The 142,690-nt window shown below is 40.9% G+C and overlaps 7 protein-coding genes across 12 annotated transcripts in view; 4 read left to right on the top strand and 3 right to left on the bottom strand.

Moving 5' to 3' along the window:
- The window catches only part of cpamd8 (C3 and PZP like alpha-2-macroglobulin domain containing 8), a 45,823-nt gene extending 16,345 nt beyond the window's left edge, over positions 1 to 29,478 (top strand). For both annotated transcript variants that reach the window (XM_023277580.3, XM_055018044.1), the window contains 24 exons: positions 1,021 to 1,174; positions 2,676 to 2,809; positions 3,719 to 3,770; positions 3,926 to 4,224; positions 4,935 to 5,003; positions 5,093 to 5,249; positions 5,386 to 5,562; positions 7,727 to 7,808; positions 11,768 to 11,924; positions 12,209 to 12,283; positions 13,569 to 13,734; positions 14,215 to 14,301; positions 14,535 to 14,671; positions 14,805 to 14,960; positions 15,730 to 15,792; positions 18,378 to 18,634; positions 18,716 to 18,803; positions 21,366 to 21,440; positions 21,619 to 21,724; positions 21,960 to 22,070; positions 22,147 to 22,359; positions 24,924 to 24,995; positions 27,144 to 27,345; positions 28,417 to 29,478. In XM_023277580.3, coding sequence (XP_023133348.2) covers positions 1,021 to 1,174; positions 2,676 to 2,809; positions 3,719 to 3,770; positions 3,926 to 4,224; positions 4,935 to 5,003; positions 5,093 to 5,249; positions 5,386 to 5,562; positions 7,727 to 7,808; positions 11,768 to 11,924; positions 12,209 to 12,283; positions 13,569 to 13,734; positions 14,215 to 14,301; positions 14,535 to 14,671; positions 14,805 to 14,960; positions 15,730 to 15,792; positions 18,378 to 18,634; positions 18,716 to 18,803; positions 21,366 to 21,440; positions 21,619 to 21,724; positions 21,960 to 22,070; positions 22,147 to 22,359; positions 24,924 to 24,995; positions 27,144 to 27,345; position 28,417 — 3,090 coding nt within the window. In that variant the 3' untranslated portion in view covers positions 28,418 to 29,478. The remainder of the gene's footprint in view (positions 1 to 1,020; positions 1,175 to 2,675; positions 2,810 to 3,718; positions 3,771 to 3,925; positions 4,225 to 4,934; positions 5,004 to 5,092; positions 5,250 to 5,385; positions 5,563 to 7,726; positions 7,809 to 11,767; positions 11,925 to 12,208; positions 12,284 to 13,568; positions 13,735 to 14,214; positions 14,302 to 14,534; positions 14,672 to 14,804; positions 14,961 to 15,729; positions 15,793 to 18,377; positions 18,635 to 18,715; positions 18,804 to 21,365; positions 21,441 to 21,618; positions 21,725 to 21,959; positions 22,071 to 22,146; positions 22,360 to 24,923; positions 24,996 to 27,143; positions 27,346 to 28,416) is intronic.
- Positions 29,479 to 31,997: 2,519 nt separating this feature from the next.
- On the top strand, positions 31,998 to 35,720 carry odf3l2b (outer dense fiber of sperm tails 3-like 2b). Its single transcript, XM_035951689.2, has 5 exons — positions 31,998 to 32,441; positions 32,545 to 32,638; positions 33,215 to 33,325; positions 34,459 to 34,572; positions 34,826 to 35,720. The coding sequence occupies exons 2-5, from the start codon at positions 32,599 to 32,601 to the stop codon at positions 35,311 to 35,313; spliced, it is 753 nt and encodes a 250-aa protein (XP_035807582.1). The 5' UTR covers positions 31,998 to 32,441; positions 32,545 to 32,598; the 3' UTR covers positions 35,314 to 35,720.
- Positions 35,376 to 38,551, bottom strand: cks2 (CDC28 protein kinase regulatory subunit 2). Its single transcript, XM_023277745.3, has 3 exons — positions 38,366 to 38,551; positions 37,812 to 37,939; positions 35,376 to 35,862 (listed from the first exon to the last, which is right to left on the bottom strand). Exons 1-3 carry the CDS (start codon positions 38,422 to 38,424, stop codon positions 35,819 to 35,821), a joined length of 231 nt encoding a protein of 76 aa, XP_023133513.1. The 5' UTR covers positions 38,425 to 38,551; the 3' UTR covers positions 35,376 to 35,818.
- Positions 38,552 to 40,733: 2,182 nt separating this feature from the next.
- shc2 (SHC (Src homology 2 domain containing) transforming protein 2) lies at positions 40,734 to 67,777 on the top strand. 3 transcript variants are annotated; one of them, XM_023277706.3, is made up of 14 exons: positions 40,734 to 40,844; positions 43,276 to 43,533; positions 49,595 to 49,665; positions 53,556 to 53,616; positions 54,604 to 54,723; positions 55,240 to 55,293; positions 55,474 to 55,525; positions 58,990 to 59,116; positions 59,950 to 60,130; positions 62,055 to 62,151; positions 64,186 to 64,353; positions 64,475 to 64,815; positions 65,724 to 65,875; positions 66,079 to 67,777. In XM_023277706.3, the coding sequence occupies exons 2-13, from the start codon at positions 43,357 to 43,359 to the stop codon at positions 65,850 to 65,852; spliced, it is 1,578 nt and encodes a 525-aa protein (XP_023133474.1). In that variant the 5' UTR covers positions 40,734 to 40,844; positions 43,276 to 43,356; the 3' UTR covers positions 65,853 to 65,875; positions 66,079 to 67,777. The 3 variants fall into 3 exon arrangements, with proteins under 3 accessions (XP_023133474.1, XP_054874302.1, XP_023133465.1); XM_055018327.1 differs by lacking the exon at positions 40,734 to 40,844 and having other exon boundaries at positions 40,886 to 43,533; XM_023277697.3 differs by lacking the exon at positions 40,734 to 40,844 and having other exon boundaries at positions 40,890 to 43,533; positions 62,058 to 62,151.
- A 2,141-nt stretch (positions 67,778 to 69,918) lies between these two features.
- On the bottom strand, positions 69,919 to 88,445 carry ankrd24 (ankyrin repeat domain 24). Its single transcript, XM_023277891.3, has 23 exons — positions 88,377 to 88,445; positions 88,058 to 88,126; positions 86,256 to 86,386; positions 85,899 to 85,987; positions 85,735 to 85,799; positions 85,575 to 85,632; positions 85,267 to 85,337; positions 85,025 to 85,131; positions 82,585 to 82,757; positions 81,949 to 81,971; positions 81,591 to 81,683; positions 81,177 to 81,284; positions 80,958 to 81,077; positions 79,843 to 79,972; positions 79,518 to 79,690; positions 76,588 to 76,751; positions 75,111 to 75,874; positions 74,673 to 74,989; positions 72,921 to 73,154; positions 71,815 to 71,991; positions 71,564 to 71,737; positions 71,371 to 71,436; positions 69,919 to 70,340 (listed from the first exon to the last, which is right to left on the bottom strand). The coding sequence occupies exons 2-23, from the start codon at positions 88,091 to 88,093 to the stop codon at positions 70,272 to 70,274; spliced, it is 3,342 nt and encodes a 1,113-aa protein (XP_023133659.2). The 5' UTR covers positions 88,094 to 88,126; positions 88,377 to 88,445; the 3' UTR covers positions 69,919 to 70,271.
- Positions 88,446 to 90,953: 2,508 nt separating this feature from the next.
- shdb (Src homology 2 domain containing transforming protein D, b) lies at positions 90,954 to 120,323 on the top strand. 2 transcript variants are annotated; one of them, XM_023277718.3, is made up of 8 exons: positions 90,954 to 91,244; positions 91,870 to 92,250; positions 94,500 to 94,650; positions 97,225 to 97,446; positions 109,626 to 109,703; positions 110,437 to 110,611; positions 113,579 to 113,698; positions 117,496 to 120,323. In XM_023277718.3, exons 2-8 carry the CDS (start codon positions 91,921 to 91,923, stop codon positions 117,680 to 117,682), a joined length of 1,263 nt encoding a protein of 420 aa, XP_023133486.1. In that variant the 5' UTR covers positions 90,954 to 91,244; positions 91,870 to 91,920; the 3' UTR covers positions 117,683 to 120,323. The 2 variants fall into 2 exon arrangements, with proteins under 2 accessions (XP_023133486.1, XP_023133492.1); XM_023277724.3 differs by lacking the exon at positions 109,626 to 109,703 and having other exon boundaries at positions 90,962 to 91,244.
- Positions 120,324 to 130,457: 10,134 nt separating this feature from the next.
- On the bottom strand, positions 130,458 to 134,364 carry s1pr3a (sphingosine-1-phosphate receptor 3a). Of its 2 annotated transcripts, XM_023277645.3 has the most exons (3): positions 134,095 to 134,363; positions 133,514 to 133,583; positions 130,458 to 133,373 (listed from the first exon to the last, which is right to left on the bottom strand). In XM_023277645.3, exon 3 carries the CDS (start codon positions 133,253 to 133,255, stop codon positions 132,056 to 132,058), a length of 1,200 nt encoding a protein of 399 aa, XP_023133413.1. In that variant the 5' UTR covers positions 133,256 to 133,373; positions 133,514 to 133,583; positions 134,095 to 134,363; the 3' UTR covers positions 130,458 to 132,055. The 2 variants fall into 2 exon arrangements, with proteins under 2 accessions (XP_023133413.1, XP_023133420.1); XM_023277652.3 differs by lacking the exon at positions 133,514 to 133,583 and having other exon boundaries at positions 134,095 to 134,364.
- Between the last annotated feature and the right edge of the window lie 8,326 nt (positions 134,365 to 142,690).

The following is a 142,690-nucleotide window of genomic DNA, read 5'->3' as shown; positions in this document are numbered from 1 at the left end:
GTTCAAGTTTCATCAGTTTCATAGTGAAGTGATGTGAGTGTAAAAAAATAGGCTCAGCGACTAGATTTAAACAAGTAAAAGGTCTTCAGAAGGTCTCTCACCCTGTGTAGTCATGCAGCAGTGACTGTATTTACAGAGGAAACAGAAGTAGCTCTAGTAGAATTACAATATGGAGAAACAGAATTACATCAGGTAAACAAAACCTATAATCATACTAAACATAACACAGTGTAACGGCTCCAAGTGAAGACTAAACATCATAGAGAAGACAGAGAGCATCTTCCAGTTGCTGTAAACAGACAAAAGTGTATAAAGTAATTTTCATTCTTCCTTGCATTTAGCAGAGCTGGTTTGATGTCAAAACAATGTGATAAACAAATCGGGGGTTCTAACTGTAAGCAGGGAGGCTCAGGGGTACAGAGGTTGGAAATTCCAGAGGAAGGATGGGTTTGTAAAGTGGAGGTATGAGATTAGCCCAGATGTATGTTTCGGCGCTCACTTTGAAGAGCCCTCCAAGCTCCGTCCTGGCCTTAAATGGGTCCATCCTGCACTCCACACAGATGACATCATGATGTTTGCAGATGAGCCTGTTAAATGGCCTGTGCATGTGCTGCCCTGATGTCATGTTAGGTGAATATGCAAACCAGAATAGCCCCTTCTTTGATGTCCACCCCGGGAACATGTGATTCTTATGTTTTCTGCTCCGTTATTTATGACTTGTGGCATGCGGATAAAGAACAGTTAAATGATCCCTCTGCATTACCGAGCCCTGTGAAAATTGGACCATGAGTGGAACTTAATCCTTCGGGGAGCTCGAGGAGCATGAGTCAGTCAGCATGGAAAATTCACAATGTGATTTTAAAAATTCTCCCTCGCTTTTGGAGCTTTGAGGAAACACGCTATGTGAAGGCGGGCGAGCCGAGCAGATCTGATGTCATCGCGGCCTGTCAGAGGAGATCAATGGCCTCCGATTTGTCTCATCCTCCTGCTCCTTTCGTTTCTTCTCTCCTCCTTTCACAGGTCCATGTGAAAGTGTCAGTTCCAAAAGGCATCAAGTTTGTCGGACATCCTGGGAAGCATCACCTGACCAGGAAGAAGTGTGTGGCTCCTGGAGAGGCGACTCCTACGTCCATCGTGTTGTCTTTCACTGAACTGGGATCTGTTAACATCACAGGTACCCACAGATAGATACATAGATAGATAGGGACTTTATTCATCCGCTGGGGGAAATTTAAGTTATCCAGAAACTCATACAAGGAAACCAGTATGCAAAAGAACATGCAATTATCGTGCTGGTTGAAGAAATAATGGATCGAAATTGTTGGTATTTACAGCAAAATTGTTGGTATTCACAATAGCAAAGAGTATTAAAAAGTCTAAATGCAGTGTAAAAATACAATTAATAATCACGATATAGAAGGGGTGCTTGGGTCTTTGTGGACCAAATTAACTATATTTAACTATAACTTTTTCTTTATTTAAAAAACTATACTGACAAGCTGGCAAATTATTACTAAATTAATTTTTTAATTAGGAAGTCATGAATATTTTGTGTGAATTCTGAGACCCTGACATTACAGTGATAGGAAAAAGTCAGTCTGTACCATATGGAACTGTCTATGCAACACAATGAAGCAGATAGTTGTATAAATGCAGGATGAGCTATTTTAAGAAGGAAGCAGGTCAGCGTTTGTTGTGAAAGAATGATTCCGGGTTTTGATGCTTTTGTAAATAACACAGATTAGATTCTGCTCAATCATGGAAATAGTGTTATTTGAATCCTTAAGTGTTGCGGCACTTTAAAAACAATGGCGGCCTTTCAGCAGGACGCCGGTCCCCTCAGTGTGATCCCTCACAAAAAGGCGAGCCTTTGACTCGGCGGAGCCAAGGAGCCGAGCTGTGTGTGATCTGGTCACCCTCCCAGGTTACAAATAGTCCCCTCCAGAGCGCATGTGAAAACAAAGCAGGCCAGCAGTGGGGGAGTAACCAGAGCTGCGCTGTGACACTCAGTGGCATGTTGATGAGTTTGCAGGTCACTGGCGGTCAATGGGCCCCCCATGGCCCCACTCCTCGTCCCCTGGCCCCTTGTGTTTCCTTCTCACTACACACACACAAAGAGTCGCCATTGGCACCGGGCCACATTTCCAGTGTGCTCCCCAGCAAGAGAACTGGGAGTCCTTTTACAGACATGTTTGTCCTGTGTAACGTATGTTGATGTCTGTAAATGACATGAGGAATATGGCCTCCATCGAGCTGTTGGTGGTTTTTGACTTCACACGTGATGTTGACGTGCTCCTCTAATCCCTTGACAGTCAGCCAACATCATGATGATACGTATTTTATGTCAAATCGCCCAATCATAGAGCGACTTAATACTTCAGCAGGATGATCCTTGATGTCTAAATTGGCAAAGGTAAAAAATGTCGCAGCCTCCAAACATGAGCTCGGCAGCCTTGGCCTTCCTCAGGCCAGTGGTGGCAGCTCCACCATTAGCACTTTATCTACTAACACTTACTGCATATAGATCAATTTCCTTTGATTGCTGGAACCTAAAACCTTTCTTGGAGATTCCTTAGCAACATAGCGACATGCTTTGGGTAACACTGACGTTCTAGACGACCAGCAGGGTTGATTTTGTTTTGTGACACTGATTCTGTTCTGTTCTGCTTCCACAGCTCGTGCCATCGCCTACAGTGAACCAAGCTGCTGTTCAGATGGATTCCCGGCAAGCAAAATTACAGGAAACGATGTGGACGATAGAAGGATCCCAACTGGCATGGATTACGTCCGCAGGACCGTCCTGGTGGAGGTAAGAGAGCTAACGTCCGTCACTGTCAATTAAGAACGAAGGCCTTATATGCAGTGCCTAAAGGAAGGAACTCACCCCCATTGAAAGTTTTTAACATTGAATCATAGAATCTAATTAAAACTTTAAAAAATAAGAGAAGTGGGGCGCCCGGATAGCTCAACGGGTTAAACGGGCGACCCATGTACAGGGGCTGGTCCCCGACACAGTGGCCTGGGTTCGATTCCTGCCCACGGCCCTTTGCTGCATGTCTTCCCCCAACTCTTGTCCCTCCTTTCCTGTCTGTCTCCACTATCTCCTATCCAATAAAGGCCAAAAATAAAAATAAGAGAAGTGATTGCATACGTATCCACCCCCTTCAACACAGGTGCAGCCAGTTGGTGCCACAATTAACACATTGGATGAAATGAGATCAGCTGAGTGCAGTGAATGTGTCTCAAGTGACTGTAATATAAAGATATAAACACACCTGTATCTGGAAGGTCCATTCACTGGGGAATCTGTACTCCTGGATATAACTACACCATGAAGACAAAAGAACACTTCAAGCAGCTCTGTAAAAAAAAGTTTATTGAAAATCATAAATCAGGAGATAAATACAAGAACATTTCCAAGTCACTGAATATCCCTTGAAGTACAGTTAAATCCGTTATTTAGAAATGGAAAGAATATGGCATGTGTAAATCTGCCTAAAGCAGGTTGTCATCAAAAACTGAGTGATCATACAATAAAGAGACTAGTGAGAGTGGCCACCAAGACACCTATGACTCTCTCTGAAGGAGCTAAATTAGGATTAATTGAGCACAATTCAATGTTGAAAAGCAGTAAAAGGAGAAGGCATCCAGTTAAACATTACATATGGGTTTTCTTATCCTGTTTTCCTGTGACTTTTTTCTTTGACCCTGCTTGCAGCCAGAAGGCCTGCCCAGAGAATACACCTACAGCGTCTTCTTCTGCCCCAATGGTCAGTACAGATATATTCCTCTAATATCACGTAGCACTATCATTAATCATAGTTTCATGGCTGTATTCTGTCCTTAATTGCATTTTTAGACTGATTTATGTGTGATAACTACAGTAGTGCAATGTTCAAGCATGAAATTTAATTCTCATTCTTAGAGAGGATACACATTTCCACCCCTAACAAGTACGAGTATCAGTACGTGAAGAAGCCGGCCAGGATGAACCAGTTCCAGGTGGCCGTTAAAACCCACAACGATGCCCATTTTGCCCTCTCTGCGAGCCCCCACGACAGTGCAGAGATGCTAGAGATCGTACTGGGGGGTCGGCAGAACACTCGCTCCTGGATTTCCGTGGGCAAGATGGGCGATCCCCTTGTCAGCGCCCCTACACCGGGCATCCTGTCCTGGGATGAGTTCCGCAGCTTCTGGATCAGTTGGAAGGGAGGCGTGGTACAGGTACAAAGAAATATTCTGCATTCTATGTGGACGCTCTGACACAAAGAGAAGCTCTCAGCAGGCCATGAGGTCTGTGTGTTAGGAGAACTGGCGCCTCTTTTACTGGTGTGCCTTCCTCTAAGGTCACGGCTTAACGGGCTGATGTCAGCGAGGACACTCTGTGATCCACGGCCGGGTGCTCGCATGGCAGTCAGTGGCTGGCACGCCGCTCCCCGGCCCCAGCCCCAGCATTAGCCTCGCATCATTCACCAAAGGCAGTAATTAAAAGCCCGCATTTTCCAGCCCCAAGCGATTCATGTATTTTCTTGGGGAACGATGGCGTTCTGGGCTGGATGAGCTGTGGGTGCTCGGCCTTGCACGGTCTTTGGTTTAATGTGATTACGAAATTAAACCCTTGTACCAGAGAGGAAGTGTGCTTTGCATGGGTCTGTTTGAATGTTTGTTTTTGTGATTGTGTGTGGGAGGTGCATGAATCACACTGGCATCACCGACACTTGGCAGAAGCTGTGAGGGAACTCTACCGATTGTTTTCTCAAGCAGAATCACTGGTTAATAATGTTTTCTCCTTCATTATTATCCATTACAGAGCAAAGGAGATGCAGTATGACCAAACAATAAAACAACACAAGCAAAAAACATTGAAATGGAATTACGAAATAGTATTTTTCCAGAAGTGTTTGGCTTTAGCCTGTCTGCGTCATTGTCTCCAGGTGGGCCATGGTTTACATCCATCCAATGAATCGCTGATCCTCCAGTGGACAGGCCAGTTCCCAGGCCAGGTTTGACTCTATATCTCATCTATGTGCAAGTTTCAACAATTTATGTTGACAGATAATTTTTATTAAAGATATATTTTCTGTCCATCCAGGTGCGACACATTGGCTTCTCAACCGGCTGGGGCTCAGTTGGGGAGTTCAAGATCTGGAGGAAGGAAGACTCTGATGACAACCACAATGAGGCCTTCACACTGGGAGTCCCACAAAACATGGTGCCTGGATCAGAAAGGGCCACTGCGTTTATGATTGGTAAACCGTCTTATGGCTGGGTGCACATATGTATTCCACCGTATTCTCTTCTTCATCCACAGAGAATTAGCTCAGATCGAATTGTCAAATCTGTGCTGTGAATAGCTAAATGTTTTTATTTGTGCACCTGCATCAGGGGATGTCATGGGGCCGACTCTAAATAACCTGGACAAGCTGTTGAGGCTTCCCTTTGGATGCGGCGAGCAGAACATGATCCACTTTGCCCCTAACGTCTTTGTTCTAAAGTACCTGCAGAAGACCAGGCAGCTCAGCCCAGAGGTTGAGAATGAAGCAACTGACTACTTGCTTCAAGGTAAGAAGCTGCAAATCAAACTTCTTGTGGTTTAATGGCAAGTTGCATCTTTAGACCAGACATAAAGGTGATCTTCTCACTAAGCTTAAAAAAACTTGTTAATGTCTCTAAATATCTTATTCTGTGCCTTTTGATATGTTTTGCAAGTACTAATGGGTTTGAGTTGCCTGCAAATGCAGTAATTCTTATACAGACTGCTATCTTTGACTACTTACTTTGGATGAACCTGGATAAGCGATGAAGTTTGTGACACTAAGATGAGGATCACCTACATTACCGGGGATTCTACCTGTTCATCTCTAATGACATAATGGATGACATGTTTACCCAGAGATTGTAGCATTCCCAAATACATGCTGATGCTCTTTTAGTTAGTTAGCAACATTTTAAGGAGAGAAAACAAGAAAATCATTGAAGTTTTTTGAAGTGTGTGCCCCGAATCTCAATCTCAGTCTGTATATAAACATGGACACACCCTCCGAACAGCGACCACTGGTGTTTTGGTTTTCTGAAGAGCATTTTTGAAGCTCAGATATCTTGGCAGTGCCTAACTTCCAGCTAATTTAAAAATTGAAAAGATTTGGACTGAGCTGAGATAGGCCACACAACTTCACTAGGCCATGGATTATCCTGTGCCATACCCATCTGTCCCTCAAAGTGGCCCCGACCCTAATACTTTATACCTTAATACAATTTCAACTTGTGTGTCATATAAAAACTCACACACTCTATGGCTGTCACAAACAGGAAAATTTGCTATAGAGACCAAAACCGTTTTTTGTACCAGGCTGTTATCTTGTTTATTTTTGCTGTAAAATTGGACATTTTACCATGAGACTATGGGTATTGTTGGAGCCAGCCTCTAGTGGCCACTAAAGAAACTTCAGCTTTTGCCCTTCGACACTGGCTTTATTTTTCAACTTTGGAGGTTGCTGGTTAATCTCAAAAAGCCAGATCCGTTCTGGCCTGGAGGTGCATAAAGTGGCTTCATCCTGAGAGGAAGTATACTGTTGTGAAGATTTCTGGAAACTATTGCAGTGAAGTTTACCTTGGATGGATGGGCTCTGTTTTTGGACTCATGAATTTCTTGACAGAAAAGTGTTGGCCTTGCCGGCACTAAATGCTCTGGATCATGGACTGGAACATGAGGCTGGATGTTGTTACCAAAACCAGCCTTTTCTCCGCCTCCTCTTTTTTCTCCACTCACCCTTACAAAGATCTCCTGTTATTAAGGAAAACCTCACCTTCAGTGAGTCTCGCAAAACTTTTCTTGTGTGCTATACCACGGAGAGGCCACCCTGGAGAAAAGAGCTGCACAAACCATAAACAGGCAGCAAAGTCCAAGAATTATTCCTGATCTTGAGGTGGATCTTCCCTAGCACAAGTGCAGAGTAGGAATTCAGCTACCAAGCTGACAAACACACAACAAATGTGCTATTTTTTTTCCATATTAACATGCTGTGTTCATTTTTTTTTTTTAAAGAAAATAAGTGGCCTATACTGGATTTGCCATCTTTTATCACAGTGTGGAACGTCTTTGCAGAATTTGCTCTATTATATCTGCATAATCACAATATAAGATGCTTTATTGGATACATAAGAACAACCAAAGCATGTCCAAGCAAATTAGTTTTTTTTTCATATATGTACGCACAGTAAACTATGTACAAAAAAGCTGAGTGAAGAACAACAAATGAATGAACAAAAGAGCATTTCAAGGAGAGTACCACACATTGAAGTGCTGTTTTTACAAAATATAGCCAGAACTTCAGTTTCACCTTATTTCTTCTAGGTTCCCCTGCCTGATCTTCAGAGATCACATCATGAAAAAAACAATTCATTACTACACTGGTGCTTCTCTAGACATTAAGTACAATTTACTTTAAATTCAGCTCATTCTTCTTAATATATCTTCTTCACTGAGTTTCCCTCTTGCAGTTGGTGTGTATTTATCTGGTTGCATAAAAAAATCTTTTTTTATAGTGCAGTGACAATGGTAAGAGTATTTTTTTAAGGTATCTTTATTTATGGATGAAAACATGTCGATCTGGAATTCTTAGAGACAAACCTGAAAACATGTACATATAATTTTGGTAACTGCTTAGGAACTACACTTGCTGAAACTATTCTCCCACCACCTCTTCCACAATTTATTCTGATCCAGGCTACCAGAGACAACTGACCTACAAACGGCAGGATGGATCCTACAGTGCCTTCGGAGAAAGGGATTCCTCTGGCAGCATGTGGTAAGTCGCTGGAGGTGTAGCTGTTGAAGTTTACACAACTCATACCATCCAAGCTATGCTAAATTGTAGCCACAGTCTTCAGCTTTAAATAGGACATATTCAATTCAATTCAATTCAATTTTATTTATATAGCACCAATTACAGTCAAATTGTCTCGAGACGCTTTACAGAACCCACATGCCTGAACCCCCAGAGCATAGACTAGAGGAATGAAGTTTTTATCAAAATCTCAGCACACAGCTCAAATTAGTCCATTCCTATTGGTATGGTTAATTCACTGGTGCATTTTATGTACAGTTTACCCTCCCTGGGGGCAGGTAGGCAGACAGAAAAAACTTAATTTTTACCAAACTAAATCAGTTCTCTCAATGGGGAGCTCCAGTGCTTGTATTTGGAGACCCGTACCTCTGGTTGATTTATGAGCTGAGGTGGGTATTATGATTTTTAATAGAGCTAGCACTGTGAAACAGCAGGTTACATAAATGACAGAGAATCATAAACAAACTGCTTAATTGGATCCCTGAGGTAGGGAAAGTTGTCAAGATTTATTTGCAGTTAATCTGGATTCGTATCCGTGCCACTTAGTGGACCCATGCTGCTTTGGCCCCACCAACAAGCTGTTAATGCCACTATTGGAGACAGTCTTATTAGTTGTCTGGAGCCATTTCACCAAATGGCTTCACCTTTTTATTTATTGACATGGCCTAGAAAATAGAAATGGTGCGTACCTCTTAATGACTCACTACCTGGGTGTAATTGGTAACATTAAACCGCCACGGAAAGCTTGAACTCTTCCCTCAATGATTGCGAGAGGATATGAGGATGTAACAAGCGGCGGTTGGGAGTTTTCCTTGGCGCCCAGGGCAACAAGTGTGGTTTGTGGGCACAACACAGATGGTGAACCTTCAGTAAACCTGCATCAGACACTTTATGAATCCATCAGCAACACGCTCGCATCCAAAACAAGCCCAGCTTTTGTTTTAGTTCCAGAGTTCACGAGTAGAGCAGTGTTTTTACTGCCTCCTTAAAAGCAGCTGTAATGCAGTGTTAATGTGCCTCAGTGTGTAAAAATGTATCTGAGTGGAAATTGAAAGCTTCTAATGAAAAGATTGAACATAATGACAGGAGCTGGCAGGGATGTTTTGGTGTGCAGAGCTAGTCATCCCTGATGCCAAGGCTGTAAACAGCACGCAGAGTGGGCTAAAAGTTCACTGACCTGAAGTGATTCAGAAGCAGCAAGACAATGACAAAGAATTATTTAGTACACTATATAACTGAAGTGTGTACACCTCTGTGCAAAATCACTTAAACGTCAAAATGATCTCAGCTGACAAATAAAGTAAAAAAACAATAACTATATTGAAACTGCAGGCCCCAAAGTAGGAACTAAATTCAACAAAAGCGAAAACAGTTGTGATCACTAACACACAAGTATGAAAATATGTAATAGATGCAACAAAATTGAGTACACCTGTGATTTCCAATTGGCCCAACTGCATGAACATGATCATGAAATCACTTGTATGTCTACATCATGGCTCCACATGGAGAAAGAGGTTGCAGCAGTAATCAAGAGTGAGTCGTAGCACCACTAATCAGAGCTGCAGTGGTCGTCCTTCTGAAAGGATGCCATGCACAGTGCAGTAGTTTTACTGTCTGCCTCTGAAAAAGAGATGGGCAAGTGCTTTATACTTGGCACAGTGGTTATCAGTTTTTGTGACAGCTTAGACAGTGTGAAGGACATTGTGTAATGTGGCATTCAAGAAACAAACCCTTGCTGGCTCTTTGGCACTAAACTGCAAGATGAAACTTTGGTAAAAATGCATGAAAAGAAGCTAAATGAATATTGGGAGCACATTCTTTGGTCAAATGAGACCAAAATAAATTCTTCGTCTCGGATGGGGTGCAGCATGTTGACAAGAATCTGGTCAGGTCTGCTGCAGTACATGCGTAGTCATGACAGTGAAGAGCAGAAGTGGGAGTGGGATGATACGGGGCTACAAGAGTGCATAAGTACTGAAAAAAAATTAAAGATTTGAATATCAGCAATATGTCAAAATAGCTAAACAACATCATTCAGACTTAATTTCTCCACAACACCTGAGTACAACAGAGTGACGACCTCACAGGCATAGTTAAAAACGCAATTTTATAATAGAGGAAGCCCTCAAAATGCCATACCTTTTCCATTCTACCTCAGAAAGAAAAGCAAGGCTGAACTGAAAAATTGCTTTTAACAAACTTGTCAAAAGTGCTCTCCTTCCTTATATAATTATCTCTAAGAACGGGGCAGTTGTTTCTTCATTTTCTCAGACAGTCCTTGGCTCTACATGTTGAGGCTGGCATGGCATTTTGTGTCTGCCCAGAGACTGATCTGACAGCGTTAGCAGGGTTAGAGGGCTGAATACCAGAGATCGAAAGAACTGATATCTGCTGCTGTATTAACCTAATATCTATTTCCACTCCTGTGCCAAACGTGCAAGCTCGTGTTGCTTCTTTTTCTGTTGCTTGGCTGCCACTGTAGAGGTGTTTAGGTTTAAAAATGAAGCCATGTAGGGTCTCCATGTTCATTTAATACTATATGCTGAATCACTCCGATGGGTTTGACCGTAAAAAACAACTCTTTAAAAGGAGTGGGGAACACTTTCCACGTCCAACTCATAACATTCCTAGTAAAGCTTATCAACCACAGCTTTATCAAGGAGCACACCCATGTATTGTCTTTAAGAAAAAAAACCTTCAGATCCACTCTTTGAAGTGTGGAGCTGGATAAGAGGAGCTCAGAGATGGGATTTGGAAGTGGGAAGCTAGAAAACAGCAGAAAGAGCAAGATACGGAAAGAATCATGACCCAAGTCAGGGGCTGAGTAGTGGAAGTGAGCTTGTCTAGTGCTTCCTTCCTTCCCTAAACGAAATCATATTTACGCTTTCCAGTACCTTTCCCAGAGGTCCTACATTTAAAGCCAGTGACACAATATTACTTAACATTATAAAAATTCCAGCAGGCTTGTGGCTTCATCCCTAGTTTTGTCTCCAGGGAGGAATAATCCAGGTTCCAGCCAGGGAAGATTTAATGTTTTGGTTTATGAGAATGTGGTTCTTTATTTTTTTCCTATCCATCCCCCCTCCTGGTGCTCTTTTCCTGGATGGTGACCTCACTTACGAGCTGTGTTGAGAACCAGAGTGTGACCTGTTTGTTTATTCCTTCATTTCCATCTAGTGTTTCTTCCTACTTTACGGTAAACAACTTACCTCATCCTGTAAGTCACTTGTGGCCAGGGGTGCGGTAATGGAACGTCTTGCTGTCGCTGAGCAGTTGTTGGTCCAAACACTGCGGCTTTCGATCACTACCGGGAGGTCTTTTGTTTATGGATGAGTGTATGTTTATTAGCTCAGCCGTGTCCCCCAGGGCTGACCTTGGCCTTGCTCCGTTTGCTTCCCTGGTTCTTCTCCGCTGTGGCCCACTAAAACCACGGCTCATAAACTCTCAGTTGCACTCCCAGGCCTGCCGGATTCACAACCTTCGTCCCCGGGATCCGTGTTTGTATAAGTTGCGGAATTCTTTTGGGGGGAATCTTTGACTCGCAACCAGAAAGACACTTGATTGGCCCATGTGTGCGATTTCACATTCCCAAGAGCACAGCTGCCACATCCTGAAACACTGATCAAACCCTGCCTCACCCATCTGCTGTCCCTCCTTGCTTCCTGGCTTTTTTTCCATTTCATCAGATCCATCTATACATACCAGGGGACAAAAACATCCCACCATCTATGTTCCCCTCTGTGCTGACAGGTTGAAAGAGTGTGACTTGCTGAAAAACTTCTCACTCTACTGAAATCATGATTACAGTCTTGTGAAGTGTGATAAGTATTTTCAGGGATTCGCCAGCACATGTTGTGAAGGATATCTCTATTTTTCTTCCTCCCTCACCCCTCCACCTCCATCTCTCCTTCCTCCAGGTTGACAGCATTTGTGCTCAAGTCTTTCGCTCAGTCTCGGGGTTTCATCTTCATTGACCCTGAGGAGCTTCGCGCAGCCAAGTCTTGGCTAATCAAACATCAGCGAGATGACGGATCCTTCCCCGCTATGGGACGCATCCTCAACAAAGACCTGCAGGTAGGCCTCTGTTTGGATGGATGTGGGGTGAGGTTGAGGTTAAAGTAGTTCAATTATCTGTGCTTTCAAAGCAGGGAAATTTATTTAGTGCCTGGTTATGAAAGAAGCAATTTAGATGGAGATTTCCTGAGATAATTACTTCTTGATATAATGGAGTTTCCAGCGTTCTTGGATAAATCAGTGTCAAGGAGTTTAACAATATGCACAATGGGGAGAAATAAGGGCTAAGGTGTTGAAAAAAATGTGAAATGAAGTGAAACCTATTGTCTTTTTTTTGTTCACAGGGAGGGATCCATGGGAAGATTTCACTTACAGCTTACGTGGTAGCAGCTCTGTTGGAAACAGGGATAACCACAGAGGTAAGCAGTCCAGTCACTGCTGAGAGGTCATTTTTCAGTGGACCAAGTTAAAAAGTGTGTTGTAAAATCAGATTTGTGATTTCACTGGACTCCAAAAAGCATGTTTTTTTAATCAGGACCTAGTACGCTACCTGTCCCACTTAGGCCTCTCAGTCCTGCAGCCCTTCCTGCCAGCTTGGTCGTGTGTGGACGTATCGCTGCATTCCAGATATTTGTGAAGATGGATGTGCTGGCAGTCGGCCTTCTCAAATTTGTTATGCCCCAGTGCTGTTAATGTAATGTCTAATCACGTTTGGACTACTTCAAAAGACTCAGGCTGACGTGCAGAGACAGTTCAGTCCCATGAAAGACACCTCTGTTGCTGTCTTTATCAGCTTTTTCCTCTTGTCACTCTATTCTCCTCTTATTTTTGTCTTTCTTTTTATTTACTCGCTCACTAATAGCCGCGCTTGATAGATAATAAACATTATAAAAGTGTGCAAAAGAGTCCATCTGAAACATAAAAGCCTCTAAACCTCTGATTGTTTTTTCTCTCCGGTCATCCAAATAGTTGATTCTTTATTTAGCATTTCGTCTCTCTGGCTGCTCTCCATCCATCTGTCTCTCCCCCTCCCACTCTTTTCCTCTGCTATCTGTCCCAAAGGGTTTCTTTCTGAGAATCATGTCCTCTTACAACTGATAAAAACTGAAAAGGTATCCTTCACTTCAAAGCGGAACCTCCAACCCCCTTCCAATTTCACTTAATTAAAAGATGACTGTTGCAATTACAGTGAGTGGCTCTGGAGACCTATCATCTCATGGATGAGAGGGAAGGTCACATCTGCATGAGATGAAAGTCAGCTCTCAACTTTTTTAATGGCCAAAATGAATGTTTATTCAATAACTGCATCTGCACAGAGGAGACAGTTTGGACAGAGCAGCCTCTAAACAGCTCGACACTGAAGAAAATGATGGTGGTTGTGATGATTGTGCAAGCGACAAGTAAACCAAAGGTTGGATCATATAAAAGACATACATAATAATCCCAGTGGGGAAATTATGTTGCTGCTGCAGCGAATACACAATATGATAACATCAGTGCATCCAAATACACTTTGTCCTAGTATTGACAGGACATAAAACTTCAAAATTTTAGCTGACCAATTGAGACCCAATTCCTTTGCAAATATCTCCCTGTTACAACAATCCGGAAATGTTGGATTTTACTCAGATAATAGAAATTCCCACTCCTGATCATTCCCACTCCCATATGTTCTTCTGTGTTTGTCTGTCCTGTCTGATCCAGGAAGAGAAGGTGGCGGTGGCCAGAGCCAAGGATTTCCTGGAGAGCAACACATACTCGGCTGATGATCCATACACGACCGCCCTATCAGCGTACGCCTTGGCTCTGCTGCGAAGCCCGTACGCCCCGCTGGCCCTGCGCCGCCTCAACCACATGGCCATCACGCAAGGTATGACCAAACATCGCTGTGAGCAACACAACTCACTGGAGGTTCATTTATTCGAAGCTTAGCAACCTGCACAAAAGATGTACGAACAAGACAGCATTTTTTTTGCAGCAACACAAACTAGATATACTTCTTTCTTTGCATCAAATGTTTGCAGCAACATGAAAGTGTTACGGATTTGCATTTCCAGTTTCCTGATATAAGGCTGGTTTCAAAAGCACAAACTACCAATCCGAGTGATTTTGAAAGCAACAGCTGTGGTACTCAACAGTCCACTCCTCCCTTTCCCCCTCTGGTTCTTATCTCACTGTTGCTTTCCTTCAGCTATTTCCTTCTCTTCCTCTTCACTAAAACTTGCTGCCAGTTGAGAAGAAAACAGAAATGTTCCTACTTGATTAGAATATTTCGAATGAAAGCACAGTATTGGTACGGTGACTCCCCTCCGCTGCCACCTGTCTTCATCTCACCTTGTTTGTCTCAAAGATGGACTCACCCACTGGAGTCTGACTGGCAGCACTATGACCGATGAAGACACTTTCATGGGCTTCAGCGATGGCCTCTCTCAGTCAGGTACACTGCACATCTGCAACATTCAGTCTCTCCTACATATTTAGTAAAATAGTATATAATATAATATTATATAATATAATATAATATATAATATTATAAGGAGGTGACAGTGCAGGGCTGTGCACAAGTTATAACCAAATTCTCTTGAATATTGCTATTTGATACTCATTTTCAATTCTTAAAATAAATAAATCTAAATAAATGATGCATAACGGCTTCCTGTTTGTTCCCAGTGGTGTCGGCAGAGGTGGAGATGACAGCGTACGGTCTTCTGACCTACACCCTGCTGGGAGATGTAGCTTCTGCCCTGCCTGTGGTCAAATGGCTCTCCCAGCAAAGGAATGCCCTGGGCGGCTTCTCCTCCACACAGGTAGCCCAGATTCAGACAAGTCGAGGAGAATTTTCAGATGGCAGTTTGTTGCCAAAATGTTGTTACAGATGACAAACTTCTACTACCAAATATAAAGTGTCTTAAGTTTAAAGTTCTTAAATCCTTGTTCCAGGATACATGTGTGGCCCTGCACGCTCTGTCAGAATACGCCATCCTGTCCTACGTCGGAGGGGTAAATCTCACCATCTCACTGGCCTCCACCAACCTCGACTTCCAGGAAACCTTTGAACTCAACAGGGACAACAAGAAACTCCTCCAGAGCGCCAAGGTAATCTGGAAACAGTGAATAGTAGTATTTTTATGGCGATGCTCCTCGGTCTTTCCGCATGCAGATCAGGAGAGGATAATCAATTTGCCGCGCTGCTGCTTTTAGGTCATTTGTGTAGGCTGACAGCACTTTATCAAAATTAATTGTCAATTCCACTAATCATTACCAGCACTTCAGGAGGGGAAATTTCACTTAAGAGAAACCCTTGCACTTTAACGCAATTTAGAAACTTTTTCCTTCTTGGTTTTTGGTGATTGATGAGCAGCTACTCTTTGCCATTAAACATTAATCTGTGTGTTTCCATGTTGGGCTGCTCGGTAGCCAGAACCTTTAACACTCTGCCAAACCAAACCAGGCTTAGCTGGACTGGATTTCCCAAAAGCACCTTGTGGGTCTGCTGATTTAATAACTGTGTTTTACTGCCCTGTTTGCCCGCACATTACAAACTTGGGCATGAACCGAATGGCCGGGGCGGCGTGGCGTCAGGTCAGCTCGTGTGTTTGAAAAAGGGCCTCGTCAGCCATCCGGAGTGGTTCAGGTGAGAGTGCAGGAGGTTCTCTCTGCCGGGCATGTCCCTCCGCTATGATTAGTGGTGTCAGCTTAATTGGGGGCAATTAAGGCCTGCTGGTTAGTAGCCAGGGAAGCACCAGTGGCATTGCAGCAGCCTACAGCTTTCATTCACTTGATAAATGACTCATTCACCTCTCCCTGCCCCCTCTGACTCTCTTTGTCTCCCTCCTTTCTTCTGTCTCTCCCACTTTTTTTTCAGATCCCCAGTATCCCCACAGGCCTTTTTGTCAGCGCTAAAGGAGAAGGCTGCTGTCTCATGCAGGTATTGCACACCAATACACATTTTCAGTCTTGAAAATTGCCCCGAAATTGAACTGTAATGCTGTGCTTACTTCAGCAAGAATCTGCCAGCAGAGGGAAGCCGGTTCCACTTTGAAATTTTGGAGGAATCTGGTAGAAATTTAGCCAGTTGTGTTGATTCTTGTTGACTCTCTCCCCCCACCTTGTCACACACAAACCTTTTATAAACAGTTATTTCTGTGCTTTGTAGATGAAATTCTGTCCTCTCTTCTTGTCACTCGGGTTTAAATATTTGCCTGCTTTAAAGCTAAACAAAGTATAAATGAAAAAGCAATCAAAGATGTTTACAGTCCCATTTTCAGAAACCTAAATGTGAAATCTTGATTTGAGTGAGGCAGAGCTAGCCAGGATGTTGTGGTTGGTTTTGTGGAGCCTGAAATCTCTTCCAGCTCTCTTTCCTTTTAGGTTTGTCACACACAAACACACATTTTCTTCCTTCACACCTCTCTCCCCTCTCTACTTTCCCTCCATCCACACTTCACCATGCGTCAACACACCTCTCTGACAGCCCCTCGGGCCAGCAGCACCTGGGCTCTAATGAAATACAAGAGCGGAGCAATCAGAGAGGCTTGCCTGTGTATGTGTTTGCAGACGGACTGTATGCAGAGAGTTTATGTCCTCTGCCTCAGGATTATCATTTCACAGTGTTGCAATAGTCTCAAATCACAGTGGATGATTTATCCACAATGTGTACAGGTCTGGGAATAATAATCTTTACTGAATTTAAAAAGAGCGTCAGAACAGAGGGTTGTCCCCAGGCTGAAATAGTAGTCTGCTGGTGTCCAGAGAATTTGATTTGTGGTTTATACTTGAAAGTGCTGCCGAAGTCTTGTTTTCCCCCCGACTTTTTTAATGCCGCAGGTCATAAATATTTTAACTCTTAGTAGTTTGTTGCTCTTCGTTGATGCTCCAACCCGTTTCATTTATATAACTGTCAGAAAGTTTTTTAATTAAGTTTGTTTCTCCATAATTTTTTTCCCCAAACAATAGTTACCTCAAACACAAACCAGATATTTGGGGAAAATAATGATCTGCATTGAAAGCACATTATGACCATTTCCTCATATGAAAAAGTAAAGCTACAAACTAAATAAGATGAATTATTGGGGAGATGTCAAGATTTAATAAAGACCTAATATCCTAATCACAACAGGACATATAAAGTTAATCGTAGTAGCTCTGTGAAGATGTCCTATGCTTGGGCACAGCAGTGTTTTCTGCTAAATGCTATTATCAACATCAACTCAGCTGGAAAATGAAGTCAGTGTGACAAAACAAAAACATTGCAGTTCCTCAAATGGCCACTTGAGGCTGACTCCAAAAGCGAGTCAATCCCTATTGACCAGCATGTTAAAATGCTCAACTTTAAAGCCAAAATAGCTGTGTTTACAGCCTGGTACAAAATACTTGTTGGTTTCTAAAACTAATTTCTGCATTCAGAATGACAATACGGGGATGAATTTTTATGTAACACGCCCATTTGTGTTATATTAAGGCTTAAAGTTATGCACAATTAGGTCCGCGTTTAGTGACTGGTAGAAGCTGTCACAGGAAGTCCATGCCCTGCCTCAGCTCCTTTCACACCCACCTCTTTGCTTATCTTTGGCTTAGCTGAGAGTTAGGAGGAGTCAGACATTTCCAAGTTGCTGTCAGCCGGAGCCACCACACTGAGCTTCGTCCATCTACATCATGTATCATCAGCATGCGGGCATTTGCCAGTTACCGCAAGACACAAGATATAGCTGATGATGTTTAGGAATCTCGCCAGTTTTTCAGGTATTTAGACATAAAACAATGTAATGAAAAGCACCAGCTAAGATGGTACAGGCAGCTGATGAGGATGCCCCTTGTGTGCGTTCCTTTGGTGGTTTTTCTGGGCACTTTCAGCCGTAAAGAGACCTCAGGGTAGATCCAGAACTCGCTGGAGGGATTACATATCTCACCTGGCCTGAGAACGCTTCAGGATCTCCTACAAGGAGCTGGAAAATGTTCCTGAGTAACGGGACGTCTGGAATGACCCAAAACTGCACAAGTGAAAGATAATCGATGAATGGACCAATGTAATGGATAAGGAAAAGAAATAAACAAATGACAGCACTGGATTAAAAATTGAGGATTTACCAGAAATATTAGAATTCATCCTGAGGTGGACTTAAAAGTTAACATCAGATTTTATGACAATCCATTCAATAGTTGTTTTGACATTTAAACCATCACTGTGGACCTCATGCTGGCACTAGAGGAAAAGTCAGGGAATCACCATCATTTTCTGGGGACAAGAAATGTCTGAATTTTCCATGAAATAGTTATTGCAAAATTAGGAAATAGTGCCCCAAAAGAGCAACTGTGCCATCCCTAGAGGCACTTTACAATACAGGGCTTCCAAACCACAAAGCAATCAAGATGACAAATGGAAACATCAGCTCAAATGATGGTTCTGAACAGGATTACAACAACCTAGTCATTTTTTTTTGTTTATTCACATCCTCTGTTAGTCTATTTAAAGTATAATTTTCATGGATATTACTTCTACTTCTCTCTATGCAGATTGATGTGTCCTATAACGTACCGGATCCAGTGGCCAAACCAGCCTTCCAGCTCAAGGTGGATCTGAAAGAGCCTTTCCAGGAGCGACACCTGCAGCCTCCATCCTCTTCTTCCCATCATTCTACCTCACGATCTCGCAGCCGAGTCGACAATCGCTCTGAGCTCAACCGGAAGCGGCGGGCGCCCATCGACGACGACGACCCAGCAGCTCACCAGGACAAGATGGACTTCCACATCTCCTTAGAAGTCTGCGCCAGGTAGAAGTCGACCACTCGCTTAAATGTAGATCTGCTTCGAACAAAACCCCACATTAATCCTGGCTCCAACTCGTTGTGCAGGTGGCTCCATTCAGGCTCATCCAACATGGCCGTCATAGAAGTTCCCATGATTTCCGGTTTCCGAGCAGATGTTGAAGGTCTAGAGAGGGTATGTAAGCACACCAACACACATGCAGACACTTTAAATGTTCAGATAATCATTGGTTGTTGTTGTTGGTCACAGTGACTGATGCATGTATTCAGGTAAGTCACGTAGAAAGAGAAGTAGTTGCATCCATATCTGGAGACCATTTTACGAAAAGCTGTATGTCAAGAAAGTTATCAGATGCCTCCTGTTTCCTTTGCAAACGCCACGCTTACATGCACACACCCACACAGGATGCATCTCTTAACATGCTCGCATAAACACACAACACAGTCTGGATGGATATTATTGTTGTGTTACAGTGGAAAGTGTTTTCACGTAAATATTTGTCAGAGCTGGAAGCAGTCAAGTGTTTTTCTGACGTTCCCTCCATTGTTGGACAGAACAGCTCCTGTAAATGAGGACAGGCCCTTTAAAACCTGCATGTTTTGCACGTGTGCAGTGTGAAAACGTATCATGTTTCTGTAAGGATACGTGTCCCGGTCATGGGAGTAGTCATTAACGACCGTTATGTAGTGTATTCTCAGGTATGATGAGAGAAAAAACAGCCAGCTCAGGTCATGTGGAGTTACAGTGTTTTAGGGTCAGAGGTCATCAGGCCTCTCTGGGCCTGCAAGACCAAACACAACACCTCACTGGGCCTCATGGGAAACTGAGAAAAGTTGTAGAATTTACAAATAACAGAATGAAGAGACAGACATACTTAAACACGTAAAGGATTTGACTGAAGCAGTAGCAGACGCTGGCTGGATGGCTGAATTTAGAAATGTTTATACTGATGGAGAGTGAGAGAAAGTGGAGGTAAATAAGTGCTGGATCCAGGTCAGCTCCCCAGCCACCCATCAGGAGCTTGTCCCTCATTACTAAACAGTTATTGGGCCTCAGTCTGCAGGCTTCCACCTCTAAAAGAGCCACCTCTCTGGCTACCTGGAGAGACGGTAAACACACTCACACACACATCCACATACACTGCTGCGAGTCCATCAGTCGAGGCTGACCTGAGCTGTAGCGGCTAACAAGCTCAGTTTACACCCCTGCTGGCCTCCCTTGGAGTTTTACTGCTGCCAGCCCGACTGCCACTTACATTCCTCAATTTATGGTGGCAAGCTTGGCTTCCACAGTCATGTCTAGTTGCTTTCATGGATGCTGTAGTCATGAATGATTAGTCCAGTGACTGACTGGAAGCTCCCAGCAGCCACGGCCTCTTATCACCCAATATAATGAGCTTTGTTTAACAACCTAGAGCACATTGCGGGTTTAACATTTGAGCTATGGGAGTTCACTGGCAATTTTTAGTTGCTGTATAGACAAACAATGCTTTTGTAAACAGAGACCAATTGTATAGAGTGTGTGTGTGTGTGTGTGTGTGTGTGTGTGTGTGTGTGTGTGTGTGTGTGTGTGTGTGTGTGTGTGTGTGTGTGTGTGTGTGTGTGTGTGTATGTGTGTGTGAGGAGTGTGTGTGTTCGCTCGTGTCTCGGTGGCGCCAGCTCAGGCTGAGCACCTCATAAACCCCTGCTGTCCAAGGGCTGCCACCTTTGACAGAATGAAAAATCTCCCTGTGGGGGGAATTAACTGCACTCAGTCCCAGTAAACAGCGTCCCCATTCCTCATTCATGCTCTCATATTTATGAGACATGGTCGTGATCATTTGGGCGTAAGGGTCACCAAATTCCAGAAACTCACAAAGTATGAAGCGCTGTTCAATTCGACTCTAGACGAAAGCTGCGATCTCTTGTTGATTTCAACGAATAAAAGGCGAGCTGAGCCAATGGTCGGTAATTTGGACATTTTCCACGCTGGCCATCGTTTCACGGTCAAGTGCATATGGTTTGCATTTCAGTTGTTGACCACGGAGCATATTGAAATGCAGACCATGTGGGCTCTGACAGATAGGTGGTGAACAAGATAAATCCTTTAAGTATGTTTCAGTCTTGATCTACACAGGTAGAAAAGTGGAAAACAAGTGAAAGGATTAGTGTGCTGAAGTCCAGGATGTTCAAATTACTTGTAGGAGCTTTATGATGTGAACACAGAGTTTTCTTTACACATTTAACACATAACATGTAATTCTTTCAGAAAAGGGAACCCTGGTTGGCATGAGGTGGAGCTGTCCAGTCCGCTGTGGTGCTGATTACTGTTAACGTCAATGTTAATGACTTTTATGTGTGTTCACTTAGAATTACTGGACTCAGATGTACAGTACAAGTGGCTTGGCTATATACATTTTCATCAGCATTAGCTGTAGTATTTACTTCATCTCGATAAGTTTAATGCATGAGGGAGAGATATCTATAAATTCCTTCTTGATTTTTTTGTAAATAAAATGATTATACATTGTGTAACATTTACCGTTTTAAATGAAGATTTTGGGATGTTACAAACAAGCTTGTTTTCAGCTCCAAGTAGCGCTCAAAATATTGGGATGAATCGTAAAATTATTTCTAAAAAGAGTTTCCATCATACATTTATTTAACCCTTGAAGCCCGATTTGCTTGAGTTCAGTTGTATTTTAGTCTTTTCTACAAAGTGAGCATGAGTTTCTTGTCTTTCTTTCTTTTTGAACAGCTGCTGATGGACAAGAGAGTTGGTCTGAAGAGATACGAGCTGAGCGGAAGAAAAGTGTTGTTCTACTTTGATGAGGTGAGTTTAATCAAAATTCTTCAATTTGACTTTTTGCACATAATGAAACATCCTGTTGTGATGGTAGCTGAGGTGTTTGCACTACCGTTCAGGAGAGTTTTCTGTGTATAAATGTATGTAAGTGTTCATGTTTGCATTTTTGCTTAGTAACTTCTTCTGTTTGTCACCTTTTTCTTAGATTCCCAGCCAGTGCATGACGTGTGTGGCCTTCCAAGCTGTCAGAGAATACATTGTGGGCAAGACAGCGCCTGTTCCGGTTAAGATCTATGACTACTACGAACCAGGTGTGCCTCTGATGAATATTTTAAGTACCATTCTTTAAAGAGTTAAAGACCAGGAAAAAGCACCTAACTTACCACGATTTATGAAGCGCCTTCGTTTTTTTTTTTGTTGTTGTTGTTCTGTGTGTGTGGAAATAGAAATTTTTCAAGTTTATTACCTAAATATGGTGAGTGTCATCATTGTTTTGTGTGTGTGGATGTGTGAATGTGCTGGTGTGGGTCTGTGCTTGTCATGCAGCTTTTGAGGCCACCTGGTTCTACAACGTTAGCGAGAGTAGTCCGCTGGCACGGGAGCTGTGTGATGGACCGACCTGCAACGAGGTGGAGAGTTCAACCAACCAGTGGATCGGTGAGAGACGCACGCTACGCCCTTTTGCAGGCATCTCGCTTTCATCGGCGCACTACAAAGAGCATTTTTTCTGCAGGTTTTGTGCAGGCGAACCAGTGCAACAACGTGTTCGGGTGTCTGGAGGAGGAGCAGTTTGAGCGCTGCACGTGTTACAGGGACTGTGGTTACGACGGGGAGCCGGTTTGTGGGTCAGACGGGCAGCTCTACCAGAACCAGTGTCAGATGGAGGTGTTCGCCTGCAGAAACGGGACTCGCATCAAGCAGGTTCCGCTGTCACAGTGTCCACAGAGTAAGAGTTCAGTCACCTCACATCACTGACATCTCACTTGTTATGAAATTATGAAGATTTTATATAATAGGAACCACAAAAAATTCTTCACAAATCAATAATTTCTCTCACAGATTAATTTTCAATTGTTCATGTTTGTATTGTTGCTCCAGTATTTGATTTTTGAACAAAAAAATCGAAAACGACTCAATAGTCTAATTTTACATTTCTGTATTTTTTTGTATGTGGTTGGACTGTACCATTAGTGCCCAGGGGAGTCCATAGCCAGCCACAGACGCAGTCACACAACCACATCATGTTTTAAAAAACACATCTGACCACACAATCACTTGACAGATTACAAACAATCTATTGTCTACAACGTTGTTATTACTCCGCTAATAGAATGTGGCGGAGTTATGTGACGATCTGCGTTGGTTTGTCTGTCTGTCTGTTTGAAACATTACTCAAAAACAGACTAACGGATTTGGATGAAATTTTCAAGGAAAGTCAGAAATGACACAAGTGATCAGATTTTGGCAGTGATGCAGCTTATAGTCTGGATCCACGGATTAGTTAAGATTTCTGTATCATTGCGAGATAGTGGCACAGCATCACTGTAACCATGACAACAAGTGAACACTGCGTCAGCTGCCTGCTGACGATCACATGATTGTGATCCTACTATCAATCGACCGCAGCGGACCGTGGATTTTTTTAAAGATTTCATCTGTCGGAAATGATGCGACTGAGCAGCCTTGGGAGAGTACTGCGCTCTCTGAGTGCTCTTCTTGTATTACGCTTGTTTTTGCTTTTATTCAGTTTGTTTATAAATTCATTGACCTATAAGTTATATTTGTATCAAAACATACGGTACATACTTCCCACACATGCACACACTTTCTGGGTCAGTTGTGGGTAAGAGGATCCCAACAACAACACTGTCTAGAAATACTGTTCACATACAGCTTCGAATCCTCCCAGATAAAAACTAAATGAATGCATGGTCCAATGCACTAGACTGTATAATACACAACTGTGCCATCAGCTCTGTGGCTGGTTGAAGACTCCCTCCTCCCCCGCAATACTAATGGTACAGTCCACTGACAAGAGCAAAACAGAGAAATGTAAAAACAATCTTTTGTTTTGGTACAAAAATGCTAAGCAACCCCAAACGTGATCAATTAAAGCTAAACTCACATTTGTGAAGTTTAAAATTTGATGGTACAAACTGAGCAAAAAACTACAAGACGTTACACGAACCTTCTTCACAACCATTATTATAATTCTGTCAAACTGCTGCTCACACAGTACGATTGTTATATCACAGACTATCTGAGAATTGTATAGTTATTCAGGTGGATCAGGTGGATCAGGTGCTGCCTGCTGACTTTTATTCCATTCGCTGAAAAAACAGTTGACGAATCAGAGTAAGAGTAGAATGATAGTGTTTATTATTCCGTAATTATTTAACTCTTCAGTGAAGCATCGAAAAGATTGATTTCAAGTTGTTTTAGATCGATGTACAATACAAAAAATATGAAAAGTCGCTAAATAGAAGGTGGATGCAAAACTCACTGCTGTTTAGTTGGGCAAAAAAGAAAGAAAGTTGGCTGATATGAGTCCAGTTATTAGGAGAATAAATTAACTCAGCGATAACACTTCTCGACTTGGATGAAAATTAGTGCTTGGGTATCTGCATTTCTGTCAACTTTGAAATAGATGCAGTTTCAGAAATGTGGAAATTCGACCTAATATCTCGTGTTTAATTTATTAACGAAAGAAATGGCCTCTAAATTGCAGACAGTGCATCCCAGAAAATGTGTATCTATGTGTTTTATTGCATACAATCGGTTGGCTTAGTTGTAACTCCATACGAGTGTGTAACTGGGTGCATCGGTATGTGCGTCTGCGCTGATGTGAGCTTTGGGAAACAGCTGTTCAGGTGTTGAGCTGATTACTGGATGAGTTTTCTGGGGAGAGCGGCCCATCGCACCCCCCCTCCATCCTCTCTCACTCTCTGCTGTATTACAGGGCTCTCTCCAAATGACAGAGTGCTTTTGTCCAGCCTTTGAAATCCTTGTCACATTCCTTTCCGACGCACAGCCCAACAACAAAGGAGCCTTCATGTTGCAGGAGCCGATTGGGGAAAAGGCATAGACAAAACTTTGGTGGGAAAAGACCTCGGTTTGTGCCAAGTGGTTCATGCTGTAGATTATCAAAAGGGTTGTATTTTTGTTTCGAGCCCTCTGACCTTGTTTGTTTGTGTTTGGTTGCGTAGGGGTTGAGATGCGGGCCACCATTTCTCCATTTTGAAAAGGGAAAAGATACGATTTGTTTCCACACATGGCTTCCTGCCCGCGGTTTGGCTGCTGCTATTTTTGGAATTGATAGATTTTGATGCGGGCCTCCGTTGAGACCGAGTGTACATCGTTTTGCCAAGAAGTGTTGCTCAGTGGGCCGGATAATGCTTCTGGGCAGTATTTAGATTATGCAACTCCGAAGTGCTGTTGGATTCATTACTAGCTGCTTTTAAATGCTGAGGCAGCCACATAAATGTGAATAATCTGTGTTTGTATTTGCAGTGGAGACCACGGAGGACAGGCAGCCAATAGTGAGCCAGGAAACTGAGCAGCCCTCAGTGCCTGTACACACAGGTAACCTCACCTACCACACCTTTTCCCACTCATACTGTACATTACTCAACAGATTCCTTGCACATTTCCCTTCATCTACCTGCCAGACAGGACTAACCTATACATTTTGTTCTTTTTACTTCTTCTTTTAACTTTTGTCTTGAATGTGCACATATTATAAACTCTATATTCTCTTATCTTGATACCTTATCTGCTCCTGTATCCATTAAATGTAAATGTAGAGTCAAGATTTAATATACATATTGCTGCCTGATTTTGTGTAAACATATATAAATGGATAGTATGTCATTTTACATATAAAGTGCACTTTTCTTTGTATTTTTGTGGCGGTAAAGAGATGAAAAAGTGGTGATGGGAGGTGTGGAGGGGGTGTACAGAGGAGAAAGAGGGACGAGTGGGAGACAAGATGAAAGAAGAAAGAGAAAATAGAGCCGGGTTGAAAAGGGGAAGGGATGAGAAGAAGAAGAAAGTAGATCCGTAGGTGGGGTGTGTGTGTGCAGAGCGCATTCCCCTGCCACCACATCACGTCTGCAATTGCCGTGATAAATAGGTGGATGGGTTTCACACAACAGGCTTGATTGTCGCTCTGCCGTGCAGCTCAGATCAGCTTCCAGAGAGGCGGCCAGAGAGAATTCCTGATGGGAGGTTTTAGCTGGGTGTGGAGGGAAGATGTAGCCGGGTTACATTTGGCAAAGAAAACATTAAAAAGGCACCGCAAAAGCTGCAAAAGTGTGCAAACTCTGCATGCAATATGTGAGCTGTTGTGTGTGTTACATTACAGTCAGCCTGTGTGAAGGTCTGGGTTGTGTACAGGTGTGTGTGTGTGTGATGTGGCACAGCCTGCACTGACTTGTTTCCTCCCGGTAGCTGCAGCTCACAAAGCTGCTCTCAGTCAAAGGTCTCCTTAGTACAAAAGCTAACGCTTCACACTCACCACAGGAATGCTGTTATGCACTTACACACACACGCACACGCACACACACACACACACACACACACACACACACACACACACACACACACACACACACACACGCACCTATCTATATATGCACGCATACACTTATTGCATGCTCACACAGGCAAATACGTACCCCCCCCCCACACACACACACACACCAACAATGTGATAACCCGAGGTGATTAGATTGATAAGTGCTGTAAAAACACTGTCATTGTAAACCATTAGAATATTGACGACATGCCCGCTAAGTGCACCGAGAGTGTAATAGGTGAAGGTGAGTTGTGCCAAGGAGCTGACAGTTTCCACTGGAGGAAGCTGAAGCTCTGGAATTAGCTTCTCTGTGCAGACTTGCCTGATTAGTGAACTCGTACCAGAGGACAACATACAGTAAAATGCACACACAGACTTGCAGGCTGCATGTGAGATGGATTTTTTATTTTATTTTTCTTTGGAGCTCACCATGCTTTTGCATGCTCTTTCTTACTGCAATTTTTACATTTTTTACAATTTGTGAATCAAACATTTATACATTCTTTGCATGTGTGTGTTTAAATGTCAACATAAAGTCCAGGGTGTGCATAAAAACATATAAAGAAGCAAAATTGGATTCTTGGTGCCTTATAGTCAAGTGAACTTTCAATGAAGATAGACACTAAAAAAAAAAAGAGTGATTTTAAAGTAGCATGATATACGAGTGCAACATGTTAAGCAGGGCGGGACCCCTACTGTCTATGATGTGGTACTGCAGCTCAAAAACCCCAGCAGGATATTAAAGGTGCCCTCTTGAGTTTTCATGTAAACAAACAAAAGTTATGCTGCATTTAATTCATTGTCTGTATCCTAACATACAATACATTTTCTGTCTTGTGAAACATTTGCACAGTGTTTTTTCACATCTGAAACCTGCATTGTTTACATCCATGTTCTGTTTCCTTCCCTTGTTGGTGCATGACTGTTTCTTGGCACATTACCACCACCTGTAGATCGCTAGATGCATATAAATCTAATTGCAGGAATGTGTATCAGGTCTCCCAGATATGTAAAACGTTGCTCTGTGACACTAGCTGTGGTCAAAAACTCAATAGAGCAACTTTTAGTCTCCGGCTCTTTAATCTTCAACTGCTAAATCAAGCATTTCTTCTTCATCTGTTGTTTTATTTGGTTTATTGTGTCTCTTTTTGCAGGTGAAGAAGAGCAGGGCTCCATGGCTGAGGTGTCCTACTACTCCTATGAATACGACCCAGATTCGGACTCTTTCCTCGCCGATGCAGACGGAGGGGACCAGTTTGATCTTCCTCAAGGTGGAGGAGGTGTAGCGCATAAGGTGCTGCTACCAGTAGATACCCAGCTGCCCACACTGGACACAAAAAACACCCCTGAGCGATGGTACGAGCTGCTTCATTCATTCACAAAAACTGATCAAAATGATGCATTTCAATTGAAAATATAGCAAATGCTAAAAAAATAGTGAATTGGTATATGCAGTATTTTCAATCACAGAAGTATGGTAGTCAACAAGTGAGTAAATAAGCACAAAATTAACAAGAAAAGCACTCAGAGAGCACAGTACTCCTTGAAGGCTACTCAGTCTTTTTATCATTTCCAATGGCCGAAACCTTGAAAAACTTTGTGACAGAAATCACAGCAACATAGAATGTGGCCAATTAATATAGATGTTCGCACAAATACAATGACCTTGCGCTGAGCACAGGCGTGTTTTATGCATGTGTACGTTATGCACAGATACCGAATTGCATGACCTAAATATGTAGCGGGCGGCGGGAATTGATGGGACTTGGAAACACCCCCACACAATTCTATCAACTGTTCCTTGTATCATTTCAGATAAGTCCACAACAGTGGATTTGTAGTAGGATGGCAATCATGTTATTGTCAGCAGGCATCTGACGTAGTGCTCACTTGCCATGCGGCCGGCTCGCAATGACACTGAAATCTTTAACAAATCCATGGATCCAGACTATAAGCTGCATCACTGCCAAAATCTAATGAGATGGTCTCTGTGTCATTTTTAGCCCTCCCTGAAAGTTTCATCCAAATCTGTTAATCCGTTTTTGAGTAATGTTGCTAACAGACAGACAGACAGACAGACAGACAGACAGACAGACAGACAGACAGACAGACAAACATATGCCGATCGTCACATAACTCCACTGCGTTCCTTGGCAGAGTAATTAAATAAGCTGAGGTATAAATTGTTATTTTCTTCATGCAGATATCAGCATGAGCCATAGGAAACAAAAAAAATAATAAGGTTTGCAAATAATGACTCAAAGTTAACTCGCAAGCGTTAAATCACATTCAGGTTATGTCCTAAAGCATGAGACATCAACAACGGGTCACGTGATCAAGTCAAACATTGACTTTGAAAACAGTTTTGTAGAATTATAACCCATGATTTTATAACCAAAGCGTTGCTTGTTTTCTTGTCGTCCACAGAAACGCTCCCAGTATGAAGCCATACCCTCCTCCAAATTTGTACATTATTTGTGAATATGCTAGTGAATGGAAAGAGAAAACGAGAGACTTGGGACTTGCTCGGCCTGAACGGAGAAGGTGGTGGGGTCTGGAGAGTGAGTGTGTATGACTCTGTGTGTGCTTGTGTTTTTAGATTAGCTTTGAATGGAGCCGGTGTGGATGCTTTTCTGTATTTGCGTGTGTTTGGATGCGTGTGATTGCTATTAAGCTAGTATCCTCCAGGCTTTTATTTTTTATTCCTCTAGACTCCTAGTCACCAAATAGGCACCATAGCGTCTTTGTTATTCACTGTACTGGCTTTATAATCACTAGAATAAATAATCAAGTATTTATGTTTGTAATTACACTCGACGTTAAGCAGAATATTTTGTTATATTTTCTATCTGTGGTATTTATTTGTAGCTAGAGGTCATATCATGTCCATTTTTTAAGTCATCGCCTGCCCATACAGTTGACTTTTTTGCCCTTGTGGTTCTCTGAGATAGCCAAGGATTATTTTTTTTCTATCATAGCAAGCTTTAACCCAGTTATTGAAATGTTTGATGAAATTCCGTACCGGTATCCTGCTGGAACAAAAGAAGACATATGCAAACCATATGCTTTACAGAAACATAAGCTGAAATGTTTTTCATTTTTAAGAAATTTTTTGGCTTTTTGTCTTTATTAGACAGCACAGTAGAGGTTGACAGGAAACATAAGGAGGCAGAAGGGGACCGACAACTCAAACCATGAACTTTACAGTGACAGAAAATCCTCCATTCGACTCAAACGTTTCTGAAACCATTCCACCGAGACGCCGACGTCGTCTGCTCTCACCGTTACCTACCTTGAGATTTGATTGTACAGTTCATAAGCTATTTTGTTTTTGTTAAATTTTTTTGATTCGTGAAGCAATCAAGCTAAAAATAAAGAATGAAGTTTTGAATTCCTGTAAATGTAACAAATTGGATTAAATGTAACCCCAATTCATATCAAATATTGTGATTTTTAAAACAAATGAGAATAAAATTTATATACAATCCAGGGCTTTGATTTTTAAAAAAATTTTTTGCTTGTAGTTTTGATGCTGTGGCTAATAAGCAGAGAAAAGCACCATCCCCCGTTTGTTGTTGGTGTTGTTACCCTTTGTGTCACTGTAGAGAAGGTATACATGTGTCAGTTCAGACAAAATTAAGGAAATACATTGCTGCACTCGTTTGTGGAGCCAAAAAGTTTTATAAAACATGTTGGCGAATTTTTGAATTTCAATGTTTCAAATTCACTATTTAAATTTTTTTTTAAAAAAACGTCTTAGCTGGGAGGCCATATTTATACTTACAATATCTCAGAAATACAACTCATAGATCCATGCAATTTGGTGACGACAGACAAAACTGTGTTAATTTCCAGTATATGTATGGTAACATCCGGTAAGGCAAAATTTGCATCATATGGTAACATCTTGTAACTTTGCATATACAGCCACTAGACCACCTTTGTTTTCTTCAATTTCTTGTTCATTTTAATGCCTGGTCATCTCATGGGGTAGAAAGATGTTTCCTGCTGTGACTACCTAGCAGTTTGCTAGAATCATGTTGGGCTTGTTTTTTCTTGGTGTAATGAACAGCTGTCTTGGAGATCTTCAGTTTTTTCACTCCCTGTCTCTCACTCATGCCAGTTTCCAGCAGTGCCAAGATGGCTGCCTTTGTGGCTTCACATAATTCTCTAGTTTTAGGCGTTATATGAGAGCTGACAACTTCTGAGTTGTGCTACGGCTTGAATGTAAGCAGGAAACCACTCTAGACCTTTACATGTCCAGTGCTGCTTATGGCATGAAATGTTCTCTTATATACTCTGGGAATACAATGAAGCTGAAGCATGTTAGATAGGACATAAAGTATTATGGAATCAGCTGCATTTTTTGTCGTGATCATTGTATTCTTCAAGTAATACACCTTTAGTGCTACCAGGCATTGAAATGAACAAGAAATCGAAGAAAACAAGGGTGGTCTAATACTTTTTTCCTTGACTGTATAATGACAATATATAGAACCTTTTGTACACCAGGTTTTGCGGTCTACATCACCATATTGTCAAAATACCAAAATGGTGGAGCCTTGTCTTGTCATACTTACCCCACTTCAAATTGTAGTCACATTAGAGGCCCCAAAAGTTGGTGAAATGTCAACCAGACGCTCTATTTTTAGTAGGAAATCTGGATCCATCCATATATGAACGTTTGCAGGAACTTTTTAGGGGATCCAAACCTGCCATTGTTTGACACTTTCGCACTTCTTTCCATTTTCAAAGGTCAATAATTAAAATTTTGGCCTCTGCTGGAGCCATTCAATCATTTCTGCCTGCTAGAAATAATTTCATCCATGTCCTCACTAAATTTCATGGCTTTAATAGTTACATTTCTGGAGATATTGAACCCTTTAACATGGCTTCTCCGCCAAGATGTTTATTACAGGTGAAAATACAAACATTCCTATATCTGAAATTATGTGAAATTCTCAAATGCAGCCAAGATATTTTTACAGAATTTCGTTTTGGGTTCAAAATCACAAATAAGTGAACTCTGAGATGCTGCAGCAACATTAATAATCTGAAACGACAACAGTGCAACCTCTGCAGATGCAGCCCAGAACATTTCTCTTGCTCATGAACGCTGTGTTGCTTCATTTCTTTTGAAAGGCTAGTTAAGTCTGGAGATCATTTCCTGTCAGCAGTGAACTGTATTATAACCTGGCTGTTTCAGAGGCCTTCAGCTTTGATAACTGACCTTCTGAGCCCCGGCAGGTTGCTGTTAGAGACCAAATGCATGTTAGTCTGCATCTATTAGTTTGCATTTAACTGTCAAATCTCTACGTTTGGATGTGTAGTACATGTGTTTGTCTTGCTGCAGACGACAGATTCGTGTTACCACAGCAGCCACCGGGAGAGAGTTGGAGCCTGTTAAAGTTTAATGTTTGTTTACTGCACATGTCCCTTGTCGACCCTCTCGGTTACTGTGGCCTCAGGTTCGACCCTTTAAACGAGTCCTTTAAATGCCACTAACAAATCATCACCGGGATTAGAGGAGATCAAAGAGGGTGAAGCTGTAACTGCATCTATCTAATCTGTCTGACCTCACGTTAAAGATGATAAAGCAGAGGGCTGCAAATTCAATTTCCAGAAGAGTATTTCAGGAGTTTACGAGTCGGTCTGTAACTGCTCCAGGTGTGCTGCACTGCATCTGTCGGAGCTGCATGTGTGAATTTCTATGCAGTGCACATTTTGAAAGAAAATATGATTATCTGCATTCCTGCTTGCATAAATGTACAGAAATACATGGTGGAGAATGGTTACTATCAGCAGTGTGAGGTAAAACTGCAGTTCAGTCGTCCAGTCTGAGTGGAAAAACTTTGCTGCTGTTGTGATGACAAGCCGGCGATGCAGGGGACCTGGCAGCAGTCTCCGTGGCAACTGCATGCATGGCTGAAGAGTGATATTGCGTCTCCACACTGCGATGAGCAGAAAGAGTGAAAAGAGAAGGGAGGCAGAGAGGGGGGGATCTTGGTTTCATGGTTTTTGCAGGGGGGAGCTAACATTACATGGGAGTGAATTAGGAGTGATGACATTGTTTGTAAGCAGCAGCTGAGTGCACCTTTACATCTGCCTCTGAGGCCGGACGGCTATTCACCTGTCCGAGCCGCCGCAGATGGAGCAGCCGGACAAAAGGGGGGCAGACAGATAAAACCCTATCCAGAGCTGAGCCTGCGCTGCTGTTGACACTTTGATATCTATAATAGCTCTCAGGTTTCCTGCTTGTTTCAGAGGAAATTAGGGATTGATTCTGGATCAGACGGGGGGTTCTGGGTTTCCACTGTCAGCCAGGATGTGGATCCAGAGGAAACACTGTGATATCTGAGGAAAGTCCACCAAGATTGACATGGATTAAGGAGCAAATGATTTCCAAGTATGCAGCTTGCATTACTTCTAGCTGGAAAGTGGAATTATCTGTGGTAAGAGGCAGACTAGCTTTTCTTCATGGTTTTGTAATTGCCAATGATTATCTCTTTAACCAGCATCTTGCCATTCTAAATGTATCCCTGAATACGTCTAAAGTGCTGCTAAAACTGTGGGATTTCTGAAATATCCACCACTTCTACCAAGACTCAGATGGAGAAAAAGTACCCAGCAATTGCAGGAAGAGAGAAAGGTAGGTCAATGGTGTAACTGAAACTACAAGTAAAGAATTAAACACAATGAGCTCATAACTTTGCTCCAGTTGGTCACTTTGGGTCAGTTAATATTTCCCAACCCTGACTGGAGCAGAGTGGAGGTTTTCTCTGCCTGCAGACCTGCCAGGACTCGCTCCGCTCTGTGAAAAAATGCTCCCACTTGTGCACATGCCGCTGAACACTTGTATGCTGATGTAATGCTTTTCCCCAGGTTGTGTTTTTGTGTTTGTGTGCCGTTGCCTGTAGTGCTCAGTAGCTGTTTGTCTGACTGAGCTCTGATGCTGTCATTTAGGCAGAACAAGATCTCAGAGGATCTAAAGTAGACTAAATTTAAAGTTTAGCTCAACTAATTTACACTTTAACACTCTAAATTTATTACTGAATGATAACACAATCTACTCACACGAAGCTGCAGTGAAACCCAACCTGCTTTCATAAATAACAAGAGGAATGATTTGAAGAAAAAGTGTTGCCTCATTAAATTTGAATGCATTTGTGCAGTTGTAAATAAACACGTGGGTCCTCCAGCTTTGTGATTTTTCTCCTGTCTTTAGGGCCAGGACCTGGGCGCTATGGGCTTCCTCCCACTATTGGATTTGTTGGCCACGACTTCACAAAGCCAACCAGCCCTGCCTACTCCTTCCACGGCCGGATGAGTGATAATAGTGAGTTTGGCCTTTTCTATTGCTTTTAATTCTGATTAGTATTAGCCACATTTGGGTAGTTTCATTTTTCATTTTCATGTAACCGAAGGACTTTTTGCTTTGTTCAAAATTTGGATTTAAAGACATAAATCTAATCATTGCTAAAGGCATTACCATCAGACACATTACACTTTTTTGTATACTATAATGCTACATCTATCTCTGAGTAAATTTATCTTAAATCTAAAATGCATCACCACAGTCAATTCTGTTGATTACGGTGTGATGTAATGTCATAATAGAACCACTAGGGGGAGACAACACCTCAGAATTCTGTAGTTAGGTCCATATACTGTATATAATTGAGAGACTTTTTTAAATTAAAAAAAAAACGTTTTTTATGTTCATTATAATCAAGTCTTTACAAATTCCATAATTATTTAATATAGAAACAATCACTTATTAATAAAAAATTACTGGATATCACTAAAATGTCAACTAAATAACTGTCCAAATTTAATAACAACCACCTTCTAATTAGCCAAACAATAATAAAATGAGCCGATTCAGAAATTGCTTTGATTGTATTATTTTTATTAGGATGAGATAATCATGACAGATATTTCTTTTTTGGCAAAATATCAAATTTTATATGGAAAATAAACTGTTTCTGTGTCTGAGAGATCACTGTCAAATAAGTTACTCATTACAAAAACACCTCTCAAGGAAGTGTTAATTACATATCACGTGACCTGCTCCACATGATGTCATTTCCTCCTGAAGAAAAGACTGAACGACTCCAAAGCTTTCGGAGTTATTTAATATAGTGTGTGAAGTCGTGTGGATTTATCACGTCAACAGGTTTGCTACAGTATCTTTAGAAATAACTTTCAATTTCAATTTTACTCAATTGTATATATAACATTTAGAAGAATTTTCCTGGAAAAATGCCACATGGTGTTTGGTTATAGGCGGCTATGTTGATTTTAACGATATCTGTCAGCTATGTTACAAAAAGTCCCACAATTATATATTGACCCAGTTAATTCTCACATTTTCTTCATCAAATTGATTTTAGCCAGGCTTTTTCAGGACAATTGTATGATCAAACCAAATTCTCAGAGAAGATATTAATCGTGAATCTTTCCTTTCAGTGTACCGTGTTGATTCCAGTCCCGGGCCTCGATATCACGTCGATGCAAAGATTACTCGCTATGGAAAGGACGGTACGCCTGCATACTCAATGTTGGGCAGAATGAAAGCACAGAGTGAGTATTTTTTCCTTCATCACAAGCAAGCATTTCTTTTAAAGTCATTTTTTTCACATATTAATATATGTTGCTACAATACCTTCTGAATTCCATCCTACTCTGTTAGCTGTGTTAAGAATGAACTACAGTTGGAGAAAAACATTTGCTTTTGGCACGTCTTGAGAGCCAGTGTCAGCTGTTGCAACTGAACTTAGCTACCTACACTAACATATGGTGCTGATATGATGGTTTCCCATTTTGTTTTTTTTAGAAGAGCTGTTCCACACACCTGGACCTGGAGCCTACAGTCCTGAGAAAGCCCCCCCATGCAACCTGCAGCGTAGACCCCCATCCTACACCATGGGAGCTCGAACACACTACCGCAGCACTGATGCAGTTCCTGCTCCCAACAAGTACTCTCTGCCTCCCCTCATGGGCTCTCAAATCCCGAACAAACCAGCCAGCGCAAGCTACACCATGTCAGGTAGTTTCAGCACAGGGGGACCGTCTGTGGATTTAGCCAAGACCCCCGGGCCTTGTGGCTACAACAGTACGGACCCGAGTGTTTATCTGACCAAACAGCCGGCGTTTTCAATGTTGGGGCGTCACAACTTACCCAGAGACAGCACCAAGAAGCCAGGTCCAGGAACTTATAATCCAGAGAAAGTCACAGTTCACAAGGCCCGAGCACCAGCCTACTCCCTGGGAATCAGACACTCTGAGTTTGTCACCCCACTAGTTGTCAGTGTTTCCGACTGAGAAAATGACAAATATTATTCGTAATGTGAAAAAAAAAAAAAAAAATCCAATGGTCAAACGTATATGAATACATATATTTTATTTTGTTCTTTGGGTAACAAAGAACTTGAAGAATCAATCATAACTGAGTGACAAAATTTACAATATCTAGAAATAATATATGCATGTAGTACAAACAAGCTTAAAGAACAGAAAATATACAAATATAGAAAGTTATGGGCTAAATAAATAAAACCCAATACTCGAACGACAGCTCAGTAAATAAATCAGTTTTGACAAAATGACATAAACAGATATTTTTAAGTGTGCTAAAAGTGTACAGTTGACAGGCAGACTTTCCCTTTCATACTGTCAAAAGGTTATCATTCACAGCCGTTTCTCATTACCTCTAAAAAATTTCTACGCAATACATTAGATCACATGTAGAGATGAATGAAGGAGAGAGGGTCAAAAGACAACAGAAAACAGCAAAGAAGATAGCAGGTATTTTACAGCTGGTTCCCATTTAATCCTTTGGGAGAGGCCTTCTGAAAAGCAGTATGTGTGGCTCTGGGGAGTAAAGCAAGAAAGAGGGATCTGTCAGCATCATCTACAGTAAGTGGTTACACCATAAATATATCGACAAGCTAACAGCTGAGGTCCTTCCATGTCCAAGTTTCATCACATATTAATGATGCATTATATACACTTGGAAAGACCATGTATATCCTGGCAGCACTGTTTTATTCAATGACTCCTATAACTCTGAATTTTCTATGAAAGGATCATTTAAACTCTATCTTTGTTGCAAAAATAAATAAATCATTCATTTTGGTTCTTTCATAGATTTAATACAGGTCTTCTAGGAAATATGACAAAATTTAATGTACTGGTTTTTCACTTGAACCACACACTTTTCGTAGCTGTCCACAAATTTCTGGTTGTATATTTAACCTGCCTCTTGACAGAAGTGGTGCAATTAAAATAAATTTGTTGTCTTTCTGACACAAACTTGTTTATTAATCACAGTCTACAGGTTCTCAGAAGAGTTTAAGTCAGGACTTTGGGGAGGTAGGTCAAAAACCTAAATTCTAGACTGATGTAGCCATTTCTTTAGCACTTCTGTGTTTGGGGTCATTGTGTTGTTGGGACACCAAACTGCATGAAAGGCCCAATCTTCTGGCTGATGATTTTAGCGTTTCTTGAAGAACATGGAAGTAGTCCTACATACAAATTTTTCCATTAATGCCACTGAGAATCAAGTTTAATGATTTTTAATGCCATTTAAGGCTTTAATTTTCACAAAATCAATTTAATGACTATTAATGCTTTTTAATGCCCTGCCGAAACCCTGTCACAAGCAGAAGTTAAGAGGCCATGTAACTAAGAAAATTTGATTAACACAACTTTCTATACGACCAAAACTGATTTGCTGTATGTATATATGTGTGTGTGTGTGTGTGTGTGTGTGTGTGTGTGAGTGTGTGTGTGTGTGTGTGTGTATATATATATATATACACACACACACACATTTTTTTTTATGATCTGGCTGCACAGTGACTTGGTGGCTAGCACTGTTGCCTTGCAGCTAGAAGATTCCCGGTTTGCGTCCCGGCCTTCCTGGGATCTTTGGAGTTTGCATGTTCTCCCTGTGCATGCGTGGGTTTTCTCCGGGTTCTCCAGCTTTCTCCCACAGTCCAAAAACATGTTCAGGTTAATTGGTAACTCTAGATTGCCTGTAGGTGTGAATGTGAGTGTGATTGTTTGTCTGTACATGTAGCCCTGTGATAGACTGGTGACCTGTCCAGGGTGTCCCCTGCCTTTGGCCCAAGTCAGCTGGGATAGACTCCAGCCCCCCGTGACCCTAATGAGGATTGAACAGTGTATAGATAATGGATGGATGGATGGATGTTTTTGATCCAGCAGATATTTCCAGAAGACCTGTAATCAATTTATGAAAGAACCAAAACTCATGATTGATTTTTTTTCTAACAAAGCTGCATATATTCAGTGACTCCACCATTCTGGCTTATAGGAGTCACTGAAAACTCAATACTGCCATGATAAACATGGTCTTTAGAAGTGTATGTAAAAATTTGTTTCCGACTGTCGTTTCATGTCTACCTTAATACAAAACTGGCATGATGCTTCTCCATACTGAACATGAAGAGATCCTTTCATTGTAGACTACAGCGTACAAGATGGCCACCAAAATACACAGTTTTTCTTCTGTCTAAAAATGCAACACCAAGCTGGGCTGAAGATAAAGGCTTCAGCAGAGGGTACCTTTCATGGTAAACTCTTTTTAGAACAACATTTCCCTACTGTATTCCTCTAGACACTGTTTCTCTCGTACGTTCCAGTAAAAAGGAAGTGAAAGAATTTTGTTCCCAAAAATACTATATCGGCATTGACAGTATTAATTTAATTTCACTAACTCAGAAGAGTGGAAACATATATTTATATCATATCAGACATGGTGGAGGGTGAATCCTCCCTTCTGCTCCGGTGTTGCTGACCTGGTTTGTGGATCATGTAGTGAATCCAGCCCTGGCTCTGCTGCACCCCGAGTCCTCTCCACTCTTCTTCTGTCATCAGGTGGGAGGTGGGCACCAGTTTAGACAGCTGCTTCGGAAGCACGACATGTCTGCGGGAAGGTAAAACACAAACACGTAAACAATGACCCACTGCTGCTCAGAAAATATACTCTGTCAGGTAGGAGTAGCTAACAATAACACTTAATGTAATGTTAAGTGTGTTTTTACATTGCAACTGAAGAAAATTAGCCGCAAAGTTCAAACACAATCGTTGCTAACAGTAGTGTTAGTACAACAGTTAGCATAGCTAGCTGTTAGCGAGGGGTTGTTCTGTTTGAGCACTGAGCCAACGTAAATATCCAAGTACACACCCACAACTATGCGTTACTAAACATATACATATGCCGTTAATAAAACTAAGTTAGCCATATCAGGAACATGTTAACGCTATGCTAGAAAAGTTAGCACAGTTTGACGTTAGCGAGCAACCGAAAACAAAATAACGGACTTTTGAAAACGTTTACAAACGTCTCTACCTGTACTCGAACTCGTCGTCGTTGTACTTGTCAGAGTAGAAAATCTGTTTCTTCGACATTTTTCGTCAACGATAGCGGTCAAAGTTGAAATCCAGAAAGCTGTTTTCAGATGAGGTGAAGTAAGTCAGTCTGCGATATGTCCCAGCGCAACAGGTTGCTGTCATCTGCCGCTGTTTTCTGCGGAAAATTCAAACCCCAACGGTTACCCGCAGCCTCCTGATTGGTCAACGCAGCGGCACACGGAGCAAACAAGATCGTCTATTTTAATGACAATGAGTCACTAGGCAGTTAAAAACAAGACACTTTAATGAAGGCGCAGAATTTGCAACCATACAGTGGGTGAATATCCTGATACACGTTCTTTAAAAATGATCTTCAGCAGTTATCTTGTAGATTTGGTTATTTGGTTAAATAAATAGTAGGGGTTTGACCTGAGGTTATAAGATGTGTTTGAAACAGTTTTGAGTTTTGTGAAAGTGAAAACAAGGACTGAGTGAGAGCTCTTCATTTCAGCATTGTATCTGTTACGTAACGTCTACGTACTCTTGACTTCTGGGAGCTGGAGTTTGACACAGGAGACTACACTAATATTCAGGAATACGTGCAAAACTAAAACTATGTTGTTGTTTTTTTGTTTAGGGTAAATCCCAGGTAAGATTATATTTTTTGTCTTTAATGTATATTTTTTCCAGTATCAATATAGTATGTACACAAGAAGTATACTTAGGTGAAAAGAAAAAATGTGAGATGTAAAATCCTACAAACTTTCATCTTCTCCTACAAGCCTGGAAAAGAAGCTCCCCTGGAAATCTTAACTCAATGAGTCATTTTGATTAAACAAACATGTTACTTATACATAAAAGCAACTTAATTGTCTTTTTTTTAAATGTTGCTTTAGAAAATATGGACAAAACTTTACTATAACTTTATAATTAGCGATGATTAAATTCCTGTCATAATGATCGAAAATCTCCAGCCACCAAGGATGCTTAGCCTACAGTAACAAGGCTTAGCAAATCTGCTTTATATTTCACATTGTACAAAAAAGTATTTGTAATGTTTTTATAAATCAGTGGATAGACTTATGTGACTCTCAGGTTCACAGTCGAAAAAAGTTTATGTATGTACAAAAAAAAAAACAACACACACAGAGGCTTGTTTTGTTCTGTCATAATATGGCATCAACATACATTAAAACCTTGCTTCGATTTCCTCAGACTAATATAATGATTTCAGTGCTAAGGATAAGTAATGCCAGTATCATCTGAGAAAAGCTCTGAAACGAGATTTGACTGTATAGAGGTCAGGAGTCGACTAATTGGGGAGGAGGCCTCTTATTTCAGGAAGGCATCTTATCCTGGGATATCCATAAGTGCAAAAGTTACCCCAGCTGGGGGATACAGTTGCTAAAAAATATAATCTTTTTCTAATATATACTAGCTGTCCAGACTTATGGTGTCACCACAACATTTTGGGATTAATTATTAAGCTTGACTTTTGGTGGGTACATCCTCATTTTTCCTAATGTTATTTGAAAGAACACTGAGCTTAGAGAGCTAAAACACTGCAGCGAATTTGCAAATTAAGACGTAGTTGGAAATGTTTATGTGGAAACCTAGGCCATATGCATGGTGGAAAACAACTTTTTGATCATATAAATGTAGAGTTCGGTTTGAAAAATATAATAAAGCTTTACATGAATTAATTTATTGCACAAATTTGATTGTATGTTTAGATTCTGATTCATCCCAGGGTCACTATACTCTAAGAAACCATCAGTTGCCTGTTATATCTTCTATAGTTTGCACAAATGTCTTTCTGTTGTCAGTTAATGATTTGTAACCTAAAGCGCTCTTTTTCTTTTTCTTTTTTTTTTTACATTTTAACCAAACAATATAGTTTCCTCTGCTGCAGTATGTTATTGTTCTAAGTTGTAATCACTGTTGTCAGGGTAATAGCTGCTAATGAGTGGTGGTGTATTCACAGCAGGGTTTGTTCCACTTGTATATGCAGTCAGGAAGTGAATCTGTTAACTCTTCACTTAAAGAGTGTAATTTTGTGATTGAAATTGCATTGATGCATCCAGTCTAGTTAAGTAATCTATTGGTGTCAATACAAACTGAACTACAGTTTCACCTTGTTAGGACTGTACTGCATTTATTTGCTTATGGATTTAGTTTACACAAATAAAATCCACATGTCTATTTTAATTCTGTGTGACTAGTGTGCAGTAATTTACCAGAAAAGAAAGGGACAGAACATACAGAGAAAGTCCAGCTTCTGGTGCATCTGTCAACATGCATCGATTACATCTGGTTTATCAGTAACTTTTTATACCCCGCAGCAAACAAACAAGAAGCGATTGGCTGTTTGGAGGAAGGTGGGGTGATGGTGGTGGTGGTGTCACAGCATTTCTGATGGTGGTGGGTTTGTGTATCTGCCTCGTTGTAATCTGGTCTCCCCAAGTGAAGACATAAAGGTAAGATTCCTGCATCTGATGCCTCTCTGATTAGCGGTTAGAGTGCAAGTGGGCCAGTAGCATTCATAGTCGTACACGTTTTTGGTCTATGTTCCAACTGAATTGAGCAATTGCTTATGTACTAAAATGTCACATTTTGTGGGACAGAAAATATGGTGATTCTCTTACAACACTTTCCAAAGTGATTATGGGACTATACAAATCATGCTGACTTGAAAATATGCAGTTTATCTTATTTCACTAGAGCATAATGAGCATTTCCCTGGTGACCGTTGGGTTATTTCACAATCTGTTTTCGTAGATTCTTATTTCTTCTGCCTGTCTTCTTCTTACTTGCATGATTTGACCAAAACAAAAAGAAAAAACAGAAAAGTTGTGCCACTTAAAGCCCTTAATAACCCACTCTGCGTTACACCCTGACTCCTGATGCACACCTGATGTTATCTTATGTGTCGGATGGAACAATACAATTGCAAGAGAAATAAGAAAAGAGAGTGGAAATGGGACGAGGAAGCAGCATGAGGGAGGGTGATGTGAGGAGCTAAAAGGATCATGCTGCGAAGGCTGATTGCTCTCCTGGGAGGTGGCTGGGGAGAGAGTTGAGGCAGATGGGATGGGTGGATGTTTTCAGACATGTGGTGCCTTACCAGTGCGACTGCATTGTTTCCTTTGTTAAGTTTGTATGTATGAGCAGGACAAATGGAATTGACCGCACATGCAGAATTCACTATAAGTAATTGGAAGAGTCTCATTCGGCTATTTACTCACATTCACAATCAATTCTTTAGTTAATATTTCAGTTTTGCATTTTTGCTACAGTATATTGTGCTAGTTTTTGTGTTCATGCAGTGGTTTTGTGTGTAATTTGAGGTTACGATTGATAATACTCCTAATTAAGGACAGTGCTTGTTTAAATATAGCAAAATATAGATGTAGATATATAGATTTAAAAAAGTCACAAAATGCATTGATTCAATTTAAATAAAATTAACTTTACCTATATGGCACATTTATAAACAGCCCAAGTGCATTTTATCAGATAGGCAGCAAAACATATGTGCAAACATGGTGAAAAAACTTGTAAAATCAGTAAGTAAAACCAAATAAAACAGAATAAACAAGCAAGAAATAATAGCAGTTTATAAATTAAGATGAAATATGAAATATTAGGACTGTTAAGAGCACCCAAAAGCCATCGAATGGGATTGATGATTGATGAGAAAAATAGAAAATACATCATCACATGCACTCCTGCTTTATATCAGGTTCACTCTGTTGAAATTGAGGAATGATTACTTGTTCTCCTCTGAACAGCATAAAAAAAGCATAAAGAAATGATCATGCATCATCTTAATAGCAACGCAGCCTTATCTATAATCTCAATATAATTGATTTCTTTCATTGTCGATGTCCAAACAGACACTGACAGCATTCTGAGAGGTTTGAAATACTACTGCTAATTTTCTCCACAGACATTGTGTTCTGACACGGATTATTAATTTGCAGAATGTTCTTTATAGGTGTGTGTGTGTGTGTGTGTGTGTGTCTGGGATCAGGGTGCTTCAGGCAGATGTGTTCTAGCTGATACAGTCTGAGAGCAGCTGGGCAGGGCAGGGCTAATAGACCAATGACATCATCCAGAGAGAGAGAGAGACTCGAGTGTTGGCTGGAGGCAGGAAAAGGAGGCAGGCCAGCTCAGACAGAGCAGAGCGACATGACAGCGGGACACAGTGTGAGCTGGAGAGGACCAGATAGCATCCACACTTCCACTCTGACAAGGATATAGGAAGATTTTCTCTCCAGTTTTCTCCTCCTCTACCGTTACACCTTTCCCCTCCCTTCCCCTTCCCCCTTTCCCCCTTTTCCTCCCCTCCATCCACCAGCGCTTATCCCCCCCTCTCAGCTCCTGCTCCAGGCGGCTCCTCCGGGCATGCTCCTTAAGCCAAAGTATGGCCGCTTTCGCAATGAGTCTGTGACCTCCTCCGACGACCTGATGCAGAGCTTAGCCATGAGCGGCAAAGTTGTGGCCACGCCGGTGGTCCCCTCCTCCACCCCCAGCCTCTGCCTGCCTCCTCTGCCTCCTCTGGACCCCAGTTCCAGGTCCTCCTCCTCTGCTGGGGCTGCAGCCCTGGCTGACTCCCCCTGCCTGGATGGGGAGCAGGATGCTACCACAACCTTCTGCATGCTCATCCCCAAGATGCCCCAGTGGAAGTTCTCCAACTCGCTGCTCAGCCGGAGCCCATCCAACTCCAGCTCCAGCTCCAGCTCCAGCAAGGACTCGGGGAAGGCAGCATCAGCTCCTTCCCAGGCCTCCTCCTCTTCATCCTCACACAGGCCCAGCGGTGTGACCTCAGTTAGCGGCCCTGTGGCCAGCCTGGCAGCAGTGCTTAACTCCTGTGACCCTGTGTGTGTCACCCCCTGTTCCTTGCAGGCCATCCGGGGACAGAGAGCGGTGGCTGCGGCCGCAAGTTCCGCCGGTCCAGGGGGCCACGGATTTGGAGCTCCAGAGGTCATGGTGAGCCCTGGTGGGTCCAGCAGCTCCAGAATGAACCGCAGGACAAGGGGGGAAGGCATGTGGCAGGGGGGAGAGGACTTCAACCAGAAGGGCAGCTTCATCCACAAACCCTCTCAAGGCTGGTTGCACCCTGACAAGAAGATTGCAGGACAAGGAGCCTCTTACATCGTCAGGGTAAGTCAGAGGGCATCTTTGTTATTGCAGACAGTAAATCCATATTAAAGAAATGTAAACACCTACAACACTCCAGATTTCTTTTGTATAAAGGAAATAACTTGTTCAGTTGCTCATTCGTTAACGCCTGCTCAGCATGGAATATTAATGACCCCATTTAAAGGTCTCTCTATCTGGGTGGGAAACAAAAGGACACCTGACTAGCAGGCAGTTTGTTATGCAGCTCATGTGGCGTGGACTGGGGAATACATAATTTAATCCAGATAGATGGCTTGGCGTGGCTGGTCGGGACGGGAGACTGCGTCAGGATAGAACACAAGGGTGGAGGAAGACAAACCCTGACATTATGTGTACAGACTGTAGGAAGGATTTGTTGTTTACCAAAGGTACTATACACCATAGTGCACTTAAATCTGTATTTATAGAACATGGAACCTATGTGTGATTGTAGTTTCCTGCTGGAGGCTCTCAGTGGGAGTGGTGCTCTTTGTGTGGCTTGTTTACTTTCATGACTCCAATGAATTATTATGGTTTTGCCCACAAAATGTGATTTACAGTCTCTCAGATTTATGAATACCAGGGTTTATAACAGTTAGCATTATTATTATGGTTGTTGTTGAAGCTTTCCAATATTCCACAAACTGTAGTAAATCAAATTAGGACACATTAAAAAAATGAACTGATCACAAGTTAAGCAGATAACTGTGTGCTTCAAAGAGACGTCTTTATCAGTGTGCACCAGCGATTTGTGTTAAAAAAGATCCAAAGCAGACTGCTTGACGTCAATGTCAGTGATCTCCTCTTAGCGCTCCCGCATGACTGTTCACCCTTGTCCTTCCTCACTCTCCTCCTTCTCCTCCTCCTCAAACTAATCACATGGCTCTTGATTAGCCCAGTCTGGAGCCTGAGCATGCTTTCTAATGGCATTATAAAGGCACCATTCATTCCTATATTCAATTACATTTAATCACAGTCATTTGCATCATGGGATGTGGAGGAGCAGGACGGGAGGAGTCCAAATGTCGAGCTCTCATCGCCGTGCACGGCTTTCCCAGATTGATAACAAGTGCTCCTCTCACGCCTGATTGATTTCAGCTACGAATCTTTAACAGCTCATTGTTGTCATCTGCAAGCACAATAACTTTTAGATGATTAGAACATTCGAAGTGCACTGAAGCATATGTGCATTTCAGTGGTTAATCTATGCAGGGTGGAGCACCTTCTGCATGTGTTAGTGTCACAGTGACAGTGGATTTCTGCAGCACTATGCTGTTTTTAAGCAGCTCCTCCCTCTGTTTCTGTTCACTCACTAACACGTTCACATCTCATGGGAAAGATATGATTCTTGGTGTAATGGTTTTACACTTTCCCTCCATGTCAGGCCTGCATCTGCCCTCTCTGATAGCCAGGACACTGCAGCAACCATCAGAAACAGCACAGCAGCTGCCAAAGCAACCATCATTATTAGTCCTGCATTAAAGTGCTGTCATTTATGCCCATTCCTTACAGTCCTGCACAGAGTATTTGCCTGTCAGACTATAAATAACTATAATCCGTAACTGGATTGTCTGTTGCTGCTGAGGCAGTTTCCAGAAGGATGTCACACTAAGTTAATTTTGTCATAGCATGCTTTTAAATCTCATAAACAGGACTGAAAAATGATAAGCAGTTCTTTAAACTGTAAATGCTGAAAATATCTACAAAATTTGATGTGAAAAGGGAACAAATGCATGAAATTAGAGGCAACTTTATAATCCAGAATATAAAAAATTCCTCTGAGATTGCTGCTAACAGCACAACTTAAAAGCAAGACAGGATCTGTTCTCAACTTTTAAAAAAACAAAAAAATATAAAAATCATGTAATGTTACAACATTTGACCACAAAAGGACACTATTTTTTTACTGTATTTAAATCAGCATAAAGTAGGAAAATTTTACAGATTTTTGTCAATATTTGAAAGAAAAATTATTTATATTAAGGGTTGAAAAATGGTAAATCATTCTTTTAACTGTTATTTTACAGAAAATATCTACAAAAAGTGGATGTGAAAAGTACACAAAAGCATGAAATTAGAGGGAACTTTACAGTCCAGAATGAAGACAATTTCTTCTGACATTGCTGCTAACAGCATAACTTACAAACAAAAAAAGATTTGTTCTCCACTTTTAAAAATTAACAGACATATAATGTCAAAACCAGATACTGGCTAATTAGTTTATTATTTTTTTATTTATTTATTTTTGTTTATTATTATTTATTGCCAACATTTGACTGTACAATATGCTTTAAAAAACTGTATTTAAATCAACAAAAAGCATTAATCTTTCACTGATGTTTGTCATTATTTGAAAGAAAAATTCTGTAAATTAAAAATTTTTAAAATGGCAAATCATTCTTTAAACTGTTGTTTTACAGATTCCTGCTCTTTTGTTTAATTACAGACAATAATTACTAAAATCTAATGTAAAAAAATGCACAAAAGCATGAAATTAGAGCGAACTTTATAGTTCAGACTGAAGAAAATTTCTTCTGACATTGCTGCTAACAGCACAGCTTACAAATAAAAAAGAATGTGTTCTCATTTTTAAAAAAAAATACTTAAAAAAATAAACTTAAACTGTTCATACCAGGTTACCTGGTTAATTTATTCATTTACAACATTTAAACATACAATTGCACTATTTTCTACTGTATTTAAATCAGTGGAAAGTATTGGTAATTTACAGGTATTTGTCATTATTTGAAAAAAAGTACATAATTCTTTTAATTCTTATTTTGCAGATTTTTGCTCCTGTGTTTAATTACAGACAATAACTACTAAAATCTAATGTAAAAAGTGCACAAAAGCATGAAATTAGAGGGGACTTTATGGTCAAGAATGAAGCTAGTATCTTCTGACATTGCTGAAACAAGAAAGGATTTGTTGTCAACTTAAAAAACTAATCTTATAATGTCTATACCAGATGCTGGCTATCCATCATTACTCTACATACATACTTCTTTCCTCAGGGGTAAAATTGAACCATATTAGATTGTGACATTTTCTATAGTGACAAATTAAAACGGCAGCGATTTATGCCAAAGATTGCTGCGGTGACACGTTTGGAAGGAGGTCAGTCATATGAAACTGCTGAGGAATGTTTCTTGGAAAGCCAGTGTCTCCCTAGTCACAGGAATTAGAGACTTGGCTTAAAGGACAAGAGAGCAAACGGGGTTGTGTTGCATCAGCAGATGAGAGCGTGACAATGGACGCTCTGGCAGAGAGGGACAATTTTCCTGATGGAAGACTTCCCTCATGTCCAAATCTTATTAGAAAGCTCATTAAGCTCTCAGGCCCAAAGGTTGCTCCCTCGCTCTTTCTCTCACTCTGTGGTGTGTTTGTGGTGCAGTCGTAATTCTGGAAAACAGCACTACTCAGCTTTACAGATGGATGTAAATTCACCCAAAAGTCTGACAGAGAGTTAATATTTTACACTCCAAGATATTACGATCTAAGATCTGATGAAAGCTGTTTTCAAACAGACTAAGGCTTTGACCTGTAAGAAATGAACTTTTTCAAAACTTTTTAACTGTAATTTTTAAAACAGTTTACTGAAAATTCTTTATTTACACGTTTTACCAAAGGAAAAGAAAAAAAAAACAGACCAGAGCTGTAAATAATGTTCACATCGAAAATATGTATTTTTTTTACACTGTTTTACCATAAAATACTAAATTTAAATCAGTAAAATTTACAGATTTTTGCTGTTTTTTAAAACAAAAATATGCCTATTGTGGACTGAAAAATGGTACATAATTCTTAAAACTGCAAAATCACAGAAAAAATATTCATTTACACGCTCAGCCTAAAAAAAGCACACATTAAAACTGTAAATAATATCTACCTCAAAATATTGCATTTTTAGCAATCGTAGTTCTCACTGTATTTAAATTAAGAATATATATTGTCACTTTCCAAATGCTTGTCATTATTTGAAAGAAAAAATATGTACATTAAGGATTGGAACTGTTACTTTCCATGTTTTGTTAAATTACAAATTACATTAAAATATCAACTAAAATGCAAAAACTTACATGTTGATTGCAAAAAAACAAAGAAAAAGAAAAACATTAAACTGGCCAAAACTGTAAATAATGTCCACCTCAAATATCGTAATTTGTTCGTTTACATTGTGTGACCATAAAACTAAATGTGTAACCATAAAATAGTAACTAATAACAGCAAATGTGTGTAAAACAATGGCATTTTAGCTGATATAAGGACAGTTTTTACTGTTTAAACTTAATAGTATTTCACCAAGATTTTCACAGTTTTTTTAATTGGATTTTTTTTTACAGTGTACTGTGACAAACACATAAAACTGTTTAATACTGCCTTCACAGTCTAATATCATGCATTTCAACCATGTCATTGGAATTCCTTTTATTTATTTAGTAGCTTATTTAGCAGAGACAACGTAAACTTATGTGCTGTGAATGTGCCAGTGCCAGGAGTTTCTTTTATATTAGTTGTTCTAGGCAGATATTTACTGTTAGATTTTAGCAGCTAAACAAAATGTCAGATTTCACTCATATTTTTATGAAAACTTCCCAGATATGCAAATACAGGACACCCTCACATGCACTGATTGTATCGACAAACACCCTCTCGCCCTCAGAATCCCCTGGGGGGGTCACAAACTGCAGATTGTCCGTGATTTGGAGCTCTTAGTGCCGCTAATCTAGTCAAGGTGCCATTAGCACCCCAAACTGACAGCCATTAGGAGGCTCCTCAGCTGAGAGCGTCTGCCGAAAAACACTTTCACGCTCCTGAATGGGGGTTTGATTGAGATTATTGTTGAAAACAGTCATAGTTTCCAACAGAAGTTTACACTGTAAAGATGTACTCGTTGGAAGTGTTGTAGTATTGATATAGTTCCATGAATTTTTGTCTACTCGATGCCAGGGGGATACTGTGACAGCTGTGGTTCACATTTACTTTTCAGATGAAAATAAAAACAAACAGGATAATGAAGAAGGAGTTAATACCTTTTTGGCCTGTGACCCTTGACCAAAAGTCATTTCTCCAGTTTTTCCAAAAACAGTCTAAGATACAGAGAAAAAACAGACAAAAACAGATGTTATGTTATTTTTTTCTTATTTCCTAAGTCATTAATCACTTTCTCTGGTGAAAATGATCTTTTCTGACTTGTTAACACTCTTGTATAGTGTTTTTATGTGCTGGAAAACACATTGTGAGTGAAATAAACATGGATTCAGACTTTGAGGGTTTCCAATTTTAACACGTATGGCTAAATTGTGCCACTTTATACATCTATGTCACCACATTTCTGTCATAGTAGTAACTCACACATGCTTCTTACTTTTCAGAATAGAATAACTTTCCAGAAGATAATTATGCATACTTGTGACCCTTTACAAAGAAGTAATCATTTAAGAACTACGGTAGTTAAATTCTCTGATAGTTCCATCCCAAAAGATTAGAGAAAACAGGTAAATGTGCATTTTGTGTATCCTTAAAGACCTCCATCATGTTTTTTGCCATGTCAACACATCTAGATAGTGTTTTTTTACATGCTGGAAGACGTATCATGAGCAAAAGAAGCTGTCAGCACCACAGCTTAGTATTTCCACGTTGACAACATTAGCGACGACAAAAACTTGGAGTCTGACTTCGTTTCCACTATCAGTTTCTAGATGGAACATGTTTGGCTGAATCACTCTATTAGTACAACTTGCCATTGTGCGATCTAGAGTAGTTTTACAGTGTTTGAGCAGAACTGAAGGTGAGCTGGTGTGCTTAGGCTGCAGGGAATGGAAAGGTGTGGATGTAGATAGATGCAAAGATGAAATAGATTCACACATTCTGAAAGATACCACAGTGTAGAGTTACATCTAAGCCATTTCCAGGCAGGACAAGTTTGTTTTTGTAGAGATAAACTTCTAAATATGTAACTTTGAGACATGAAGATGCACTTTTAGGAGTCAGTTTAACCACATCAGTCATTTTGTGTGATGTGTTTTAATAAACGTCCTCTCTGGTTTGTTTTTCTTCACAGTACATGGGCTGCATCGAGGTGTTGAAGTCGATGCGCTCCTTGGACTTCAACACGAGGACTCAGGTGACAAGGTAAGCTGGTAACCGTCTTTCCCGGTGGTGATGAGTCAGGAGAATTCCATCCCAGATGTGTTGTATTAATTCAAGTTTCATGATATCGAATTGCTTCCAACAAACACTGTCAGTTTGAAGCTGGTAGATAGAGCAGGACTGGGTTATTTCATCATCAGGAGGTGGCAGGATGGTAAGTTATAGAGTCACACCTGTAGCTCTAGTGTTCATTTTCAATTTCCGTTCATAATATCATCAATGCAAGCGTAAAAATTTCAAACTAAACTAAAAGAAAGCTAAATATAACGTGCATTCCAGTTGAAATGCAAAGCATCACAGGTTCCTCCATGTTTACATATGAATCTACACCTCAGGGTCTCACCACGTCTGTTTCTTTGTGTTCATATGCCCCACACATGATGTTATTGTTATAAAAGCAGCATGCGATCCTCGGCCTCACGGGAGGCAAACGCTCCCCCACTCTCTCCCGCTCCGTCTCACCCTCCTCTCCCCCTCCCAGCGATCGATCGGCAGTAATCTGAGCCCACCGTGCATCCAAGGCCCTAAGTGCAGGAGGGAGGGAGGCAGCAGAGATGGAGTGATAGGGAGGGAGATCTATTATTGATGATGGAAAGCTGCAGTGGTCCCCGTCAACGTCTGCAGCTGTAACTTCTTCAGCAGGAGGAGGAGGAGGAGGAGGGATGTTCAAAACAAAACAGCAAAACAAGACGAAGGGAGGAGACTAAGATGGCTGCCTCTGGTTGTGTTGTTGTGTTTCGACATCATTGTTTCAGAAATGATGGATGTGTTTTGTGCTTGCATCCTTGCGGTGGTGGATTTATATAGTTTATATAGTTCGTTGTGTTCACACTCCGTCATTTTCACCGTAGGAGCTCAGGGGCAGTTTATCAAAAAGGAAGTTGAAAACAGTGACCTAAAATCTACAAAAACGCAACAACGAGAGGATTTGGTTTGTGATTCCTTCTTTAATTTGTCCAACAAAGTTTGAAAGATATTTGCTGAGGGTGGAGTGTTGCTGGATGCAATTTGAAAGCGGCATTTAAAGTCAGAGTTTAACCCTAATGTCGTCCTGCGGGTCAAAAATGACCCGTTTTAAAGTTTGAAAACGTGAGAAAAAATATATTTTCACAGTGAAACTTCTGATGTCCACATTTTCAACATTTTTGGGAAATCTTTGAACATTTTTTGTGGAAAAAAAAGAAATGTTAAAAGTGTTTCTTGAAAACATTCACAAAAAATTTTTATGTGAATGTTCTTAAAGAAAATATCAGAAGTTTTACTGATATATATATGAAATCACTTTAGATATTTTTAGGATTTTTTTGGAAGATTTTTATTAATTTTTTGAAAATATTTACAAGAATTTACTTGCCAAATTTTGGGGATTTTTTAAAAAATAAAATTTTTAGGGAAACTTTTAAGAAATTATTGGATTTTTCTTCCTGAAGGTTTTGCAAATTTTCAAAAATTTGGGGAATTTTTTTGCTGAATTTTTGGATTTTTTTCAGACAAGGAAACAATATTTTTTTGTGCCCGTAAATGAAGACAACAGGAGGGTTAAACATTAATCCAGACCTGCACCATATAAAGTGTAATTTTTTTTGAAGAATTCACTGCTATTTTACAGATTTTTACTGTGTTGTGAAAGAAAAATATTTATTCACACGCTTATCATATAAATAACTTCCTTAAATTGTTAATAATATTCACATCAATAATGTCTTTTTTTTTTTTTTTTTACAAATAGCAATTTGTTCTTTTCCAATATTTAATTATAAAATCACAATGTTGTTTTCTGTATTTTAAATAACTTGTAAAATCACTGAAAAAAAATGTTCTTTTACACAATAACAAGGAAATAATTTTTTTGGTGCCCATAAATGAAGACAACAGGAGGGTTAACAGCAACATGATGATAATGAGGCTCAGAGTTTTATTGCAGGGACGATACCAAGACTGCAGATGAAAACAACAACAGCTCCTCCTCCTCCTCCTCCTCCTCCTCCTCCTCCTCCTCCTCCTCCTCCTCCTCCTCCTACTCCTCCTCCTCCTCCTCCTCCTACTCCTCCTCCTACTCCTCCTCCTCCTCCTCCTCCTCCTCCTCCTCCTCCTCCTCCTCCTCTTCCTACTCCTCCTCCTACTCCTCCTCCTCTGCCCTTTCATCAGCATGACTCATCCGAACATTGTGGTGTTTTTCAAAAATCCCTGAGAAGACCTTTACTCAAGATGGGGCCCGGGACGCTGCTTTTTAAATATTTACGAGCCACTTGATAGGGGCAGCTGGGCTCTTGATTGCTGTCCCCGCTGTCCCCTGGCAGAGACTCCAGCCTCAAACCTACATTAGGCCTCAGTCCCACCACCAACCACACAAACGCTTTAAAGGCCCATTAGGCAGCCGATCCCCGGAGTTACAGCAGCGTCACTGCACAGTTCTAGCAAATCTGACGAGAGAATTACACTGTGGTGCAGAAATAAATGTGAATACGAAGACCTTAAAGAAATCTCTCAAACTATAGACACTTTATGTTGCTTTACTATGTTGAGGTTTAGAGGAAATTAAACCTGAATTTGATGAACATGATTTTATATTTCTACGGTCCATAAACATCAGCGGTTTAAAGCTACATGGTAAAAACTTTTTAAACTAAAAATGTAAAATTGCATGGCATCCAATAAGTTCACAAAGAGCTATTATATTACACAGGATTTAAGATGAGTTCTAATGAGAACTGTTTCAAGCAGGCTAAGACTGTGAAATAGTTTTACACTGTAAAAAATTAGGGTTTGTTTTTGAACAATTCACTGTTATTTTACAGTTTTTCGTAATTTGGTTAAATTAAATTGCAGATAATAACTAGTGAAATAACATATTACAACATTTGGTTTTAAAATTATACTATTTTTTTAACTAGACTGTGAAATAGTCATACGCTATAAAAAAATGAGTGGGTTTTGTGTTTGTTTATCAGTTGCTGGTTGGTTTTTTTTATACAATTTACTGTTGTTTTTACAGATTTTTCCTGTTTTTTTTTTTTGCAGATTATAACTGGTAAAATTACAGAAAATAAAATGCATTGATTTACATGATAACTGTAAAAAACCAGCAAACAAACAAAAAGGCCATTACCTCAATAATTACATTTAAAATATGTTTTTTATTCATTCATTTACAACTTTTGAATATAAAATTACACCAGTTTCTGACTATACTTTTTTGTCTGATTTACTGATATTTTACAGATTTTCCCTGTTTTGTTTAAGATTGCATCGATTGATGGTAACTAATCAAATTACAGAAAAAGCATTAATTTACCCTAAAAAAACAGGCCATTATCGACATCAAAAATCTGTTTTTGATTTGCTCTTTTACAACTTTTAAATCTAAAATGAAACATTAAAAAATGTATTTACATCAGCTAAAAAATCTTTATATTACTAACTACTTTTCGCAGTTTTTTTGTAAACATTCAACAGTGTATTTATATATTTTTTCCTGGCACCACATTGCCAGATTTTCGCCATTTTCCTGCAGGATTTTCTTTTTTTTCAGTGTACATTTGTATGTTGTGAACAGATGAGCTAGAAACCGTTGTGTGACTTTTGAACTGTGGAAGGTCTGTGACCTCTGACCTTCGATGGCTGACGGGAACACAGCGCTTCTGTTCATGTTTAACCTCAGGTTTTTCCATCATTGTTATGCTGCAGTGGTTTTGTAGCCCTCACCACTTTGACATGAACATTTTAAACTTGTAATCTGACTTAAGCTGATTGTATGTGGGCCCACAGACAACGTAAATCCACCTGATCTGTAGATCATTAACAGCTGTGATCAGTGATCAGTATGTTTCTCTCCAGTCTGATCTTTAGCTTCTCTTCATTTTCCTGACCAGGGAAGCCATCAACAGGCTTTGTGAAGCTGTACCGGGTGGAAAAGGAGCCTGGAGGAAGAAGGTTCGTAGTAGATTTATAATCCTACTATGTGTGTTTTTATTTTGGCAGGTGATCAATAGTGCTTGCATATACTGTACACTGTAATATTTTTGACTTTGCTGCAGCACGTGATGATCTGAAGCGACCACACAAAGCATTTTATTGGTCTATGTAGTTTTTTTTCTGGCAACGTATACATTATGTACATTAAAAAAACAGCAATACAGAAGTAGTAAACAAACTGCACTATTCAGACAGCTGGGATGGCTAAAACTACTGTGAAATAATGGGAAATTGCCATTTCATTAAAAAAATTCTGTAATTCATTTTATATACTGTATTTTTAATGAAGGATTTTTAAATATTTTAAAACAATTGACTGAACATAGATATAAATATGGTTGAACAATGTTATGATACAAATAATCAGGCACATTACTGTAGAAATGAGCCGTTATTATGTCATTTTAGGTATAAAAAATATATATGTCATACTAGAAATACTGTTAATTTCAGAATATATCGAATGAAGTGCAGTATGATTTTTTACTTGTAGCTTTTCAGAAAGATCTAAAAAATATATCCAGCAATAAAATGAATGGATTTACTTTTTAAAAAAATAATATCAAACCACTATCATATAATAAATGTCATTGATTATAATTTCAATAAATAGCAGTTTAACATTTTAGATCATGTCCAGTGTCATATCTATTCTTTTTTTAAACACATAACTTTATATTAAAAATCATTTATATTTCCTAGATGTTATTTTTTATGTTATTTTACAGTGGACATGTAAATTCACAGTGTATTTTTTTGTAATTTGTGTTTTATGATGTGTTCCAAAAAAGGGGAAACAAGCTGTAAAATCAAAAGGAACATTTTCACATTTTTTTTAAGATTTTTTTTTTTCCATTTCCAATGTTTATATAGTGTGACATTGCAGTTTCTGAATATAACTGCCGTTATTTTGGTGTAATTTCTACTGTGTTGTTTTGGATGAAGGCCCTGAACAAAGCTCTGCAGTCGATCATGGGGAAGAGCAACCTGCGATTTGCAGGAATGAGCATCGCTGTCAACATTTCCATAGATGGCCTCGGCCTGCTGATTCCTACCACACGACAGGTTAGATGGTGCTCCATTAAAGATGTTCAAGAATTATAATGAATGTGATGGTATTTCATTGTCCACTGTTAATATAGGCAATGTGCTTCTACGATCACAACTAAGTTAAGATCTTCAAATTGTGCCACCAATTATTTTTGGCTTTTTTGTATTCCTGTTGTTCGATTTTATGTCTCCTTTAATGTCTCTTGTAATTGTCAGCCATCATAGTGGGAAACTGAAGTGATAAATTACTAATTAAGCAGAATTTTGAATATTTTCAAAAGTTTTAAAGAAGAATTTCTAGTAATGTTCACCTCAATGAGAATAAAATATTGGCAGAAATATTGATTATATCCTTTTAATGAGCTACAAACTGCCTCAATCTTAGATGTATTAGTACAGATGCTGGTTCCACAACCCTTAACTTTTACCTTGTTGAAATTTGGCTTCTCCGATCTTCTCGTTCATCTATATATGTGTGTCATATACATGAATTAATAACATTTTGGCAAACTTTTTTTATCCATTTTTCAGGTGATAGCACACCATCCCATGCAGTCCATCTCATTTGCATCTGGTGGAGACACAGTAAGTGCTGCACATTTATTCCCCACTCTCCATTATATTGGTTTATTATACTGGAATAAACTATTTGTTAGTCTGCATGGAGCTGACTAGATCGATCTCCACTCACATGACCCAATAAATCAGTGAGGGCTTTGATTTAATTATACATGTCTGATTTATTCTCCCTCCTGTATGTTGCAGGACACACCGGATTATGTTGCATATGTGGCCAAAGACCCGGTGAATCAGAGAGGTACGTCCTATAAAAAGCTTTTCTTTCTGACTCACTGCCCTTTTCATAATGTTTTTACAATATTGGATTGTACTACATCTTAAAATGGACCAGTGTGAAGGAGCTGCATTAACCCTCACAGCTGAACAACTTTACCATTGCAGGGCATAAAAAAAATCTATAAATGTATGCAAGTGGACCAGCAGATCTTATGAAATCTACAAGTTTTTTTCAGTTTCCGACATAAATCCTGACATTTCAGTGCCATATATCACAGCCACAGAAAATTCACATGCAGAGTTTTGGAGTGAAATTAGCAGGACTAACACTAAACAAGGACTTGATCCTGATGGTGTGTGGTAACAGAAGACTTATTGTGATGACCCCTGAGGTCATATTGAGGGTGGTTTTAGTTTGTCTGTTGGTTTTGGGGATGAACAGTGGCTTGGTACTGTCATCTCACAGCTAGAAGATCCCTTGGTCCCTGCCACGTTTTCCCTGTGCAGCATGGGTTTTCACAGGGTTCTCCAGCTTCCTCCCACAGTCCAAAACAGGCTGAGATTAATTGATGATTCTAAATTGTCTGTAGCTGTGAATGTGGATGTGCTCGTGTGTCTCTGTGTGTAGTCAGCTGGGAAAGGCTGGATGAATGGATGGATGGATGGATGGATGGCTGGATGGATGAATAGATGGATGGTGTGTTGGTTTTGGGAGTGGTTGATTAGTGTAATCAGCAGCACCTGAGGGCCCCAGTGTGTTCCTGGGTTATTTCAGAGAAGGCTGCATATTCATCACTCACTTTGCTTCCCTCCACACCTAGGTCTAGTGCTTTAGTTCTTTTGGGCTTTGGTTTGCACCTTACAACACCTGCACAGACTTTATTCACACACACACCACTGACTTTACTGATTCTCATACCCAAGTACTGTTTTGGCTTTAATTTAATTTGATTTAAGTTGATAAAAACAAGCTTTATTTGTGATACTTACTGTGTCTCTCTTTATTGTGGCTGCTTTGAGCCAGTCATAAATGTTGGGCTCATTCATTCAGGTGTTTTGTTAAATTTGTCTCGTGTGCCTTAGCTATCAGTGGGCACGTGGTGTTGATTGCCCACTGATTGGTGGCTTTGGTCCAGCTGAGTGTTGGCTTTGACTCTACTGTCTGCTTTGTCAGGCTGCAGTGGTTTTTGGGGAGACGCACATTGAGTTTTCTGAAAGCAGAGTTATTTATGACCTGATGCTGGTCGTTTGGTGTTGTCCAGAAGGTGAGTGTTACTATTTTGATGCTCTGTTTACAGAGATTTCTACGGTAGGCTGTAGGGCACGTCCTGTTTGGGTTGTGTCGGTTTTTTGTTTTAGTGGTGCTGTGCGGAGCATTTAGCATTGATTGTCTTTGGACAGCTACCTTCCTGCTGCACGTGGCTTCACAGACTTGCTGGTTTGGTGCTTAATACAAACGCCTCAGAACCACATAAAGACTTGGGCTGAGCTTCTAGTAAGTTGTTGTCAGACAGTCGGGGAAATTCTCTGTAAAGGGCTGTCACTTGTGTGTGTATTAATTAATGCTTGACCATCTGTGATGATAAATTTGAAAAAAAAATTGCTTCTTTGTCTGGGTTTTTTTTCTCTCTCTTCTTTTCTTTTTCTTCTCTTCTTTTTCTTTTTTCTCTTCTCTCTTTCTTTTTTCTCTCTTACTTTTTTCTTTCTCTTTTCTATTTTTTTTCCCTTTCTTTCTTCTTTTTCTCTTTTTTTATTTTTTCTGTCTGGGTTTTTTGATGCAATTATGCTGGCATTTGTTTAAGGCTGCAAGAAAGATCAGTTATTTCAAATGGCTGATAATTATGGTATTGTTGTCTGAGAAAAGATAAAGATGTAAAGATGATCTCTGTTGTGCCAAAAAAAAAATGATTCCACACAGTTTCCATACATCTACAGCTTCTTGAATGTGGATCAAACAGCCATAAGACGCAAATATACAAAACTTTATCTGTGGTGATGGCAAATGTTTGTCCTTGTGAAACTTTTTTTGAATAATTGTGATCAACGAAATGCTTGCAGTTATACCCAAGCCTGATGTTTAGGACTATACTAAAAATACAATGAATAATCAATCAATTATCAAATTTGTCACCAACTTTTGGATCATTGACAAACTAGTTTGAGTAATTTTTGGAGAAAAAAGTCACAGTTCTCTGATTCCAGCTTATTAAATGTGAGTATTGTATATTTTCTTTATGATGGTAAACTGAATCTCTCTTGGTTGTGGAAACAACAGAACATGTAAGGATGTCATCTTGAGCTCTGAGAAACCTTTTTAATCATTTTATGAGATTTTACTCACCAAGCTAATTAAACTAATAGATTAGTCCAGAAAATAATCAACAGATCAGTCAACAATGAAAATAATCATTAGTTGCAGTCCCAGGTGCTAACTTCATGAAGAAATCAGAGAAGAAATCGACTGAGCTCAACTTCAGAAGAAAAGGGAATCTGTGGCTGATCAGTTTGACTTCAAGATTGATATAGCCTTTGTTTTCAAAGAAAAGTAGAAAAGAAGATGCTTCAGTGTATTCTTACTGGAAAGCACAGGAAGATGTTTAGTGATATGTACTGAACCTGACCTGGATTATGAAAAGGTGAAATCTGCTGTTGAAAGCATATGAATTGGTCCCTGAAGCACATCAGCACAAGTTTCAGAATTGGGCAAAGGATGAAGCAAACCAGTATGGAGTTTATGATTTGATGTCCCATTTCCGTCTCTGGTGCTGAGCTGTTAAAGTTGATGGTTTTGTGAGATGGTGAGAAACACTATTCCTCAATATGTTGCTACTTCTCTTAACCAACAGAAACCCCCTACTGTGCTTCAAGCAGCTGAATTGGCAGATGGTTTTGTACCGACACACAAAGGTGCTTTTCCAGAGAAGCGTTCTGGGGTGAAACAGGAATCATACCTTTTGTAAACTCCTGCGCTGGTGACAGTGTTCTCAAGTCATGTCCAGAACTCAAACCTGCATTTACTGGTTGACCTGAGGATAGAGGGTGTGTAACTACTGCTATGGGGAGGGTGACTGGAAGGATGGGTGTCTATTGTTAAAATGGAAAGCGAAGCTCCCCTCACTTTGCTTTTGTCCAAACCATTGGTTGATGAGGTGGACTCTGTTGCTATGGTCCTACTGGTTGGACATCAGGTACACTGAAGTTTAAAGCAACTCACAGAAGCTGTTCTCAATGTGTTTGGATTGTACTCCATCTTAAAATGGACTGGAGTGAAAGAATTGCATTACCTCACACAGGTGAACGATTTTACTGCTGCTATTTTGGTGCAATATTTCACAGCCACAGAAAATTCACATGCAGAATCTTGGAATGAAACCATGAAAATAGTGGTGTTGCCACTGGACTAGGACTTGATCCAGATGGCGTGTGGTAACAGAAAACTTCTTTAATCAACTGACTATGTTTTTTTTTTTTGTTTGTTTCCTTCAGCGTGTCATATCCTGGAATGTTCAGATGGTTTAGCACAGAGTGTCATCAGCACCATCGGACAAGCCTTCGAGCTGCAGTTCAAACAGTATCTGCACAGTCCTCCTAAAACCATGGCTTCAATTGAGAGGTAACTGCTGTTATATTAACGTATTGTCTAAGATAATGACAAAAAAACTAAGAATATTTGTGACTTGGCTTAAAATCTGTGGCTTCTCTGAAGCACTGGTACAATAATATTGCAAAGATATTAAGACTGTTTCGAGAACAGGTGTCTCTATAAAGCAAACAAATACCACTATTTTAAGTCATATGGAGACAATTTATTGACACTTGGAGCTAAATTTAATGAAAAAGATTGTTTTAAGAATCCTGGCACTCTGAAGGTGGTGGAAGTTTACTTAGTTGGCCGAATAAATCATACTTTGACACAGTAAATAGTAAAGATATCCTGCATAAGAGAGCTTAGCCACCACAAAAATCTGATCCACTGTACAATTCTCAGATTTCTTTGTTATTTATTGCAAGGAGACGTGATAGTTAGTTCTTGAGTTCCTTCAAAGCCATTCTTTTAAAACTGTAAATACACAGTATGATCAAACATCTAGCAATGCAGACACAGGATGAAGTCCACACTCTTTTTCTATTCTGATTTCCAATATAACATCTTCCTTCCTGCCAGCAGCAGCAGAGACTGTAGGGATCTATATAAATCTGTGGCTGGTTCCTATAGATCATTTTCAGATGTGGAGATGCCATTTGATCGGATCAAATCCAACTGATAAACCAGATTTCCTCTTATAGTTGATATCACTATTAATATCATTATAAAAATTACTGATTTAAATTCATAATTGAACAATAATCACAACCAGAATCATTGTTAATGAGATAGAAGTATTGATCGTCTTCATTTTGACAGTTAGCTCCAGTGTTCTCATGAACACATACTTCTCTTTTCAGGTCTGTGAGGTCGGAGGAGCCGGTGTGGGGGGAGGACGAGGACTTTTCTGAGCATGATTACTACAACAGCATCCCAGGGAAGGAGCCTCCGGTTGGGGGAGTCGTGGACTCCAGGCTCAGGTCCAGTGGAGCCCTGCTGGGTCACATCCACACTCAGCCACAGAGCAAGACGGCAGCTCAGGTGAGAGTCCAGCACAGTCACAGAAACAATGTTCAGCCCATTCTAGTACGGCAGCCCTAACTCCAATGTACCTAAGTACAGTTTGGAGGTTTTTGTGCTTTATTTGTGTTTTATGCTACCTCATACCTTTACTCTACTACATTTATGTGACAGCTGGAGCTCACACATGCTACACTATAAAAGAAATCCTTTACAAACAAGGCTAAAATATGTTTAGTGATGGTGAAATACATTCATGTTCAAGTGTGAAAATAACAGCACATACAGATAAAATAATCCTATTTTTAGCTGATTTAAATATGGTAAAATAGTGTAATTTTATGATCTTGCATTGTAAATGAGACAGTAACTATTTGGAACAATACAGATTTTTGATGTGGGTTATTTACAGTTTTAGCCTTTTTATTACAATTATTTGTTATTTTTACAGTTAAATCCTGTAAGAAAACAATGAGAAGCTGACAGCAAGGGTGCCGGAAAAATGCCTTAAAAATGGTGAACTACTGAAATGTTTAGAAACTCTAAAAATGGGGAAAACAAGGATCAATGTCTGATTTAAATACAGTAAACACGTAAAAGAACAAAAATTGGGATTTTTAAATATGAACATTATGTGTGGTTTTGGCTGTTTTCTTTGCAGTTAAAATATAAAGTGATACTTTTTTTGTGATTTTATTCAACTATCTGTAATTGAACAAAAGGGAAAATATGCAAAATAATAGTTTAAAAATGGCTCTATGTTTTTCAATTGCAAATTTTTTGTTTTTTTTCTTTTAAATAATGAAAAAAAGTGGAATTTTACAACCAAACATTGTGAAAGAATGTTTAACCATTTATAAGAATACAGATTTACAGTTTTGGCCTTTTTAAATTATGAATGTCTAAGTTAGTACAGCTTTTTAATGATTTTATTAGTTATTGATTGTATATTAATCTGTACAATAACAGTAAATTGTTTTTAAAAAATAATAATCGTTAAACTTTTTTTTACAGTGTGCATGCTCTACATAAAATAACAAACACAGGGTAATCATACATACTTACTGACCCTTTACAAAAAAATAATTATTTGAGAACCACGTCAATCAAATTCTCCAGTGTTTCCCCTCAAAAATCCAAGAATAAAGATCTGCAGTTCCTTTACAAACAACGTTGTACCACAAACCTTGAAAAACTACAACAGTGCTCTGCTGATGCACTAATACATCATGATTGGAAAACCTTCTTACTCATAGAAGCACAGTGTACATTTTACCACATAACTAGAGTTTTTGCAATTAAATCATGGAGAGTTTTGTGCAGATACAACTTCTGTACTTTCACTTATGTTGGGTTCAGAATAGAATAAAGAGTTGAGATTAAGTATTTTTCACATTGCATTCATGACAGTATAGTCTCTTTTTTTCCTACAGCCTAGCCACCTCTGGTATTGCCATCACTGTCAAATATTTATCATTATATGCAACCTTACAATCTAATGTTATCACAGATGTAATTGAAACATCTGGGCATTATCAGAAAGTCTGTGATTAACGTTTATTCCATCCAGGCTCAGGCTGGACCTTCTGACATCTCCCTCATAAACTGGTGACTGATCTGTTTTGCTGCTCCTTCCTCATATTGTTTACATGGAATTAATGCACAGGAGCATGAAAATAAAACTCCGTAAATGTCTCCCTGATGCGCCTGCACCGTAATTGCCGAAGACAGATATGATTACGTGAAGAGCCGCTGCCCATCAGGTGAAAGAAACCATCAGCTTCTCCTGGCAGCTTGCTCACAATACGGTGGCATGCTGTGGCTAATGTTACATCGGAGTGCTTCAAAACTGCATTACACAGGTGCAGGAGAGGAGGGTTAACTGTTCAGGTACAGACGCACAAATGCATTTAGAATGTGTTCTTGTGCTGTGGTTGTGTGTCAGCAGATGGGATCTCCAGCTAGGAGGGATCAAGCCTCTTATCCTCCTGGTCAGCTGTGTTATGAGCTTCACTGGGACACTGAGACGACTTGCAGCTCAGGTGAGACTCCCAGTGGCAGTACAGAGCCATAACAGATTTTAAAAAATCACCTTTTGTACCAGTTTATTTGAGTGAAATGCCACAAAGCTCTTCACAAAGACATTACCTAAATTGGGGCAACATTCCCCAAGATCAAAGCAGAAGGTAATTAAACTAACACAACTGCCTTTATTCACCTAAAAAGGGAAAACATCGGCTCTTCATAGAGTTTTAGAATTAGGTTGTTTTTTCATAGGTTTGTCAGCTTTTTGTGTTGATGAATCTGTGGTTAAATTTGCACTTGGAAAGTAGTTTTTTCTATTCTGTTGTGTTACAAGTCCGGTCATTACTGCACTTTGTGGCCTCGGTGACATTTACTTACCCACAAGCACAGACAGAAGCTCAGTGTTCGGACTCTATTTAGGCTCACATTAATTGAATAAGGATTCCTGGGAACTAGCATAGCTTTCTAGATAAAAGAACTTCCACTTGGTTCATTGTGTGTCTTCTCGGAAAACTCAAGATTGCCTTATATAAAAAAATATTTTTTTCCCTTTTATATCATATAAATAGAAAATTGTATTTAAACTTTTTAGCACTCTAATATGATAAATGGCACATATGCTTTGCTGTTGAAGTTACTGGTGTTGGACCCTCTGCTGTTTGTTGTTTTATTTAACTGAAGAAGCATTTATATGTGAAATATCAACACAGTTACGTTTAAATACACTGTGGATAACCAATTCTTTTTTGATTTAGTACCGCTTTAATTACCACATCTTTGAACCAGTCAGACTTTTATGTTTCATCTTTCATTCAGGTTAGTGCAGTTTTAGGCACTAACTGAATTACCAAAAGTCAAGTAATAAGAAAATGGAAATTACAGCATAGTAAATATATATAAGTGACAAAAAATATAGTAGATAAGGTTTAACCATTCAGCCATTTTTTTTAATTGTAGAAATTTGAAAAACAAAAGTGTTTCTTAATGTTAAGGAACCATGGAGCTGTCATTTTACTGATAGTTTATAACCATAACATTAGAATATGAATCCACTTTACTACATACTACAGTTGGTTTAATTGTATTAGTCTATGTGTAGGTATAAACTATATGTACATACTGGAAGCTATAATCAAACAAAAAATTCAAATTGTGAATATGACCAGTAGCTGGGGCAAAAAAAGAAACGTGTTTCAATGCACACATGGTGCTTATGCAAAGTATTTACCTTCTATGTAATTGTTCCCTTTTTATGTCTTTTCAACATTAAATCATAGTCAGTTTAATTTGGCTTTTTTTCCCAAAAATTTACAAATTAAGGCTCTTTGGTGTCAAAGTGAAAACAGATTTCTGCAAAAATAATGTCAATTAATGAAAAATATAAAATGATTGTTTAAGTCTTCACCCCCTTTACAGTGTACCTACTGTAATTCAGCACAGTTGCAGCCAGTTGGTCCTAAAAGTCATGCAGTTAGTAAAATTCACATCATCTGAGTACAGTGACTTAAGTAGCTGTAGCATAAAGACGCCTGTCTAGTCACTGGTGAATCGGTACTCATGGATATAACTACACCATGAAGACAAAAGAACACTTAAAGCATCTCTGTGAAAAGGCTATAAAAAAGCAGGAGTGAGGTGATGGATACAGGCATGTGGCAAACTCTTAAGTCAACTCAAAGAAGGTTCTTTGGTCTGAGGAGACCAAAATTGAGCTTTGTGGCCATCAAACTATATGCTATGTTTAACAGAAACTAAACGGCTCACATCAAACACACCGTCCCTATCGTAAAGCATGGTGGTGGCAGCATCATGATGTGGGGGTGCTTTTCGACAGCAGGTTCTGAAGGGCTTGTAGAGGGTAAAATGAATGCAGCAAAGTACTGAGAAATCCTGAAGAACAACCATGACTAGTTGAACAGCAAAAATAGGGGAAAACTTCCAAGGGGGAGTGAATGCTTTTTATAGGTACTCTATACATGTGACTACACATACAGAAATCCTACCTAAAAGTCAGAAATGTTCTTTGTGCCCCTGTCTTTCTCTGACCTCAGATGGTTACCTGTGTGCTGATGGTCAGCCACCAGCCAGTAAAGACTATGAGGAGCATCAGTATGTTAACACCCAGAGTCTGGAAAATCTGGAATCCCTCACTCAGGCTTCTGATGTACGCAGAGGACCCAGGGCACCCGACAGTCCCAAAAAAGACCTCTTTGACATGAGTAAGCCCTGACATTTTACTATGATATAATCTGACAGATATAGTAAAGATAAACTCACTTTGTAGTCTGAAAACTACACAATGACAAGATTTGTATTTATGAAACGCCATTGTTCCTGTAGGGCCCTTTGAGGATGCCCTGAAACTCCACGAGGCCTGTGGTGGAGCTGTTGGATCCAGTATATCTGGAGGTTCTGGTGCTCAGGCTGGAAGTGTTCGGGTGTTGGAGGACCAGTGGCCCAGCCCTCCACGACGCAGGGCCCCCGTGGCCCCAAATGAGGAGCAGCTCCGCAGGGAGACCTGGTACCACAGCCGGATGAGCCGACGAGATGCTGAGAAACTCCTGGTCCGAGACGGAGATTTTCTTGTCCGGGAGAGCACCACCAACCCAGGGCAGTATGTGCTAACAGGCATGCATTGTGGACTACCCAAACACTTACTGCTAGTGGACCCTGAGGGAGTGGTGAGTGTCGGCATGTAGCGTCTCCAAAGAACATGTTTACCATCCATTAAAGCTCATAGTAGCTTCAATAAAACCAGTGATGCAAAAAAAAAGATAATGAAAAACAAAAATTAGGGGATTGATAAAAGAAAAAAGTTTGCCAGAAGGCATGTGAGAAACTCTAAAGTCCACCAGAGGAACGAGCTTGGTCTGAGGCCAAGACTGACCATTTTGGCCATCAGACACTCTGTTTGATGGACACCAAACACTGCACATTATTACAAACGCACAATCCCCACCATAAAGCATGTAGTGGTGCCAGCATCATGATGTGGGGCTACTACAGAAGCAGCCCCATATTATGTAGCTTTAGAACAAATTTTGAATTGTTATATACAGCTCCTATGTATAGATAAATCTTTATTGTTATTGCACAGTCATACTTCTGTACAATAGTATAATGAAACTTGAGTCTTGTCCACATCGGTGCTAAAAAAAAAGGGCATACAATTGTCAAAAAAATAAACATTCAATATAATTATAAAAATATCGAAAATGCAGTTATCAGTAAAGATAATGTACATGACATATAAATGTATAGAAAAATCTGTGCAATATCAGTGGAATCTGTGCAAATTCAACAGTTCTGTGCAATTTGGTATTTTTTTAATATCACAGTTTTTTACTCATGGAAGAGTGCCTTTCTACATATACAGTAAAATTACCCTGTGCAATACTGTTATTTTCCATATTCAAAAGAATCCGTGCAGTATCTGAATTTATCCATATAGAAGAAGCTGTATAACATCAACAGTAATTATGGTAATTTATTTTTCTATAATTTTTAAAACACCTTTGCACTGCAGATTTCCCTGCTGTAGAATTATTTAAGGCTTATCTCATCTCAACTCTTGTTTTCCTCCATAAAGGTCCGGACCAAAGACATGTTGTTTGAGAGCATAAGCCACCTCATCTCGTACCATCTGAAGAACGAGCTGCCGATTGTAGCAGCAGAAAGTGAGCTTCATCTCAAACAGGTGGTCAGAAGGAAACAATGAGTCGCTTGGAACCGCGTGGGATGGTGAGCATGCAGTATAAGTTGTACTAAGATATACGTACGAGTTCCCTAGGATGATTGAGTGATTAAAAATGCAAATATTAGGGTAGGAGTGCATCATAAAGGTCCATTAACAGTGCCTGTTTTCACTGAAGCCTAGCAGGTTGTTGTTTACCTCACAGAGGTGTTCAGTTATAACTAACTATCCTTTCTCTACTTTATTCCAGAGCTGAATTCTTATGCGCCCATGCAAACCTCTAAAAAACTGACTCTAGAACTCATTTTTCTGGAATGATTATTCATCCAGAGGAAAGGAAATCACTGATGCTTTCTTTACACGGACAGTTCTGCTAAGGATGTGGAAGTATCTGGCATCTGCTTGTAACTTTCTTCTGCCTGTTGGCTCCCAGGATAAACCAAAATATCCCTCATCTGTCATGAACTCCTCAGCATGCAGCTATTAAGCTAACGAACCAAGCAGAAACCCACAGTTTGTCCTGTGCCACAAGTGGATAATCACAAACCGAGGTCAAAAATGAAACTGTTTAAGGAGGACCCAACCTCAGGAAATTACAAATGGATCTGATGCACAGTGAAGAAATGTCCTACAAAGCCTGTAATACTGAAGTGCTTCCAGTAATCCACGACTTGCACGAGCAGATCATTTATCTAACCAATGATGGACATCGACAGAACAGAACTGTCTCTGACTTTCTGGTGCAGGTTGCATATTCATTTGCTCATTTCAGTCTAAATGCAAGAAAAGACCACAAGAGTCAAATAAAGACATGTCACTGGAATGTAAAGACTGTTGTTCACAGGTTCTGCAGTATCTGAGAAGGCACAAAAGAGACACACTGAACACCATTTAGAAAAGAGCCACATTCTTTTGCTTTTTTTTTGTTTATCCATAATATTCTAAGCATCGAATCCCATTTAAAAAAAAGTCATACTATATCTCCAGTCCAGTGAAAATACACATCTCATCACATTTATCATTAATATCAGTCATTTGTGTTGTTTGTTAAGGGCTGTTCATAACTGGGTGAGGTCATGTGTTGTATAAGCCTGTGACCATCACTGATCAGACTGTGGTGAATACTGGATTTCAGAAAAAAACCTGCTTTCATGTATATCGACGCCACTTTTTCCTCGATCCCCTCCAACTTCAGTGCCTTAATAACTACACTGACAGGCGTTCGTGTCATAGTGTATATAATGTGCATTTATGCTCCTCTTTGCAAAAGACTAGTTTTCTTGCCATGCCAATGAATAAATGAACAAACATCAGGATGATAAAGCTCTTTTACTTGTGAACAGTAACGTAAGCTGCTCTTGTTGTGAGGTGAATAATGTTTAACACTGTCTTATTGTTGTCTTGATTGTCGTATGTGCATCCCCCAGATGAATCATCTAAAAGATTCTTTTTTTTTTTTTACCCTTACAAGTCAGCCATAGTTTAGCCATCCTCTGCAGCGATAGACCTCAAAGTAGAGATCTGGATTTGAAATTAAATCCTTTATTTGTCCCGGCTCAGGGAAATGCATCTCTCTATCGATTGTCCTCATCCCATGTCTGTGTCTATAAATTTCAATGAATTGCTTGTGTGTGTTTCTGCTCCTTGGATGCACTGTTTCCTACCCTGTTTTTTGCCAATGTAATACTTCTAAAACGTACTTTTCAGGTTTCTGGCTTTTCTTTCTGTCTTTAGGAATGTATATTTAATCAGGCCCTCCACTGTTCTTCTCAACCCCACAAATGCATAGAGAGATGAGGTTAAATTTGTGGTCAAGGCCGAATGATTAATGCAGTTTTTGTTTTGTATAGAACTCCCGTTTTGCTTTCTCAGGAATTTCTTGGCTCTTTACTTCTGTGATTAACAGTCGAGGCTTTTTGTCAATAAATTTAATTAAAAATGGGGTACAATTTAAGTAGTGTTGTCATTTTTAAGCCTTAAAGGTCCCACGTTGTGCTTTTTTTTCAACAAATTAGTCAAAGTCTCACACGTTCCCACAGTTTTCTAGCTCAAATGCTGCAAAGATGATTAATTTCACCAGCTGCTGGATGACTATTGATTACTTAAGTGTTACTTAGCATCTGGGTTGAATTCTTACTGCTTTGTGGAAGGCTAACTAGTTGTGGATGGACTTGAGGAATAGCAGAAGTCAAGGTCTCCATATCTTAACAGCTTTTATTTTACACCTACCACAAACCACAATAAAAATGGATTTTCGCCATATGGGATCTTCATACACACATGGACAAAATTGTTGGTACCCCTTGGTTAATGAAAGAAAAACCCACAATGTTCACAGAATTAACTTGAATCTGACAAAAGTAATAATAAATAAAAATTCTATGAAAATTAACCAATGAAAATCAGACATTGCTTTTGAACCGTGGTTTAACAGAATTATTTAAAAAATAAACTCATGAAACAGGCCTGGACAAAAATGATGGTTCCCTTAACTTAATATTTTGTTGCACAACCTTTTGAGGCAATCACTGCAATGAAACCATTTGTGTAACTGTCAGTGAGACTTCTGCACCTCTCAGCAGGTATTCTGGTCCACTCCTCATCAGCAGACTGCTCCAGTTGTCTCAGGTTTGAAGGTTCCTTCTCCAGACGCCATGTTTCAGCTCCTTCCACAGATGTTCAATAGGATTTAGATCAGGGCTCATAGAGGCCACTTCAGAATAGTCCAGTGTTTTCCTCTTAGCCATTCTTGGCTGTTTTTAGCTGTGTGTTTTGGCTCATTATCCTGTTGCAAGACCCATGACCTGCGACTGAGACCAAGCTTTCTGACACTGGGCAGCACATTTCTCTCTAGAATACCTTGATAGTCATGAGATTTCATTGTACCTGCACAGATTCCAGACACCCTGTACCAGATGCAGCAAAGCAGCCCCAGAACATAACAGAACCTCCTCCATGTTCCACAGTAGGGACAGTGTTCTTTTCTTCATATGCTTCATTTCTGCATCTGTGAACATAGAGTTGATGTACCAAAAAGTTCCAGTTTTGTCTCGTCTGTCCATAGGAGATTCTCCCAGAAGCTTTGTGGTTTGTCAATATGCAGTTTGGTAAATTCCAGTCTGGCTTTTTTATGATTTGTTTTCAACAATGGTGTCCTCCTTGGTCGTCTCCCATGAAGTCCACTTTGGCTCAAACAACGATGGATGGTGTGATCTGACACTGATGTAGCTTGACCTTGGAGTTCACCTTTAATGTCTTTAGAGGTTGTTCTGGGCTCTTTTGTTACCATTCCTATTATCCATCTCTTCCATTTGTTATCAGTTTTCCTCCTGTGGCCACATCCAGGGAGGTTGGCTACAGTCTCATGGATCTTAAATTTCTGAATAATACATCCAACTGTAGTCACAGGAACATCAAGCTGCTTGGAGATGGTCTTCTAGCCTTTACCTTTAACATGCTGGTCTATAATTTTCTTTCTAATCTCCTGAGACAACTCTCTCCTTGGCTTCCTCTGGTCCATGTTTAGTGTGGTACACACCATGTCACCAAACAGCACAGTGACTACTGTAACCCTATAAATAGGCCGACTGACTGATTACAAGTTTGTAGACACCTGTGATGCTAATTAGAGGACACACCTTGATTGAACATGTCCCTATGGTCACATTATTTTCAGTCTTTTCTAGGGGGACCATCATTTTTGTCCAGGCCTGTTTCATGAGTTTATTTTTTAAAATAATTTTGTTAAACCACGGTTCAAAACCAATGTCTGATTTTCATTGGTTAATTTTCATACAATTTTTATTTATAATTACTTTTGTCAGCTTCAAATTATTTCTGTGACCATTGTGGGTTTTTCTTTCATTAACCAAGGGCTACCAACTATTTTGTCCACGTGTGTATATGTATCCTCTAATGTAGATGATCCACAGCTATGCCCAGCTGTCCAACTTTCCATGCACACATGCGTCAGCCAAATTAAGACTTCAGATTTCTATCGCCTCAAAATAGATGCGAGCGGCAGTGTAGAGCCTATTCTGTACTCAAGTGTATCTGTGTATGAAGCGAGTTAAAAAAGAACAGGATCAACGGCAGAGCACCTATTTTTCTTTTTTATTATAACAATATCATATAAAATCAATAGGCTTTATCACACAATCAGTTCATTCTAAATAACCACTCTCTATCCACATTCACGTCCTGCTATCACAAACCCCTGACAGATAATGAAGGCACTCCACGTTCCGTTGTTTCACTGTTTGGTTCTCGGTCAAGCCTTAAGGCTGTTGTTTCGGTTACTATATTGTATGCATGCAGCTACTGTACGTCTGACCACAGATCAGTTGGATTTGGCTTTTTAGACTTTACCATACTGGTCCCACAGGCTGCTGTGATGGAGCAGCTACATAATGCTGAAGACGGAGAGAAACTTGCAGACAAAGTTCAGTGTCCCTGCTGTGACATCCTCAGAATCTGGAGAAGCAAACGCTGCACCTCTTCATCCATACGACCCTGTGGGAGGGGAAGAAGACAGAAAATTATGTCTCCATATTGTAATTCGTGTATGAGCACAGGCACGATAACTATAACGAGTGCTGGAATGTAATTATGTGCTGTAAATGTAAATTTCAGTACTTGTAATTCCATTTTTGCTACATGATGTTATTACTCAGCAAAATGTCAAAGGAAAATATTCCACTTTTTACTCTTTTGTGCTTATTTGACAGTTTTAGATATGAGCTACTTTGCATTAACTGCATACGAAACATATAATAAGCTTATTATATTTGATAGAGACCTCTTTCAAGGTGTGAAAACTAGATTATAAGTTGCCTTGTACACTCCACCACATTTCATATTCTGTCAAGCAATGAGGCAATAATGAAATGGAAAAATGGAAATTCTTTTAAAACTCATTTGCATGTTAGAAAAATCAGAATGTCCAGTGACAACCCATGCACAACTCAATTTTTCACTTGCCTGCCACACTGGCCAACACTAAATGTACCAGAAAAGAGAAATTAGCCATTAACTAGCCATTAGAACAGCCTGACCCATCTTAGAAATAATGAAATCTGTCAAAAGCATCAAAAGTAAGCAACTTAGCAAGCAAATTTTCAAAATTTCATACAACCATCTAAACCTTAGTGGTGAAATATGATAAAACTGAACAAGGCCGAGTCGAGCCACTTTTCTCTGCACGCTCCTGAAATTTCATCCACTTTATCTGGTAAGAGGAGATGGTGGACAGATCTTCATTGTCTGCATCATGCCAGTGCCATTCACAGTCCAGACTCTTGGCTGTTGTTTTAGAAAATGCACCCACTGAGCAGATCCATGTTCCAAAACTCACTAAACAGTGGAGACAAAAGTGTCGGTAGGTGGTCTACTTCTACACAAATTGCTGTGGTGTGACTTGGAGCTATTAACAGAACTGATTAAGATGTATAAGCAAACAGATATAGAGCATACACATGTTGAATCCTCAACAAAATTCCATTTTCAATCTTAATTTGTCTGTTTATGTGTGCACTCAACTGACCTGTACAGCTGCCAGTAAATGGGAGCGATATACAGTCACCACTTGCTTGTGCTTTCTCTCCCAATCCTGCAAAAAAAACCCAGAATATTTCACTATCATATAGAGATTCAGTGTGGATATCAGTTGGGCATTTTCAAACATATATATTGAAAAAAGCTTTAACGTGCATCCCTGATGTGAATTCTTTCCTCACCTGGAGCTGCTGGGTGAGTATTCCGATCCTGTTCTGCAGAGCCACTTGCTGTCCGGGGTTTCCATGATGGGCGGGTGAAGAGGAGGAGGAGGAGGAGGAGGTGATGCCGAGAGGAGGTGAGAGAGCCCCCAGGGCCTCCTTTAGCCGGAACACCTCCTTTGACAGCTCCGTTATCTGCACACATGCATCCAACACATCACTTAGCAGATCTTTTTCTTCCACAGAAGCAGTTGGAGCTTTCAGTTCCTCACCTTGCGGTCCTTCTCCTTGACCAGGCCCTGGGACTCCTGGATGCCTTTGTGGAGCTCCTGGATGTGGCTGGACTGGGCCTGAAGTTCCGTGAGCTGCTGCTGCACCGTGGCCAGCTGGGACTCTGCGACCTGCCGCTCACTCTTGTTAAAGAGCGCCTCCCTCTGCACCTGGAACACCTAGACCAGTAAAACCACCAGTGGCATCCTGTCACTAAAAACATGCTGTCTATCCTCACTTAAGATACTTTCTACTTGTGTGGAAGTAGAGGCTGACCCAAGGTGTAGAGTTAAAGAATTAAAATAGACAGATTCATGCAAACAGAAACACACATCTGGAGGAAAAAGGAAAGTCCTGCATTCATTTTTGATTCAACTGGAGCCTTCCTTCAATCTATTCTAGTCAAATATATAAGCAGCATTTTGGTATCTCATTTATGAAGATGTACATTTTGCTGTGTTTGCCGCTTGGGAAGGATCCTCAACTACTTAATTTGCATTTCCATGATCATGTCTCATGCTATACATTATCATGCTTCCTGATTTAGTGAAAGCACAAAACATTAATGAATAAATCTAAATCTTACATCTTTATCAAAATAGTTTCTGTCGTCCCTGTATAACAATGCTACCTCCACTACCAGTGTGTATGTAAGCACACATTAAATCCCAAATGTTGGATCTCAGCTCCAAAAAGGCCACGTTTTGCAATAAAAAATAACTGCTCCTTTAAGATAACACTCTCTATGTGAACAGGAGGCCCTTTAATAGCTATTGTGTTTGCCGTTCTGCATCGGAGAGACAATCATCCAGTTCACAGAGTATTTATTTCTGAATGCCACTTCACAGGCTGAAGGAAAATAACATTTTCAAGCGATCTGGAGACTACAGTGCACATGCAACAGTACTTCAGCCCATCAGTAAGCATAGATACAGAGGGATCACTGAACAGAGGGAGGTACTGCAGAGGGGAAATGCATATGAATAATGTAGAAGCAGGAAAGAGGCCTTCATGCAACAGAGCTCACTTTGTGGGAGAGACAATAACATCTAATTTGGCTTTAGATGACACCAGAAAGGACTGAAGACAGACACAATAACACACACACCTCAGTGCAGGTCTTCTCATGTTTGCGGGTGAGATCATTGAATCGGGCCGTGATGGCGTTGATCTCGGCCTGCAGGGAGAGCCGCAGGGCCTCGTGGTCCTCCTTAGAGATCAGACCTTGTTCTGCAGCTTTCTGGGATTTCAGCTCCCTCAGCTCCATCTCTTTCTCTGTCACAGCGTCCTGAGCTGCAGCTGCACTGCTCTCACTGGCCTGCAGGGAGCGCTGGAGCTCCGCCTGGGAGCAAAAAGCACAGATTAACTGGTGGATTATAACTGTGCAGTGACAATTTAAAAGTTTATAGCAAAATCAAAAAATAGACTCCTAAGTGAGATGGAAACATGATGACAGTTATATTTACATGATTTTCTATTTGCATGTTTTCACACACAGTAATGTAGTACCACATGTGTACTCATGCTGACCTCATATGATGTATACTCCTTTGTTAATCAAAAGTAGACATACGTTTCATTCCAAAAACAACTATTACAAATGTTCTTGAGAAAATATCCTAAAATGAATTTGAGTGGAACTTCCTGAGTTTGCTAGAATCCCTCTAGAATCTTTATCAGGTCTAAAAGCAATGAGAAACAGCCTTAAAAATAAATTCAAATATGTCTCAGAACATTCATATGCCAGTGCGCACATATTTATGGCAGAAGTTGTTTCAAATGTTTACACAATCTACAAAAAGTTCTCCTACTAAAGCAGTTTCAATGGAAGTGCAGGGGAACCACAGTTCTACTTTGCTGCAAAAATCACCTTCAAAGCTAAAATGAGGATTCAACCATCTGTGTTTGACAAATTCAGTAGCTATCATACAAATTTTTCATTCTTTTTAGCTCAAAATCTCCTCTCTGTGACACCGAAGGGGCCATGCTTTTGTAGGAACAAGCATGTCACAGCTCAGTAAAGAATGACTGAATATGGAAACAAAATACAAATTTCAGACCGAAAACATCATCATTTTAGAAGATCACTACTGAGATTAATGGCAGATAAACTTTAGTATATGTTATATATACATACACACACCCATATTTCTCATACTGAACTTGCTTTATAGGAGTAATCTTTTCGGACATTGTTCAAAAATATGTCGAAAGATTTTCCTTTAGGACAAGAATTAGCAAAAAAGACTCTTTCGCATCCAAGTGAAAGCAGATTTCTACATGTAACATCAATTACATGAAAAATGCAAAGTAAGCAATTGCATAACTATTCATCCCTTTAAAATGACTCAACTGGTTCAACACCGGTGCAGCCATTTGGTTCTAGAAGTCACATCATTTGTGTAATAGGAGATTATCTGAGTGCAGTGAACGTGTCTCAAGTGACTGTAGTATAAAAACACGTGTATCTGGAAGGTCCAGTCACTGGTGTGTCTGTAATCCTGGATTTAACTACATCATGAAGAAAAAATAACACTAAGCAACTCAGTGAAAAGGTTAATGAATAAAAGAAAACTTCCAAGGGTGAATGTTGGATTGGCTGAATCAGAGCCCAGACCTCAATTTAGCTGAGAATTTGCTGGACTTCAAAAGAGCTGTTCATTCACATGTCCTGTGCAAACCTTACAGAGCTTGAGCAGTTTTGCAAAGAAGAATGGGGTAAAATTGCAGCGTCCAGATGTGCAAACCTGATTGAGACCGTATTTTCAATTAACTGACATTACTTTATAGAAATCTGTTTTCACTTTGACATAAAAGAGTCTCTTTTTGGGGTAAATTTACTACTGTTTTCCCTGCTGACCTTGACCTTCTCGTGCTCTTCTTTGGGAACGGCGTCCTGCATGGCCTCCAGTTTGGCCTCCAGTGCAGCCACCTGCTCCTCAGCTTGGCTCCTGTGGTTCTTCTCCTCCTGGAGCTCCTGCAGCGTCTGAGCCAGCTGTTCCGACACTGCAGACAGCGCCTCCTTGTGCTTGGAAAGCGGCACTGCATCTTTCAGCTGCAGGGCGTCCTGAGCTCGGCCTTCCCGTTCAGCGCAAAGACAGTCCAGAGCCTGAGCTGCTTCCTGCCTGGCGACCTCCAGCTCTTCTCTCACTGCTGCCAAGGTGCGTCTGGAATGGTCTGATTGGACAGATGCATGATCATTTACAAAATTCTTTAAAAATGCTAGATATTATCAACTAAATACAATGATTTTCAGTTCAGCAAAAAAAACCCCCAAAAAACAACTAACTGTGCACACCTGAGACGACTGAACGCTCTGAACTTTCTGAATGCTCCTCCTCCTCCTCTTCCTCCTCCTCCTCATCTCCACGTGGAGGAGGTCGGAGCCTCTCCAGCTCCAGGAGGGCATCGTTAAGCCTCCTAGCCACATCTGCCCTCTCCCTCGCCAGCTGCTCACACTGCAGCCCCAGAGTCACCTGCACCTCCTCCAGCTCTGATCGGGGAACACACTTCTTCAACTCCCCCTCCAGCTCACCCAAACGCTCCTGAAGGCGACGAACCTGATTCCCATCTCCTCCCGCTCCTCCCTCGTTCCCAGATGTCCTGCTTTCTGCCAGGGCTGCCTCCAACTCTGAAACTTTATCACGCAGGCCCTTTACTGCCTCTCCACTTTGTGTCTCCTCTCCCTCTTTCGTGGACTCTTTCTGGGATAGAGCAGCCTGGAGTTCTTCTACTTTCTCCGTCAGCTGTTTGATTGTGTCACTCTCTGGGTCACTGTGACCCCCAGCCTTGCCCTGCCTCTTAGCAAGCTCCTCCTCTAACGCCGTCACTCTGGCTCTCAGCTGCTGTGCCTCCTGGCTCGGACCGCCGTCTGAAGCCCCTGCACCTGCTGTGGGAATATCTCCTACAGCGCACTCCACAGAAAGCACCCCGAGGTGCATCTGCTCCTTCAGCTCCTCCAGCTCAGACTGGGAAGAGGCCAACTGCTCCTCCAGCCCACGCAGCTTCTCCTTCAGAGCTTCTGTGCTCTCTGCATCTGCACCTCCTTCCTTCTCATCACCACTGCCAAAACAAGACAAGCATTATCAGCTGTTAAAGCAAAACTATCGTTGTCTTTTTAAAGAGCACTGTGCGATTTTATGTTATTTTATGTAGTTTATCTTCATCTACTTTATGTATAGATTAAAGGATGATTTCTTCACTCAGTGATCATCATTGATTCTACAAAATGTCAGAAAATGCTGGAAAATCCCAGCTGTAAATCGATATTCTTATCATTTTTACTTGATAAATAGATCATGAAAGTTATTTAGAAATGATCACAATGGATTAAAAATAGTTCTCCATCAAAAAAATAAATCAAGTGATCATTCTACAAAAGTTTAGCATTCTGTTTAACACAAAAACAGTGTATCCTTGCATGTACTGCTGCCAAAATGCAATTTGTACAACTGTAATTTTGTTGCTTTTGTTTAAGAAAGACGATAAACATGATGCAATAGTGGTTAAAAACCGATCGAAACCATGATGTCATGAGCAAGAAATTTTACCGACCACCTTTCTCTGCCTCCATCATGCTGCAGGATTTTTTTTAAATGCTCAGCATGTTTAAAAATGGTTCCTATAGAGGCCCCATGCACGCACTGCTGAGGTTGCCAGAATGATATTAATAAAGGTGTGCACATCTCATGTTAGACAGGATCATGTGAATGTGAACTGCGATGCGGCTGTCACTCCCGTTTTCTGGTGGTGAATCATAAATGAATCGATCTTACTGTGTTTCTGCCACACTGGAGGCCTCGTCTGACGCCTGGGCCTGAGAGAGACGCTCCTGAAGGGCTTCAAACTCCGTCCTCAGGGTCTCATACTGAGCTATGGGGACAAAGTCTGAAGTGGAGGTCTGCATGTCTGTGTCATCTTTCTCAAACATCTCCAGCATCTGTACACAACAGAGATTAGATTATATCACCTTATGGAAGTTAACAGCTTACAGTTACATGCATTGTGCTGTTTGTCAGTAAACTCTGCAAGCTAAACTGTACAGAGCTTTCAGATAGCATCATCAGAGTACACTAAATATTTAAGTTACAGAATAAGTAGTATTTAGGAAAATCCTGATCAAGCTTATTTGATTGTTTATTATTTTGTATTTGCTGAAACTGAATGCCAATCGAATCATTTTTTTCTAGACAATACACACTTCGTCATCGCTTAGATGTAGTACCTGGTTTTGCCACCAGGTGGAGCCTCTTGCATTTCACAGTTAATTTATACTTTTGGCATGTCTGTAGGAGTATATGTGACGTAAATTTCGTCATATGTCAAAGTCCACGATGTTCTGTGCGGATTGCTTTGCAGTCATCTGTGTGCAGCCCAAAATTTGTGACTGCACAGATTGCATATACAAAAGAAGAACAAACAAGTGCCTTTTGTCTCTTTTGTGCTATTATTTTGTGTGTACAGGCACAAGCACACAAAACATTTTACTGTGCACTGTACCATGTACAACTGTGTATGTAGCAATTAAATTTGATTTGATTTGATTGTTTAGAGGACAGACTGTATGAGGAGATTCTTGGCCATCCACATCATTAAAAGAGCTGTAATTGCAGTAGCTGCTGTTGTACTTTGCAGCTGTTTTTATTTGAACATGATGTGCATTGACGGATCCCAAATATAGGGGGAACTTTTAAATTCCCCAGGAAATCTATGCTATGTTCACACATTTGACATGGTGCTACAGCCCAACCTGTAAGTAGCTGCCGTATACTGTAATAATTGTCCCATTTGTTTTTCTGTGTTCAATATGCAACCACTAGTGTAGCCCTACGATAGCATGAACAAAACTGTGTGCCCTTCCATGGTTTGCTTTCAAAGTCCACATCAGTCTTCGCACAAAGGCACGGAAAGCATGAATTGGTCCTAACCCTGTAGCAACCAGAGGAGGCAGACCATTCTGTGTTGGCAAGGAGAGAGCACTGTAGGGGTTTAACTAAGGAAGGGGCACCATGACAAAGTCTTCTGGGATGCTTAATGACCCTCCGCTAACACACACGTTAAATCAAAGAGGAAAGCAACGTGCAGGTTTGTGGACATATTGATCAGTTAAAGAAGAAAAAATTCATCCCAATCTGTAACATAGAATTAGACCAAGAAATAGTGAAGCAGGTTCATCATTTCAAATATCTCAGTTCATGGATGACATCAGATGGAAGATGTGAAACAGACATCAAATGTAGAGTAGCAATGGCAAGAACAGCATTTACAAAAATGAAAAATATACTGACAAATAAGAAAATAGCAATTAGCATCCGTATGAGGACTCTCAGCTGTTACATCCTACCAGTTCTGATGTACAGATGTGAATCTTAGAACATAAATAATAAAATGTTGAATAAAATCACTGCAGCAGAGATGTGGTTTTACAGACGCATGCTGCATATATCTTACATGGACAGAATAACTAATGAAGATGTTTTAAAAACACTGAACACAAATTATACACTACTGAACAAAATTAGGAAACGGCAAGCAACATTTTTTGGACACATCTTAATGAAGGAAGCCCTGGAATATATTGTCCTAACTGGAAAAATTAATGGGAAGAGAGGACGAGGCAGACAGAGAATGAAAATGATAGATGGGCGTACCTCATGGCTACACATGGAACAGGCAACAGTCACAGTTCAGAGAGCAAAACATCACCTACGCTGAATGGCATGGCACTTGATTGATTGATTGATTGATCAGTTAAAAATTGCCTTGACTGACCCAAATACAGAAGAGAATCAGGATCAGCACATCCCTAGTAGTAATGCTTGGCTTATATCTTGATGCAGCCAATGGACTGCAAGTCTTCGTGACTACACTAATGGACTCTAGCAAGTTAGTATTTCAGTTCCATTACATGAAGGATAAATAAAGAAAAACTGAACCAAAGTGCTTTTAATCTCTAGTAAGAATCAAACCCCAAAGACATTGGATCCAACAGCTTTTCATCACAACACCCATCCCTACCCGGCAAAATAGATGTAGCCCCCTCTTCAATTAACTATGAGTTACAGAAACCAGCATAATAAACCAGCATTATAAATCACAGAGGAAAATCCTGGTTCTAGTTTGTTTCCGTCCTACATCATGAACACCATCTCTCCTTGTCCTCATATCAGACATAAGGATTCCGGCTTCCCTCTCTGGCTCTTTTTTCACACAGTAGGACAGATGTGAAACTCTTGGCCTGGATCCCTGTTTGTCAGGCCTCCAGTGGTGAATGAAAAACCACACCATTACAGAACCCTTCAAACAAACTTCAGTGCTGAAGAGCAGCGTTTACTTCACCCAGCAGGACCCAGTCAGTGACGAATGTCTACAAAATGCCTCCATGTCTGCATCTGATGCTGCTCTGTTCTATTTATACTTGTGTGAACACAACTGCCGCGGAGCATTAGTGTAGCAGAGTGCACCGTCCTGAAGTTTAAGTGGTCATGACTAATGCTTGAGTCAGGGACACTCAACTTCTCTTGAAACAGAATCTTCAGCCCAAGAATCATTTAATAATCACTTCACCACCAGTTTATACTAGGGTATTGTGTGTTTGCGTGCTTTAATGTGGCACATATTGGGAACATGAGTATCTTTTGTGCATGTGTTTGAGTAGGTGTTCCATTAGTATGTATACTTATGCATTTGTGCTGTTTGGCCTTACCTGCACTTTAAGAACAAGTTCAGAATTCTCAGCAGTAAGTTCCTCTATTTGTTTACGCAGCTCAGCAACAGTTCCAGAATCTCCAGGGGCAACAGGGCGGCCGGCTGACTCAGTGTCCGCTTGAGGAGTGTCCTCATCCTGAGCAGCTCTGGAGCGCCTCGAGAGCAGTTTTTCTAGAGGGACGAGAAACCACAACAGAAGGAAATCAATCCTAATAATGACAGACACAGGAATGGCCTAGTAATACAGCAGGGACACATGCTTGTAAGTACATGCGTGTGCTCTGCTAGGGCTGGGAAAGTTCATGGATACACAGATCGCATACCTGGGAAGTCCAGCATTTCATCCATGTCCTCAGAGTCACTTGCACCAATACCATGACTGCCCTTTAGCTCCTCCAGCAGCCTGTCCCGCTCGGCCTCGGCCTCCTCGAGACGCTGCTTTAGTTGAGACAGCTAGTGGACAAACACATAGAAAAACTATACCTAAAACTTGTGATTTCTTAGTCTTTATAAAGATACTGTGATCTCTAATACAGATGCATACACATGGAGTTGTTTTCCACAGTTTGCTTCTGATTGGGAGAGGATAAAGTGATAAAAGCAGTTAGATAAGTTGAGAGGTGCTGATTCTTTTTTGCAGGAGGCCAGAGAAGACGCTAGACCTCGCTCTGTTGTGAGTTATTTGTGGTAAAAGGTTGAATGTTGGATCTTTCAGAAGTGGTTTGCTCCACAGAATTTCATGTGAGTATACCTTTTACACAGTTGCATGACTCTGGACATTGCAGTGGGGCCACACAACTTTTTTTGGGGAGACGCTTAGGTTCATTGTCGTTTTAAATTACACCTATTAACATTTGTGTTCAATCTGTGGTGAAAATGTGTACTAATTTCATCTAATTGTCAACATTTTACAGTGACCGCTTAGTGTGGTATACACTGTTTCCCGCTGTCTTTTCTGGTCTTGTTTGTAAGATCGGTTTGCTTTAGTTAGTCCACCCAACCTTGTGTGTCATGTGCACAAAAAGACATGAAAGTGCATTTTGTGAGATCTGTAATTAATTGCCTTAATCCCTGGTAGTACTGAGACCTGACTTCTGTGTGTTTGGTTACATCTCCAAGTGATTTTTTTGTGGTGATATTCCAGATGGAAAGTGACAAATTAGAATATCAGACTTGTGATTTGACACCCATGGTTTTCTTAGGTTCTCATTTACACTTAGGATATTAATAGAGTATATGATGAGCTCCTTTTGAAATGAACATGATTTTCACTTCGTTGGGCAATTTTTGCATTAAACATCAGCACAAACACATGCCTTATTCCATGATTTGTTTAATGTTTGGCCTGTAGTGTAAGATTTAATAAATAGTTACAGGTTTAAATAAAATCAGTGTGAGGAGGAAGGATTTGAATTTTACACTGCCTGCTGTTCAGTACCTCCTCCAAGGCAGAGAGGGCACTCTGATGCTGCTGCTCCAAGGCTTTAATCTTCTGCAGCAGGCGGCCTCTCTCCAGGCGAAGCCGTCGGATCTCCTCGAACACCTCCTCGTCTTCACCCTTATACACACAACCAGAACAACCAGTCATAGACTGTAATACATGTAATATGAAGGGGAAACATGCACTGCAACTTAAATGAAGATTTACAGTACTAACCTGGGCTGATGCCTGGGATTCTGGAGGCTGGGGAGAGGCAGAAGGGGGCTCAGGGGACTGGGCTGGAGGATCTGGACTGGGTTGTGGAGAGGGTGGCAAACCCTGGATCTTCGTGGTGAGAAAAAGTATAACAATTGTAATGACAGTTATAGCTTAGTGTAGCTGATCTCTTGAGAAGCACTGTTGAATCACTAAAGAAACTAGCATAAATATGGACACCAGTGGAGGTTATTGGCTTGCATGTGGTACCATAGATTTATGACATTAATCTGAGGTAAATTTATTTGTTATCCTGGCTTTTTCTCATCTGAAACAGCACAACCAAGTTCACAGTTTCAACATTTCTTTATGTTTCAAGTGTAGGTTATATAAGCCGAAGATGTTTTTCATCCACTGAAATGTTCCTTGCAGTACCTGAAGAGGAGAGCGCGGCGGTGGAGGAGCTTTCCGTTTACGGGGGGTGGTTCCCCCTTGCACTGATGAGGCGCCTGAAGGGATTTGAGCTGGCTGCGGTGGGGTTGGGGGGTTGGTGGGTGAGAGGAAGGGGATCGCAAACAAGCAGAGGTCAAGCGCAACTTAAAAAGGAAAATGGAGGAAACTAAGATAAGGCGAAAAGGGTCAGCAACAAAAGGGGAAAGAAAGCCAACAAAAGGAAAGCGGCACACAAAAACAATGACCTCATATTGGAAAACATGCACAATATGATCAGCCGAAGTGAGCCATGATCTCACTCATGGAAGGAGTGATGCAACACACAGCTATGCAACATTACCTCCTCGCCGGCGCCCTCAGATGCTACGTACGCGTGAGAAAAGAGAAAGTAAAACACTTAAACCTCGTTAAGCAAGAAGGTTCGGCAAAAAGTCAGCAAGTTGTGTATCTTGTAGAAAATCCACCAAACTGTCCCAATTACAGAATACAAACTGATGTGGTCAGGCGTCACATGCAAACAGAATCTTCTCCTTCATCACTATCTCCTCAGACCAGCCACACATCTGTTTTTCATATATCAGCAAAGTCTTTGTTGGGAGATAAAAGTGGAGCAACCCTTTCATTTTTTTAACTCCACTTTATGATCACACCCAGCTGTCCTCCTGATCCACTTCCTCCTATTACAGCTGTTTCCTGGGGGAGCTGAGAGTCAGTCGGGATCTGGGGCAGCACAGCAGCCAACAGGAGCCCCACACTGAAGATCTGCACAATGCTGCTGCCATGTGTTTTATAAAACACTGCCACTTCATGTGAAATAATGCTGTCAAGAGCTGCTCCATTCATCATTTAAGAGAACTAACAGGGCAGGATTTGTGATAATTTGGTCAGGCAGAGAGGGAATGGTCAAAAGAGCTGCGCTAGTTAGAGAAGGCCTTAAGAGACACTTCTGGGAAAATACTCAGACCTCATACTGTACCTGGAGGTACTCCGTCCTGCAGCATCTGAATGATGCGCTGGTTGCCTGTGGTGGTGCTGTAGTTGGTCGCTTTGTGTCCAAGTATGTCGACAAGCTGTGTGTTGGCTCCGCCTCTCAGTAGAGCCTCTACAGTCTCAACACTGTCACTCTCACAGGCCAACATCAATGCAGACCTGTGATTCCAAACACAATATTATAACACAACATCAAAATTCCCTACAATTTAAAATGAAGCTGAAGGAGATTCTGAAAATGAAACGATTGTACTCGTGTAGGGGTGAAGGGTTAGGTGTGTGTGTGTGTGTGTGTGTGTGTGTGTGTGTGTGTGTGTGTGTGTGTGTGTGTGTGTGTGTGTGTGTGTGTGTGTGTGTGTGTGTGTGTGTGTGTGTGTGTGTGTGTGTGTGTGTGTATATAGATGAGTGACAAATTAAAGGAAATAACAGGAAGCCTTTATCACTACAGTGGCAGGTTCTGATTGCTCTGTTATGTTTTAGGGACAATTTGGTAGCATGGTTTGGGTCGACTTGCCCCCTTTAAAAATCAAATTATTCTAAGTGATCCCCTTTATCCTATAAAGGAACATTTCCATCCTGATGGGAGTGGTTTGTTCCAGGATGCCCACATCCATAGGGTACAAGAGGTCGCTGAATGCTGTGATGAATCTTATGCTACATATTTGTGAAGTTTGGTGATGACACCACCATAGTAGGACTAATATCTGACAACGAGATCCACTACAGCGAGGAGATCCGGTGTCTGGTGAGCTGGTGCTCTGAAAGCGATGTGGTGCTGAATACCACCAAGACAAATGAGATCATTGTGGACTTCAGGAGAGCCTGGACAACGACCACCCCACCTGTCTGCATAAATGGAGAGGAGGTAGAAAGGGTAACATCATGTTCCTAGGTCTCCACATCACCAGTGATCTCACACGGACCATCAATACCTCCCATTTGGTAGAAAAGGCACAGCAGAGACTTTTCTTTCTGCAGAGGCTTAGAAAGGCCACGCTCCCCTTGCAGCTTCTCGTGAACTTCTATAGAAGTACGATTGAGAACATTCCGTGCTACTGCAGCACAGTCTGGTTCTCCAGCTGCATCACTGAAAACAGAAGGCCTGCATCATAAAGACTGCATAGTGGATTGTGGGAGCACAGCTTCCCAGCATGGACACAGTCTAAGCTAGTCAGCTAAGGAAAAAGGCCAGCAGCATCGCGAGACCCAACCCATCCAAGACACAGGCTGTTGGTCCCACTTCCATCAGGGAAGAGTTGCATTTCTGCGTTTTACAGATGACGTGGTTCTGTTGGCTTCATCAGGTCATGACCTTCAGCACGCACTGGGATGGTTTATGGCTGAGAGTAAAGGGACCATGATGAGAGTCGGCACCTCCGAGCCTGAGGCCATGGTTCTCAGGTGGAAACCGATAGATTGCTTCCTCTAAACTGGGGGTGAGTTTCTGCCCCAAAAGAGGGCACTGAAGTATCTCAGGATCTTGTTCGTGAGTGACAGAAAAATAAAGAATGAGATGGACAGGTGGATTTCTACAGTGCCAGCAGTAAAGCAGGCATTGTATTAGATCGTTGTAGTGAAGAGCTGAAGAGCTGAAAGATGAAGCTCTCAGTTTATCAGCCAGTCATGAGCATCATGAACTGTGGGTAGTGGCTGAAAGAATAAGATCACAGATAAAAGTGGCCGAAATGAGATGCCTCCATAGGCTGACTGGGCTTAACCTTAGAGATAAGGTGAAGAGGTCGGACATCCGAAGGAAGCTCGGAGTTGAGTCGCTACTCCTCCCGGATCCAAATGTGGTGGTTCAGGCATCTGATTAAGATGCTACCTGGGTGCCTTCCATTGGAATTTTCCAGGAGATCCAACTGGGAGGAGATCACAGGGTAGACAGAGGAGTCACTGGAGGGATTATATATTTCATCCGGCATGGGAACACCTCAGCATCCCCCAGAAGGAGATGGAAAAGGACAAAATGGACATCTGGAATGCCCTGCTTAGCCTGCTGCCACTGGGACCCGACTCCAGACAAGCAGAGGAAAAAGGATAGAATTGAACTGTTGGACAGTTCTCTAATAATCCTCTCCAAGGGGCTGTTCAAGGCCAAACTGAAAGCTGCTGCTCCCAGCTGGAAGTCCTGACCTGCATTCCTCCAAATCCCTCCCAACTACTAGAATCTTTCTATGGGAATATTTCCTGCATTCTGACCGAGACTGCTGTGAAACTTATCCTTAAGAGTTTTCTTTTTGCTAAGAAGGCTGCCTCATGCCCCCGTGTGCCTCGGCAGGCCTCCTACATGTCTGACGCTTTCAGTCATTCCATCTGTCATGGTTTCAACAGCTCCTAGAAAGCATCCAGTGAGATGGACAAAGGACAGACTACTAGTAATGCTGCCTTGCCGAACCTCGAGAGGAAGAGAAACAGTTTAATACCTTCCTTGGTTGTCCTGTATGTTTGCGTTGGCACCTCGACCCATCAGAAAGACACACAGCTCTACTCTGCTCATCTGGGCTGCTAAGATCAGAGGTGTGGCCCCGTCCTAAAAACACATTCAATGATCCAGACATGAAGCAACAATATACACATGTACTTGACAAGAGCATCTACAAATAACAAGAGAATCCTTGATCAACAAAACCAGCAAATATATTGTAACTACAATCTTCAAACTTACACTGTCCTGGACGTCTAGGTTGGCTTTAAAATCCCACAGAGTTTCAGTGCAGGACAAGCAGCCACTGACCGCTGTGGGGTATAATCAGAATGACAGTTATCAAAGAGTTACATAGGTACATTATGTTTATTTAATGAAATTCAATCTAATTTCTAAAGTTCTTGTTGTAGTTAGGGAAAATATTTTATTAAGACTGAAGTTCAGTGTTTCTCTAATGTTTATATTGTATTAAATGGGACATATGAGAAGAATGTGTTATGCTGATTGCTGTATAACTAAATGAAGTTGTGCCATAACATAACTGTTACCTGCATGATGAAGTGGTGTCCTGCCAATGCTGTCAGTACAATCTACTGACATTCTCTCCTGTTAGAGGAAACAAATAGATTCAATTTGCACTTAGCACAATTTTAAAAATCCTTTTTAATTTCTGATTTACAGAATTCGCTGTTTTGTTTTGTTTTTTACCTGCAATAGTCTCTTTAAACACTCTGATTGGCCATTTTTGGCAGCGAGGTGAAGGGCATTGAAGCCTGGAATCAGTCAGTTATGAAGAGACTTTTATAAACAGTCTGTGACACAAGAGATTCTTGGCTTGCTGGAGAACATATTTTCATTATCAAATGCCTTACCAGCCCCATCAAGGACGCTGACGTCTGCTCCATGAGAGATTATTACCTCCAGACAGTCCAGTCGGCCTCGAGATACACAGAGATGAAAACTGACAAAAAAGGAAGGACAAAACGTAATGCTAGTCAGTGCAGCTGAGAAACTAAATCTGGTTTATATCTACCTGATTCTGAGGCCAATTCCTCTCGTTAGTTTAATTTTAGTACAAGGGAAAGTAGGCAAGGAACCATTTACCAAACAATGAAACGTGAAACACGTGAAATAATAAAAACATGGAACTAGTGTAACTATTTTTGTGTGCAAGCTCAACACAGGATTGTTTCTAGTGGTTAAAGGGAAAAACAAAGTTTACAACTTACGCCGACTTGCCCTCAGAATCCAGCTTAGTGGGACAAAGGCCTTTTTTGACAATGAGGGCTGAGACTTTATCCGGTTCATTCTGCTCGACGGCCTGCAGGAGCCTCTCGTCACTTTTACTCCAGTCCTGACTCTGAAGGGGGCCAAACATGAGAACAGGTCACTGCTGGATGAAAAACTAATACCACACTGCAAATCTATTACCAGACAAAACAACAGATGAGTAAGAAATATAAAGCAATTAGTACATCTAACATGCTTTTCTTGCTTTTCTTCTGCTGATTTAAAGAGTAATGCATATCAGTTCTATAAGTTACTAAAAAAAACTTTTAGGATATTGTAAACAGAAGAAAAAGGGTAATTCATTCTATTTTCTATTTATTGTATACAGAGAGGAGATACCTACTGGGAGCGGCAGCAGGCTGAGACAAGGACAGAACCGCTTCATCAGGCTAAAAACAGGCTGCTGAGGATCCATTCTGCTAGCACAACTATATAAAGCTACAGTGAACAAAACCCACCACCGTGTGTCCTGCCTGACAGCACACACAGCCAGCTGGCTACATAGCAATACACACTGACTGCAGGTCATTTAGAGGAATCAACTAAGTTTCTGCAAGATACCCTTCAGAGGTCAGAGCAGCATCGTAATCTGGAGCTACATACCACAGAATTCATGCGGTCCTCAAAATCATACCTCCACTGAAACTGAATATCTGCCCACAACATACAGTAACACAGCTGTTCTCTGTCCTCACAGCCTCTCACAGTGCAGCGCTGCCTCTCCGCATCCAAAACAGCATCCTCTCCTCGTCCTGTTCCAGCTGCTAGCAGGGACAGCAAATCTCTCCACTGCACCTCCCTCCTGTCCTCGCTGTCCTCCTTTCCTCTAACCTGATCATTTCCCTGCTGCCTTCTTCTTCCTCTATAGAATACTTCCTCCTGTTCTCCACTAGTTTTTTTTTTTTTTGGTCAGGTCCTGCACAGTAACCCCCCTCCTGGCAGCGTCGCAGATCTCTGCAGCTATAGAGCATAGAGGGCCTGGGTGATGTGAGGACTCAGCAAAAAGAGGAGGAAAATAAGCTGGATAAGCTGCACACCGATCAGGTTGTTTTGGATGGTCATTTACGTGGCAGGAGGGACATAATCAAACACACAAACAGGGTAAAGCTGAAAATAGCTAATGCTGAGCTCTATTTATCTATCCAGAGATGTTGTGATCCCTAAATGTGCAGCTGAATGGTGACATTACAGCTTCTTTAAGAAGGTAACAGGCTGTAATGGTGCAAAAAGCATGATAAGGTCACATCTTGGACCCTGCAGGCCACTTAAAGAGGCTTCCATGAGGTCAGAAGGTTGCTGTTTTATCAGCTTGTATCTTCCCCCCCCCCCAAAAAAATGTAATTAAATATAGCATACACTTCACTGCTATAATTCCCTATATATTGGCTCCTGTGTGCAATAGGTTTACACTGAAAGTCACCCCTCGTGACGACAGCAGGAAAGCAGGAATTCTTTGTGAGTCCGTGCATGTGTCTGTGTGTGTGAATAATTGAAGGCTACCTGAGATCTCTGGCTATAGCAGCAGTCTGGAGGCAGCTCTGCTCTCCTGCTGCTGCTCGGTGACACTAAATCCCAGTGTGGCCATATATATAAATACACACTTAGAAAGCAATCAGCCTGGGACCTATATAAAAGACTTAATGCAGAGCAGCTGTCATTGTAGATGAAAATAAAACAACTTGTGGGTGTTTGCTTTGCCTCCTTTAAAACACAACCACCTGTACAGCTCAACAGTGCTTACCTCTGTCTTTTTAAACTTTGCTTTCAGACTTTTCATTGTGGTTTGATAGCCGAAGTCTCAGCGGGAACACTGCAAAAAATAAACAAACAAAAAAAAAACAAGGAAATAAACAAGAAAAATTGTGTTACTGGAATTTGCATGTTAGTCTGTGGGTCTTCATGGTTTTAATTCATCCACCCATGACTCAGTGATCAATACTGGTAATTTAGGTGCAGAAACATTGTAGGAACACCAACCAGAAGCTAACAAAAACACTAATGGAGCTTATGCATGTAACACCCAGCTCCACACTGACCTGCTGGAGACACATGCAGCCTACCTGTGGAGGTCCGTCCTGCTCCAGGTGAGGGTTTCCTCTGTGCCATCAGCTGCTCGTAGCAAAACGCTGGAGTCACTGCTGCCTGGCGGACAGCAGACATTGTGGCCCGCCCCCGTCGTAAATCAACCAATCAGCAATGCGCAAAACGCCGGATCAGCGTTTGATTGGCGATGATGGATGACATGTGTCCGGAGCAGCTTTAAAAAATGCGTAAAGAGGCGACGAGCGGGAGCGAGAGCGAAATGTTTACGCTGAGCAGCGTGTTGGAAGCGTGTGAAATGAATTTTGTCGTGCGTAATTTGGCATTTTATGGGTATTTTTACGCACCATGTGTCTGTTTACAGAGTTTGCCATTTCTAGCTAATTCCTGACAGTGAATCTCACCAATGGCACGATAAAGAAAATGTGAGGTGAGTATAAATGAGTTTGCATTAATGTAACTGCACTATTAAGTGAATTTTTAAAATTAAATCTGCTCATCTGGGACGCTTGTATCAAATCCTCTAATGCGCGTCCAATTTTTGTTCGCATTTCCTGCTTCTTGGTGCCATTTTCACTGAGTTTAAAGGCAGCATTTTTTTCCCCATAAAAGCCCACCTGCAGTACGCATAAGTCACCAAATGAGGGCAGTCAATGCAAAGCAGATGAAACAATAAGAGACAATTATTCCTGCACAACTGCCTCTTTATTCCCCCTCCACCTCCCAAATTTAACCCAAAGGCTCACAGTTCTATTCAGATTAAACCCATGACCTTGATGGATCTCCTCGTCACGTGTGACTGTTTGCAGCCACTGAAGCACAAGAAAATATTAAAAAGAGAAAACAGCTGCTTATAAACCCTTGCAAATTTCATAAATGATAGATGAAAGAGCAACATCTGAGTGAAGCCTGAAGTTCAGAGGAAATGTCACATCCATTTTTAGCCCCTTATAATGAGGCAGTCTTATTAATTTTCTGAAAGATTCCACAGTGCATTGTATGTATTTTTGGGGGGGGGGGATTCAATTAAATCTTTGGCTCCTAGCAACTGTGTGTATTTTGCATGAGAAAACGCAGCGATCGTGTACCTGTCTGCCTGTCTGTCTTTCATTATCTCACACTGAGAAATCCTGATTTTCCATTCCTGTTTTCTGTCCTCTCCTGTTTTCTACGTACTTCTTACTCACTCTGACAGCCTGTCTGTCCGTCCGTCCGTCTCTGGTTTTCCATCTACTGCTTAGTTTCACTCGTTTCCTCCATAAAGTTTTGGCTCCCAGTCTGGCCGGGATGGAAATTAAATGCATGCTCTGTGAGGGTTAGAGGTGGTGTTGGACTGAGAAGATTGTGCAGATGAAAAAGGGGCATTTGTGACTGCAAGAAAGATTGCTTTGAGATGAGATAAGAGATGAAAATGCAAAGGTGGGAGAGAATGACAGCAAAAGGGCAGATAGAGGCAGAGACAGGATGCCGAAAGATGGTGTTTGGTACAGTGATTCTGCAGGAAAAATGTCAATATTTCTGTGCCAAAATAAACTGTCTTGTTCTATCAAGACCTATGTGATGTCCCAGCAAGATCTCTATCAACTTAATAGATGTAATTCCCACAAGATAAGACCTTTTGCACAACATATTGATCTGATTCACACATGATAATGACAGATAGTCGCAACACGAGCCTTTTTTTCAATGAGACTTTCTTGTTTCACCTTTAAAAAAACAGGTGTGGGGTAAGAGAAGTAAGGAGAAGGTTATAAGCAACATCTTTTCCACAGATACAACTGAGAGTGGAGATGAAATTGATCCTGCCCTTGGATTTTTGTAGCCACACTCGCACAGCATCTTCAGGTTTCCCTTCATGAACACCTTGGGACTTGTTTTTAACCTCCTTTATGTCTGGAGCCAAAGCTTTTTGAACCCTGGTGCAGACAGAACAGGCAGGACGGGGAAGATGTGAGGGTCCTGATGGGATAATGCTGATGTTAGTGGTGATAATGGTGCTGGTGGGGGTGGATCTTCTACAGCAGCCCGATGACCTCATCCAGCCTCCCGCCTCTGGGAGAAAGTGAGCACACGAGTGTCGTAAAGAAAAAGGCATTTATGGTCTTTTAACAGAGTTAGACGGGCCTTACCCAGTGTGGCACACAATCCAGTTTAACAGCCTGGACACTGGATAATGTGACATCTGTGAGGGGATGAAACAGGCACCAAACAAAGGCGTTGAAGCTGAAGAAAAGCTTTATTTTTCTATCGGAGTGGACAAGCCTCAGGGGTTTTGTCAACTTGTGTGTGTGATAAGGAGAGTTTTTGTAGCTGAAGTCTCTCTTGCACCTTTTATAAAGAGGCCGTTTTGTTCACCCCTCAGGAGCTGCATCAAAAATCATTTAAATCACCTTCACTGAGGCTAAAACATGAAAATTCTCCACTGATGTCATGCGGATAAATAATGTAGACCTTTGGAGCAGATTCGTGCGGAGCTGGTTTCCCTTCCACAGAGTCTGTTTCTGCATCTCCTGGAAGAGGATGCAGACTGTCTGTTGTTCGCAGCCTGTGTGATGTACAGATATTTCAATGAATGAACGCTTGGCTGACTGCGAAGGGGAACAGGAGGAGATATTCCACTGGGAATGAAGCGCCTCCCCTTTAATCGCTCGGTTGAGTTTCTCTCCCTTCACTCGCACGTTTGCCGTCAGTCGCTGGAGGAACTCTGGTGGATCTCACTGCATGTGCGTTGTGGTAGAAGAGAAAGAGGAGCCGTTTCTCTGTTTTTGCGAGCTTCTGTGGATTGAAAAGTGGAAGGTTTTGTCACTCTTTTGTGTCGTTTTGCTGCCATAGACATGAAAAAACGCGGAATAAAGCGTTCAAAGTGGCTGAAGGACTGAATTGGTTTGGTAAGTGGTTGCGCTCTCGGTGCGCAGCGCTTTCTGGGATATAAATCCACTGTTACTTGGTTGTTTAAATAAGCTTATTTTCAGGCTCAGTTGAGACTACGCCAAAAATAAAATTGTTTTATTCTATTTTTAATGAAGTTATAAGAAGGAAAGTTAAAAAGGCGTTTAAAATGAATCGATTTCTTTTGATTTGACGTTACTTTTTAAATAATCTCCTCCAGTCTTTGTCTTTGCTTTTATGTAACCATGTTAAAGTCGGCTTTTATTGCAGGGGTGTGAATATAATTGCAGCCTTTGGGCAAAGTCCAGATGCCAGACGTTATTGCTCCCTGCGTAAAACAAAAGGAGTGCGTAAAGCCCAGCTGTCGGTGCGGTTTAATGTCACATCTAAAATCCACACAAAACTGTGTTTGTGTGAGCAGCAGAGGGGAATAGTCCTGCACAAATGTTGTGAGAGGATCAGGACCTGTGGATTAATATTGTCAGAATGGAACTGTTATTTAATCTTTGGACTGTCTTGTCAGATCCTTTAAAAAAAAAAAAAGCAACAGCAGAGTAAATCCATTCATACAGTCTCATGAAGACAAGTATTAACCCTGTTTCTGTCCCTGTGTGCCCCCTGCAGCCTCCTGCTCTCACTCCAACACACAGCAGCACATTTGGAAACCGGGCTGCGATGGCCAAGTGGCTGAAAGACTACCTGAGCTTTGGCAGGAAGGTTCCTCCTCAGCCGCCCACTCCGGACTACACAGAGAGCGAGATCCTCAAAGCTTATCGGCTCCAGAGGGACCTCGACTTCGAAGATCCCTACGAAGACCCCGAAAACAGATCCAGGGGAGAGTCTGGGACGTCTGATCCAGCCACACCGGTTTACGGATCCCCCATGAAGTCATCTGGAGTGGACATGAAGTCTCCCAAACACAGACTGATCAAAGTGGACTCCCAGGAGTTGGGACGCACCAAGATCCTCCTCAGTGCCATTTCTTTAGAGGACCAGCAAGAACCCGTAAGAGCCTCAGATTCTCAGATTTTGCGATGACAAAATGAGCAGGAGGGATGACGGGAAACAAAATAACACTCTCCCACTTCCCTCTCATCCCATTTACATCACTGTGACAGCTTTATTGATCAGACTCCATAAGCAAGTGACTGGTAGTGTGTGTCACAAATATGCATTGTTTAAATAAATCACATTACATCCTATGCAGATACATAAATCCACTTGCAGAGATGGAGGAAAGAATTATTGATGGCTAGAGCGGACCACTGACTCAGAGAGGGTCACAGTCCCCCGAGTTTATGTCCTTCCATAAATAATGAATGGGGTTTGGTTTTGCAAGCTGAGAGAGAGACCCCGTATGAGTCGCATGTTAGGGGCCGTGTTGATATTTCAAAGGCCGCTGGGAGGTTGTAATTTATGCTCTGGTGCTGTTTGTGTCGTCAGGATTCTGCTGCAGAAAACAGCTGCAGAGAACAAATAAGGCAGATGTTGAGCAAAAGAGAGGTATGGGTTTTTACAGGGGGAATGGTCTACGCATTAACTCACATGTGCTGAGTAAGTTAAGGGGTATTTCAGGGTTTTCATGATGCCAGTTAAATCCATGACTCCGCTGCTGGAAAATGCTACAAGTGCGAAAACTCCTGAAGTGGATTGAAGTAATAGTCTTAACCGAAGTCAATAGCTCCCCTCTCTGCCCCGCTCACCCTTTTCCTCCTGCTCTCATTAATTTCCCAGGGTCTGTGGGAACATCCGCACTCTAATTAACATTGCAGATTCCTGTGCATCGATAGATAACCTGTTACAGAATCAACATGGGATTAGGATGTAATTTCAAAAGAGGGCGTGTGTGTGCCTGTTTCGCTGGAATTTGGAGAAAGTGATTTCCTCTCGGAGAGAGTCAAAGGATGTGCATGCTTTCTAGGTTTGTGGGTGTTTTTTAGAGTATACGTGTGTGTATGACCATGTGGTTCTGTATGTAGCTGTCATGGTGCCAGGTGACTGCTGTTTTCCTCCTGCGCTCACATGAAGGAACAAATGCTACCGACCAGATTTCTGCCTCTTTAATCTCTGTCTTCTCTTGTTCCAGCCAAAAAAACGGATCAGACTGGGACAGGATGCTTTCTTGCAAGAATATAGTTTCTTTTTCGGTGTTGTTGTGGTATTGTTGGGACTAGGGATCGACTGATATGAGTTTTCCAGGTCCGATACTGATGCCAATTATTGGCCCAGGAGAAAGGCAAACTACCGATATTTGACTGATATACATTAAATGTGATGTTTTAACAGCATGTGATAGCAGAGAACCGGCCATTCATAACTAGGCTTCTTTATTAATAAGGTTGACTATGACTGAATATGTAAAAGTATGTAAAATAGAAACAGGAGTGATTAAATTTGGACACTCTCCTCTGTTTATGTGGGATCCACTGAGATTGATCAGGTACATCTGATGATCTTCTCTGTTTTCTTAATATTTCATTGTTCTATCCCTTTCCATATCTAAAAGCTTTATTAATTATGTTTTCCAGACTCTGCTTCAGGTTAATCTGCGGCTGCCTTCTAACTTATCCGTTAGCTGTTAGCATAGCGTTAGCCATTGTGAGAGAAGCTAATTTCCTGGTTTGTGGCAACGGCTTGTGTTTCTTGGTCAGTTTTAACGGTCTCTGCTTGAGAAACATTTATGGGAGACGACAGATGCAGAGACATGGCTGCAGTGCATTTAATAATTATCTGTAAAAAAAAAATAAAAATAAAAAATTCACTGAAACCAATAATCGGTAAAATGCCAGATATCGGCCAGGCTGATAATGGGTCCATCCCTAATTGTGATGTTGTAAACTAAAGGGTCTTTTTCCTGGAGTGATGATACTGTAAAAGATTTTGTTTTGGATCAAGAAAGCCATTCATTGATTACTTCTTTGTCTCATCTCATGTCTTTACTTTTCAACATACAGCTTGAATTTTCTTAATTATCAGAAACAGACTTCGATGCTTCAGTTCAAGTGTCTCACTCAGGCGTTTGATGTGTAACTCTCACGAAAATGCTAATACGAGAAGGTGGCTGGAAGCAATTATACCCCATCGTTTTCATTTGAGCTCATTTTCTTGCATATGTGCCTCCGAGAAAGAAATATTTTTAAATGGCTTTATTCATCATATTAAGCTAGCTTTTTTTTCCCCGCCTCAAGGTATCGAGTTAATGTGCTGTAACAAAGCGCTTCTTCTTCTTCTTCTTCAAATGTTTTGTCCTTCAGGTGGTGCCGTCTGCTCCGCTGGCGGGCGACACTGATTATTCGGACCCGTTTGACGCTCGACTGGACCACCGGACAGAACCGGATCTCAGACCCGTTCCCTGTGAGAACAACGGCTACATGGAGCCATATGAAGCTCAGAGGGTCATTACAGGTCAGTGGACTCACCAGCAGCACTGAAATATCATATTTTTCATCATCTTTGGTGTTTATTTTCACCCACAGTGATCATATCTTGATATACCCATCATACCATGTTGCACAGCTGTTTACAGAACTTCAATTTCCTCATTCACTTATATTCTTACTGTTAGTATTTGACACTTTATCGTGTATTTTTCAGTTTAGTAGTTTTTTTTTCATAGCATAGTTTGCGCTTTATTGTGCATTTTGTGTCCTATGTCTATTCTATTCTATTCTATTCTATTCTATTCTATTCTATTCTATTCTATTCTATTCTATTCTATTCTATTCTATTCTATTCTATTCTATTCGTAATATGAGAGTAAATGAATATCCTAGGGGGTTAATTCAGAGCTCTCACCTGAAAGCCAGGTGATATATTGCATTTCAGCCTTATTAAATCATGAATAAAATATGCAACTGCACCATTATATGAAATTTGTCAGCGTTTTTTTTTTTTTTTTCTAAATGATCGATAACATTATCTTTCTTTATTGCTCCTCTTTTTTCCTGGTCAGGTATTCCTGCCTATAGAATATTATCGACATTAATTCTAAATGCACTGCTGCTGGGCATATTTATTTGCTATATTTGCTAGTAGACAGACCGTACCGTTCCTCTCCTCTGTGTTTCACTTCACCACACCTGAATCAGCTCTCAGCCTCCATGAAATGTCCCTTTAAAGAGTCTATCCAGTGCTGGACTCCCCCTCCTCTCCCTCGTGGTTTTTCTCCCACATCGTCGAGCTCCCATCCATCGTTTTCCATTTGTCTCTCCTCCTATAACATCTCTGTCTCCCCTCCCCTCACCCCTCTGCTCTCTCCCCTGGTCTGTCTCAGTCATTCAGTGTAAAAGCCTTTCTCCCCCTTCTGCTTCCTCCATCTCTCTTCATCTCGAGGGCTCTCCCCGGCCCTGAGGGGAGTCTCTGGCTGTCACTCTAATTTGTCCTTTAGCCAATTTTATGCCCCGTCCTCCCTCTCCTTCTCTTCCTCACTTGTTCTGCCCTTTCTGCTCGTCAAATGAAGTTCATAATATCTTGCCTAAGTGAACGGAGCATCCCGTTTCCTCCTCAAACTGATCAACCTTGGAGAAAACCTTTTGTCACCGCAGCTGGATGCAGCCGTTGGGGAGATTAGATTCACAGCGGTGATGGCGGAGCATTTTGCAAAGCATTATCGCAGCTCTTTCATTGACTTTGAATCGAGGCTGTCACTCTGGGCCTGTCTGTCTGTCTGCCGGCTTTTGTCTGTCTGTTGTTGCTCATTAAAAACCCAGCAGAGCAGCAAACAGATCGGAATAGTAATTATCTCAAGATTGTCCTGAAAAGACACCTATGTGTGTGTAAAACTTTACTTTCAGGAGGCTCTCAGGAGGTTTTGTTTTTCATTAAATGGTTGACACACATCTGCATGTTGCTGTCAATCTGTCAAATTGTTATTTTCTTATCCCCCTTTCCATCCCACCACATCTCCTGCTTGTGTTTTCCTGTGAATTTATCATTTTTATTTCCTCAGTGAATGTTGTTTTTTTTTATCTCCCGACCTTCATCTTCTCCATCTCCAGGCTGTAGCAACACGGCGGGTTCCCAGCGCAGGTAGAGCAGCATTCAGCCCCACTGTGCTTCTGTCTCAATGACTTAACATCAAATGCTGACAGTCCCCTATCTCCCCCTTCTCCAGCATCACCCTCCTCCCCTTGTTTCCTCACTGCTTCCCTCTCCTCCTGCTCCTCACATCCTCTCCTCCCTCCTTTTACAACCTCAGGGCCTTTCCCCACAGGGCCTCCCCACCACTTGGTCACCATGGTGATCGCTAACCAATAGCAGCGTCTTGTCGTGTGAAGGTTAAAGTTTTTCTCTTCCTTTCACCAGTGACCCTTTCCATTTGGTCCTTCTCACGTGAGTGCACCATGAAGATGCCTACTCCATCGTTTTCCCCTTCTTCTCTACCACATTTTATTTTTTTTAAAGGGGTTAGCATATCAAATGGCTGCCGCAAGCAGAGAAGCTCTCATTGATGCATTTTGAAATCAGATTTTATCCTCCTGCTCGGATCAATAGTCTTAAAGCCTTTTTATCTCACGGTCATGTTTGACTCCACATAAAACAGCTGCAGGTGCTGAGATACATTTGTTGGTTAGAACCCACAGAGAAAGTAATGAAAATGTTAACAAGGGATTGTGGATTCTTTTTGTTTAGTTTTTTTTCTCTATTGGATTGCTGCTGGAATTCAGGTTGGACACGAGGAGGGGGGAACGTCGACTGTGTTGCTACTCAGCATCCAGCCCGAGGCCTCGCTAAGCCCCTCCATATGAGATCCTGAGCCCCTGGCAAGCTGTGCAAACATAATTTGTCCTTCTCCTCTAATTCTAGTCATGTCAGAGCTCAACAGGCTCTTTTTGTTTGAATTTTTAATACACAATAATATTAGCTTCTTCTGTTTTTGTAGGGGAACTTCATTGCTACCATCAAATATTAGTCTGTAATATTCTACAATTCTATGAATGTTTGTGTCTAATTTGTGTTTTTCTGCATATGTTACACCAGAACTGCAGCGTGGCACAGCAGGAGGACGTGCACGAGGAGGGGTGCAGCTCTACGACACCCCCTATGAAGACGAGCGAGGCCAGAGATTGGGTTTGATGTACGGAGAAGCTCAGGAGGAGGGCAAGGAGAGCAGCAGGCTGCCGCAAGACGACGAGAGACCGGCCGACGAGTACGACCAACCCTGGGAGTGGAAGAAGGACCACATCTCCAAAGCCTTTGCAGGTACAGCCTGAGGAATTATTGTTGTACCCTTGGTAGTGAAGTCAACAAAAACCAAAGTGCACCAAAGACAGACAACGGCAGATAATCAATAAGCTCCCAGTGGGGCTGAGTGGATGACTGGTGTCACTTGTCTTTACTTTTTGAACGGGAAAATCATGACAACTGCTCTGTAAATGTCAAAATTTTCCAGAAAATACATTTTTGAATGCATTTTAGATCATATCCAAGCTTTATTTTGTATTGAAAATCCCAAATGTAAGTAGCATTTCATGGGTTTTTGGAGGCAGTGAACCACAAACAGTTCTCATCCTTGGATTCACTGGAATCCTCTGGCCTTTTGGCTTCGATCAATACACTGCCTCCAAGAATGAACAGCGTTTTGCCAAAAAAAAGCCCACATTCTGGCAGTCATCCATTGTATTAATGTCTCTTTGAACAAAACAATGAATCCCTACAGCTAAAGACAAGAGCCTCTGTAGCTTCTGAGTGTCAAGGAAGCACCATGAGGTATCTCACAATTTTTCAAAGGGATTATTCATTAGAAATAGCGGAAATGATCAAGACCAGACTGTTTTTTTAAAGGTCAGAGTCTTCTTAGAAGCGCCTCTACTGCCGATGGTAAAGTAATCACCAAACCATCCTGACCTTTAATGTCGTAATGCCCCCCCCATCATCATCGTCATATCTTCAAAGCTCCTTTTTTAACAGAGATTGGAGAGTGTTGTGACCCTCGCTGTCTCAGCTTGAATGACACACATCTCTCTTTTTCCGTTCACCTTCTGTTGACTATTGATTTCATGCTATCATACGTGTGATTGACCGCAGTCACAACAACCTCTGAGATGTTCATTAGAACTGACAGGTGTCCAGTGTGCCTTTATGAGCGAGAGGAAAGAGGAGGTTGGCACTTTACTTTTATTTTCTGTCACGGTCATCATATTAGCTGCACTTTTTTTCAGATAATCAGCATGTGTGATTATTATTTTTTAGGTTGCACGTGCATTTTGCATCACATCCCGTTATGTGTCATGTACTGGATGTAGTTAGAAGCAGGGAGTGAAGTAGAAATAGCAGAGATGGAGAGTTATAAAGAAGCAGAAGGGGACTGATAGATCATTTAGGAGTGGATCAGTGAGACATGCAAGGCCAAGTTGGCTTAATTGAGCTGCATCTCCAAGTCACCAAGGTCAAGGTGATGGGATAATAAATCAACCTTGCCTCCGTCCTCACTCCCCTCCCCTCCCTCCCCTCTTTTCTCAGTTAATTACATGCCTACATGTGCGTGACTGATCCATTGCTAATAAGATAGTCGCGGTCAGCAGGCTCTTGTTGAATTCTCGTCGTGTTGATGCTCGAACTGCAAGGAGACACTGTAAGTTACGTGAGAGTGAAGATCACCTCTCACCTACTTAGCACTTACTCCCGCTTCATCCGTCGCTTTCTTCCTCTCTAGGTTTTTGTGCCACATACACTGTGCACACTCCTGCAGAGTAGCGCTTACAGCAGCGTTAGACAGACGCAGTGGAGGGAAACGCTTGTGCAGCTCCAGTTGTCCGATCCCTTGTTTTTTCCATTTGGAGTCAGCACTCTGAGCCGGCGTGCTGTCTGTCTGAGCAGACCAAAGCACTGGAGTGTAAACACACAAACAGTATTTTCCATTCTCACATTTAATCCATATTCCCAGACCCTCGCTGCGTTGCTAGGCACAGGCCCCCACATGCGCGGGTGGGGTGAAAGAGATGGGGAAAGATGGAAAGAATGAGAGAAGGGATAGAGAGGCAGCTGAAAGGGACGCCCAAGGTTATGGTGTTGTTGCTTGCTGGATGTTCGCGGAGGCCTCGGTGCGACACTGGGGAGGGGTAGTGAAGAGTATTAATGGTCGGGGGCTGTGGCGAGGTGAGGCAAACTGAGCGGAGGGGGAGCCAGGGCCATTGTGGCAGGGAGCAATCAGTCATCCGCTAACACAGGCGCACTCCAGCACCACATATACACACCGTGGTGACAGCGGTGTCCCCTCAGCGCTCACTCCCTCCCTGCAGATGTGACACTCTCGCTCAGATAACCTGCTACAGGGTCCAACAGGGGGGTGGGGGGGCATCACGTTCTGCCAGCAGCCTCTCATCATCACCCATTCACTGGTGCACATACACACACATGTGGATTCTCAATGAGGTTTTCCAGCTCTGATTATCACCCGGCACCTAATTCAAGGGTGCGAAGAGGTTGTGTTGGCACAAATGAGTGTTGGGGGGGTGAGAGGGGAGGATGGCTGGTGCATATTGTATGTGGTTTTTTTGCATGCACTGCAAGAGCTCCTCCACAGAATCTCTCTGATTAGCTTAAATGCAATCACCTGGGTGAATATCGAACACTATAAACCCCCGTTTAGCCTTCAAAACTGCCTTAATTCTTGGTGGCATAGATTCCACAAGGTGCTGGAAACATTGCTCAGACTTTGTGGTCCATATCGACATGAAATTGTTGGGAGTAGACCGATTATTGATCTGGCTGATTATTGCGGTCGATAATTGGCATTTTCCCAATAATCGGTATCGATATTTTCATTGACTGATTATTGATAAATTAAATACTTCAGCCTCCTCTCTCTGTCTGTCATCACTCTGTGGTTTCAGAAATGTCTCTCAGGCAGCAAAAACTCAACAAGAAACACGACCCACTGCCACAAACCAGGAAGTTAGCGCCTCTGACAGTGGCTAACGCTATGCTAATGGATAGCAACTAAATTAGAAGGCAGCCACAGATTAACCTGAAAAAAAATCTGGAAAACAATAACTAATAAAGCTTTAAGGTGTGGACCTTAGTGGGGAATAAAAATGATAGAACAGTAAAAGATTAAGAAAATAGAGACGATCAGCGGACGGAACTGCACGAGACGAACGGAACAATCTCAGTTGACCCCACATAAACAGAGATTATAATTTAATCACTACTGTTTCTATTTTACATATTCAGTTGAAGTTATCTTTATCATTGAAGAAAACTTGCTATGAAGGACAGGTTCCCTACTATCACATGCTGTTTACATTACTTAAAATGTGTATCTGCTCCAAATATCGTTATCGTTCTTCCTCGATTACCAATAATTGGCATCGATAACCTATATTGGTTGATCCCCAGAAAGCATCACACAGTCGCTACCGATTTGTCAGCTGCACATCCATGATGCTAATCTCTCGGTCCACCACATCCCAACCCAAAGGTGCTCTATGAGATTGAGATCTGGTGACTGTGGAAGCCGTTGGAGTACAGTGAACTCATTGTCATGTTCAAAAAAAACAGTTTGAGATGATTTGACATTTGTGAAATTTGTGCTGTGTAATCCTGATGGAAGTTCCCATCCTAAGATGGTACACTGTGGTCATAAAGGGATGGACATGGCTAGCAACAATACTTGGGTATGCTGTGGCATTTAAACAATGCTCATTTCATTCTAAGGGGCCCAAAGTGAGCTGAGAAAATATCCTCCACATTCCAGCACCAGCCAGGTATAAGGCAGGATGGATCCATGCTTTCATGTTGTTTACCCCAATTCTGATCTACCATCTGCCAAAATGGAGACTCATCAGACCAGGTGACATTTTCCAATCTTCTTTTGTCCAATTTTGGTGAATCTGTGCAAATTGTAGCCTCAGTTTCCTGTTCTTAGCTGACAGAAGAGGCACCTGGTGTGGTCTTCTGCTGCTGTGGCACATCCTTTTGTACAATCAGAGATGATCTTCGACATTCTTTGGTTGTAACGAGTGGTTATTTGAAATACTGATACTTTTCTATCATCACGAACCAGTCTCATTTGATGTCTGGCATCAACAAGATATTTTCCTCCAGATAACTGCCACTCATTGGATATTTTCTCTTTTTCGGACCATTCTCTGTAAACCTTAGAGATGGATGTGCGTGAAAATCATAAGTTTCTGAAATAGTCAGACTATGACACATTCAGAGTCACTTAAATCATCTTTTCTTCCACATTCTGAAGCTCAATTTGAACTTCAACAGGTTGCCTTGACCATGTCCATATCCGAAATCAGTCACTACACACTACTTAGTGCACTATATTGTATTTTTGTCATTTTGTGGTGCTGTCCAACTGTTTAGTTCCAGTTGTTGCGCCCTATATAGTGCATTCAAAACCTCCCAAAATGCACCGTGAAGAGTACTGTTCAACTGATGGTCACTAACCAACAATATGTCCCATCATGCATTGCTTTGAAGGAGAATGGCAGACGGACGAGAGAGCCAATTGAGGACCGATGGCATTTCCGCAGATTTCTGACAGCTGTTGTATAGTGTCTTTTCTACGACATGTCTTTTTTGTATGTGTAGCTTGTTGAAATGACAACAGGCACAAGACAAATCAATGAATTATGGCGTGTAAATAGTAGAATTTCAAATAATATTTTGTATTAATACGAAGACACCCAGTATAGTATGAATTTATCACAGAAACTCCCATCGGTTCACTACCATAGATCTAATACACTTAAATTGAGCGACAGCATTGACGTAATTAATGTCACCAAGACTCAAGTCTGAAAGTGTTATTTTTGCTGAGAAGCTCCCTACATAGATCACTATATAGTAGCTCGTCTATAGGGAGTAGGGAATTAGTGGATAATTTTGCACACTGACTGTGCCTACATGCCTAAATGCATTGAGTTGCTGCCATGTGATTCGCTGATTGGGTTTTTGCAATTGAACAGGTGTACCTAATACGGAGGCTGGTGAGTGTATTTCAAATAGTATAAAATAAGCATTTACCATTATTCTACATTCAAGTCCATTTCTGTCTCCTGCTGCTGCCCATGCAGTTGGACGTGACAGGTCTCTCTCAGTGCGCTGGGTTTTAATTCCAACGTGAGAGAGCTGTCACCAGTCACTGCCATCCACCTCAAATTACAGCAGTCATTAATTCCTGGAAGTTAATAGACAGTCCAACAGCCAGAGATCGGCCCGGTAGCCATTAGGCATTATTAGCGAGCTAATGAAAGGCATCATCTTATTAGCTCTCCGATGGCCACCTCCTAATGAACAGCTGAGTGAGTGTGTCAGGTATTTCTGAAAGTTTCACAGTCCACAGCAGCAGCTTTGAGCCATTCCATGCCGGCGATGAGTTGCGTTGGAGAAGATGATGAGAGAGCCGCAAATCAACTGGAAATCTAGATGGGGAAGGTGAATGAATAACATTGCCACCCCTAGCAATTACTGTTATGGTGCCATTGAGTGAAGCACTTATCCTCCACTTGTTCCAGTGCAGCTGCTCATTAGGCATCAGAGATAGACTGGGACTGTGCAGAGAAGCTCCTCAGGATGAGAATATTCGTCACTAAGTGAGATGGTGGTGAAAGGTGCAGGTTCAGATTAACTCTCACAGCACAAAAAGACATAAAGGTGAAATATTTACTCCATAGTTAATTTTTCATTCCAAATCCAATGTATTTAATATATACAAATTAACTTCAATTCATGGGAAGAAAAAAATGATGTCCATCTGTTGCTGAGAACAAATTGCAGTCTGTGTGTATGTATGTATGTGCAGCTAAAACTGTCTATTTGACTTGACTTACTATTTTTGTTAGCCATGCTCACTGTTTTTCAGAGATTAACATCATTTGATGAAGCCACCATCTTGGTCTAGACTGAATTATCTTTAGCTTTGAATGGATTGCCACAAAATTTTGTCTTGACATTTATGCTCACCAAAAAAATGACTGAATTCCAAATTACTTCATCTACTCAGAAAATAATGGTTCTCCATGGTTCTTCATTGGTTCTTCAGAAGGCTCTCTGGTTCTTTAAAAAGCCACCACCAATCATTGCCATCTTCAAAGAACTAAAAGTTTTTCCTTATTATTGGAGTTATTTTGTTTGTTGGCAGGTTTTAGCACAGAATTAAGGCCATGAATATCAATTATTTTCATTATGGGTAATTCAGCAGATTATTTTCTCAATAATTGACCAATCAGCACCAGAAAAAAAAATCACAACTTTCCACATTGCAAGTTGGCGTTTTGTGTGATGTTGTTCTACCTGATCATCAATCATCAAACCTATTTTTGTTAAGTGCTTTGAAGCGCCATTTATGGTGCTTGAAGGAACCATTTTCTGATCGTTTTTAAGGCACCTTTGGAGAGGGCTGTTTGAAGAAAAAGCTCTTTTAAGAATGTCTTGCTACAACATTCTTTGTGATACCAAAAATAGTTCTTCTATGCAAAGAACCATTTTCCAGTTAGCACCTTTATTTTTCCATGTTGTGCCATGTGATGTTGACATTTATATTATTTAGTCATGTTTGGACGAATATGGGATGGATTACTGTGAAATTTTGGTTTAGACTTGCATGTTTCCCTCAGGAGAAATTGTGAATGATTTTGGTGCCATCATCAGACCAGAATACTAACTTGAGTAAGTAAGTAAGACATTGGTTAGTGCTAGCTTAGCATGCACACACGTTAAAATAAAGCCGTAAAGGTGATAAACATCATACCAGCGATGCACTGTCGCTGTAAGCATGTTGGCATTTAGCTCATAAGTTGTTTTTTTTTAGTGTGTATAGTTGTGAATGGCAACAGTGTGAGAAGACAGCTTTCAAAGAAAACAGATATTGTTTAAATATGGTAATAATGGCAAATATTTTTAGACTGTCTCTGCTGCAGTGTTGCACTTGGTTGTACATGTGAAAACCCAAAGAAGTTATTGTGCAAACAGTGAAGAAAGAGCAGTTCTGATGCAGTATGACTGGAGACTTTGGGAGTACTTGCAGAAGCTGTTACTAACATTTTGCAGATTGTGTCGTAACAGACAAAGAGGAGATTCAGATGCAATAAAGAATAATCTGACTTGTTTTACAACATTACAACGCATTGTCTTTCATGTGAATGTCGCTGCAAGCCGGATGCTGAAGGGTGGTTTGAAGTGTTAAGTGAATAACTCAGAAAAAGCTCAGTGTAGCAAAGGTTGTAGAGACACCTTGACAGATGGTGTGTGTGTGCTGTGTCTGGATACATGCACTCTGACAAGACAAGGTTTCCTCAGCTGCTTTCAGTGTGTGAGTGGATATTTGTGTGCAAGCAGACAAACACGCAAGCGAAAAAAAAAGGAAAGGAGAAAATGAGATTTCCATTTCTGGATTGATGCTGCTCTCTGTGGCTCTAAGCAGGCCCTGGGGGCATCTGACCGGCCTCTTCATCAGTTTACTGGCACAGTAGAAGGACTCTGGCTGCTCTCACCTCTTTTTTTCTCTCGGTCACATTTGCTCTCCCTTGTCCCTTCCTCTCTTTTCCTGCCACTTGCTGATTCTCCCTCTCCTTCAGCCAGAACCTTTACAGGCATTAATGGAAAGACGTGTCCTTTGTGTACCCTCCTCACTGACCAACATGAGAGCTGGAGGTGGAATGATAGAAGTAGAGTAGGGCACAGCAGGACAAGGAGAGGAAAGAGAGGGAATATGGAAAGAGCGATAATGCCCCACTTAGAAGGGAAACAGGTGAAGGAGTGATAAAGAAAGAGAGACGTTCAGCACAAAGACAGGCAGAATCCACAGGGTAGTGGATTTAATGAATGTCTGGAAAATGGATGCACTGAAAAGATTCTAAAGAAAAGTATGATGCTTTTAAAATTAAAATCAATACGGTGTGGATCCACGTTATAAAAGGGAAACTTGTGTGAATGCCTGTTGGGTTTTTCCCCCCTTTCGCTGACATAAGGTGGTAATTGCCAGTCCTTATGGGGCTTTTTTTTTTTTTTGCCCTGAAGAAGGCCTTTGTGTGCAGAGAGACGGGATGCCACGGCTGCGTGAAAAACAGATGTCTCCATTAATGGACCTAATGAAGCCGTGCTATTGTCTTTGCCTGCTCCTCCTTAATTATGAGGACACAGAAAACAGCTGGTGTGCTCGAAAAGTCAGTTATCCCTCACCCAAGGCGATGTGTCCTGACAAGACGGTACAGAAAGGAACTCTGGTCATTCCTTCCCCCTCCCCAGATTATATCTGGTAATCGTTAGCAGGTAGTTGAGGCGCCTGAGATGTGAGATTTTTTTGGCAGACCACAAATTGCTGTCACCTGTTCCATCATTTGGGGTAAAAAAAATGGAAGGAAAACACACTCTATTGTTTCGGCGTAGATATATATTTTACATACAAATCAGAATTGTAGGCATGTGAGCGTGTCTCTGCCTAGCTAGCCTGGTGAGTCTCATTGTCTCGTAGTGACGGACGAAGCGCAAACAGTCATCTGTGGATGACAGGTTCCCATTAGAAGTGAATGGAAGCCACATGTTCCCTGCTAGCGAATGAGTGACATTGTGTGCGATTGTGTGCACGTGTGTGTGTTTGTCTTTTGTTATCAAAGTGAGGAGCTCAGACAAGTGTGTGTGAGTGTGTTTGCTTAGGCTTTTGCACTAGAGGTAGCTGTCAGCGGTTGAATGAAGGCACCGTAGGACTAGTTAGCTTTGTAGAGTGTGCCGCTAGTTTGTGCCCTTGTGCATTACTTGTACACTTTAGTCACAGTGATAACCATGTTTTTTTCCCCAAAAGTTAATCAACCAGCAGTTTAAAAAGACAGATTTTTGCGCTCTAGTGTCTAAAAAGATTCTTTTAACCATCTGGATGACAATATAGTCTGCCCACTGATGATTTTAAACCTGTTTTCATTGATGCAACCCAAAAATGTGCCATTGAGAACCACAAACTGGGGCTAGCGCAATTGACTCTACTAATTTAGCATAAATGCAATTGAAAACTCATACTTGCCAACATTTGAATTTAAAAATTCGAGAATTTCTTACATTGTTCTGCACTGTGATGTCTATCATCTCCATCATTGTTCCCATACTCCTTACAGTTAGACATGAGCACACAGTGAATCCCCAAATCACCACAAGTCAAACACTTGTTTCAAAAAATAATTGAATTGGATTGGATTGGGTTGAGTAGCTCCAGAGCTGGTTCCAACCTCCCTTTGGAGCCTGAACAACCTTCTGCTAAAGGGCCTCCTACCTGACCTGTGAGCCATGTAACTCATTTCTCATTGCCACACCTGACACCCCAGTGTTCCCATTACAATTCCACCTTTTTTGAACCAGTTTGCTCCATCTGTCGGTCTAGGACTCAGTAGATCTCCAATACATTGTTTTCCATCTTGAGTCCAGAGTTGTAACTAAACCTAGACTGACTGAGATAATTATTATCTTGTTTTAAAAGGATGTGAACCCATGAGGAGTGTAATCAAACTCGTATATTGTCTAGACTGCTCCTCATAGAAGTTTCTCCTGAAAAACACCAATTTCATTTCCTGCAAGCTCATATGAACACAAGTTTGTGCACGACGCGAGTATCTTTTCTGAGCTGCAGCTTAGAAACACTGTTTCCCATCAGTGTTTATCAAACCTAATAAATAGTTGTGTTCGCTCTCACTTTTGGCACAAAGTCCCAGCACACAGACCTGGAAATGGCTAAAAGCAAGCAAGACACAGACAGACCAAGAGATGCACTGAACATTTCCACATGAACTTAAGCTTATTGCTATTTACAGACATCAAGCTTGGAGAAAACACAAGGTTGACCGATTGCTGTTAATTAAAATCATTCCGAATGTGTTTTATTGTCTGTTTTTGTGGGCAGAAATTAGCTAAGAAAGACCAAAGATCCATTTCATTCTGTCACTGATGTTGTAAACACTTGAACAACTTTTGTGGCTACTATAATTGTAGGAAAAGGAAATCAAACCAGCTCGGGTGTTATATCTACAACATAAACTGCCTTTTGAAAGGTTAGAAATACAGTCGACTTAGTCAATGGGAGGACAGCAGGAAAGAACTGTGAAATAGCAGGAAAAATGGGAGTTATAGAAACAGTTTACTGATATATATCTGGTATATTCTGAAATATTCTGCTTGCGTCCAAGGATTTTAAATAATGAGGTCTTAGCTTTTCTGCAGTTATGTAAACTAGCAGCACATTTATCAACACCAAATCCCTGTGAATATTAACAGACTGAGCACTGACCCAAACATTCGCCTATTAACATCTGCTGTGTTTGTGTTCTGGTCATTACAAAAGAGACAGAGGCACAAACTTTCTCTATGTGTCATAACTTCATTGGTTTTCAGTGCAAGTATAAAGATTTTTATTCTTAACATTTGAGGAACACTAAGGCTTCGATATAGGACCGGGAGACCCAAAAGGGAGGGATTTACAGCTCAGATTTATGGAAATTCTTATCATCTCTATGTCTAACTCGCATCTTACACAGAGAACTCAGACTTTTTGGCTGATGACATTAGGTATATCAAGTTTAGCAGTAGTAATAGATTTCCACAGGGCTCTTTTCTTGGTCCATTACTGTTCTTACTTCCACATAAATAACACAACCTTTCCTACTCAGTGGCTCCTTTACATATTTTGCAGATGACTCAGTTTTATATCCACCTCATCCCAGAGCCGTACTTGTCTTCAGTCTTTATTTATCTGACTATGAATGTTTCGTGTTCTGTGGTCACTCTTGGAAATCAGACTGTCTGATTAAACTGAAGTTAAACTTCCTGGTATGGTTGATTATTAGCAGTACTTTGGTCCAAAACACAAAAGATTAAGACTCGACTGGTTGAGTGATCTGCTTCAAGAAAGTCGATTAAGAAAAATGAAAATGATGAAACTGCCAGAGACAGGTGTACTGTCCATTCAGATCCACCATTCAGTGTAAAATCTATGGTTAAAGCTCATCTTTTTTAAAGTCGAGCTGAATCCTGCCGGTAGGACAAGACAGTGGAATACTTTTTCACCATATTTGGTCGATTTTTTTCAACTTTTGAATGAGGAGAAATGCAATTATAAGATTCAACAATAAAAAGGAGAGAAACAACAGCAACCCAAACACCAAAGGAGAAGAATCTTGATGGAATTTCCTCCTCCGCCAGCACCTGAGCTTATCTCTCTCTCAGATGGCTGAGTGCATTTTTGATCTGAAAGAAATTGTCTCGGGTCCATTTCTCTCTCTCTCTCTTTCCTTTCCGTTTTCCCTTTTGCTTGTTTTTCAGCGCTTCTCATTTAAACCATTCTGTCTCTCCACGAGTCTCGCTCAGTTTTCGGTTGACAACGAGAAGTGTGAAATGTGATGTGGAGAGTGTGGCAGCGGCAGTGGTGTTGGTGTTTCAGGTGTGCATGTGGACCGGAGTGTTTGCGTGCGTCGAGCAGTGCCAGGCCACACTTTAATCCTGGCTTCGGCGGAGGTGCGGCCCGCTCCAGATGGGGCCATTGTGCTGCGCCATGCATCAATAATTCACAGAGAGCCAGAGAAAGTGGCGGAGTGTGTCTGCCTGCTCAATAATTAACCAGGGAGGGAGAGAGGCATGTATGTACAGCCCGGGTCTCTCTCCAAACGCCCATTCAAATGGCCCCCTTTGATGTCGCGGGCCTGGGGGGTCTTTGGATTTGTCGGCTCATTAAGATGTCACCCCTCTTTTCCTTTTATTTGTTTTGTAATCCGCGAGCAGGAGCCGATTGTACGGTGTGAAACTGGCAAAATGCATAATGTACATGTGTTTCTGTTCATGTGAGGCTGCAGTAATGACTGTTACAGGAGATGCTCGCCTGCCACCGTATATGATGAGCTATTTTCAGTTCTGCTGTAGGTAGGACAGTGAATGGAGCGTTTTTTGTGTGTTTTTTTTGTTGCCCCCACGCACCTTAGCTCTGTCTGTCACACTGCATACGAAGCCACTTTTGGCTTTTATTTTCAATGCATCTGCTGCTACAGGACAATCTTTTTTAAAGTGGATTGTTCAGATGCCTATAAATAACTCCTGATGTCTCCTGTTTTGTTTCATCTTCTTTAGTCTTATCTCCCTTGATAAATTACTGTAAATATAAGGGTTTGAAACATGTAGGCTGTGTTATTCCACACGTAAGATGAACCAAGGAGGCAGGATATTACTTATCCTCATGACAGGAGGTGTAGTTAACGACATTTCATGACTCACATGTCACACATACCGCCTCCTTCAATCTCAACAGGGATTCCCTTTCCTTTTTATCTCCTCGCTCTGTCCTCCTCGGCTTCAAATCACTACTTCATCATCAACGCTTCTCTTGTTCAAACCCATCAGCTGTCTCTTTACTCCCTTTTTCTCCCCTTCCTGCCTCCCCCTCCTCTCTCTATTAGAAATGAGGGAGATGTCGGAGTTGCCCTGGCCTGCCCCGGTGGGTCAGCTGGAGGAGGAGCCCCCCGCCAGAGAGCAAGGTGACCTCTCACCCTGAAAACACACCACTCCCCTTCTTTTTATCAGCCTAAACACACACATACACATGCATTCGGCCTGACCTCCATGACCCACGCTGTTGTCCTGCATCTGCTCCACCTCCGCTCTCAAACCTCCCCCAGCGGCCTGCATCTGCTGCACCTGCATCTGTCCCTGCCTGTTGCAGTTCCTTGGAAAACGCCCCCTTCCCAACCATATTCCTCTCTTTGCATCAGCCATGCATGAAAAGCTCTCTGTAAATGAGGATGTCTGCGGCGTTCGTGTACTTAGTAGTGCCGTGGCGCACTTAATGTTTAATTACAAATTCTCTAGATTGAATTTCACAAAAATCAAGCACAGGATGGGTAAGTAACACTTGAGTCTGTACATCTAATTTGCTGCAGAATGGCATCAGTACAGTCAAGTAGTCTGCAAAGTCTGCTGTAAGACAAAGACATGCAGCAGAGGCAGGCAGAGGAGAACCTCTGGTCTCTGTCTGCCCTCCTGGACTCATAAAAACACTGATGGCGGTAAATGAGGTGATCATTTTGTTGTTGTCAGACCGGCTGTCCTGTAGAGTGACCCATCCATGAGAGGTCTCCCTGCTGCATACGCGGTTTTGCTATAGCCGGATATCTGGTGTTTACCGTCGTCCGGCTGAGAGGTTTAATCACTTTTGATCATATTGCTGTGCAAATAACATGACTCACTTTTTCTGTCCCTGCCTGCCAACAGTGCAGTTCGATGGCGCAGAGTGGGATCGATCCTCGTCGCCCACGGAGCGGTTGCGTCCGCCGGGGCCCAGGTCCAGCCCGTTGGCAGGCGGCGGGATGAAGTTTCGAATGCCACACGAAGGCCTCGCATTGGTGGGGGAGCGAGTGGACCCGAGTCTGCCTCTGGAGAAGCAGGTGTATGTAATCTGTCTCTTGTTGAACCCACAGAAAGTCATCAGTTTCTGTATCTGAAGGTTTAATCAGGTTAAGAGGCACACGTGCTTTGACATTCAATGATTGAGTGTCCTGGTTGCTATCAGTACGATTACCTTAAACATAAAATAAGCATATAGACATTGCCCTGTCTTAGAAGAAAAATAGCAATAAAAGACACAATTTCTGAACATCTGTCGAACCGATTAGAGAAAGGGGTTGTTTAAATATTTAAATACATCAACCAAATCTTAATTATGCAATTATTTGTGCATTTAAATTCAATTATCAGACTGTAAATGTCAGCATCATGCACATATATTTATAATACACTGCTATGAAAGTGATTTGGAATATTTGAGGAAGAACGAGGCTGTTGGCATTTCTATCAATTAAACTGCCATGAATAGAATATAAGCACATAGGAATTGCCCTGTCTTAGAAGAAAAACTACAACAATGGTACCGGTAATTTCAGAAGACATCAAATTGAATCAAAAATGCTGTCAAAGATTCAATATTTGAACAAATTTCAATCCCAGACCTCATAGAGATGCAGGATTAAACCAGGCATTTTGTTAAAATGTTTAAATATATTAATCAAATCTTCATTCATCATTGTGCATGTAAATTCAGTTATCACAGGCTGTTAATGTAAGCATCATGTACACATATTTATAATACACTGCTATGAAAGTGATTTTGAATACTTAAGAATGATCCAGGCTGTAGAACCCTATAGATCTTGCTATCAGTTAAATTACCTTGAATCTAATATAAGCATAAAGGAATTGCCCTGACTTAGAAGAAAATGGCAGAAATGATACCAGTTATATCAGCAGATATCAAATTGTATCAAAAATGCTGGGAATGATTGAATATTTGAAAATATTTCAATTCCAGATCTCACAGAGATGCAGGCACTTTGTTTAAATGTTTAAATACATCAACCAAACCTTCATTATGCAATCATTTGGGAATGTTAATTCAATTATCACAGGCTATAACTGCACATACATTTATAATACACTGCTCTGAAAGTAGTTTTGAATGTTTGAGAGACAGCATGCCTCTAGATCCCACAAAAAAACAGCCAAAACCTGTTTTTTGCACCACTTTGATCTATTAAGAACTATTAAGGACAAAACGAAGCGGTTATGTGTTTTTGGCTAAGCAGCGCTCATCAGAGCTTCCAGAACTGCAAAAGGTTAGAATGAGAACTAATTAAGTTGGAACATTAAAAGCACACATTTACTTTGGTCTTAATTTCAGACATCATTGGTGTTATTTATGTGCTGTTTGCGTGCACATAAAGGGCCGTTTTACTAATGAAATCCAGCAACACGACACCCCTTAAGCACAGATTCACTCGACGCCTGCTGTGTTGTGCTCACAAACACGAACATGTGTACAAATTCACTTGAGGGTGATAGTTGATTACTATGCTCCATTAGTCCCTGATGATCTCTGAAGCACTATTCAGAGCTTTGTGGTTTTCTTCAGCTCAGTTTTAAACAGGAAAAACAACGTCGATGTCAACCTGTAGCATTCAGTACACCTGCTGCAGCCATCGCCAGTAAAAGCTCAGCTATGGCAGATGTTCATGACACCGTTGGGAAAAATCTACCAATGACTTTGGTAATCCCCTGATCATGGGGCTGACTTTTGTAGGTTTAAGAGAAATACCTCAACTATTGAATGGATTGCTATAAAATGTGGTTCAGACATTCACGCCCCCCTCAGGATGAATTGCAATAACTTTGGTGATCCTTTAACCTGCAGCAACAGCAGCTTGTATGTTTGCAAGTTGACAGTTTACTGCCTTGAAAATAGAGGCCAGGGTGAATTACATGAGTTATATTAAAATTTTCTCCTAAACTTCATACATATTCAAACTGTTGTCGCATCATTGTACTAATTCTCATTGTTACAAATGGTGGAGCTGAATTTTCTTGAAGCATTACTGTAATTTATCTTCTGAACCCAAAGCAATTCTGGGATTTATTTGCTCCTTTTACATTTTCACTCACTGTTGGCGATTTTTTCACTACAATATGAAGTCCTACACCTCTGTGGAAACACCACAACCATGTATAGAAGTAGATAGAACCTTAAAAAATGTCTAATTTGCAGTATGACACAGTTGCAACATTGCAAAGAAAACTAAAGAAAAAAATAAAGTTGCAGTTTTTTATTTATTTTACAATTTTTTTTTATTTTTTTTTAAAAGTAAAACTGAAATGACCATTTTCCAAGTGCCCACAAGTGTTACCAGTACTGGGAAAAGCTGGTGATTCCCAGTAAATGGTATCGTTACTGTTTGCTAAACCTTCAGGGAACATTCAGGGAGCCTTTAGGGAATGGTTCCTGTTTGCCAGTTCTACATACTATCAATATTTAACTATTTTACATGTTTAATTTGTTTCCATGCTTGTTTCCTGTCTTTTCTTTGCAAACACAGTCTGCAGTTCAGCCAAAAAAGTCCATAAAATTTTGTCTTGTGACTGTTGGTCACAGCTAAGACATTAGTGGCTTGTTGGTTGGATTTAGGAGCGCAGAATTTTTAGTTTTTTTTACAGAATCTGGTCAGAGCAGACGGTTTAGTTTTAGCTTTTTTTCCATGAGACATGAAAATACCACAATTTTAAGCTTAGATTTGATAAATTTTTCTGAAATGACATTCCACAGATGAGTAGTTCAAGGACTGTTATAAAGTCAAAAATCCAGCACTAATGTCTGTTTTTACAGTTTCTGACTTTGATAAATGGTTTAATTTTTATTTTTGAAAACCTGCCAGTGAGTTTTGGGGTTTAGAAGGTTAATTTGAACAGTTGAGTTGCTGCAAACTACAGAGTTTCTCCAACATCTATTACCAGAAGGGGAAAAAAAATGTTTTGTTTGCACTTCACATTACCCCTTTTGCCATATCTCATCTTCTGTGTCTTTGATCAGGTGGTACCACGGTTCTCTGTCACGTTCGGAGGCAGAATCGCTGCTGACGCTGTGTAAAGAGTGTAGCTACCTGGTGAGGAACAGTCAGACCAACCGCTCCGACTACTCGCTGTCTCTACGGTACGACACAGTCACACACAAACACACACAACAAGTGGCAGTGAGCACCTCCAGCATCCCTCTCAGAAGAACAGCTTCACATTTTAGATGTACGTTTCTCATTTTTTCTGCTGTATGACTGAGGAGTGCGCAAAGTGTGTGTGAAGCCACCTGAGCTACTGATCTCATATTGCAGTCTCCCACACCTCTCCATCTGTCTCCCCACATTCTCCCTCCCACCCCTCCACCATCACCTCCGCTTACCATCACCGCTGCACTGATTCTTCTCCCAATGCTCATTTGCGGTGCACAATACTGCTTATCTGGCCAAATCTCTCCCTTGCAATTGCTACCACGATCCATTGTCCTGGCCTCACACCGTCCTCCCGTCAACCCTCTATGCTCACACCGTTCCTGCCTTCTCCCTGCAGCCTTCCCCCTTGGCCCCCAGCGGGCCCTCTAAGTGGTAATCAGGCAGGTAGAGCACACTTCAGTGCACACATCATCCTCCACATAATCACTAATGAATATGAATTACCTTCTGTGGGACACACAAGAAGGGAATTAGGCAGGGAAAGGGGAGAGAGGAGAGGAGAGGAGAGGAGGGGAGGAGGAAGAGGGTGAGGGGAGGGGAGTCGCAGTGTTGTGCTGACATACAAACAAGCTCATGCATTACTCATTTACATGAGCAGAGTGGGTTTGACACGCACACGCACATGTTCGCTCGAGTGACAAGGTCACTTCTGGTTCTGGTTCCCACACTGGCATCTGTGAGGTTTAGAAGAAGTGAAATATCTAAGAAAAATGTACCAACCTTAAGTTCTTTGAAAGAAAGACGTGGCTTTCGCTGAAGACGACCTTCAGAGTCTGTGCAAAAGAATAATTCCTGGACAATCTCAAAGGAGCTGTAACTTCAAGGGAAAGTCTGATAGAGCTTTTCTATTAATAATAATAACACGGTGCATTTGAAAAAGAAGTTGACACTGAATGTTAAGATAAAATGTAAAACTTACTGATATAATAAATTAATAATGTGGTAAATGACTGTTCTAGCTGGAAATGGCTGATTTTTAATGGAATATCTCCATAGGGGTACAGAGGAACATTTCCAGCAACCATCACTCCTGTGTTCTAATGCTACACTGTGTTAGCTAATGGTGTTGAAAGGCTCATTGATGATTAGAAAACCCTTGTGCAGTTATATTAGCACATGGATAAAAGTGGGAGTTTTCATGGAAAACATGGAATTGTCTGGATGATCCCAAACTTCTGAATGGTAGTGTAGGTTTACACTGCAAAGAGGAAAGCAGTGTTTTTATAGGACTTTCTTATGGTTTTAGCCCCATATTAGCTTATCATTTCAGGTAGCATCATAGCATCATGTCCTGATGAAGTATTGTTTAGCCCAGAGTCATTTAATGTTGAGTATGGAGTCCCAAAGTGATACCATTTTTATGGAAAATACAGTTTCACACTGTTTACTACATTAAAATTATTGAAATCAATGCAATGCAGATCCTTAACAACTGAATAGCTCTGCAGTACAGTAAGAAAAACTTGCCTCCATCCATGCTGTTCCAGGTGTTTGTACTTTTACCATACAAAAGCAACCAAACTTATCACAATTCCGCTTTTAAAAAACAAAATAGCCAAGCAAACAGACTAGGATATGTCAGTTACGCATAGTGATGCATTATGGCAGTTAAACTGCAACACTCAGAATCTGTAGTACAATCACAGTCCCGCTTGATTTGATGAAATAGATTAACATTCTCATCCTTAACAACAACTTAGCTCAGTGCAATGTTGTTAGCAAAGCCAGTATGCTAAGAATGAACCACAGAAATTTCAGTTTTCATCTCAAAGTGGTGAAGCCAACAGCTGTTGTATCTGATAAAAGACCTTGCAGGTGACTAAGAAACATGCTGCAAAGCTCTGGTTCTGTGATTTGAACTGCATGCAAAAGGGGCAAATTATGGCACTTTTGGCTTTCCATACAAAGCTCAAAGAGATGGTGGAAACCTGTGTTCTCCACTACGGGGATGGGCTGTGTTCAATTACTGTAATTTTAAAGTGTCCTCCAGTGTGTGTTGCTTTGGTGCAGCCTTTGAATGAAAACCTGAAAGAACCCAACACGTTCCAGTGTTTACTTTTCAGGTACTGTATGAAATTAATAGTCTTGAATGTAACTCATATTGAAAATTTTACAATTGGCCATTGGTCTGCTCTCGAATTTAAAACATTTTCACATTAGAGACATTTTAACTGTGTCCCGCAACAAACTGCACCCTCCTTTTACAACACCTGTGTAACAGTGTATGTAAACAAAGGATTGGACCCCAAAAAAAACTGATACCAGTTGATTAATATTGGCCCCAGTTTTGATATTTGAGATTGATAAATAGCATTATTATTGATAGAGTATAAAACTGTCAGAATCTCTCGTGCATCGTGACCATTTCTGTTGTCCACACATGCAGATTTTATGCTTTGAGGCCAATTACCTGAACAAATTAGGCATTTTATTTGCCTCTGGAAAGCCCGTGTATCTGTATAAGTAGAGTGTTAAAATTCTGGTGTGTGTTTTCCTCTTGTTGTTGCTAATCCAGCACTTAGCAAAACCACTTTAAACCGCTTTAACACTTTAATCCTTTACCTCAGAATATAATGATTTAAGTAATCTGACTAATCAGGTGTCTTACCCTATATCATTACACATAGAATAGGCAGCTAAAACCATTAAAATAAGGTTCATGTGACTAAGAAAGGAGAATTTTTCCATTGTAGGTAGATAGAAACTGGAGTTTAGTCCTTATCAGGGTGTTTTGGCTGGTTGGTAAATGTGTTTAGGATAAAGATACATTGTGATGGTGCCAATATAAGCTTCAGAAAGGAGTCTTTGCATGATAACAACAAATGCCACCTACATTTAGTGGAAAAGATTCTGCATCTATGTGTTTATGGCTACTCGTGTTTCCTCTCGTTGGAAAGTGTGAACCACACCTACCTCATGAGTGAACAATAGAAGAAATGGTTGTTTAATGGAGTCAAGTGAGTCAGCAGTGAAACGAGAATCCCTGCCAGATTTAAAGCAACATGTATTATGACTACAGAGGAATGGGAGGTTTTTAATATACCATCACATACAAAGAGTCCCTGAAACAAACAGGACTAGATGAAACCTTCAGCTCTGAGCGATCTGGAGGCCGGAGGACGACACAAGCTGCCGGTTGTTTGTAGTCACAGCGAGTGTTTTTTTGGTTTCACTGCTCTTCAAAATTTAATTTGGTTTACTAGAACAATGACAATTATGGTGACCATTTCCAGCCCTTGTCTTTCCCTCTGCTTCTATAATTAGATGAACATCACCGCTGGCTGACTGGCTCTTAAAGGGGAAGTGCCGCTGTGGCTGCCTGTGTTTTTAAAGGGGAGGTGTGGTTCTCTCGTCTGAGCCACTTTCGCAGTCCACAGCATCTGTCTCTAAGTCTCTGACTTCTCCTCATGTGTTATTACACCTCTCATCCATTCATCATAACGTCCCCTTGCTTCCTCCCTTCCTTATTTGTGACCCACAGTTAAATGCTGGTCAGAATCATGACCTCACAGTGGAGGAAGAAGCAGCGAACATAAATCCAGTCTGTCACTTCCACTGTGTGATTATGTGACAGAATGTGTGGAAGGCTGTGTGATGGTTTATGTGCCCCACATTTCATGTCATCCTTCTTTACTCTGCTAGACTTTTTTCTCACTTCTGTAGCGGATGCCTCCCACTCTTCCTTTGTCTCCCGACTCAATATACATCTTCTCTCCCCTCACAGGAGCTGCCAAGGTTTCATGCACATGAAATTCACCCAGTGTAAAGATGGAAAGTACATTCTGGGACAGAACAGCCCCCCATTTGACACCATCCCAGAAGTCATCCACTTCTACACCACACACAAACTCCCGATCCGAGGCGCCGAGCACCTTTCCCTGCTGTTCCCTGTGCTGGTTCAGACTCTCTGACTGACCTGGACGCTCCTCCAGGATTTCAGACACTGAAAGCATGAATGTTTGACGGGATCTTCCCAGTGCTCTCTTCTTGTTTAACTGGACTACTTTTGATGAGGGTCTCATGCCCTCACCCACCACTGCTGTCATACATGTGCCAAGTGTCTCTAGCATCCGGGGGATCGATTCACAGGAAATGCAATACCTGAGCTTTAGGCACCTTTGCTGTAACTCTCCTTTTCATTCTCCTTGCTAAACCAAGGGGGCTGACTTCAGGACATCTATAATTTTCCATTTTATTGCATTTTTTCCCCCAGAAATGCAGCGGATTTAGGCAGAGCTGGAACTGGGAGAAAGTCTGAAATTTCTGAATGTACTGGTCCCCCAGTTTGAAGACGACTGGCAGAAGACTGAGATTAAATTACTGCTGTTCCACAGAAACCACCTCATTGCCACTGGTGAAAATATTGCTGTTGCTAGGTGAAAACCTTGCAAGTCATAATCAGGGTTTTCCCGACCTTTAAGTGTTAGTAGCAACATCTAAATGGTTGAATGAACAGAAAAACTGTACTGAGAGTTCACCACTTTGGAGGCAAGTGGCAACGTCATCACTTTGATTACAGAATTAGTTGTTCAAATATTGTCTTGGAGTATTCTTATTTTGTAGCCTTAAAGATGGAGTTTGCAATTCTGGAGAAAGATTTTGATATTTAGAAAATTAGCATATTTAGCTAGCATGTAACAGATTCCCTCTCTTGAGATATTTCTATATGGACTAAAGTGTTAAGTGTATTGATCATTTACAGATCCAAGGCAATGTGCGTACAAGAATATGGCCAAAATGACAATCCTAATTATTTTGATTTATATTTAGATTAAAATATTTATTGCAATTGTTCATTGAAATATTTTTTTCCATGTTCACATACAAAATAACACATTGCTACTTTCACTTCATTGTTGTGCTACACTCATGCTAATGTACAAGTTTATGCATCAAAAACATATTTAAAGATGAGGTTATTCACGTTAACTCAAAATATAAATTTAATTTTACCTATTTAAAGATCAGGTTATTCACATTAACTGAAAATATAAATTCAATTTTACCTAAATAGCCTCAATTGCTTCACATCTGCTACCCGACAGATGATGCAATTTACCAATGTTCCCTACACGCTTCGTATGCAGGCTTCAGCGGATGCTAGCTAGGCAGCTGTGCACAGAGAAGCTTCTAGTCTACACTCAGTTACTGCAGCTCAGACAGATATTTGACCAAAAATTATTTTGAAAAGAGTGAAATGAGGTGTTCTAATGTCAGATTTACCCAGTTGGAAACCAAATGTTTTTGTCTATGTGGGCTGTTGTCTATGAATCGAGCAATTTCACAGTCGTTTGTATTAATTTAGTTGTGAGAAGCTAAAATCATGATTCATACTTGATTAGTTGTGCAACGATGACAAACATCAGATTTTATTTTCAGCATACACAGAACAGCTGACATTTGCTGGAATCTGTACTGAATCGGAATTGCCTACTCCACCTTTAATGCTGCTAGGCTAACCAGCGCTAGGGATTCTTTCTGAATAAATCAGAACTAAAAGTTTATGATTAGCCCAGTTTAAGCTGCAGGAGACCGTGAATGCTCCTGCAATGTGTTTTGCTGCCGCAGAGGAAATAGATTCATAATGAGCAGGGAGAAAATCAGCTATCGAAGATGATGAGCTCATAAAAAAAACTGCCCAAAAATGCTAATGCACCCCCTCCACACACAGCCCCGGGCCTCTCCAGAATACCGAGGGAAAACTCTGATGTTGTGCTGATTTTTCATGTTTGTACCAGAATCAATAAATTAAATTGTACTGCATAAGATGAGAAAACTTTTTCGCCCTCAGGCTGGGGAAGACCCTTTTGTAAAATGCTGGAAATTTCATGTTGCAGAAAACAATGCTGTTTATGTCACAAAAAAAAGAAAAAAAAAAGCTATTTTCAAAGATGTAAGGTTTCTACCAACAGCAGTTATATTTCAAATGCTTTTCTACACACAGTCGCACCTGTTTATTTCCATCCGGTCTGTTCTTTACTGTTTGCTGAGGATTTGCTTGACACATCTCCGTGTTACTTGTTGATTGTACATCATATGCAACAAAGAAGTTGTGTTGTATTGGTACTTGTGTCAACATTTCTGACCTTCTTTTCTCATTGCTCGCCTACGTTGCATTTTTAGACAATGCTGGGTTTGGTAAAAGCAAACAGTCACTGCTGTTATTGTCTCTTGACTTATAGATAAGATAAGCTCAGGAGCTGTAGGCTACATGTGAAGCAAAGAGAATGAACACTCAAACAAACCCTCAAACCTTCTCAGTGTTATTTATTTGAGTGCAGATGCTAGTCGTGAGTTGTATTTGAGTTAAAGGCTTGCCATCTGGAATGGTTTCTGCTGCCTGGTTGCAGCATTGTGTTGGTGAAAAGTGACATCAGAAGTGACTAAATTAATTAAAATCAATGTTTCTATATCCCAGCATGAAATATGGCAGGTTTCAAAACGTACCTGCTGCTAAAGTGTTCAAGTTTAATGTGTATTTTCATAAAGATCTTTCGTTCCCAATCTGAAGGAGGATTTAGAAATAATAAAAAACAAAATTGCGATACTCAATATCATGTTTGTTTTTCAGAATTTTGCTAACTTCTTGTACAATAAGGTCCATTTTTACCTCTTTTGGTTGCTAAAAATTATTTAAAAACAACTGAAGAAGAGAAACTAGTTTAACTGCTTAGAACTTATAGACGTGAAATCTGTGAGTAGGTATGGCAAAGACTGAAATGACAGGATCACATGTATTAAAGGTTGGGAAAACAATATTTTTTCCCCTCTTGTTTAAAATTAATCACAAACATCTAAAAAAGAGAAAATAAGTACAGAAGTAATAACTTTCAGACACAACTTGCGAGTGGCTTCAACAAAGACTGAAGTTGTGGGGTATGAAAAGTTGGGAAATAAGGTGCATTTTTACCTCTTTTTAACTAAAAAGAACCTCAAAAGGGAAAATAACTGAACTACTTACACCCTATAGACGTATAACCTGTGAGATGCTGCAACACAATGAAATGATAAAATCACATGTATTAAAGGTTGGAAAACCTTTTTTTCCCACTAAAAACTGTTGAAAAGGTGTTGAAAAAAGCTACTTAACGACTTAAAACTTACAGACAGAACCTCTAAGTAGCTACAACAAAGACTGAAATGATAGTCATGCATTAAAGGTTGGAAAATACAGTGCATTTTTACACCTATTGGTTGCTATAAATTAAAAACAATTAGAAAAGGGAAACTAGTTAAACTGCTTGCAACTCAGATGTGTAACCTGTGAGTAGCTACAACAAAGACTGGTCACATGTATTAAAAGTTTGGAAATATGGTGCATTTTTACCTTTTTTTCAACTAAAACTGAAAAATAGAAAATAACTGGTGAGTTGCCTACAATTTGCAGACATGACAAAAAAATCTGAAATGATGTTATCACATGTATTAAAGGTAGGAAAATAGGGTGTATTTTTTTTTACATTTTTTTAATCTAAAAATTACTCAAAAACTATTGAAAATGGGAAAATAACTATTGAACTACCCACGCCTTATTATAATAATATAATAATTATTATAGAAATATAACCTGTGAGATGCTACAACCAAGACTAAAACGATTGTCACATGTAGTAAAGGTTGGGAAATATGGTGCATTTTTACTTATTTTTCAGCAAAAATGACTCAAAAACAACTGAAAATGGAAAATAACTAGTGAACTGCTTACAATTTCTCGACAAAAAATGTGAGTGGCTACAACTAAGACTGAAATGATAGTGTCACGTATTATAGGTTGGAAAATATGAAATAATTGAAAAAGAAAATAACTGGAACTGCTTACACCTTATGGGTGTATAACCCGTGAGATGCTACAACAAAGGCTAAAATGATAGTCACATGTATTAAAGGTTGGAAAATATGGTGTATTTTTGACCTTTAACAGCTAAAAATTACACCAAAACAACTGAAAATGGAAAATAACTAGTGAACTGCTTACAGTTTAGAACTAAAACCTGTGAGGTGCTACAACAAAGGCTAAAATGATATGATGTATTTTTACCTTTTTCAGCAAAAAATTATTCAAAAACAACTGGAAGCTGAAAATAACGTACAATTTATAGACAAAACCTGTGAGTGGCTGCAACAAAGACTGAAATTATGGGGTCACACGTAACAAAGGTTGGGAACTGCTGATGTAGATAGAAACAATACATTTGATTCCAAAAGGTAACACTTCCAAAATGCTCTGATGAAGAGTGTTGCTGATCAGATTTCACACAAAAGCCTCCTTTGCAGCCCAGAGAGGAGGAAAAGGAAGCACAAAGGACTTGGCAAGATTGCGTGCTTCACATACTCAAACACACACATTTGCTTTCCTTCATCCATTAACAGCAGAGAGAGGGTGAGGACCGGGGGGTGAGGAGGGGGTGAGGAGGGGGTGAGGAGGGGCTGAGGAGAGGGTGAGGAGGGGGTGAGGAGGGGGTGAGGCAGCCCTCTCATTATTTGGGCTGCGCTGCAGTGAAAAGCGCTGGGATTGCTTTCATTACTGAGCCAAATGAAATAGCAGAGGCTGATTACCCGCGTGACGGAGAGAGGAGACGAGCTGGATCGCTGTCTGTTGGGAGGGGAGGGGGGGAGGTAAGGGGGAGGAGGGGGAGGTCGGGGGGGGAGACGTCGCCCTGGCTCTACTTCCCCAACAAAACTCCAAATAAGTGTGCGTTTGTGAGTGTAAGAGTGAGACGGCGAAGGGGGGGAGCTGCTACAGTCCCATTTTTCAAACAAGCCTCCCCAGGGACGGATGTGAATAATAACTGGAGTGGCAATGCAGCGTGTAAAAAAATCAAACAAATATCACGCTCATATTTTTCAGGCTTTTGTCTACCCCTTAGCTGAGAATATTTCCATCACATGTGCACATTTGTGTAGGCTGGAACAAAAGGCAGCGTCCCCTTCCACGCAGCACAATGGTCCTCTGTGTGTGTAAATTGTTAAAAAATGCATTCTGTGTGTGTGTGTGTGTGTGTAGCTGTCACATCAGAATCGGGACGTGTCTAATGTCAGATGTGGTGGGTGTCGACTATTACGCGGTGGCAGCAGCTGCTAATCCATCAGATAAGCTCAGAGGAATGAACACCTGTGATCAGCACAGAGCCAAAAGGAGGTTTTAGGAAACCACATAACACATACAACACACATGCACAGTGCACAACTGCATACAAATAAAGGGTTTCGATAGATAGGGCATTTTGGTATGTCACAACAGGAAAGGGACGGGTGTAAACAGTGAAATTAATGACGGATGAGTTCCATTTAGCTGCTTTAGTTTCCTGCTTTTGTGCAAAATCGGTCCGTTTAAATAGAGCAGAGTCAAGCCAAATGGTTTTAATAAATGAATAAGGGCTGCAAAAAAGGACCTTTCAAGAAGTTAATGAATCAGAATAAAGTAATTATAAATCTGGCACTGGAAAGAGACACTGGCTCACTGTGAGAATGAATATATTAATATTTCACAATAAAATGACTGAGGTTAAAGGTCAAATTAAACTTTTAAATGAAGCTCTTAATCTGAAATCTTTGGTAGACAAAGAGATTTTAGATTTGCTCCAATACCAATACTACCAGATGACAGAAAAAAATGCTTAGTATGTCTCAATACAGAGTATTCAAAATGCAGTATGCCAAAAATACCAGGATGTCCGACTACATCCGCAAGCCAGCGTGCTTTTCTGGTCATTCTGACCTACAATCCTCTGCACAATTATGGTGTCTTTGTGCGAGTATAAACAAGCCTGTGCAGACAGATGACAACTCATTTCACTTACAGACTGCAGTGGACAAAATAGTGTGTCCCAGTTGTACGCAGACTGCATGAAACAGTGTGTACTTTGTGAGGGAAGCTGTACTTAAAGTAAAAAGTATACAATTTTGCACAGCCCCGGACTCGATCCTGAAGGAGTTTCAGTTAAAAGGGGAATGTTTGAATTTAGAATTATACATCCTTAAAGTTGATGGATTTGTGAGATAGATATTTTTTTAAAAGAATGACCAAAAGCAATGGAAAAGAAGAAAAAGCAGGGATGTCCAGACTTCTAATTGTTTTGATCAGTTATCAAGAAAGTTGGATTGTACCGTTCTTTTAATGCGACTCAGTCGTGTCTTTTATCACACAAACCTCAACCACCAGAACACATACCTCAACTGTTTACACAAGCTGAATAATTATCTTTCTGACAGCTAAACTGGAATTCATGTGTAAAGTTGATTCTGTTGGTTCTGCGTTTAACTGTTTGGTTTGACCGAAAAAAGGAATTTCTGGACCACCTTAAATGAATTGCTGCAATTGATAACATGCAATTGTATTAAGTCGATCTAAATTCAGTTAACAAGTTCAATTAATGTCACTGGTTTAAGTTAAATTCACTTAAATCATTTGATTTCTCTCAAACGCTGAAACTTAGTTATAAGAAAATCCCTGCAATTCCCATTTTTTCCAATTTAAGTATTCGCTTCACCCAAATGTAAAATGTAAAACAAGATTTTGTTATTATTTATAGCTCTATCTTTGACTTTATTCTAATGCTATTAGAAGAAAACAGAGGTTAAGTTGCAGTAGAGTAAAACTGAAGAAGCCTGGATGTCAAACACTCAATGCTGAAGGAGCAGTAAAAACATTTACTTTGGACTTTTACTAAAATTAGAAAACATATTTAAAGACATGAAGTGTAATTACAAGTTGATAGAATCCAGAAACTGCCTTCACCAAAGCAGAAAGATAAGTACGCTTTATCGGAGACAGTATTTTAGTTCAGCTACAGTTTTACAGTGTAGAACCTTGCATCTAATAAATGTTACGGGGAGATACTAATTCAAATGCTGTCTCAGGCTGTCAGGGGGTTTACACTCATACGAGATGCACACTCCACATCCAAGCAAACGTCAAGGCGGCTGGGATGCTCAGACTCATCAGCCAGCTGTGCACACACTCTCAACGCCACAAGTGAGGGACGGGACACCCAGACTGAAGCCCGCCGTCAGCCCTCATGTTTATCCCCCATCCCAGACATGCTAATCCAGACAGTTGTGGCAGGCAGGCGTGGAGGAGATAGATTGGAGGTCAGTGCTAGCAGGTGTGTGCATGCCGTCAGGCCCTGCAATCAGAGAAGCTTCAGAGAGGAAAGCAGCTGCTGTTTTGGGGGGATTTTAGGGAGAAGAGTTTGGATGAGATTACTTATCCACTCCTGCCACCTATCTGCTATGGCAAGCTGGACATCAGAGGCTGGCTGATGGCTGTAGAATGTTTATTTGATCAGGTTTTTCACTTTGTATAGATAGAAAAATAGGTTATTCATCTCCATTGGGGAAATTCAAGGTGTCCAGCAGCTCACATGTGTTACACTTAAGAAAAATATGGAAACCACAAAAGTACGTGCAATTAACATGCAAATTATGCTGGTTGAAGAATAAAGGTGAAAAAATTGCAGGTATTTATAATAGAGTATGTAAAAGTCTAGGTGAGAGAGACCTGCGTCAGAGATAAGACAACAAAACCTACACATGCACTTGCAAACACCATGAAAAACAATCATATTTATGGGCATTCACAAGCAGCCAGGCTCATCAAGACTTAAGATCTGCTCTAATTAACTGATATTTTAAGTGTGAGAAGAGACGTAATATGCTGATGCAGTTTTAGTTGGAGACGTTTATGCATAAATATCAAGAGTTGTCCCTTTTTGTTGCTACAGAGGGCTGTGCATCAAGCTCTGCTGGCGTGAAGGAACACGACGTCTCCATAATCAAGTGCTGACATTTATTCATGGATTTTTATTGTTTATTTTTGCAGGGAAGGTGCACAATTATAAGTAATTGCACCAGAGCTAGCCAGCAGCTAATTTACATCTGTTGTCCTTGTGTAGGCAGACAAAAAAAAAAACAACCATAGAGCAACAAGTACATGACAAAAACAACACAATACGAGAGGTCCATTAGTGTGAGATGACAAATAGAATCAGGAAATATAACAAATAAAAGGCAGGCAATGGTGGTGCCAAAGTTTGAGGCTGGTTTTAAACACTGCAAAGCTTCCTGAGTCTCTAATGTTTGAGGGTTTATAGTAAATTTCTTGTCCTTTCTTCCAAATAAAAGAAACTATATTCATCTCATTGGAGAGACTCTGAATAATATTTACACTTTTTGCTCTGACAGTTTCCTGATTAACTGATTAATCATTCTCAGTTTTAACAAAAGATTAGTTATTTAGGTGATTCTTCAAGAAACAATGACAAGCACTCATTGAAGACTATAAAGATTTACTGCCTTTTCTGTTTCACATGATTGTAACTGAGTTGACCAAAGAAAAAAAAAAGAAAAAACATGACCTTTGGCTCTGGGAAAGATCAGAATTTTTCACTATTTTCCTGCATTTTATAGAAGGATTGATATATTAGTTTAAAAAAGAGAGCTGATAGTTGCTGCCAGCATCAGCTGTGGGCTCCCGTTTGATAAGATACTGTTCCAGGGATGTCCAGCATGGAAGGATGTGTTTCTTGTTGCTAAGGAACGAGAAATAAAATAGGGAAGAATGGCTTATCCGAGATGATAAAACGGCTGTCAAATGAAAATATTCTGTTTTCACTCTACTTGTCTACTTGATCTGCTCCAGACAGAGGAATTAATGGCAGCGGGGTGTTGAGGGGAACGCTGGGAGGAAGGACTACCAATCCAAATCTCAGCCAGCTCCTCCACATATCCTCCTACAGGGTGACCTTTGCCTCGGCTCCCCTCAGCTCCTTCCCAGCTGCTCCCTGGATAAAGCCCTCTGATCTCGGGGAGCTTATCACCAAAGTCTGCCTGGGTCTTTGCCTTTTTTTTCTTCTTCTCTGTTCCACATATAATTACACTACACTGAATCAGACAGCAGTGGAGGTGAGGCTACATGGGGAGGAGAGCGGTCACACACCAGATGAATGGGAGCTGGGTTGTAGAGGAGGGGACGGCTTCGGCCGAGAAGCTCCCAGCGTGAGCGGCCGCCTCCGATTGGACCCCTGGCTGCTCCTGGCTGCTCCTGGCCTGGCCCCACTCCACCTCCGAGCTGCATCAAAAAGGGACTTGAGAAGTGTTTCATCCTGGCACATTCAGCGGCTCGGACCAGATGGAGTCTTTGTTCTTCCTCTCAAACACACACGGCGCAAACACGTCTGTGTACAAAAACGTGACACATGCAAATGCGAACGCACATGCACGCACACACACGCTTCCTCGGCACACACGGCGCTGTAAAGCCAGGATCACGCCGATGGGAGGGGGTGTGATTCTCTTGTCCTCTGTCGTGTTCACATTAGTCATATGCAAATAGGCATTGTGCACAGAGAATGACACAAATCCACCATGTCTAAATCCTCAAAGAGGACTGGTGACGGCTATTTAGTTAACATGATTTATTAAGGTATTTGACCCAGTTAGCACACGGGCCATTTATGGTGTTTGTTTCACATGTTTGGAAAAATTGAATCTGTCAGAGCTTGAATTTGAGGACATGAAGAAGGGGATTTAAATGAAAAAGAATCTATTAATTTCACTGAACATGTTCTCAAATTCCTCAAATTCAGGCCCCTACGCTGATTTCAAGCCATTTTCTTTATCTACATATAACGGGAAGAAGAAATGTCTGATTCTGTGGGTGAGAACATTATTTTGGGACATTTAATATTTTGTATTTCAGCCTCATTTTTCCTGTGTTACATGTGTATTATTTTCTCTTTTAATGACCAGATATGAGTAGGGATACTCCAAAAACGGATGCAGCCATTGTTGTTGTTTTAAGCCAAGTTTTGGGTCCTGTGTCACCCAGACCTCTCACTATCATGTAAGTCATTTTTTATCTGCTAATGGGATCTTTATTTTAAGAAAATGTACTTATCTTCTTTATCTTTTCATGAATCGTTTCCCACTTTGTTCCACATGTCAAGTTTGAATGAACAGAAGGTTTTTTAAAGACCCCATCTGCTGTGAATTTAGTTTTTCACTGTCTTAACACATCCATATGGTATTTGTAATATGCTAGAAGGCATATTACAAGAAAAATAGGCAGTCATCATTATGGCTGAGCATTTCTACCTTGAAGCTGCAGCGTACTGATGACAATTTTAAAATCACAGATTGAGACTTCTGGTGTTTCGTACGTAACAAACCTACAGAACTACTCCTGTCTGCTTGCAGGGCATTGCTTTAATATTGCTCAACATTCCTCTTTTGAATTAGTGTACAGCTAAACTGTGCCAGTTTTGCAGCTTGCTAGTGTGTGGTAGAGTAGTTTTACAGTTGTTGAGTGGAGTCAAAGTTGAGCTGGTGTGCTCAGGCTGCAGAGTGGGTGGAGACACAGGCAGGTACTTCATAGATCTGCGTGTTATGTGTAGAATTACCTCAGAAGTCTGTATCTGGAGACATAAGACTTCTGATCATGTGAATGCATATTTCCAAGATATAATCAAGTAAGTATAAGTAATCAGGTGGCACATCAGTAGGTATTTATTAGCAGTTGTCTTCTGATACCTTTTAATTGCACTGACCATTGATTTAAAGAGAAACGGAAACCTTAAAACTACAACAACAACCTGTCCTCTTTGAATCAAATTCATTTCTGTTAGTTTTAGCCATCAGTGGACCTACTTAGAATTTACCACAATAAAAATTTTTAGTATTCTGGATTTTCTTCTGGTTTGTTACTATTTTTTTCTTTCATAGCAGGCCTATTTTCAGACAACAGAAATATTAAATTAATTAAATCAAACAAGGATTTGAATTAGGATAATGATAGTGGTAAAAGAAGATGAGGGAGCAGCATGCAGTGGATTCACTGAGTACAAATCACACTACAGCGCTCAGCATTTCTGTATTTTCTAATGTTCCACATGGCGCACAGCCAGGATCATCCTCTGCTAATTCAGGAAAGAGAGAATCTGACAGGGAACAGCCAGTGACCTTTAGGCTGGAAATGCTCGGCTGGCGTTGCGTCCTCGCTGTCTTTCTCCATCAGAACTGGAGGTGCAGAGCAGAGACACATCCTTTAGCTGAGGTGAGTATGAAATGCCAGTCTGTCAGCTCCTGTCTGCTCTTTGCTGTGTAATGTGGTATGAAGAACAGTCTCCACCGTAATCAGCCTTTCCATCGGTTCAGTTTAAACTAACCTTCACCGCAGCGGTTTTCTTGGCACAAAAACAAACACAAAAACTGATTTCTTTTCTTGTAGTTATCAGCAACTAGAAAGCAAAATTGGCATCTACTATCACTCAAAATCTCGAATCATTTCTCAAAACTCATCTATTATGCCTTCATATAATGTCTTATCTGGTGCTCTTTTTGTCAAACACATCCTCTAATTTAGTTCCACAGAGTTTAATGATGGAACCCATTTTCTTCCCAGTAAAATCATGCAGTATACCTTTCATGACTAATAGCTACGTGACCTCACTGACTTGGAAACCACTAGTTAAAATGAATATCAAGGATTTCTTTGCATTATTCATGGCCGTCTGACCCGAGCCTGCCTATGAATGGAAATAAGAGAACATCAATCAGCTTCCTGTGAGGATATTAAATGAGTGCAGCAGGTTAAATCAGATGACATTTCTCTTCTACTGCATGAAAAGCTGTTAATAAACTGAAAGACTGGAATATTTCTGCATTAATATATGTGTATAATACTCAAGCTCTCATTTCAACCTTGACTGCAACAGAATCATAGAAGCAAACATCTTTCATTCATGTGGCGGAAAGCAACAGACAAAATCACCGTCTGTGGTTTCATGTCTGTGGTTTCATGTACAGTTGTGAACAAAAGTTTACATAATAGTGGTAAAAAAACCAAACATGTATATCATGGCAGTTGTGAGTTTCTAATGACTCCTACAACTCTGTTGATCACCTGGACATAGAAAATGCCTTCTGGCTGAAAGTTCTTTGGTCAGATGAAACAAAAGATTTAGCTATTAGGTCACAATGGCTAGAAATATATTCAGAGGACAGAAGGTGAGACCTTTAACTCCAAGAACACCAAAACTACTGTCAAGCATGGTGGTGACAGTATTATGCTCTGGAGCTGCCAGTGGAATTGGTGCTTTACACAAAGTAATGGGAATAATTAGAAGGGACGATTACCTCAACATTCTTCAGGAAATCCAAAAATAATCAGCCCAAGGTTGGGGTTTGGATGCAGTTCAACAAGACAATGACCTCAATCACACATCAAAAGTGGTAAAGAAATAGCTAAATCAGGCAAAAATGAAGGTTTTAGGCTGGCCTTCCTGAAGCCTCATCGAAAATCTGTGATCTAGCTGTGATGACGAAACAAGAAAGCCAAGAAATGTAGTTGAACTGCACCACTTTTGCCAAGACGAGGCAAAGATACAACCAGAAGCTTGTGGACGGAAATCAAAAGCTCCTAACTGAAGTATGTATGTTTTTGACCCAGCACATTAATAAAAGACAGATTCATAAATCTATGAAACAACCAAAATGGATTACTGTTCTTTTGTGACAAAATTAAGAGTTATAGGAGTCACTGGAAACTCAGTACTGCCATGATAGACATGGTCTTTACAAGTGAATGTAAACTTCTGTTCACAACTGTATGTTCTTTGACAATTTATACAGAGAACAAACACAGCAACAGAGCGTTGATATAATAAAATCACATGTGCAAAAATCTAATCAAAGGGAATAGAATTTTATTAGCTATATAATAGTATCAGGTACTACATCAATCCCTGGCAGAAATGTCAATTACAGTCTACCGCCATTAAATAATTCACATCCAACACTCTTATTCACTAGTGGTTAGTTGATCTGTGAGTGGTTTCTAGATGTGCTGAGGAGAAGCAAATATCTTCATGAGTGGAGTTGTTAGCCATGCAAATTCAGCTCACAGTGTCGCTGACAAGGTAGAGCTCAGACTGATGAAACATAAACCAAGAGTGGTAATGAAGAGCTGAGTGTCCAAAAAATTATCTGAAGGTGAATTTCTTTTTCTGCAGCTCCACCAACGGGACAAACTATACATTCTTGCCCACTAGTGGTAAGAATTATATTTAAAAAAGCAGTGTAGCTTTTATCTAACCGTTATTTTCTGGTGTGTAATATGCATCACAGCCTCAAGAGGCCGCTGGTCTGGCAAATAAACTTTCAGTCTTGTTTCCTCTCACAGTGCAATGCAAATAATCAATAATAAAGTCACTAATAATAAAAGTCCTAGTACCGTGATGGTTTTTATGCACACAAAGCAAAAAAATATACCAGTTTACAGTCTTAAGGTGGCAAATGTTTTCACAGAAAATAAATAGTCTACCAAATCAAGGTGTGATGGAAAAAATGCAGGAGTTTTCAATAATTCCCGCATATAGCACATGCAAAAAAGTGTCACAATTTGATCGTTTCTTCCTATAATGACAAAATAAAATAGAAATAAACATATTTACAGACATAACACTGATAAAGTTAAGTCATGTGAAGCAAGACTACACTCTAAAAAGTAATTTAAGGGACCTATTCTCACCCTTTTAATTAAATTTGTGGTTGTAAGACTTTTTAAAATCTTCTTTCTTCTTAATGTAATCTAATGTGCTGATTTAGGTAAACCTTTAATGGTTGTAAATGTTATTTTGGTGGACGCTGTTGACATAATAATGTCTATAATTAATACTGTGTGTAATTTAAACTGAAATTTCAGTGTAAGTTGATTTGAAACTACATTTAAGGTGACACAGCTTTATGAAATTGGCTTGATAACTTCAGGATTTCAAATTAGGACAATTCCAGACAGTTTATACAAGTAATTAAATTAATCTTTGACTGTAGAGGAAAAGCTAATTCCACTAACTCAGTGTAGTTTGTTGGTTCAACATAATTTTGTTGTAACTCAACAAGATTTATACAAACTGTTGATTTAGTTTTTGTTGAGCCAGAATATTATTTTTTAGAGTGTAGTTTGACAGACATGAATCCATCGAATCATCCTATTGTATTTCATAGTTTTGAAATATTTATCTTTGTGGGAGAGAAACAACATTTCAGTCACTTGTGTTGGAAAGAATGTTACTGACTTGCTGTAAATAGTGGCTTTAAATGATCTTGATTTGTCTACAGTCTGGATTTATTTACTTTCAACTGAATTCGGAATAATTTTATCAACATATCATCTAATCCATGCTACACTAGCTGTAGTGCACAAACAAAAAGTGGCTGATAGTCGGACTACATCTGGTCTGTGTCTACTTCTGTGTGACTCTAAGTCCATCTTCAGGTGCTTCAGCTCAGAACTTGCTGAGAGGCTGCAGAGCTCCTGCCTTCACGAGCACAGCTGAGAGCAGGTCTGCAGGTCCAGACGGGTGGGTCACAGCGGTGGCAGAGGGGTCTCCATGTTTACCGTCAGAGTTCACAGGTGTGGGAACCTTCCCTCTGTTCAGCGTGGATTTGCCACCCCCACTGCCTCCCCCTCCACCCAGACTGGTCTTGCTATTTTCCGCTGTGGGGATGATTGTGCCGAGGTGGGGGTTTCCCACCACAGGAGTCCCAGTGGGCTCCATGCTGGTCTGACAGCAGCACAGCAGCCGGAAGAAAGCTGCTCTCATCTCTCTGCTGGACAGAGTGTAAATCAGAGGGTTGAGAGCAGAGTTGAGCACAGCTAGGGCGATGAACCAGTCCACCTGGTAGAGGACAGGACACTTGTCTGGGCTGCAACCAACATCCAGCAGGAGCAGGAGGAACAGTGGCGCCCAGCACATGACAAACACTCCAAGAACGATAACCACAGTCCTCAGCAGGGCCAGCGAGCGCTCTGAAGGCCGGCTGCTCACCCTGCGACCGCTGGAGGTCACCAGGCGGTAGATCCTGATGTAGAGGATGATGATGGCCACCAGCAGGGCACTGAACACACTAACGCAGAAGGCAATGTAGCTCTTAGCATAGAGCGGCAGCACCGTGGAGCAGGAGGTCAAATTGTTCAGGCAGTTCCATCCGAGGCTGGGCAGGGCGCTGAGCAGCACTGACACCAGCCAGCAGGCCGCCAGCAGCGCCAGGAGTCTACCTCTACCTGCTGTCTCACAGGGACGCAGACGCACCATCGTCATGTGTCTCTCAATCCCAATGGCCAGGAGGCTGAAGGTGGAAGCACTGAGGGCCACAAACATGCTTCCCTCCCTGGCCAGCCATTGGACCGGCGTCAGGAAGAAGGTGTTCTGTCCTGACGTGAAGATGTTAACCACATAGGCCACACCGGCCAGCAGGTCTGACAGAGCCAGGTTTCCAATGAGGAAGTACATGCGGCTGTGGAAGCGCTTGTTCCTCCAGAGAGCGAGCAGAACCGTGACGTTCTCCAGGACGATCAGAACGCAGATGAGGAGCAGCACGACCATCTTGCAGGCCCCGCCGGAGCGAGGCCGGTCCCACTTCCCCGAGTGGTTGTAGTGGCTGACGATGACGGTGTTCATCCCCTCCTCAATCATGTTCCCCATGGTGCCTGCGCCTTCCTGACCTTCCTCGGTCACACAGCAGGGGGCGCCACAGCACTGGACACAGCAGAGGGAGGCAAAGCTGCTCAGCCTGGGAGAGTCACCACTGGCATCTTACAGCCTGAGTAGAGTTTAGAGATAAAATACAGACAAAAACAACATTTAAGCTCATTTTGGTTCGCTTGTATAGCAAAAAAAAAAGTCATAAAGAGGACTCTAAGAATTTAAAACAGTCATAAGAAATTGGAAGAAGTTAGATACCTCTTTAAAATCATTTAATCAAACAGGAAAGTGCACCACCGCCATTAAAAATCTCCTTTACTCAAGGGTCCTGTTAAATACAATAAAATATTGAACAGGTAAATGCCATATAATACAATATAAATCACATTCACTTATATAGAAACAATAACTTTAAAACATTACTGGCCCTCTTTTTTGTTTCCACTACCCCCCCTTATTACTTGAAAAAAAGTAATTATATGCCCTAAATGTCAAACTTTCTCACTGTATTTGATTCCTAGTCGAAGACTGTAGCTCAAAGGTAAAATTTTGAATCTAAATCTAAAAAACATTAAATTACACTCAAATACGTATCCAAACTTCATGAATGTAAAAATGTTCACACACATAGGCTATTCTCCTTCGTCAAACTGAAATTAAAGATTCTGGCGAGTTTAATCACAATTTTAGTGGAAACAAGAAGCTTAATAGTGAAAGTCTGACTTTTTCCGAAACGTTTTCCAAAGTTGTATGCGCGTGTTTTGGAAACAGATGGAGAAAAGTAAAGTTCTATAGAGCTTTTAGGGTTTTATTTTATGTAAAACGACGAAATATCGTACCTGTTGGAGCTTTTGGGCTCATCTGAACATCCCGACGGTGTGGAGAGATTTACAAAATTTGGAAGATGGTTTCCTCTCCTGCGTAAAGACGCACCGGTGCCAAAAAGGTTAATGCGAAAAAATGTAATATCTTCGATGTAAAGTGAAAAGTCTGTATCTTATCCTTGCCGTATACAGTGTTATCCTTCAAGTATCCACAGAAAAGTTTGTCCTGAACTTTTCAGCGTCCTCTTCTCACAGTGACTCTCCAGCTCTGGCCGTCCTCTCTCACCCCTCCCAGCCGGTGGCCGGTGGCCGGTGGCCGGTGGGGCGGGATCTTCCCTTCACCTTGTCCATTTAATTATGAGTAAGAGGAGAAGTCAGAGCCACGCGTGTCCCTGCTCCAGACATCAAAATGCCATATAGATGTGTCACTTTGTATTTTACACGCTCCTTTTTTCTTTTCAAACAAGCAGCAAGGGAGGGTTTGAGGGATTTGGTTGACTTGTCAATTGTAGGTCAAACAGTTTTTGTTGTTGCAGAGTGTCACAGGGAAGAACACCCAATTTGCCTGTTTCAATGTGTCATAAAATTGCAGCACTAACTTGCCCAAACACAGGTTGCAGTTTTTGCCCCAAGGGCCTTATGTGTCTCTATTACGTTGCATCATCTCCAAATGGCCTCAAACACCTAATCTTTTTATCCTGTCTGCTCTGTTTCCCAACTTTATGTTTTTCATTTGGGCTTGTCGATATCTTACCAGAGCATATTTTCACCATATGTTCCTCAAAACACCCCCGTCTTCCTTGTCAATATTTACTGTCAACTCCACATTATGTCATTCTATCCAGAAGACACAATCTGACTCACAATGTGTGTTTGGATTCACATCTTCCACTGACAGGTCAAGAAGTTGGAATTCATTTTATATCTGTGATCTGATGAGTCATTGTTTTTTATGCTCAAATGAAGACTCACTGGGTCCCTTTGGTCCTGCAGAGTGTGAGATAGGTCAGACCTCTCCCATTGGAGCCAACTGGAATGGATGGGAAGGGAAGAGTTGCACTTTTCGCTTCCTTTTATGCACTTTTTGGTGTTGTTCTGTAAAAAAATAAATAATTGATGCTGGGATATTGTTCTGTATATGTGGGTGTCATCTGTAGCCAATGAGTTTGCATATGCATTTAAAGGAGTATGTTAGGTCAATCTGCAGGAGAGATGCTTTGCTGTTGCAGAAGGATCAGCAGGTGAAGTCAGGCGTTTTTAAAGCAGGTAATGCAACAGTTGTCACACCTTCACCAGCGACTTATCAAGGTGATCCTGGTCCTTCTAACCGCTCTGCAAGTGGGTCACTATGTCAATTTCTAAGTCTATGACGGCATGTTTGAAGGAAAACAGGTTGGTTGGGAAAACAACGGGTGTTTTCCATCATCACTGTGTATATTCCCATTCTCTTTCCCATGTTTCCTGTATTTTTCTTTGCTTTTCTTGTATGATGAAGGAAGATGATGAGGAAGAAGCAGAGGGTTACAGTCAAACTCTCAGAATATTTTTGGAAATGCTCAGGTTGGAGGCAAAGGGATTCAGGTCGTACCAAATAAATAAACTGATCTTTACATTTTCTGCTACAGTCTTGCTTTTTTAAGCTTTCTTCACTTCTGATCACAGTTCCCCCATACAGTTTACAAACTCAGTGATTTTTTACAAACTTTGACCATCCAAAAATGTGACGTACATCCGCCCTCACCAACAGTTGTAGTCTGGTAGATCAGGATGACTTCCTCCAGTAATCACTGCTCTACACATGAAGTATGATCTACGCATGTTTGGAGAATCTGGTGAAGTTTAAGAAGTATCATGGATACTGAGATCATCCCAAACACTGACCTCAAAGAGGAGGAGAACACTTAAATCCTTATTGCAGAAGGCTTCTTGATTTACAGCTAGAGACCTTTGAACAACAACTTTATTTCCGTCACACGTGAAGAATGCAAACTAAGTGGTTGTCCAGGAACTACACGGTGCCAGAATCCCCTGGTTTGTTCAATAGCTCATGTTTTAGACACAAGAACACACACAATACAATCTTGACAATCGTTAAAGTCAAGGAGGAACTTTTAAGCAAACATGAACCAAAAGCTTTCAGAAACATCAAAATTTTAACATCCATTTATTTCCATGCAGCTGTAACAATTCAAGCAGAACAGCTGCTCATGAACCTTTCTGTCAAGTTTCTTGGACTAAGAATAATTTTTTTAGTTTCAACTTTTTCACTTATTTGTATCCTGTGTAGATAGTAGTGAAGAGTAGTGGATCTTTTTCTATAATCACAGATTGTAGTGTTGATTCGACTTGTGCTGTGTGATAAGAAAACTGCATCAATTCAAGGCGACCATCCATATCTGATAAGTAGAGAAAGGTTCTCTAAAAGAAAAAAAGAATTGAATGTGGTTGAAAGAGGCGTGACTTTGTTTTCTTTTCTTCTTTTCTCTTTGCTGATGACTGCTCTGTTTTTCAAAGTGTCCATCACTTCTGTTTTTTTGTTTTTGCTGGATCAAAAGAGCTGGAAAAGCTTCGGACAGGCCAGAATTTGAGCCCGTGATGGATGGCAGCACTGACTAACACAGACTGTCAGTGTAACAAATGTTGATAAAAAGAAGAAGAGATGGCGAGAGAAAAGAAAGAGCAGCAGACCGAAGAGTGTCGGAGCAGACAGTTTTCTCTTACTCCTGCGGTCCCTGTGGTATCACTGATTGTGAGAGGTTACAGGCAGTCTGGCCCTTTTACAAACGTCAGCCCAAGGCATTGTAGATTAATGAATGACCCCCAGAGCTGTTGACTTTACCCTGAGTAGTAAGAGATGTACAGACAGTCTGACAACCCATTTATAACCATGTGAAAACACCCCAAAGGCCCTGGCGCTGTGTTGTTGTAAGCTGGACACAGATTTCCTGGATGTTCTGTGCTGTATTGGAAAGAGGAAACGTTGCTGCAGGTCTCCAGATCATGAAAAACTGGCCTTGTAGTGAGGTCCTGTGTACGTTTTTGTCACAGTGTTGCCATTAGTGCCTGTTTCTGCATACGTGTGTGCGTGTGCAGCAGCATTGTGAGTCAGGGTGTACTGACGCAGACTCGGGTGGTGCGTTAGATGTTTGGGAATGTTAAGTGTAGTGGGAACCAAGGAAAGCTGTGACTGTGGAAAAGGAAGGCCTCTCAGATGGTCACCCCACTGCCCTCCACTCCTGCTGTTTACCCACTAATCATTTTTTATGATGCAACGAGCTGACATAAAGTAGGCAGGACATACAGGTGATTATATATGTGAAAAGTGAGTATTTTTTACAAAACACCTAAAAAATATGTACCAAGGATGGACAAGAAAACTCAATAACTGAAAAATAAATGCCTATTATCATCTAAGTTTGGTGGCTTCATGCTATTTGGATTAAGAAACACGGAAAATATTGGATTATATTTTTTGTGTTAGAGATGTTCAGCTGTTTTTAGATGATTATTAGCCCCAATGACAAAACACATGTAAAAGTGAAAGCACAAACAATAAAAAAACAAGGTCCAAATCTGGAAAAATAAATTCATGAAAACACAAAGAAACAAAACACATGGCTGGTAGAATGTTCAATATCTCCAAAAACATCAGAACAGGTTTTTAAAGGTCTCATGTTGGGCCCCTTTCAGTAAATGAATGAAACTTTCACATGTCCCCTGAATATGTCCTTTAATTATTCAGTAACAACATTTTCTGTATCTCCAGCACGATCACATATTTTCTTGCATGAAACACACTACATCATTGTAGGAGGTCGTGAGCAGAGTTCTGAAGGGCTGATGGTTTATCTGGAGTCGTGGAGCTGCTGGTAGGTTATCAGGGGAGCTCTGAAATCTTTAAGGGCACAAGGTGACTGCTTGTCTGAGAAACTGCCTCGCTGCCTCTTTCAGATAACACTTTTATCTGCATTGAGCTCAAAATAGCAACATCAAAGCATGCACAGATGGAACAATAAATGGAGGACAGATGGACATAAAATGTATTTACATGGAAAACTGAGTGATCGGCACAGAAGAATTAGGTTTACAGTGTCTCAATCTGTCTCTTTTGCATGTATAAATGAGAAATATACTAAGATATAGATGCAGGGGCAAAGGAAGGATACAGAAAGATAAAGAAGAGAGATTTGACCAACATCATCCTGGTTGTCAGGAGGGAAGTCGACAGAGGAGCTATCAGCAAGAGACCTTTGATTTGCATCTCTCAATCAGCCTTTAGCAGTTCTGAATAAATACAGTCTAATTTCTGAGTCTTTTTCATAAAATATTTTGAAAATTATGAACAATCAGAGGCAGCAGACTCGTGTTACAAAATTCCTACCTTGTGAATTTAAATACCACAATTTATAACTTTTAAGACTTGCAGTAAAACACACAAAGTGGGTTTGGACATCAAAACTGCATTAAGTGCTCGTAAACACAGCGTCACATCTGAACTCTTCATCATCGTCTTTAAAATGTCACCGTCTTCTTTTCTCACACAATCAGTGTGGAACTCAAGATGTCGAGATCTTTACGGCGTTATTTATTTTCTTTAGGAAAGGGGGTCTTATACGCTAAATAGACTCCGAGCCGTTGCTTTGCCAAAATATGTTAAAAATAACTTGGACCTCGCTCATGTAAACACTCAATGCCCGATTTTCTCAGAACTGCCTCTCTGATGTCTGGGAAAGAATCCTGTGTGTGTGTGTGTGTGTGTGTGTGTGTGTGTGTGTGTGTGTGTGTGTGTGTGTGTGTGTGTGTGTGTGTGTGTGTGTGTGTGTGTGTGTGTGTGTGTGTGTGTGTGTGTGTGTGTGTGTGTGTGAACACAAGACAAATGAGTTTCTTCGTGGGCATCAGCATGCCTGTTCACTCATGTGTGATTGTGTTTTCAGATCTCCTTTTCATTGTGCTTTATTTTCATAAAGAGGTTTGATTTCAACACGCGACAACATACATCTACATGCATCCTGTTTTTGGAATCTTGTATATCTTGACTGGCCGTGATTTGTCCGTCTGCTCTTCTGTAATGATGAGGTCAAAGGTGTGTTTCCCCCCCGAGACGAGGACTAAATTGTCACACAGTTAAGTGTGTTTGCTCCACACATGTTCCACTGACCCCAATCAGACACCGTCCACCACCCCCAGCACCCACCTCAGCAGCAAGAGAGTCCAGAGAAACCCTTTCCCCAACCCCACACCCCCAGCTCCTCAACAAAAATGCAGCAGGAGCCTGAGAAAGAACTAACCCACTGACAGAAATAGACCAGGCTCCATCTCCAAATGCCGTCCCGTCAGTGCAGATTTAGCATCACTTCAACCTCTCAAAGACGTGCATGTATTTTCTTTTCTTCCTTGCTGAATTAATGGTGCAAAGTTGCCAAGTTTCATGGTAACCATTGGCACAGCATGATACAAGGACAAGATCTTCCAAAACATAAATTCCTAACTGAGACAAAGACAGAAATATACATGGGCCAAAGCAGGTATATGCTATGATTCTTGCATAAATATGACCTAAAACATCAGATTTTCATGCAAGTCTTAAAGTTTGATGAAAAGAACCAAATAAACAAAAAGAGACAAAACTATTACACTGTATCATGAGGTGTTTTTTTTTTTTTTGCGAAAACGACCCAATATTACATATCTGTGTCGCAAAAGAACATGAACCTCTAGAATCAAAGCAATTTCAAGGTGAAATTAGCATCAGGTGTTTTCAATCATCAGTAATACAATCAGGTGTGAATGGGTGTTCTGTTTTACTTAAAGACTGATCTGTCAAAGTGTGCTTTCCCAACATGCAAAGGCCACACAAAATGAGTTTTTGATGCCAAACATGTTGGAAAACCTGTAAAGAGCTCCGACTCCTCCAGTCAGGCACAAATGGAGGAAATTCAAGACCATTGTTCGTCCCCCAGGAGTGGTAGATCAACAAAACCACTTTAAAAACAAGCAATAGTCTGCAAGGTCACAAATGAAAACAGGCTAATTTCTGGGCAGCTCCTCTCTTATGTTGACTAATGTTAATGTCCAGGGGTTCATCAGGAGAACACTAAACAACAATGGTGCTTAGCAGAGTGTGAAAAGAACATCACTACTTTCCAAAAATAAAATAAAAAACATTTCTTTCCATCCACAGTTTTACCTAGACAAGCCTGAACACTAGTGGAAAATATTTTGTTGCATGGATGAGACCAAAGTAGAACTTTTTTGGTCATAAGATCCATGTCCTGTCCTGTTTCTCAGACGCCACCACCTGAAACATGGTGGTGGCAGTATCATGGTTTGAGCATGTTTTGCTTCATCTGGGCCATAACAGCTTGTTATCATTGTTAGAACAATGTATTCTGAATTACACCAGCAAATTCCAAAGAAAAATGTCAAGACATCTATCTGAGAAGTAAATCTCAACAGAAAGTGTGTCTTGCAGGAAGATAAAAAACCTGAACACACAAGTTGTTCTGCTAAAAAATGGTTGAAAAAGAATTAAGCTCAAGTTTTGGAATGGCCAAGCCAAAGTCCGGTTCTTAATCCAATAAAAATGTTGTGGTGGGACCTGAAGTGAGCAGTTTGGAGTCAGGAAACCCACCAACATTCCAGAGTTGAAGCTGTTCTGTAAAGAGGATGTAGAGGACTGATGAACACTTACTGGAAATGTTTGGTTGTAGTTACTGCAGAAATGAGTCACAGCAGAGACTGAAAGCATAGATTCACATACTTTGGCTTTTTACAGATGCCAAATTACTTAATAAGTAAATGACAAAGTGTAATATTCTTGTCTTGTCTCTAGACTGGCTGCTTTTGTTTCTACTTTAAGGAATGAGATGATGTTTTAGGTCATACTTACATTGAAATACAGAAAATCCTGAAGGGTTTGCAAACTTTCAAGCAAGACTATACATATAAAGCCTTGTGCTAAGTTATACCTTATACAGACATGCACCAGTACTTATACATGTGGTAGTTTTAAAAGCAAAGATCAGTTTAATTTCTTCTTTCAAGAATAGTGTGTTGTGCCTATTTAGTTTCGTTTTCAAAGAATTAAATGACAAAATGCTAATTAGTGGGTGAATTCATTGCTTTAGCAGAACCATGCTAGCTGTTCCCCTGTTTCTAGTCCTTATTGTTAAGCTAAGCTAACCAGGTGCTAACTGTAACCTTACAAGTGTAGCATATAATACAAAACTGATTATTTCACAAAACCAAAAATATTTATGCATCATGTTTTAGTCACCCTCAAGCTTTAAAAGTTCACATGAAAACTATTTTTGAGATTTCAGAAAACTGTTGATTGACAATAAATCACAGTTGTCATCAGAATAATTCAGAATCAGATTCAAGACCTTTATTGTCATTGTACAGCTGCAGACAACGATACAACAAAATTATGGTGGTAGTCCCTGAGTTAGAAGAAAACTAAAGATAAGATAAAATAGAATTAAAAAATAATACAATACACAGTATAGGAAATGTAAACACACGATGCGATAGTGCAAAGAAAGATGATTGTAATAACTTTTAAATTGATTATTCAAACACTCTGTTTGTACGATTGAAAAAGAATGTAAGTGAGTTTTTTACAAGCACATTTCTTACTATTGTCAGCACAACATGTTATTGGCTTTTCTCTTATGAATCTTTAATTCCTCAGAAATGTCCATGGTTTTCCTAATAACATAGTGGCTAAAGTGAAGCTTTATTTATTCAGTCCATTAATCCATCAGTAGGTGTTCCCACTGAGTTGTTAAATGTAAGAATTTTACCAGATAAACACGGTGAACCCTTTGTATAATCTGTGCTGACCTAAGAGAGGTTAGAGTAAGTGTGCATGTTCACGTGTGCATTTGTTGTCCAGGCATTTTCCCAGCATGTGACTTGCTGTAGTGGCTGTTTGGAATGAATGGTGCGTGTTTGTGAATGAATTACGACGTGAATGGCGATCAGCCGGGCGACCAGTCTCTCGCTGACAGTGGGCTCTGTGGTCTGTGTGACACAGCGATGCTCCACATAAAGAAAGGCTCGATAGAGATCTGCAGAGGTGGTAAAGGCTGCCATGGTGACCGCTCAACCAGCAACCGCAATAAGACAGGCGGGCCATCAGGCACGGCCGCCCTAAAGCTCCCCGGCTCCAGAGACATGCTGGACAAAATAAAGGCTAAAAACACATTTCACATCTCATTAGACATGGCCGCTGTGACAGCTGACTGGGGTCCAGGAGAGGTCAGCTCCACCATGTGAAGCCAACAACGTGTGCACGCTGGGAAAGAGTGAATGGCATGAATTATATTTTAAAAAGGGGACCTGGCAGACCTAATGTTGTTGAATTTGTTAAGGTTCCTTTAACATGCTTTAATTCACACTTAACATAGCTTGCAGGAGTTTCGTAGGTTTTCTGATCTGGATGTTTATTACACCTCTGATCTGCCTGATATTTTAACAAGGTCCCCCAGAGTTTAGGGAAATAAATTCCTTTATTTCACCGTGTTTGGCAAAAGCACACAAATATACATGAATATATTACCTGAATGGGCCCAATGGGAACTAGCAGCTGAGGAGTCAGAGCAGTCCC

Source organism: Amphiprion ocellaris, chromosome 2 (genome assembly GCF_022539595.1).
Source record: "Amphiprion ocellaris isolate individual 3 ecotype Okinawa chromosome 2, ASM2253959v1, whole genome shotgun sequence".
NCBI classification, from domain to species: domain Eukaryota; kingdom Metazoa; phylum Chordata; class Actinopteri; family Pomacentridae; genus Amphiprion; species Amphiprion ocellaris.
The sequence above is the reverse complement of the archived record's forward strand: the minus strand, read 5'-3'. Positions and strand labels throughout refer to the sequence as shown.

Excerpts from the sequence above, each read along its gene's own strand:
- ankrd24 (XM_023277891.3), bottom strand. The coding sequence starts at position 88,093 with ATGAAAAGTCTGAAAGCAAAGTTTAAAAAGACAGAG. Across the intron at positions 76,752-79,517 it reads AACTTGTTCTTAAAGTGCAG|ATGCTGGAGATGTTTGAGAA; the intron begins GTAAGGCCAAAC and ends TGTTGTGTACAG. Across the intron at positions 71,437-71,563 it reads TACTCACCCAGCAGCTCCAG|GATTGGGAGAGAAAGCACAA; the intron begins GTGAGGAAAGAA and ends TTTTTTTTGCAG.
- shc2 (XM_055018327.1), top strand. The coding sequence starts at position 42,775 with ATGCTCCTTAAGCCAAAGTATGGCCGCTTTCGCAATGAGTCTGTGACC. Across the intron at positions 43,534-49,594 it reads GAGCCTCTTACATCGTCAGG|TACATGGGCTGCATCGAGGT; the intron begins GTAAGTCAGAGG and ends TTTTCTTCACAG. Across the intron at positions 62,152-64,185 it reads TGAGACGACTTGCAGCTCAG|ATGGTTACCTGTGTGCTGAT; the intron begins GTGAGACTCCCA and ends CTCTGACCTCAG.
- odf3l2b (XM_035951689.2), top strand. The coding sequence starts at position 32,599 with ATGGAGAAAAAGTACCCAGCAATTGCAGGAAGAGAGAAAG. Across the intron at positions 32,639-33,214 it reads AATTGCAGGAAGAGAGAAAG|GGCCAGGACCTGGGCGCTAT; the intron begins GTAGGTCAATGG and ends TCCTGTCTTTAG. Across the intron at positions 33,326-34,458 it reads CGGCCGGATGAGTGATAATA|TGTACCGTGTTGATTCCAGT; the intron begins GTGAGTTTGGCC and ends CTTTCCTTTCAG.
- cks2 (XM_023277745.3), bottom strand. The coding sequence starts at position 38,424 with ATGTCGAAGAAACAGATTTTCTACTCTGACAAGTACAACGACGACGAG. Across the intron at positions 37,940-38,365 it reads GACGACGAGTTCGAGTACAG|ACATGTCGTGCTTCCGAAGC; the intron begins GTAGAGACGTTT and ends ACCTTCCCGCAG. Across the intron at positions 35,863-37,811 it reads CTACATGATCCACAAACCAG|AGCCACACATACTGCTTTTC; the intron begins GTCAGCAACACC and ends TTTACTCCCCAG.
- shdb (XM_023277718.3), top strand. The coding sequence starts at position 91,921 with ATGGCCAAGTGGCTGAAAGACTACCTGAGCTTTGGCAGGAAGGTTCCT. Across the intron at positions 92,251-94,499 it reads TAGAGGACCAGCAAGAACCC|GTGGTGCCGTCTGCTCCGCT; the intron begins GTAAGAGCCTCA and ends TTTGTCCTTCAG. Across the intron at positions 94,651-97,224 it reads AGCTCAGAGGGTCATTACAG|AACTGCAGCGTGGCACAGCA; the intron begins GTCAGTGGACTC and ends ATGTTACACCAG.
- s1pr3a (XM_023277652.3), bottom strand. The coding sequence starts at position 133,255 with ATGGGGAACATGATTGAGGAGGGGATGAACACCGTCATCGTCAGCCAC.